General features: G+C 45.4%; 2 protein-coding genes, 1 long non-coding RNA gene and 1 other non-coding gene across 10 annotated transcripts; 2 read left to right on the top strand and 2 right to left on the bottom strand.

Annotated features, from left to right (window-relative positions):
- Window positions 1-7,001: 7,001 nt before the first annotated feature.
- Window positions 7,002-16,677, bottom strand: LOC106740032 (uncharacterized). The gene is made up of 4 exons (XR_001373434.3): window positions 16,563-16,677; window positions 14,700-15,032; window positions 12,453-12,549; window positions 7,002-11,835 (listed from the first exon to the last, which is right to left on the bottom strand). It is a non-coding gene; the product is annotated as an uncharacterized LOC106740032 (transcript).
- A 1,852-nt stretch (window positions 16,678-18,529) lies between these two features.
- On the top strand, window positions 18,530-19,214 carry LOC132249806 (uncharacterized). The gene is made up of 2 exons (XR_009461305.1): window positions 18,530-18,612; window positions 18,961-19,214. It is a non-coding gene; the product is annotated as an uncharacterized LOC132249806 (long non-coding RNA).
- A 12,184-nt stretch (window positions 19,215-31,398) lies between these two features.
- Window positions 31,399-51,826, bottom strand: HSPA14 (heat shock protein family A (Hsp70) member 14). 4 transcript variants are annotated; one of them, XM_006263585.3, is made up of 14 exons: window positions 51,724-51,826; window positions 51,446-51,526; window positions 51,273-51,355; window positions 48,849-48,897; window positions 46,770-46,863; window positions 46,583-46,673; window positions 43,219-43,323; window positions 41,868-42,029; window positions 40,497-40,652; window positions 39,091-39,193; window positions 37,184-37,399; window positions 36,339-36,512; window positions 34,223-34,293; window positions 31,399-32,120 (listed from the first exon to the last, which is right to left on the bottom strand). In XM_006263585.3, the coding sequence occupies exons 1-14, from the start codon at window positions 51,778-51,780 to the stop codon at window positions 32,042-32,044; spliced, it is 1,521 nt and encodes a 506-aa protein (XP_006263647.1). In that variant the 5' UTR covers window positions 51,781-51,826; the 3' UTR covers window positions 31,399-32,041. The 4 variants fall into 4 exon arrangements, with proteins under 4 accessions (XP_006263647.1, XP_019343085.1, XP_059581784.1 ...); XM_019487540.2 differs by having other exon boundaries at window positions 51,691-51,795; XM_059725801.1 differs by lacking the exons at window positions 51,446-51,526; window positions 51,724-51,826 and adding an exon at window positions 49,319-49,560 and having other exon boundaries at window positions 51,273-51,357.
- Window positions 51,827-51,967: 141 nt separating this feature from the next.
- On the top strand, window positions 51,968-74,344 carry CDNF (cerebral dopamine neurotrophic factor). 4 transcript variants are annotated; one of them, XM_019487543.2, is made up of 5 exons: window positions 51,997-52,074; window positions 52,892-52,978; window positions 65,621-65,748; window positions 69,230-69,371; window positions 71,908-74,344. In XM_019487543.2, exons 2-5 carry the CDS (start codon window positions 52,960-52,962, stop codon window positions 72,084-72,086), a joined length of 468 nt encoding a protein of 155 aa, XP_019343088.1. In that variant the 5' UTR covers window positions 51,997-52,074; window positions 52,892-52,959; the 3' UTR covers window positions 72,087-74,344. The 4 variants fall into 4 exon arrangements, with proteins under 4 accessions (XP_059581786.1, XP_019343088.1, XP_019343086.1 ...); XM_059725803.1 differs by lacking the exon at window positions 52,892-52,978 and having other exon boundaries at window positions 51,968-52,074; XM_019487541.2 differs by lacking the exons at window positions 51,997-52,074; window positions 52,892-52,978 and adding an exon at window positions 52,081-52,185.
- Window positions 74,345-121,896: the final 47,552 nt, after the last annotated feature.

Below are 121,896 nucleotides of genomic sequence, written 5' to 3'. Positions count from 1 at the left end.
TAGATCTACAGTTAGCTGAAATGCCCGGAGGAGTGAAACTCCTAGACTTCCCTTCTCATTTCCCTCATGAGCACAGCACTCTACTTTTCTTTGCAATCTGTCAATTTGCAAGGGAACATCCTGCCAGACAGGAGCTTCCTGAATTTCTCCCCCATATCTGCTGAGCTGAAAATGTTTAGTGATGGGTCTCCCTCCAGACATCCACCGGGGACTTAAAATATTTACCGATGATCTAGTATGCACTAGCAATTGGGCTATCATCCGTGGGTTCCCCACTGTAGTCCTCACAGTGGGTCTTCCCATACATCACCCTGAAGTCTTGTGACTAGCTGGGGAGGCCCGAGGAGAGCCGGGCACCCTTTTTGACCAGCAGACTCTCTCGGGAGCCTCCACTCAGGAGAGCAGGCAGGGGTCTGGCGTTGACAGGGAGTGGGCGTGGGGGATGCACTCCATACTGGGGCAGTGGGCCGACGGGGTGCTCCCTGCATTAACTCTGCTCTCCACATGGCCTGAGACAAAGCATTAATCAGGACACTAATGGGATGCCGATCATATTTTCCCATATCCTCCCCTAAATTCACCAGCTCCTTCCAAATCATTTTCCTAAGGGTCTCCTTGGGCTGTTGTTGCCCAGGGTTGTGAGGCAAAGGGAGATTAGAATTGGGAGGGCGACTGGCAGAGTGAGGACCATTATTCACAAAGGTGATAGCCTGCACAAGCTCTGATATAATTTTTTTGCCTGCTTGTTTTTTTAAAACACCAGTCTCTCGCAGCAAATCTCCTGCCTGTTTGATTTTTGCCACTAGTTCATTCTAGTGTTGTGTTTTAAAATGAAACCCCCATGGTCATTTTTGTCTGAGAATTTAACCTTGCATAGGTGCTCTGTACCAATTCAGGTCCCTGATAATGGGAAGTGATAATCCCATTCTCTTCTGTCTGGGGTAATGAATCAGAGAGAGCTGCCAGCATTTTCTTTCTGATTAGGTAAACTTCTGGGGCTTCTTCTGGCTTCTGCTCTTCTATTATATACAGTTTCTTAAGGGAAGAAGCAGGCAGTAATATTTTTAAGAGCACTAATCATCCATTCCCAGGGTCCAGCGGCAGACCGCTCCCAAGAACCTTGCACACGTCCAGAGTATCTGCATCACAAAGAGAGATCAGCTCCTAAACTACGCGTTTAACTTCCCTTGTGGAAACAGGGGCAACCTTATGCAAGTGGGGCCAACCGGGTTGAATGAGATTTGGGGACAGCATCAGGGGGTATCTCTATTTTCCTAGGGGATTCAAAGGCACAATCCTCTCTCAACCTTACAGCTGCTGCCACCCCCTTATGGGCACTAAGTTGGGCATGCAATTTACTGATCTCTGCCTCACACTAATGATGGCTTGCTGCTGTCTTGGCTGCCTTGTTTCCATCTGCCAAGAAACAAGTTGCTGCTCTGGCTTCTTCTAACAACACTTTTGTGTGTGTTCATTCTTCCCTATACTGCTCTGCAGTCCAGCTTGCCTTGTCTCTCCCACCTGTATATCTCTAAGTAAAGTCACTAATTTAAGTTTTTCTGCTATAAAAATCACACCTTTTCATTTCACATTCTTTCAAATGCTGTTGTAACTGCTCTTTCTCACGCTCCAGTTCCTGCTTCCTCTTTAACATACCCATCATTTCCAAACATGCATAAAACAATGCCTAGGCAGCAGCTACATCTTTTGCACTACCACTTGGCTCAAAACTTAAACATGCCTCAGTCAGGGGATTTTCCCCCTTGAAGCATCCTTTTTCAGAGGCATTTCCCCTTCTTCATTACTCATCTCTCTAACCTGCAGGGTTTCTCCTGCCTTAGATGAGCAGCTAAAGGGGTTTTGCAGACATTTCCATTTCCCTTATCATACTAATGATCACTATCAAAAGCCTTTTTTACCCAGTCACTCAGATCTCACACTGACAGAGTATTACTTTAAAACCTTAGTTCTAAAGCACAACTCTTAACTCTTTATAGCATGGTCCTAAAGTTATTCCAGCACAGTTCTTAACTTAAAAGTTACAGGAGGTTACCAAATATTCTATGAGAGAGGGACCTTGCTGAAGGATCTTGGTCTGATGAGAAAGAGGAAAAAGGAAAAGAAAAAGGAAGAAAGAGAAAGCTCTCTGGTCTGTGCCTCAGTTTCCCACTCTGCAGCAACTACTCAACAATTACCACATGATTAGGGTCATGTGCTGCCAGCCTTCTCCACCAATTTGTTATCAGATTTGCCCATCACTTCGGGGTATGCTCATTTATTAGGGATACGTTTCTAGGGTCTTTGAAGTAATCTATCAATGCGTTACTTATGTTTCTATATGGAGCTGTGTCTCTTCCTTCTGCAAGTCCTCATCCCCGATGAAGCTATCTTGCAGGACTCAGTTTCAGCGGGGTTGGGTTCCTCCAGCCATCAAAACAGTCACACACACACACACACACACACACACGCAGATTAACATGACATACCTGACCCAGGTGGGTTGATCAGCATGTAAAGGCTGACACCCTTATATGCCAGGAATCAATTCATTAAAGTAACAATAAACTTCAGTCAGACACAAGCACACAGGTGAACAGAATACCTCTGAATCCAGCTGGGTGTCCAGCTGACACTCTCACGGGCCAGCGTTCAGTTCATTAGGGCACGTCTGAGCCAAACTGAGTCAACCAGCCTATACAAGCCGATCCCTTTATTTGTCTCAAACTCAGCACATCCCAAACTTTTGCCCTAACTGTCCTAGTAGTGGTAGCCTCTTGATGAGTGGACCACACAGTATTTCTGGGCTTCAGAGGGATCTTTGGCTTAGGTAAAAGAAGCGTTGCTGCAGAGCAAGTGGGGAGGGGAAGTAGAGAACGAAAAATACACCCAGTTACCACCAGTTTGACTATAAAAGTTATTTATTGCTAAGTATGTGAAATTTATAATGGTACTAGTAGTAATAGCCATGTAAGGGAAAACAAATAAAAACAATTACAATATTACCTGGTTTAATTGAGTATCTGGGGAAACGTAGCTGAAACTTAACTAATACAATTTAGGTTCACAAAGCTATGCCTAGAGAGAAAAAGGAAAAGAGAGAGAGAAAGGGAGAAAGACAGAGAGCTAGAGCTGGGATCTCCCCGTTCAAGGCACTCGGGTGATTTGTTGACAAGCAAAGTTCTCAGCACGATCCTTGAAGGGAGACGATCGGTTTCTCCCGGCTTCTTGAGAACAACAGCGGATGGTGTCCGAAAGATTTCTCTCTCTTGAAGCACACTGTTTGCTGCTTTACAGCTTTCTTACGCCCTTAGTCTAGCCTCTTCAAAGCATTCTTTTAACTGTGTAAATCAAAAGGGTCCTGAGTCATAATTGACAGGGAAAATCCTGTTATATAAACAGTTTCAATTTAAATGAATTATCTTTCTCTGTGCCAAGGGGTTATCTGGTTTGGAACATCTCAAGAAACTGATTAACAACCAGGAAAAACTTCAAGTTTTAAGGAGTAACCAGACCCCTAGGAGCCAGCTTGAAATTATTCTGAATATAGAAGATATACTGGAAGGGATACCACATTGTTTTTTCTCAGATGGACTAGTTGTGCTTGCACCGTGAAGTCAGCATCAGTGTTTTGCATTTTACCTGATGTGAATAAGCCTCAGCTTAGCATGACTTTCAGATCTTATTGTAGTCTTTTAACATACTTAAGAGGATTACTTAGAGGGTTCATAAACGTTGTGGGAAGGACTTCCACCAGTCATCCCGGGAAAAGTATGACAGCATTTGTGGTCAGGGCTCCAATGGGCTGGACATTGTGATGAACCCTTAACCATTGCTCAAATGTCACCCATACCCACTCTGACTTGGTCTTCTGCCTTAGCATTTCCTAAACTGGCAACTGAGTTTTAGTCAATCAAGTTTAAATAGGCCTCCCATACTGGGACTGGGGGAATGTACGGCCTGAGATGCCTATTAAACTTTCCTTCTGCTTAGTTCTGGGTAGATGAGGTGGGTATGTGTGGGGGGCGGGAGGGGGGGGGGGGGCGCGGGGAATAGAAAAAGTCTTTTGTAAGTCCAGGAAGCTGGGTGCCAGGGCTCCCTCAGGAACACAGAGCTGACAGGTATCAAGTAGCTTTAAAAAGGAAAATTGCAATAATGTTGCAGGAAGTGTGGTAGGTACCTGTGACGTTGGAGAGCCTCACGTCCAGTATTGCCCTCTGTTAGGGCCCCTCCCCTCGTCCCGCCTGCCACGACTTTGATGTTATGGGTGATTCGAAGGAGGGCTTCAGTGGAGCTCTTTTACCAGAGGTGTTCCCCGACGCGGGTGTACTCACGGTTGAGGCTTCCGTTGTTCCACGGGGCTCCGCCATCCCTACACCCCGTCCACTCGCCAACCGGTCACTTCCTGGTGGGATGGTGGCCTGCTGTTCTCTTCAGGCTTACTTGCTGGGACGTGTCCTCCAACCGTAGGGACCTAGGGCTAACGGTCGCCTTCAGCCAGCCTGCCTTCAAATCCTGCTGGCTCGTCCGCTAGCTCAGGTCGTCTCCCTTTTCCTCCCCTGGGTTTAGAAATAATATTTCTCCAGGATGGGGAGACTTCCCGGATCAATGCCCTGGCCCCGGCAATCCCTAGGGACCACTCCTTCTGCCCCTGCCGGGGGGTTTGGTTTTAGCTTCAGCTGCTGGGCTGATGCAGAGCTGCCTGATCGAGGCTCTTGCTCAGGGGAAGCCGCAGCACCACCGAGGTGCTGCACGTCTTCTCTCTCCTTCCCTGGCTTCCCCCTCCCACGGGGTTTGCTGGGGCTTTTAAACCTTCCTGCGGTGGCCGCTGCAGTCGCTGCAATTGGCTTAGCTGTTCCCCTTACCAGGAACAGCTGTTTAAACAGCCGGCGTAATGCCAGCTCACGTGGCTGTAATGGTGGCTGCGGCTGCTGCTGCTGCTGCAGTCCCAGCTCTGATGCTGCCGTCCCTCCTGGGGGTAAGTAACGTGGCCCGGGGTTTTGTCTAGGGGCTGTCGCTGCCTCCCACTCCTTCCTGCCCTTCGCCTGTGCCCATGATGGCAGCACGCTGCCGTCACAGTACCACATCCTGCCAGGGCTGTGTCTGTTCCAGGTGTCAGGGCTTTAGCTGATTCTGTTTTTGGAGGGTTCTTCTCTTCAGCCTCCTCCTCATGGCTCAGCACCTTAGCACTGGGACCAACTTTTATTATAGAGAATTTGTGTTCTCCCCTCAAATCACCTTTGTAATGCACCATGCTCCCTTATTTCTGCAGCCCCTCAGGCCTTGCTGCCCCCTGCTCCATTGTCAGGGTTAGTCTGTTGCCTGCGACAGAATCTGGGTTGTACATAATGGAAAAGCTAAACCTCAGACTTTGTCTCTGCTGCCGATTCTGTGTGGGCATCTCTACACAATAGCAGGAAGCTTGTTAGGTAAAAGATGAGAGGTAGGTGCATATCTACCCAGGTAAAATATGCCCAGCTCATCCTGCCCCACACTACAGAGGAAGGCAAAAACAAAGACTTAAAACAATGATCCTTGCATATCTGCATATCTGCCCTGAGGGAAGTGCTGTCCTGCCCCAAATAGTGATTGGTTTGAGCCTGTACATGTGGGTGAAACCACATGCCAGATGTGTGGAAGGTTTCTCAGCACTACTAGGAGCTGCAGCAGAGCTCTGCTCATGTTCCAGAGAAATACTCTAACTTTTGCAGATCTTCTGGTTTTATATAATACAAATGTTATAGCAATGACTTTATAAACATCCTACATATACAATACTATAACATTTGGTTTAGACACTGCATTACCAACACTATAACATTTGCTTTATAAACATATTTTATGTATTAGAAATACTTTTGTATATTATGTTGTACTAAATCTAATATATGTATTTGATTAAATAAATGTATTCAATCTGATATGTATTATTATATCAAATATACATTTAAAACTATTAAAATTTATCTATTAGAAAGGGGGAGAAACATTTTTATGTATTACAAATAGAGCAGTGCTTTATAAGCATTTATTATCCATTTATAGATGTTATGTTTAACAAACCATATTTCCTTGATGCAAAGATGAGATTTTTTCCCCCATTTAATACAGGAGGATAAAACCTCCTAGCCTTACAATCCGGCAGCAGGTGGCAGAGCAAGCAGCTGCCACCAGAGTGAAGACTGATGGGGCAGGCAAGACTGCCCACTCCCTGTCTGATGGTTGGTGTAATCCCCTCTGCTGCTGCCCAGCTGGGCTATGGGAGAGCTCACTACACCTCTGCAGTTATTGCAAGACCCTCTTCAGTCCAGGCTTTGCTCTCACATCCCAGCTGTGGCGCCTGCCATGGCTTGGTGCCACGTGCTTCTGGTTACCCAGTGGTCAGGGCACTGGGAGACAGCTTTGCTCTGTGGGATGTGGTCCAACCCCTGGCTTTCCTCTGGACCCACCCAGTGTGAGCTGGGCTTCTCCAGGGTGGCAGATGCCCTGTACATTTATGGACATGTAAGAAAAGTACTTAAAACTACATGTCTGTAAAGTCAGTAAATGTCATTTTAAGCACAAGGTAGGAAATACTGCTCCCCCCAGCCTTTCCTTACTCCTACTTGCAGGCTCTCAGCCAGGCTTCCTCCAGCCCCTGGCCTTTCTCCAAGACTGTCCCAGGCAGGTTCCTCCCAGCTCTGGTCCTTACCCCCAGGCATACTCTGTCTTTTGCCCCGGTGTCCCTGGGCTGTTCAGATCCAGCCTGCTCCCTGGGAGCTTCTCTCTTTTTCACTGCTACATCTGCTCAGCCTCTCCCTGCTGCCTCCCTCTTACATCTCTGCCAGTGCAGGGCCTCCCCGCTCCCGCTGTCACTGGCCCACTCCAGGGCGCTGGGTGTGGGGCTGGGATGCTGCTGCGCACAGGAGGAAATCAGTGGTGCACAAGTAACCAAGTAGACACTATTAAGATTCCTCCTTGTCGGTCCACATTAGAGAAAACACACACTGTCAGATACCCCACCATAAAGGAAATATACTTTATTAGGAAATATAAAGAAATCTAGAAATCTGAACAGGAAAAGATTGGCACAAGGATACAATGCAGCGTTCCCCAACAACTTCCTTCCTCCATTTTTCTTGCTGAGCTCACAGCACAGTGCTGACATGTCTGTGTGGAACCAAGCCTGCTTCCCAAGGCCAGACTGATGTAGGGAAGACTCAGTGGGACTGTTCAAGTATTTTATTGGCCCTGGGACCCTCCAAGCCTAGTCCCCCAGTGGTTTTTGGAAGGTGTCCGTTAGACATGAGGTAGCTCTGAGATGAAACAATCCCTGAGATAAAGCCTGCTGGTCTGCCCGAGCTGCTCTGGGCACTGGCAGTGCCTGCAGGTCTGGAACTCGGATCTATGAACAAGTGCCACACAGCCAGAGCTGTTACACACCTCTCCCTCATACTTGTACAAACAGGTTCTCTGTGCATGGGGTAAGCACATGAAGTGCCTCCCATCTCCGTCACCTAACCTGAACCACAGCCGCACTTTGTGAAATGGGGAAGGGGCTGCAGCAGTCAGAGGGCAGCTGTGAAACCCCTTGGCCAGACAGGAGCTTGCAGCCATGAAAATGGCCCTCTCCCCTAGGTCTGAAAACCTTGAAAGTCAAACTGTGAAGGTCAGTCCTGGGGCTGCCAACTGCACAGCACCAACACCTGCCTGTGCTTTAAGGCACCCCGCAGCCCTGAGCCTAGTGCTTTAATTAGGAGCATGCTGCCCCATGGGGTAAGAGCCTGCACAGGGCCAGTGACCACAGAGCAGCTGGCACCCAAGAAGCCCACCCCCCTCTCACATCCCTCCTCATAGCCCCTCACCCTGACAATGGAGGAAGACCACAGGGATGAGGAAACATGGGCTTGAGTCATCCCCCTCACATTAGATCCTATGGCCTGATGTAGAGGTAGGGCTGGATATGGGCCATGTCTCCAGCATGAGTCTCTTCTACTGTCCAATGAAAAAGCTCCACCTGCAGCCTTCCCCCGCCTGCTCCAGATCTCTCTTGTGGTTCTGGCATGGCTGTTACCACTGCAATACCTAAGCTCCTGTGTGAGTGCTTCAACCGATGCCCTCAAGACAGCCAGAGCCTGGTCAGCAAAGCCAGAAGCATTTGGAAATCATTAAACTAAGCCTGCTGGGGGACGGGGGGACTACCACCACTGCTGGCCCGCTGAGCAATCCTTGCAAAGCCAGCAGGTTAAGGCACTTAAGGGAGCCCACCCCTGCCCCAGCCCTGGTAAAATCTGTGCGCAAGGAAGGAGCCCCCCAGGGGACTCTTGCCTGCCTGTACACAAATGCCAGGAGCTTGGGGAATAAGCAGGAGGAACTCATCCTCCTGCTCAACGCAAATAATTATGATGTCATAGGGATAATGGAGACCTGGTGAGACTCCACCCATGACTAGACCACGGGTATAGATGGCTATACCCTGTACAGGAGGGATCGTGTAGATAAGAGGGGCGGGGGTGTAGCTCTCTATGTTAAGGAAAGCTACACGTCCCTGCAAGCCAATACTGTCGACCAGGGTGGACAGCTGGAGACCCTCTGCGTTAAAATCTATGGGGAACACGGCACAGGGGACATGATGGTGGGAGTCTATTACAGACCTCCCACCCGAAGTCCTGAGCTTGACCAGGAGTTTGCCCGGGAACTGGCTGAGGTCGCATGTTCCAGGACCACGGTTGTCATGGGTGACTTCAATTACCCAGACATCTCGTGGGAGGATCGCTCAGCAAAATCCGAGCGGTCGCAAAGCTTCCTCTCGTGCGTGGATGACCTCTACCTGACTCAAGAAGTCTATGGGCCAACGAGAGGCAAAGCGCTACTTGACCTGGTCCTGGCTACTGGGGATGACCTAGTTGGCGACCTAGTGATCGCTGGGAAGCTGGGTGACAGCGACCACAAGCTGATCACCTTCATCATCCGCCGAAAAGCTGGCAAGTCAGTCAGCAACACGGAAGTCCTTGATTCCAGGAAAGCCGACTTTGACAAGCTCAGGAGGCTTGACAGTGAGGCCCTAAGGGACCATGACCCCAGGGAGAGGGGAGTCCAGGAAGAGTGGTTGCTCCTCAAGGGAGCGATCCTTGATGCACAAGCTAATTCTATTTCATCTCGGATTAAAGGCAGCAAGAGGGCACAGCAGCCCCCCTGGCTCTCCAGGGACCTAGCAGACCTCCTGAGGCTAAAAAGAAAGGCCTACAAAGGATGGAGGATGGGAGTCACCTCCAAGGAGGATTATTCTGCACTGGTCCGGTCCTGAAGGGAGAATACCAGGAAAGCCAAGGCTGCAACTGAACTCCAAATAGCTTCGAGCTACAAGGACAATAAAAAGTCCTTTTTCAGATATGTGGGGAGCCAGAGGAAAAGCAGGGGCAACATTGGACCCCTGCTGAACCAGATGGGGCAACTGACAACTGACGCCCAGGAAAAAGCCAACCTACTAAATGGGTGCTTTGAGTCGGTCTTTCATCAGTCCCATGGGATGCCCATGCCCGCTACGGGACAGGGAGGTCCGGGTGAGGGAGATCCCCTGCCCTCCATTGATGCTGACTTCATGAAGGAACATCTTGAGAAGCTAGATACCTTCAAGTCAGCCGGCCCTGACAATCTTCACCCCAGGGTACTCAAGGAGCTGGCGAGCATCATAGCCCAGCCTCTAGCACGGATCTTTGAAAACTCCTGGTGCTCTGGTGTAGTGCCCGAAGACTGGAAGAAGGCCAATGTGGTGCCTATCTTCAAGAAAGGGAGGAAAGTGGATCCGGCTAACTATAGGCCCATCAGCCTGACTTCTATCCCAGGGAAGATCTTAGAAAAGTTTATTAAAGAGGCCATCCTTAATGGACTGGCCGACGCCAACATCTTAAGGGATAGCCAGCATGGGTTTGGTCAAGCAAGACCTATCCGCGACAATCTCATTTCCTTCTACGACCAGGTGACCTATCACCTGGACAAGGGAGAAGAGATTGATGTCATATATCTTGACTTCAAAAAAGCCTTCAATCTGGTATCCCATGATCACCTCTTGGTGAAACTGGCCAATGGTCGCCTTGGGTCCACCACGATCCACTGGCTGGAAAATTGGCTCCGTGGTTGGACCCAGAGGGTAGTAATTGATGGAAGTCACTCATCGTGGTGTTCTGTGACCAGTGGGGTCCCCCAAGGCTCTGTCCTTGGACCCATACTGTTCAACATCTTCATTAGTGATGTGGACTCTGGAGTCAGAAGCGGACTGGCCAAGTTCGCTGATGACACCAAACTTCGGGGCAAAGCATCCACACCAGAAGACAGGCGGATGATCCAGGCTGACCTGGACAGGCTCAGCAAGTGGGCGGATGAGAATCTGATGGTGTTCAATGCCGATAAATGCAAGGTTCTCCACCTTGGGAAGAAAAACCTGCAGCATCCTTATAGGCTCAGCAGTGCTACGCTGGCTAGCACTACAGAAGAAAGAGATTTGGGGGTCATCATTGACCACAAGATGAACATGAGCCTGCAATGCGATGCTACAGCTAGTAAAGTGACCAAAACGCTGGCTTGCATCCATAGATGCTTCTCAAGCAAATCCCAGGACGTCATTCTCCCCTTGAACTCGGCCTTGGTGAGGCCAGAGCTGGAGTACTGCGTCCAGTTTTGGGCTCCACAATTCAAAAAGGATGTGGAGGCTTGAGAGAGTCCAGAGAAGAGCCACGCGCATGATCAGAGGTCAGGGAAGCAAACCCTACGATGACAGGCTGAGAGCCATGGGGCTCTTTAGCCTGGAAAAGCGCAGGCTTAGGGGTGATCTGATAGCCACCTATAAGATTATCGGGGTGACCACCAGTATCTGGGGAAACGTTTGTTCACCACAGCACCCCAAGTGATGACGACTAGGTCGAACGGTCATAAACTACTACAAGATCGTTTCAGGCTGGACATAAGGAAGAATTTCTTTACTGTCCGAGCCCAAAGGTCTGGAACAGCCTGCCACTGGAGGTGGTTCAAGCGCCTACATTGAACACCTTCAAGAGCAAACTGGATGCTTATCTTGCTGGGATCCTATGACCCCAGCCGACTTCCTACTCTTTGGGCAGGGGGCTGGACTCAATGATCTTCCGAGGTCCCTTCCAGCCCTAATGTCTGTGAAATCTATGAAAGTGTTATCTATTTTATAGCTAAATAGGTGTGATCAATTTAAATACTCAATTGATAAGTTAGAGTGCATATAATTTTCTTTAAAATCCAATTGCATTTAAATATATTAATATCTATCTATTCTCTTTACAAAACAAGCCTGATATACATATATCTATATCTATAGATAGATATATAGATATCTATCTATCTATCTATGCAATATCTAAAATGTAGATATACCTATTCTACTATATAAATAAAAACAAATCTAATATAGATCCATAAGGGCTGAAAGGAACTTTGAGAGCACTAAGATCTCAACAAGATTCTTAATTTGAACTTATACACACATGTGTTCTAATGTAGTAATTGGGATATATATTTATCTTTATACATAGACTTTTTATAAGATGAATATATATGCCAATTCTTAAATTTGAACACACACACATATACACATATATACACACATACATATATATACACATATTCACATACATACACGCTCAAATTGTGAAATCGTAAGAGGGATTCCTGCAGCAGCTCCTCTAAGCAAACATTGCATCATTCAAGCATTAATCCAGGGCAGTCACAGCAACTGGTAGATCATGTGCAGTGAAGATTCATTAGAAGCTGAAACCGTAGGTACTTTGGGTTTCTCAGTGCTCAGGGCTCCTCGACTCAGTGTTTGCATCTGGGCTGAAAACAAGCAGAGCTGCATTACTGGAGGTGAGAGGCTGCCAGACCAGCCAGCCTGTATTTCCCCCCCTGACCCACAACCAAGGAGTTGTGGTCACAGCTCCCAGGGGCTTTACTCCTGCCATTGGGCCTGGCCACATTAAAGGACTAGTGCCCATTACCCCAGAGTCATCACTCGGAGCCAGCAACCCATTCAGCCAGGTCTCGCACTGGGGGGAACTTTGGCAACACTACACAGTGGTTCACAATGACCACCAGCCTCCCATTGTGGCTCCTCTACTTTCTCTTGTCCACCTGCAGTTGCTCAGAGAAGGGGAGCCTCATCTATAACTGTAGCATGCACAAAAGGGTGGAAAACTGAGGTGGGGGGTGGGGATAGAAAGACCAGGAAGTCTCTATTGCTCATGTACTCCCCTGAAATTTTCCCTAGAAGAGGGTTTTGGGAGGAGTCAGTGCACTGAACCAGGGCACCAATTGACTTCTGATAATGAGACACCCATGCCCTGCCTGAGAGTGCCACCTCAGTTAATCACATGCCAGGCAGGCATGAGCAAATGCTTCCAGATGCGGGAGCTGGCGGAGCCTAATGGGCATTGCTTGTGTCCCACTCAACTCACCTATGCAGGGAGACTCATTACATGTACCACAGCAGCAGCAGCAGGATGGCAGGGAGACAGTGCACAGCTCCCAGCGGTGTGACAGCAAGCCCGTTCCCTGCGAAACAGCAAGCCAGGTGAAGAGAGACAGCCTCTCCTCTGTCTCCCTCACCGAAGCAGGAGCAGCTCCAGCACCACCTCCAGCTTATTAGTTTCTGCATAGACTGTGGCACATTCACTTATACAAAACTCAAAAAGGCTGGAACAGAGGTGGGCTGGAGAGAAAACGCCATAGAAGATGTTGAACCCCCAGCACTGGGGCCTGTCATGGGAGGGGGTCAGGTGCGAGGACGCATTCAGGGGGAGGTTCCTCTTAAGCCCAGAAGTGGATCCATCTCAGACACTCCAGCCTCTTCCACTGGCCCAGCCGCATGCCCGGGACCCAGGGCACTTTTGTGGCTGGTCGAGGCATTTCCAGATCTCCCCAGTTCAAGCCTGCTCTCAGACACCCCCAGCCGGCACCTAATGGCTGCATGGGATTCCAGTGGGGACAGAAGTATTCTGGTGTTTCCTTCCACAGGGGCTATTTCATCTGTTCTGGGGAAACTGATGAGCCCATTTCAAAGGCCTCAGTTTTGTTGTGGGGAAAATGCAGGTGGCTTCACCTCTGAGCCTGCTCAAGGTCACCCAGAAGGGAAGTTACAGAGCTAGGAACTAAAGCCAGGTCCTGAGCCTGCATCTGGCGCTCCTGCCAACAGCCAACGTGGCACATGGGAAATACTGTGCTGTTACCAAAGAACCCCAAGTGCGTGAGCTGGGTGCTCTAGTTGGCTTTGTGGTGGAGAAGGTGACCTGTACCTGTGGGCAATGGGTGAGGTATTAAAGGGAGGCAGAGCAGGGTGGCCTTGTGACAGAGAAGTAAATGGGGAGTGGAGAGCTGCCATAGGCTAGAGGAGGCTCCAAAAAAGGGTCCTTGACCCCTTTGTTAGCACATTAGGGTTACAGAGCACATCCCCACATGCAGGGCGTACATTTGTTGTGGCACAAATGGCAGCACACCTCTGCACGTGTGTTTTGGAGTGCGCCAAGTTTTCCTGGGTGGGAAGAAGATGGGGTCAGCACCTGTGCTGGCCCAAGCAGAATTACCTGGAGTCCTGGGGGCCTGCCAGGGCAGCAGTGGCACTGATCTGGCCGCAGGGAGCTTAGCCAGCAGCCAGCACATGGCTCTGGGCAGCCAGGCTCCATTTTTGGTGGTGCACGCTGCTGCCACATGTCCTGTGCTGCTTTTTTGCAGTGTTTTTTTTGCCACTGAGATCTCCCAGAGTAAAATGTTGGTACTGCACTGCAGATTAGCAGTGTGGCGAATAGCTGCACATGTACTGAGGTACTGCAAACAGCACTTGTGCATTCATCTCAACATGCCCACAAACTCCAGCAACCAGATTGCATGCTGCACCCAAAGCACAGGGTGGGAATTAGAGGGACATGCCAGGGAGGTATTGTAGTGCCTACAGTTTGGGAGGGCTGCTGTCTCCCTCTAGGAATGGCTCCAGGTCTTCACCCTACCCCCAGACTTCCTGCCCCAGGAGGCCTCCTGGGAACACGAGGACATGGTCAGAGTGTGCTTGGCTCTGCTCTTCTTGCCCAAGGGGAAAAAAAAACAACCCAGGGGGTGAGGAGGGAGTGCTGCTGTAGGGAAGAGAAGGTCACCAGGCAGGCCTCAAACACCTGGGAACACATAGACCCAAATGTAGCCAGGCCAACACACCACCCTACTGAATGGCTCATTGTGTTGGGCCAAGGGGTCTTTAAGCACCACCTTTCCTCCATCCCTGCACCCAACAGATTGATATAACCAATGAGGAGCAGAAGGGGCTGCCTTTTCATGACCCCACAGGAGGCCAAGCTGCCCGCTTCAGAAAGAACTAGTGACCAGGAGTGGAAGAAAGCCCTAGCTGAAGAAGGTGTCTCCCCAAAAGCAGCTCAGGGAACTGCAGAGAGGCCCCTGCAGGAGTCTCTGCTGCAGCCTTTTGGGGGTGCAGGTGAGAAAGCACAGCTCAGCTCTCAGGCCCCACCGGTATGTGTCCAAAGAGGAACAGCACAATGCCTGCAGAGTTCTGCTTCATGTGGAGACCGAGGCGAGGAGCAGAAAAGTCTGGGATGCAGTTTGCCTGCTGCTTCTCCGCACAGAGAAGTCCCAAGGCCAAGGGTTGCTGCATTCTGTACCCTAATGACAGCATGGATTAGAGGGGAGAATGACTCTCCTACCTGTCACCTGGAGGAACATTGTGTGAACAGTGAGCTGGGTGTTGGCCCAGAGAACAGCATTGCATGAGTAATTCCCGGTGTCAGCTAGGTTGACTCTCTGCAGTAGGAGGGAGGCGTTGCCCTTTGAAAATTCATTTGGGAAGAGCTGGGTCCTGCCCCTAAACCTCTTGTCCTGATGCTCTAGCTGCCTGCTGCCATGGTAGAAGCTGCACACGATGGTGTCAGGACGCTCCCAGTTGATAGTGACATCCGAAAGATTGAAGCCGCCTTGGTGTTGTACACTGCAGGGCAGGAGCACATCTCTGCCAGCATCTGCCGGGATCACGGTGGATCCTGGAGGAGAGAAAGTCACCACTGTCATTTTAACCTGGGTTTGCTTCTCCTAATGCACCACCTTTTCCTCTAACATATAAAGGACTGTGACTGATCAAGATCTTACCGTGGATTCACTTCGGGAGGAACACTGACAATTGTCTTTTGGTAAACAGCTGGACAGAGTGACACTCCAGTGGGTTTTGGTCAGATATGTTTATGTTTCATTTGCTTTGAAGCATCTGGTCCTAACTGCACCGGTGATTTAATAGTCTGTCCTCTGCTTGAAAAAGGGGCAGGGTCAAAACTTACTTTGGTCTTCACATGCCTCTGTCCCATGCTGAGATTACTGTAAAGTCAGGAAGTTTAGAAAGCCTTCTGCCCATGCTGTGCACTCACCTACACTTTGGATGTTATCAGTGTCACAATTTTCCCTAGACCAGGGGTTTCTCCTGTTTCAGGGATCCCCAAGTCAGCTACAAACTAGGGGCATGGAACAGGTACCTAACAGTTCTAGGGAAAATGCTGCCATAGCCAAGATGGCAACCCCAGGTTAAACACACTGCTAAGTATGACTGCAAGCTGCTCAGTAAAAACTGTCCTGCCCACCTGTGCTTCTAGGACATGGTTGTGGGGTTGGACCAGGAAAGCTTCCCAACCAGATCCAACTGTGAAACTCTGCGCAGTTAATTGAAAACAGGATGTCAGACACAAATACTTGTACCACTGTGTCACTTAAAATCTTACTACCACGCTACTGCTGTGATCTTTACTCTGAGAAAGTTAAGGTAAAACAGTGATCAAATAGCCACGGCCAAATGATTCCTTTGCATAAATAAACACTGCCAGCTTTTGTGCCACCTCTCAAGCAGGTGAGAAAGCCTTTTGTGAGAGGCAAGGATACTTAAGGGGATCTCTCTTACTCTCTCCCAACTATGCAATTGGTCAGATTTGACAAGCTTTGTAATGCAAGACATGAAAAGGACCGTCTTGCATTTGAAAGCTCATCTAGGTCTTTCCCAACTCTGCCGTTGGTCCAATAGGAGACATTACCCTGAGAAATTCTTGCCTCTTGCATAATTCCTGGAACATCTTGGCTACGGTCTCCTTAACACTACCTAACCCCCCAGCAAGTCAAGTCTCAGATGTCTCAAGTGATGTTAAAATTCTACAAAGGATATCAAGGGTATCGTTCTCCATTATATGCATAGCTTTTAGCATCATTGGTTTTACGCAGCTATTGTACTGTGTTAAAAACAGGCTTGTCTCGGTCACTTGTGTGTCTCAGAGCATTGCAGAGATGCGGTGTCAAGGCATACCAAGCCAGCCGTTTTCAAATTAGGGAACTGATAAATTCAGAAAAGCGATGGAGGGTGCCTCGAGTCTGAAGAGGTAGAGAAGCACTGGCAGGGAGACTGGGGGAAGCAGGGGTTTTTGCCCCCCTTTAATTTTCTGTGAGGATTCTAAGAAGAAGCCTTTGCTTATAGACCAACACAGCTACACTCTGCTTTGGACTTGAGCTTTGCAAGAAAGAGGAATAACTCTACTCACCCCTCAGGACAGGGAGGCAGGAAATGACAGTCACAGCCAGCACAGCTCTCACGATCATTTTCACTTTGGGGTCACTTTCGTTCAAATCAATGACTTCACGTCCAACCTACCAGATCCAACCTGTTAGAGAAGGAAAAGCTCTGTGAGTGCCACAAAGCCCGTCACTCACAGGGCCGAGGTTTTGTCCCGGTGCTCAGACCTTCATCTGAGCAGGCAGGAAGCGCCAGTTCCAATAGCACCACACAGTCCCAGTCGGGAGGTGCTGGCGCTCTGCAACCCAGCCATGACAACTTCTGCCCTGAAAACCGGCTGTGCTCAGGTACGTGACAAGGAGGAGGGAGCACAACCACCACAGTGCTGAACCAGGGCTTGTTGCACCAATGCCTTTGGCTGGGAGCAGCAGCACGAAGTAGGGGTCGTCTGTGCGAGGGCCCTCGGCTTGGGCGCTGCAGGAGTTGTTGTGGGTAGAGCCTCTCTGGCAAGGTTGCTAACTCAAGAAGTTGGTTTTTTTTAATGACAATCTGTGTATTTGCCCCAGACAGGGTGCTTTTTGCGGGGCCTCTGCACTGCAGCCAGGCAAGTAGGCCAGCAATGCTCAATCCCTAAAAGTGGGACAGAGGGAGCCTGCCCCTTGGTCGCAGGGCTGCTCTTCAGGAGCTCTTGTAGCACCCGGCCCTAAACTGGCCTCAGGCTGTGTGTAGCACTCATCTGTGCAACTTCCCAGATGCCTGTTCCTGTATTCCTGCCCATGCACCCAGTCCCTGAGCTTCGAAACCCAGTTTGATCTCAGCTCCTCTCCTCGCATCCATTTCTGGTCACCCTGTGAACCCTGGTCTGACCTCAGCCTGTTCCCCGACCTCTGCTCCTGGTAATCCCTCTGGCTTGGCACACGAGCCCGCTTTGACCTTGGCTTGCCCTCCTGACTACACCCTGGCTCTAACCACTAGACCTAATGCCTCTGTGGACCCCGACACATTTTTACTGGTATTTATTTATTTATTTTCATTAAAAAGTCTTGGGTTGGCAGCACAGTGTGACTGTAGCAATGATTTCATACCCTGTGGCTTCTGGCTCTAGGGGTCCCCTACTTACCTGCTCACCCCAAAACCCTCAACTGCATCTCACACCATGATGCTCCCACCCTGTCAGCCCATCCTCCAGCCTGCCCCATTCCCTGGGGCATTACAGGCATGTGAGTACGTGTGCCCCGACCTGTGCTGTCTGCGCTCTGACAGCCGAGCACAGTTCAATCTTGACCAATAGCCTGGGCCAGGAGCGCTCAGCCTACAGCCCCTGGAGCCATAGGTGCATAGGTTGACTCATGGGTGACTGGTGCTTCCCAGATTGCCAACTGGGTGGGGGGGAGGAGGGGAAGGGGTCCTCCAGCAGCCAATGGAAGTGCACTTACGCCAGCACTTCTGGTTTCGTGGCTGGCACTTCCAGGGGGTGCACGGCTGATCTCACAGGGTGCACGTGTACCTACACCCCCCCACTACATGTCACCAGTGGGTGGATTAATATATCAGCCAGTGGGGCCTGGGTCCAGGGGCCCGTGGGTGCCTGCCCCCCCTTGCCATGCCTGGATTTCCTTGGAAAGGGCAAGTTTCCTCTTGCAGCAGTCCACCCTGCAAGGGATCCTGCCTGGGCACGGCCAGGCATCGCTCTGCAAGCAAGTGTCGTGGCGGGCCGGGGGCAGACTGAAGCCCCGAGGGCGAAGGAGGGAGCGAGATGGAGCAGGTCCCAACCCCGCGAGCACCGCCCTGTGCCCTGCTCCCCGCTGCCTCTTGGCGGAGCCTTGGGGTTGGAAGAGGCCCGTCCCCGGAGGCGGGGGAAGGAAAGTCCTGCAGACACAGGTGTGGCACGGAGCCAGGAGCAGAAAGCCCTCGTCCCGCAGCGCCCGGAGGGGGACCCGCTGCACTGCACTGCCCCGCCCCGGCTCCCCCCCCTTTCCCTTTCCGGCCCCAGCCCTGCACTCACCAGCCACCGCCGCGCAATGCCGGTATAAGCGCCCGGCGCCGCCTCTTATAGCTCCGACCGGCACCGCCCGGAGGTAGGCGGGCGCTGCCCGCTGGTTGGCGGGGCGGGGCGGGGCGGGGCGGACACCCCCGGCTTTCCTCAAGCGGACTTTTTGCACTTCGGCGCCTGGGTCCTGCGCCGAGCACCGGGCCCGGCTCCCACGCGGCTCCTCCGGTGCCGGTGGCGGTGGCGCGGTCCGTAGCGCCCCCGCCCCTGGGAGCGAGCGCAGGCTGCAGCAGGGGAGGCCCGTGGCTGTGAGCAACCGCGGGAAGGTGCAGAAGGAAGGTGGTGTTTAAAGACTCCTTGGATTTGGTTGTTTTGTTGTTTGGGAAATCTCTCTCTATACAAGCAGTTCTTGACTTACAACCTTTCGCACTTACAGCGTTTCTGAACTGACACCCTGTTTCAACTGTATGACCTCAGTTTCGACCTACAACGCTTGCTCCGATGCGACACCACGCCAGCGAACAAGTTCTCCGTGTCACCCATCCCATAGATTTCATAATTAGGGCCGGAAGGGACCTCGGAAGATCTCCCTGGAGAACATCTGTCCAAACTTCCTCCGACACTTTCTTTAAGAAAGCAGACGGGACTCCAGAAAAAAACCTGCAGCCGAGACTCCTGAGAAGACTCCAGCCAAGAGCCCTTCAAAAAGTCCAGCAAAGTCACCTCAAAAAAGTCCTTCCAAATCAATATGATTGCTATTTACAATATAAATACATTCATGTAGCTATATCACTCATCTATAATTGATCGAGTACAAAATTCTGGGGTATTTTTGGTGAAAATAGGGTATTTATTGGGCCCTGCTTCTGGAACCAATCCCTCATTATTAACATTGTTTCTTATGAGAGAATCGGGTCTGAGTTACATTTCAATTTAAGACCCAATTGTGTTGTAAGTTGGAGGACTGCCTGTATCTCTATATATAGCTATGTATCTCCACCTCCAACATTGCCAAGTGACCCCTGTGGTTCATTTGGCAGCTCAAAGCACGCTAAAAGCCCATTGCAGTTCTCACCGCACTCCCGTGCACCCATCCCTATACCCGTGCCCCAACTGCGCTCCTCAGAGGGCCTCATCCTGAAAAAGTCTATGCCAGACCCCTCTCCATGAGGTCTGCCAGTTCTTTCCCATCGTCCTCTTCTGTCTTCCTGTAACACCAGTCCATTTCACTCGGTCCCATTTTAATATAGTCTTCGACTGTCTGTTTGTGAGCAGGTTCCTGGTTTTCCACAGTGCAGACCTGAAGCAGGAGATGAAATGGTCGAAGCGCGCTGTCGGGGCCTCTTGCTGTCTGGGAGTGCTTGCAACCTTTGTCACCCAGATAAAGGCATTATACACCAGCGTGAGCAGCAACGTCCTGGTGAATGGGTCCCTGATAGCCCCAATTGCAGTCGAGTCGGGCATCAGGCAGGGCTGCCTGCTCTTCCCAATCCTGTTTATTTGTGTAATGGAACCATTAGCACAACGACTGGGACAGGACCCCTGGGTTAGGGGAGTGGAAATCCCTGGGAGGAATGAGGAGGAGGCCAAAGTCCTCACATATATGCCTGACCTGAACATCATATGCAGGGATGAAGGGTCAGTGGAAAGACCACTACAATACACCCAGGTATACAGACAGAGCAGCAGCAGGGGCCATGCTCAACATGAACAAAAGCACCTGCCTAGTACTGGGTAAGCTTGAGGACCCGTCGCCCCTGGGGATTTCCAGCTTTGTTAAGTATTTCGCAGGGCAGTTGCTGTGACAGTGGCATGTGCGCACAATGACTAATGGGAGCCCGTGTTTCAAGATCCCTTTGCCCAACGCATTGGGCCATTAAATAGGGTGCAGTGCAGCCTGGCTGCATTTGGGCTCCTGTGTTCCCAGATGTCTGAGGCCTGCCTGGCGACCTTCTCTTCCCTACAGCAGCCCCCCAGGCAAGAAGAGCAGAGCCCAGCTCGCTCTGGTCAGGCCCTCATGAGTCTGGGGGTAGGGTGATGACCTGGAGCCATTCCTAGAGGGAAATGGCAGCAGTCCTAAACTGCAACCACTCTGCAATGCCTCCCTGGCAGGCTCCTCCATTCCCCACCCTGTGCTTTGGGTGCAAGGAGCAGGCTGGTTGCTGGAGTCTGTGGGTGTGTCCAGATGAGTGGGTATGTTCAGTTTGTGGCATAGAGAGTACAAATGTTTTGCCCTTTATTAAAGAATGGGTGATCCCCTGCTCTTCCTGCCCACATGAGCATGGGAGAGAGGGGGGAGGTTTTGTTTCTCATTTTTGGATTCCAGGTGTCCAGGTGACACAGGAGTCCAAGAGCCCCAGATGGCAGGAAGCTATCCAGAAACTGCTAAGAAAGGCATGAGTGTTGGAGGAGCAGCCAGAGGTGGAGCGGACAGAGCAAAGAGGAAGGGGTTCCCTGTGGATTTCAAGGTGACCAGAGGGTAACACCAGCAGCTTTTTGTTCTCCAAACACTGGCTGCATGGGGCAGCCCTGTGGTTGGGGGCAGATGACATTAGAGCTACTGGGGTCACAATCTTGCTGCATCCCATGCAGCAAATAGTTGCAGGCAGGCTGCTGCAAGCCACCATGCAAGCAAACGGAACAATTTCTGAGGTGCTGTACATGTACGCACCAGCCAAAGCAAAGACAGGGTCCTAGAAAACATGCCTCTAACAATGCTGGCCGGTAATCATCACAGATGACTTCAGCTGTGTCATCAGTGAGGCAAACAGAGTCAGTAGCACCCAGTGGGTAGGCATAGACAGCTCCTCCAGGCTACTGAAACAGCTGATCGAGGACCACAGCCTAGTAGACACTGGGAAAGGAGACCAAGACCCCAGAGGGAACTTCATCCGAGTGGACCCAGCAGGGGGAACCAAGGTGCAGATAGACTTTGTCCTCATCCCCAAGGGGTGGAAGGCCACTCCATGCCTGTCTGTTTCTTGGACTGCTGCCTCCTCACTATCCAGGCAGAAATGGAAGGACAGCTGGAAAGGGGCAGAGGGGTGTGTTAGCTAAACGCCAGTCTGTTGGAAGATGAAAAGACCCAGGGCATTTTCAGAGAGCACTATGCAGGCTGGAGGACCCTCGAGGTCCTGTACCCAAATCAGTCAGAGTGGTGGGCCAACGTCAGAGACAGGACCAAGGACTTCTTCCAGCAGGCTGGCAAGCAGTGAGCTTTATTCCACAAAAGGCAGCATGAGTGCCTGACCCGTTAAGTTACAGAACCTGCACAGGCAGGCGGCAGCACGCTGGGATGCAAGGGAGGACATGCGGGAGGTAAAGACCCAGATTGGTGTCTGGCATCGGGAAGAGGCCAGGAAAAAGATCTTTTAGGCTAGGGCACCCTGGGACATTCTCCAGCTGGAACGGGACAGAAGACAAAAGCGAGCGGTGCTGAACCTGGACTTGGAAAAAGCCTATGACAGTGTCACACCGGTTTCTCTTTGAGACACTGAAGTGAATGGGTGTCCCTCCGACCTTCACCGGCTGGATAAGGATGCTGTACATGGATGTTAGCAGTGAGATGCTGGTCAATGGGCTCTTGAGCATGTGGATCACAATAGTTGGGGGTCTGCCAGGGCTGCCCGCTCTCCCCAATCCTTTTCATCTGTGTCATAGATTCATAGATGTTAGGGTCGGAAGGGACCTCAATAGATCATTGAGTCTGACCCCCTGCATAGGCAGGAAAGTGCTGGGTTTAGATGACCCCAGCTAGATGCCTATCTAACCTCCTCTTGAAGACCCCCAGGGTAGGGGAGAGCACCACCTCCCTTGGGAGCCCATTCCAGACCTTGGCCACTCGAACTGTGAAGAAGTTCTTCCTAATGTCCAGTCTAAATCTGCTCTCTGCTAGCTTATGGCCATTATTTCTTGTAATGCCCAGGGGCGCCTTGGTCAATAAAGCCTCACCAATTCCCTTCTGTGCCCCCGTGATGAACTTATGGGCAGCCACAAGGTCGCCTCTCAACCTTCTCTTGTGGAGGCTGAAAAGGTCCAGGTGCCCTAGTCTCTCCTCGTACGGCTTGGCCTGCAAGCCCTTAACCATACGAGTGGCCCTTCTCTGGACCCTCTCCAGGTTATCCACATCCCTCTTGAAGTGCAGCGCCCAAAACTGCATGCAGTACTCCAACTGCAGTCTGACCAGCGCCCGATAGAGGGGAAGTATCACCTCTTTGGATCTATTCGTCATGCATCTGCTGATGCACGATAAAGTGGCATTAGCTTTTCTGATGGCTTCGTCACACTGCCGACTCATGTTCATCTTGGAGTCCACTAGGACTCCAAGATCCCTTTCCACTTCCGTGCCACCCAGCAGGTCATTCCCTAGGCTGTAGGTGTGCTGGACATTTTTCCTCCCTAGGTGCAGCACTTTGCATTTCTCCTTGTTGAATTGCATTCTGTTGTTTTCTGCCCATTTGTCCAACCTGTCCAGGTCTGCTTGTAGCTGTTCCCTGCCCTCTGGTGTGTCCACTTCTCCCCATAGCTTTGTGTCATCCGCAAACTTGGACAGAGTACACTTCACTCCCTCATCCAAGTTGCTGATGAAGACATTGAAGAGTATCGGTCCTAGGACTGAGCCCTGCGGGACACCACCGTCCACACCCTTCCAGGTCAAAACCGACCTGTCCACCATGACTCTCTGGGTGCGACCCTCTAGCCAATTTGCCACCCACCAGACTGTGTAGTCATCCAAGTCACAGCCTCTTAACTTGTTCACCAGTATGGGGTGGGATACCGTATCCAAGGCCTTCCTGAAGTCTAAGTATACAATGTCAACCCCTACTCCTGTGTCCAGGCGTTTCGTAACCTGGTCATAAAAAGAGACTAGATTGGTCAGGCACGATCTGCCTGCTACGAACCCATGCTGGTTTCCCCTCAGCATAATTTTTCCTGCCGGACTCTCGCAAATGTGAGCCTTGATAATTTTTTCAAAGACTTTGCCAAGGATGGAGGTAAGACTGACTGGCCTATAGTTGCCCGGGTCCTCCTTCCTCCTCTTCTTGAAAATGGGGACCACGTTGGCCCTTTTCCAGTCCTCCGGGACCTGGCCCGTGCGCCACAAGCATTCGAATATTCCCCCTGTGGCTGTGCAATGACGTCGGCCAGTGCCTTCAGCACCCTCGGATGGAGCTCATCTGGGCCTGCCGACTTAAAGGCATCCAGTTCTTCCAAGTGACTCTGCACCACCTCAGGATCTACGCATGTAAGTCTGGCGCCTTGCTGCTGCCTCTCTACAACCCCAGTGAGAGACTTGTCGTGCCCCTCGCTTAGGAACACTGAGGCAAAGAACTCATTGAGGAGTTCAGCCTTGTCCCCCCTGTCTGTCACCAATTGCTTCTGCCCATTTAGCAGGGGTCCTATTCCTCCCTGGGCCTTCCTTTTACTCCCTATATATCTAAAAAACAATTTTTTGTTATCCTTAACTTGGGATGCCATCCTCAGCTCCATGGTAGCTTTGGCCCGTCTAACTGCCTCCCTACAAGCGCAAGCAGAGGAGGTATACTCCTCTTTGGTAATCTCTCCCCTTTTCCACTTTTTATATGCTTCCCTTTTAGCCCGCAGGCTGCCCTGGATTTCTCTGGTCAGCCAAGGAAGCCTTCTGGCCCCTTTCCCTCTTTTTCCTCACATCGGGATCGTCTCCCTCTGTGCCCGAAGGATCATTTCCTTAAGGCACAGCCACCCTTCCTGGGCTCCCATCTCTTCCAAACTCCTACTCTGCAGTGCGTCCTTGACTAATCGCCTGAGTTCATTGAAATCAGCTTTCCTAAAGTCTAGCACTTTCACCCTACTAGTTACCTTACCCCCTCGACGTCTTATGAAGAATTCTATTGAAGGGGAAAAACAAAATGGTTCCAGTCTGTCATTTTGTTTGTGAGCGAGCCATGTAGCCAGGTCATGACCTTGCTGTTACAGACTGGTTTAAACTTTTTTTTTTCTCTAGTAACAAGTTGAAGACATGTGCAGACTTGTCTGTGCCGTGGATAATGTTGATTGGTTTATACTGTTGCTATGCTTATGTCACATTTTCTATATTACCACCTCATAGACTGCTCTGGATTTCTCACTTCCCTTTTAGCCTGTAGGCTGCTCTGGATTTCTCATTAAACCCCTGGCCAGCGCATCAGACAGGACCCTGGGCTGTGCGGAGTCCAGATCCCCGGAGGGAGCAAGGAAGAGACCAAGGTCCTGGCCTACACGGATGACCCGAACATCCTGTGGCAGAATAAGTGTGCTGTAGAGAGAGCCCTGTGGCACACACAGGTCTACGAGGGGGCAGCAGGGGCCAAGCTCATTGTGAGCAAAAGCACCTGCCTGGCTGTGGATGAGCTTGGGGACCTGAAGTCCCTGGGGGTCCCTGCTGAGACAACCAGTCAGAGTGTGAATAAAGTGTGAACAGTCAGACAGACTAAGGCTTTTATATATATAGAATATATAGGGGAGCAGAAGCTTTCATGAACCCACATTCATTTCAGCATCTGATGAATTGAACTTGGGTTCACAAAAGCTTGTGTTACATTATACATATACATATGCAATCTAAATTATTTATTCTATAAAGGTGCATATCTACTCAGGTAAAATATGCCCAGGGCATCTTTGGAAGGGGACCCTGCCCCACACACTACAGATGAAGGCAAACATAAAGACTTAAAACAACGATCCTTGCAAATCTGCCCTGGGGGAAGTGTTGTCCTGCCCCAAAGAGTGATTGGTTTGAGCCTGAGCATGTGGGTGAAACCCATCAGCCAGATGTGTGGAGGGTTTCTCAGCACTCCCAGGAGCTGTGGCACAGCTTTGCTGACCGCTCACGTTCTAGGGAAACTGGGGATCTCTCATACTCCAGGAAAATATTCTTTCATTGTCTATCCTTCCTGGCCCTTCCTGGCGACCAGCAGAGACCTTGAAGCATGGAATGGATGGATTGACGAAATGCAGTTCATAGAAATACTATAACTTTAACTTTTTGTAAACATATAACATCTATAAATACCACACTATAAAGCAGGAGCAAGACTAAATAGGATGATAGAAATATTGTAACTTTTCAGGTTTTATATAATACAAATGTTATAGCAATGACTACATATATATTCTACATATTCAATACTATAACATTTGCTTTAGACGTTGCATTAGCGATGCTATAACATTTGCTTTATATACAAATTTTATATATTAGAAATACTTTTATATGGTGTGTTGTACTAAATCTATGTATTTGATTAAATGCATTTATTACAGCTAATATAGATTATTTCATCTAATATGCATTAAAACTATTAAAGTTTATCTGTGAGACATGGGGTTGCAGTAGATCATGGGGTGCCCTTTAGTTCCAAAAAGTGATTTTCACCTTTTTAGGGTGAAAGAGATCGCTGCCTCAGGCCTACTTGTAGGCTGGCCTTCGTCCAGCCCCTGGCCTTTCTCCAGGACTCTCCCAGGCAAGTTCCTCCCAGCTCTAGTCCCCCTCCCAGGTCTACGCAGTCTTCTGCCCTTGTCTCTCTGGGCCATCCAGGTCCAGCCCCCTCCCCTGGGCGCTTCTTTCCCTTTCACTGTTGGGTCCCCTTTTACATCCCTGCCAGTGCAGGGCCTCCCCGCTCTGGCTGTTGCTGGTCCACTCCAGGGTGGGGGGGAGCTGGGATGCTGCTGCTCACAGGAGGAAACCCAGTGGCTGTGCAAGTAACCAAGTAGACGCCATGAAGTCTTGTCTGTAAGTCTTCCCCCTTGTCTGTAAAGTCAGTAAATGTCATTTTTAAGTCCAGGGTGGGCAATACTGCTCCCCCCAGCCTTTCCCACCCCAGGTTTTCAACCTTTTGTGGGTGCTACAATTATAGATGAGGCTCCCCTGTGCCTGTTTCCTCATCCCTGGGGTCTTCCTCCATTGTCAGAGTGAGAGACTGAGTACATGGCAGGGATGTGAGAGGGGGGTGGGCTTTTGGGTGCCAGCTGCTCTGTGATCACTGCCCCTGTGCAGGCTCTTACCCCACAGGGCAGTGTGCATGCTCCTAATTAAAGAACTAGGCTCAGGGCTGGGGGGGAAGGATACAAAACTATGCACTTACCTGAGCTTGAAGCACATACAGGTGTTGCTGCTGATGCATTTGCAGCCTTAGAACTGAACTTCCCAGTTTGAATTCCAAGGTTTGCAGAGCCTGTCTGAAATAAGAGTGGAGAGGGCCAGTTTCACAGCTGCAAGCTGTTGTCAGGCCAAGGGATCTCACAGCTGCCCCTTCCCTGTTTCAGTGTGGCTCTGGTTCAGGTTAGGTGATGGGGCTGGGAGATGGGAGGTACTTCATGTGCTTACCCCATGCACAGAGAACCTGTTTGTACAAGTATGAGGGAGAGGTGTGTAACAGCTCTGGCTGTGTGGCACTTGTTCGTAGATCTGAGTTCCAGACCTGCAGGCACTGCCAGTGCCCAGAGCAGCTCAATGGCTCACTCGGGCAGACCAGCAGGTTTCCTCTCTGGGATTGTTTCATCTCAGTGCTACTTCATGTCTAACAGATGCCTTCCAAGAACCACCGGGGGATTAGGCTTGGAGGGTCCCAGGGCCGATCAGGTCACAAAATCATTGGATGCAGGTGTCGCGGTGGATGTAGTCTTTCTGGACTTCAGCAAGGCCTTTGACTCTGTCGACCACCCCATTCTCATCAAAAAACTAGGTGACTGTGGCATTGATTCCTACACAGTCAGATGGTTTGCAAATTGGCTGAAGGGTCGTATTCAGAGGGTAGTGGTGGATGGGTCTTTTTCGACCTGGAGGGATGTGGGCAGTGGGGTCCCCTAGTACTCAGTCCTTGGCCCCGCACTGTTCAATTTCTTTATTAGTGGCTTGGACGACGGGGTCAAAAGCACCGTTTAAATTTGCTGATGATACCAAGATTTGGGGTGAGGTGAGCATGCTAGTAGGGAAGGACAGATTACAGCAGGACTTGGACAGGTTACAGGGGCGGGCTAACGAAAATAGGATAGATTTCAATACTGACAAGTGCAGGGTGCTGTACTTGGGCAGTGGGAACCAGCAGCACACTTATAAGCTGGGAAACTCCTCTCTCAAGAGCACGGTGGCAGAAAGAGATCTTGGAGTCATTATTGACTTCAAGATGAACATGGGCCGACAACGCGAGGTCACAGTCAGTAGGGCTAACTGTACCTGGTCATGCATCCATAGATGAATCTCACGCAGGGCCAAGGAGGTGATCCTCCCCCTCTACGCAACACTGGCCAGGCTGCAGCTGGAGTACTGTGTCCAGTTCTGGGCGCCGCACTTCAGGAGGGATGTGGACAGCATTGAGAGGGTCCAGAGGAGGGTCACTCGCATGATCCGGAGACAGCAGGGCAGGCCGTACGAAGAGAGGCTACGGGACCTGAACCTGTTCAGCCTTCACAAGAGAAGGCTGAGGGGGGACCTGGTGGTCGTCTATAAACTTACTAGGGGGGACCAACAGGATTTGGGCGAGACCTTGTTCCCCCAGCACCCCCCACCCCGGTAACAAGGAATAATGGTCATAAGTTGTTGGAGAGTAGGTTTAGACTAGACATCAGAAGACACTGCTTCACAGTTAGGGCAGCCAGGATCTGGAACCAACTTCCAAGGGAAGTGGTGATGGCTCCTACCCTGGGGGTCTTTCAGAGGAGGCTTGACAATTACCTGGCTGGGGTCATTTGAGCCTGGTTTTCTCTCCTGCCCAGGGCAGGGGGTTGCACTTGAAGATCTACAAGGTCCCTTCTGACACTACTTCTATGAATCTATGAATAAAATACTTGAATCATCTCACTGTGTCTCCCCTAGCCTCAACCCTACACCAGTCTGGCCTTGGGAAACAGGCTTAGTCTCACACAGACTTGTCAACACTGTGCTGTGACCCAGCAAGAAAAATAGAGGGAGGGAGTTGTTGGGGAACACTGCATTGTATCCTTGTGCCAATCTTTTCCTGTTCAGATTTCTAGCATTTATATTTACTAATAAAGTATATTTCCTTTATGGTGGGGTGTCTGACAGTGTGTGTTTTCTCTAATGTGGACCGACAAGGAGGAAACTTAAAAGTGTCTACTTGGTTACTTGTGCACCACTGATTTCCTCCTGTGCACAGCAGCATCCCAGCCCCGCACCCAGTGTCCTGGAGTGGACCAGTGACAGCCGGAGCGGGGAGGTCCTGCACTAGCAGGGATGTAAGAGGGAGGCAGCAGGGAGGGGGTCCAGAGGATGCAGCAGTGAAAAGGAGAGAAGTTCCCAGGGAGCAGGCTGGATCTGAACAGCCCAGGTACACAGGCAGAAGACAGAGTATGCCTGGGGCAAGGACCAGAGCTGGGAGGAAGCCACTTGGGACAGTGGGCCTGGAGAAAGGCCAGAGGCTGGAGGAAATCTAGCTGGACACCTTTAAGTAAGCTTAAGGAAAGGCTGAGGGGAGCAGTATTGCCCACCCTGGGCTTAAAAATTACATTTACTGACTTTACAGACAAGGGGAGAGACTTACAGACAAGACTTAATAGTGTCTATTTGGTTACTTGCACAGCCATGGGTTTCCTCCTGTGAGCAGCAGCATCCCAGCTCCCCGCCACCCTGGAGTGGACCAGCAACAGCCAGAGCAGGGAGGCCCTGCACTGGCAGGGATGTAAGAGGGGATCCAACAGTGAAAGGGAACGAAGCTCCCAGGGGAGGGGGCTGGACCTGGATGGCCCAGAGAGACAAGGACAGAAGACTGATTAGACCTGGGGGAAGAACCTGTCTGGACAGTGAGCCTGGAGGAAGGCCAGGGGCTGGGGGAAGCCCAGCTGAAAGGCTACAGGTAAGCCTAAGGAAAGGCCAGGGTGGAGCAGGGTTGCTGGGAGGGCAGCTGGTTTGGAAGCCCCCTGTAATTTTGATGCAGACATGGAACCACTTTTACTAACTTTCAAGGCAAATGTTTTTAATTACTTTTTACAACTTCTTCTTAACCTATCATCCATAAATGTATGCAGGGTTGGCAACCCTAGAGGAGCCCAGCTCAGACTAGTGGGCCCAGGGGAAGGCCAGGGGCTGTACCTCACCCCACCAAGGAAGGCTGTCTCCCAGGACCCCCACCACTAAGGAACTAGCAGGCTGTGGCAGGAGACATAGCTGGGATGTGGGAGTAAGGCCTTGACTGAGGGGGCCCTCCTAGAGCTGTGCTTCAACTGGAGGTAGAGATGGAGCAAGCTCCATCAGAGTCCTGCTGCAGTGGAGGGGGATGATACCAGCCACCAGCGGCAGGGAGCAGTCTTGCCTGCACCAGCTCTCTGCTGGTGGCAGCTGCTGCTGCTCCTGTAGCAGCTTGGGCTTGGGGTGCTGGGCCTCCCAGGGCAAAGACTTCTTGGGCAGGAAGGCTAGAAGAAGCCCCTTTCTGCTCACTCCCTCACCCCCTTCCCCATCCACTACTTTGCATGGGGCTGGGCCTGCCAGGCTCCCCGGTGGCTGCTGTGGCAAAGACTCTTAGAGAAGTACTATTCTCCCCCCACCACACTGGCGCCCAGGGGCTGCTGCCCCTCTCACTATCTCTAGTTATTCTGACTCAAGAGGGCACTGGTCTGTTTAGCAAGCAGAGCGAGTAGGAAGTTTGCTAGGGAGTTTGCCTGGAGACTCTCTCCCCCGGTCTGTCACTGCAGGCTTGGTGAGAGGAGGCAGGTTAGCAGCACAAAGGAAACCTTCCAGGACCAAAGAGCAGAAAACAGGCCAGCTTATGGGGGAGTGTGCTAAGGAAGGTCTGTTTGGAGAGAGGGGCAGGAAGATGTAGGTGGTGGATTTAGGAGACCCAAAGAAATGGCTGGAGGATGTTGCAACGCCAGAGCCACTGTCACTGCCAGCTCTTCCTCTGCTTGCACCTGTGACATGCCTCTCTAGGCAGGACTGCTCGCAGTTGAGGCTTCCTCTCAGGTCCTGGTTTGGTGCTGCAGGGACCGCAGCTTGCATTTTCCTTCCAGTGACAGGCAGCAAGGCAGGGTGCCTGCAAAGTGGTGGCAGAGTGGTGCCTCCTGGCGGTGTCCCTCCAGAAGCAGGTAAGAGAGTTACGGGAAAAGGCGGTGAAGCTCTGAAGTCCTCATGGCTTTGTCAGTCTGATACTAGAGAAAGCCTCTAGGACTGTAGTGGAAGGACTGACAGAGGTAGCACTGGAGAAGGAAGAGGACAGAGACACACAGGGAGGTGGAAGCTGGAAGCTTGTGACCTCTGGCAGCAAGTGGAAGTCTTCACCTCCACCTGCAGCAGTTGGTGGGGCTCCATATCTGTTCTCCAGGCCAGCACAGGAGAAGGAGCACATTCTCTCAATGGACAAGGTGAGGCCAGGTCTCCCTAAGGTTTGGAGGATTGAGACCATTGCTGCCAATAGTTGGTGGTGGCTGGCGACTCCATTCTGCAGTGGACAGAGGCCAGCCTGACCTGTTGTCAGGGGCCTGCTGCTTGCCTGGAGCCTGGATCTGAGATGTCAAAGAAAAATTATTGAGACTCATCCAGTTTGCTGACTACTACCCTGTGTACCTGTGCTAGCCTAAGCAGAATTACCTGGAGTCCTGGGGGCTTGCCAGGGCAGCAGTGGCACTGATTTGGCCACAGGGAGCTTGGCCAGCAGCCAGCACGTGACTCTGGGCAGCCAGGCTCCGTTTCTGGTGGTGCATGCTGCTGCCATGTATGCTGTGCTGCTTTTTTGCAGTGGTTTTTTTTGGATGCTGGGGTTTTTTTTGTTTTTTGAAACTGTGGCTGCTCTGCAATGGCTCCCTGGCAGGTTTCTCCATTCCCCACCCTGTGCTTTGGCTGCACACACACACACACACACACACACACACACACACACAAATTTTTTATTAAAAAAAGTGTATATATGAAAAAGAAAACATAGTTTATTACCATTACTTAAGTAAAGCAGCACACAAGTGCTTAACAGACATGTTTCACATAATAACCCAAATGTGTTTGATCTACATCAGAACCCCAATTCCAACAGGTAGCCATTTTAAGACTAATGCTCCATACAGTTCGATATACATTGTAAATACCCACCCCAGCAGAGAATTGGTTTGTTTTTGGTTGTTTAAAAGCTACCAGCGTTGACTACAGCTCCAAACAGATGTAACATTTTTTTAAATTAGACACACAGGCGACTAGAACCCTTAACAGGTCACTTGACTTGAGGGGGATTCTTTCTGTATTTTGGGTCCTACTGGGTAATAAACCTTATTACTGAATAAATTTAATGGTTTGCTCTCTGGGATTTCTCCATCCCTTTTTTGAGCATTCAATCAGTAACTATTTGACTCTCCATTGTCTGAAGAGTTAGGGTAACCTTCTATACAATATTTTTATTTAGAAAATAGATTTGGTGGTAAAAAGTTTTACTGCAATTTATTCCAGCCTGACAGCTCATTAAAAAGAATCTTTAAAATAAAGACAGTTTTGGGGAGGGAGGGGAAAATGACAAACCAGCCAAAACCAGACAAGACAAAGAAACTCCTTTTAAATAGGACTAGGATGCCACTTCAACAGTGATGACTTCACACTTTCCTGTGTCTTGATCTGTGCATGTAATGTGCAAGGACCCATCCCTAAGGAGAAGAAAAATACACTGAAAAGAATCTTTAAAAAAAAAAGTGACTTATGTGAAAGTTTTACTAATAAAAACAGAATTAAAAGACACTTCTGTAAAGGAAGAGGGGATGCTTAAATATCGATGAAAAATTGCTTTAAATCAATAAAAGTTAAATTCGCTCTTGCAAATTTTCCTGTCTTTGCCCATGAATATTTATTTGTCACCTGTAGATATGGTAATATAGTCTGGAATACAGTTCAAAATAAAACATAGTAGAAGTCTGAGCTATCAACATTTTTAATTCTTTTGATTTTTGCCTAAGTGTTTAGTTTAGAGTTTTTAAAAATGGAGATTTTGGGTGAAGTCACCAAAGATATATATTTTAAAACTCTAATCAGTTTGTAAGAAAGGTGTACAGTTTTAAAGAGACCACTACCTCCTCCTGTATTAAAGGAATGCAAAGATACTGCTCTTTTAGAACAGGGGAGATTAATAAATCTAACCTCCAATCTATAAAATATTTGCACTAAGTTGACAATGATTCCTTAAATTCAGAAAGTCTTATCCTCCAAAAGGATTATACAAGAGACAGTATCTTCTTTGATGATTCTTTAAGTAAAATAGCCATTTTAAAAAGAGGAACAACTTTTGTATAGAAACCAGTTGCAAAATATTCCAGCTACTTCTGTTTCTACTTCTCTTAAAACCCTGACAACTAAAAAAGGAGGCAAAAAATAAAGATCCTCTAAGCATTTCCCATAGAAGTCTGAAGCAATATTATCATAAAAAGATTAATGAAAAGATTAATGCACACATGAAAACTTAATTTACAAACACGTGATCCTACCAACATTATCCCATAAAAGTTGTTGAGTCAGCCTTATTATAAAAGGTGTCAGCCACCAATGGTTGAGTAGTCAGCCTCTGAATAAAGTTATGGCTAGAAAAAGGGTCTCTCTGAAATAAGCTACTAGTACTCTCAGTTCATCTCATCTTCTCCAAGAAAACACCAGCAGTAGTAAGATAGCTGAGAATTAAGAAACTATAAAACATCCAGATGCAACAACCCTTCCAGTCTAGCACTGCTGCTGACAGGTGACAAATTTCATCATTATAAGATAGAAGCCTTCAAAAGCACTGCCGAGACATAATATTTAATCATATCTTTTGTTAACAGCTAAACTAAACTAAAGTACTCCAACACTAGACTGTTCACTGCACTGTAACTCCTAAGGAAGAGGCATAAAGGTTGCTTTAGTAACATTCAGTAGGATTTAGTCTGAATTCAAGATCTTTAATATTTGTTAATCTGTGCATCTTAAACCTGCTGGTCAAGTAGTCTTGAATGGGTTTTTTAGTATCTGGGTTAACGACTTTTTATAGTTTCACAGATTCACCATACTTAAATTCCTTTAGCTGTCAAGAGCTATAACAGAGGATACTTTAGAACAGGACTTTTGCTGATTACTTAGAGCAGAGATGTTTATCATTGCCCTGGAATGACTCTCATAAGGTGTAATCTGTTGAAAGCTCTTCACAGAGATAGAGCGATAGGACGGGAGCAAGAGCGAGAGGGCAGGAGCGAGAGGGATAGGGCGAAAGCGATAGGACGGAGCGAGAGGGATAGGGCGAGAGCGATAGGACGGAGCGAGAGGGATGGATCACAAATGGAACATGATCAAGGAGTGAACAATGGCTTTTAAAAAACTGCTTTTCTTTCTTTTTCAAATAAAATATTCATAAACTGTGATTCTTTAATTGCTGCATCCCACTGGCAAGCAAAAGATAAGATCTCTCTGTAAGTGAAATTAAGACCCATATTTCTGACTTGGCATTAAAAACATAATTATTTGACTCTGACTTGCAACTTCTCTAGCCAGAATTTTACTAGTATTTGTGAAAAAGGAACTTGACATTCAGGGAAAAACCCCTCCCCCTGCAAGTCCCAGAAAGTCATCACCATTGTAAGGCAACGCTTTCAATAATGAAACAATGCTACTTCTATTACAGAAAGTTATATACATCCATTTTCAGTGACTTTTCACAAGAAGAGAGAGATGCATCTCAAGTGTAACTAGTCAAAGACAGCAAATTAAAAGAGATAAATATTTTGGGTACCTTTTCATAGTAAGAACAGTCAATATGTCATGCAGCCCATCCTCCTTTTTATCTAAATCCTGAAGCACGATCTGTTTAGAAAGAAGCATAAATTGAAACAATCAAAACAACATATCTGCACTCATGCGGACACGGCCAATGTTTGCTTCCCTGGAGACAAGAAGCAGTGGCACACCTTGTGCTGCTGCTCCTTGTCCCCGGGGAATGCCCATGCCATGCGCCCTCTGGTGTGCTGTAGGTTACTCTGAGTGGGGGAGAGGAAACTGGGGCCAGCAACTGTGCTGGCCCCAGCAGCCCTACCTGGGGTCCTGGAGACCTCAGGGAGCTGCAGCATGGCACTCCTGCAGCTGGGAGCCTGGCTGGCAGCTGGAGCATATCTCCAGTGGCAGGCCAGGCTCTGGTTTTGGGCAATGCGCACTGCCACATGTGCCACCCCTCTTTAAGGCACAGGTGTTTTTGCCCCCGGGATCTCAATCCTCCTCCCCCCCTGCACTGCAAGGTAGTAGCGCATGGAATGCCCGAGTGTGCAGTGTGGTGGTGGCCCAGATGGGTCTGTGGTGCCACATACCATACATCTGCGCTCATCGGGCTGTGGCCATTATGTGCACACAAAACAGAATGAGCATTAGAGTTCTAGAAGTCTGCACTGAAGTTCTCCGTTCTTAACTGCGTCTTTGCTTATTTTGCTGCTCGTTACAAAAGGCTGAAATTCTGCCAGGTCACCCCTCCAATAGTAATCCCTGGGCACGTCTACACATGCAATTAAGGTGCAGCAGTAAACTTGGTGTGATAAACACTGGAGTTTATTGCTCCCGGATGTGCTGTTTAAACATGCACCCAGGACCGCAGCACACCGAGTTGGGTTGGAGCAGCCTCCACTGGCCGGGGGTACCAGGGGTCGGCCTGCCAGCCCAGGGATGCCTGGACCTGGCTCAACGTGCTGTGGAGGGTCTGGCTGGGGCATGAGGATGCTTCAGTGTGGGGCTAGCTGTGTGGCTGTGAAGTAAAAAAGACAGTGCAGCTGGATGGTATTTCTATTTACTGTGGCCTAATAGGGCCACACATGTAAACACTGAGACATTTACTGCAGAGCGAATTAGGCAGCTTCACAGTAAAATGTTTTGTCTAAATACGCCCACTGATTTTCAGGATTTCAGTCTTCTTCCCATAGGAATACCATTTTGCAAAAATAATCTGGAAGTTGTAGATACAGCAGGTAAATTGAATGGTCCTCTTTTCAGAACTTGTTATTGGTAATTTAAATATATGGAGGGCTGTAAAACAGGTTGATAATGCAAGTCCATCTATCCTGTAAGTGAACAGAACACCTACAACTGCTGCCACTAACCTCACTGGGAGCTGAACATGTTTATTTCCTTGGGACCAAGCTCTCTTTCCATGCCTAGCTTGTTGCAACCCTTTATCTCTTGCTAAAAGGGAATGGAAACTTCAGACGACAAACTATCAGTAGTGTGCAGAAGTTCCTTTGGAAGGAGCTATTTTTTGGGGGTGGCACATTTTCCATCACGGAGCAATTCTCCATGTGGTTGCATAAGATCTGGTCATACCTCCCTCTGAAGCACATCCATGTTGTTCATAGAAGGTTGCCTTCCATCTCCTCCTTAACCAGTGACTATCAAATAGACTTTATGGACCGAGTACCATGTATATTACAGTGGTTTGTCATATTAAGATCCTATCTAGACTACATGGACTTTAACAAGGCACTGTGGCATTCTGTACACTACTGGCATCAATACTCCTACCTGAAGTTCTCACTTCTAATGCACTAAATTGCCAGCCTAGACAGGACTGTTTCCAGTCCAGCTACATGAATAAATTTACAATAATTTGGGGATTCATACATATATACAAAATAAAATCTGGGGATTCAAGGTGAGAAGGGTGCTAGCTGAAAGGTTTATTCCATTTTTACGATTCTTCTTCTTCAAACTTTAGTGATATGTTTATGGGAAGGTATTCAGAGGCAATTTTCAGAGATTTCTGTAGAACCTAATATAATGCACAAAACAATAAAAGGTATTCTGTCCATTTACTGAATTTCCAAATAGTTCACATCTAGAATTTGAAATGAACTCACTGTACATGCTCTCACCTGTGCAAATTTGTCCTCCTCTTTTGCAAGGCATTTCCCTATAGACTCGTACAGTTCGAGGCATACAGAGGAATTGCTTCCTGGGGCTTGTAGTGTGTGCTGCCTTCGTGCTGGCAATGGGGTCCCCGATGGAAACAGTACTGTGAATGTGTCAGACCCCGACTCATCTACTCCCTAAGAAAGAAAGAGTAAGTGTGCGCGCCAATCACTGCACTTTAGGAAAGAGATTCAGTTTCAAAGATTATAGTTTATACTGACCCATGTTAGTCTGAAATTCAAAGGAAGGCAGGGCAGGGTGGAACTTCAGAGACCAATTCATTTGGAGAGGTGCAAGTAGGAAAAAGCTGACTTAGTCAGCCATCGCTTACAAAAGGCTGATGCATCTCTGAGTTACTTCTCAAGGTGCCATTTTGCCCTATCTGCTCAAATTGGGCTGTCACTTTTTTTTTTTTTTAATTAAAAAAAGGACAGTATTTATATAGTAGCTCTCTAAGAAAGAAAAATAAATTAAAAAAAAAATCAAGAAGAAATTTAGCTAAACTGTAATATTTGCTGTCACTGCAATATCTACAGCATTGCATTTGAAGTATAGGATATACTGCAAGTACAAAAAACCAGTCTAGCTACTGTACTGTAGTCAGTGGCCTTGGAAGCTGGTCCTGAAGACAATGGAAGTGATTCCATTGTTTTTAAAGACAGGCTACAGATAATGTCCTAAGTTCAATGACATCACAACCTGCTAGCAAATCAGCTAGCGTTGAAGAACACTACTCACATCAATAAATTGGCCCCAAGAGATACTTTATTACTACTGGAGCTGAAAGTCAAATAATTTTTAGTCTTACCTTCACAAGAATATCTTTGGCAGAACATTCCATAGACAGTGCTTCATCCTCTAACAAGAGGTTCTCTCTCCCTAACAGGATTCCCGCTTCTATGGCTGCTCCGATGGGAATGACCTCATCTGGAGGAATCGAATTCAGCAATTCCACAGTTGGGAAAAGGTCTTTAATCAGGTGTTGGAGCTTTGGGATTCGAGCAGACCCACCACACAGAACTACCTAGAAAAGATTAGTTCTTAATTCACTTCTTATAGTTCTACAAAAGTGTTGGACAGAGAATTACACTGATATTTAACAACATAGGATCATGACAATGCTAACAGTAATTACTAAGTGTGCAAAAACATTATTTTTGCCTGGCTTCTCAAATGTTACTATTTGACTGAGAAGGAGAAAAGAAAACAGCTGGCAAGCATGAAGTCCTTTCTCAAGGAACAATCTTATCTGCTCAAGAAACCTCAGAAAATACACAAACACACCGCTTACATACGCAGTAGTCAGATTAACCCAACTTCAAAATGAATGCAATTCATAAGTAGCCATTTCCATTAACACAGAGATCAGGAGTTCCGGTGCAAAGCACACACAGTATATTTAATATTATCTAGCCATTCTTCTTACATGTCAAATTTAACTTCTAAGTTTACAATTCAAATTTTTGCGTTATGGTTTCCTGATTTCTCACAATTTCTTTTTATTCCAGATTTTTTTTTTTTTAAATGAAGGACTCATGATTGCACTCATCCTGGCTCTACTGTAGCTTAGTTTAAACTGAGTGCATCACAGAATCTCTTGATGTGCAAGTTGCCTACACGTCCTCTTCAGGATCAACCCTCACTGCACTGAGAATTTCTGCTGGTTGTCAGTGCAAGCCTTGGTTTCAAATGTCTCTTTGCTCTCTTAATATAAGCAACTACACAGAGATCATGTATAATACTGACTATGGATTCTAAAATAGCATCAAGTCATTATCAGTACTGGATAAGTGTCTGACTCATTAGCTTACAGTATTCTGCAGCATTGCTATAACAGCTTGGATCATGCAGGTAAAAGGACAGTTTGATTATGGATTCTGGCAAATGTGATAAAATGTGACTGCTTATTTTTAAGTTCAAATTACAGAAATCATTAATACATGACACTTTACTCACCACTCCACAGCTTTCAAGCACTTTACTTAAAATTCTGGTAATTTTGTATTTAAAGTAACTTATAACTGTTTAACAAGGGAGGTGAGGCAGAAATGACTTGCTCAAATCCAAGAAAGGCCTTAACTTGGAAACCCCAAGCCAGAGCCCACTCCAATGCCTGAAGACAGTGGGAATATGTCACTAGCCTCAGCAAAAGTTAGAACAAGCCCAGGTTTCTGAGTATTTTGAGGTACAGTGTTAATTTTTTTTAAGGAAATCACTAGCTATAAGTTAATTTCATTGCAAGGTAGGTTCAAAATCAAAATCTATGAAAATATTTTAATAAGAGATAGTATGCCTAGACTAGGATCTAGACTTAATTTTAACGCCAAAAAAATTGAGTTTGATCTCCTTGAATAGATCACTTCATTGTTCCTGAAATGCTATATAAAAGCACAAGCAAGCTTCAGATAAACTTAAGACTCCAGACGTCTGCTTTTAAATCTAAAAAAATGTTGCTCAGGAGATTAATTTTTCCTTGATGTGAACACAACATTCTTTGACACCAATGGAGTTAGAAATGTACAGAGGAGATTAAGCCTACATCATTTATAAAAACAGTGTGTAGTAACCAGAAAGTGCTTAAGATATTTCCAGCTCAAGTAATTAACAGCAGATGGGAGCTGCTTGGCAAAGTCTTTGTGAATACATTCTTCAGGCACTCTTACAACAAAGTTATAGGGCATCTATGAAGAAAAAAAAATAAAAATCAAATGTTACCTTATTAATGTCATCTGCAGTTAACCGAACTTGTTGCAGAAGTTTTTTAATGGCTTCTATGCATTTATTAAAAAGCGGAGAACAAATAAGTTCAAACCTGGCCCTGTTAGAAAAGAAATGAAGTGAACAAATTTACCTTTTGTCCTTCAAAAGATTGAGTGGTCAAAATAAAAAAGTCTAATCTACAGAATGGCCACTATCAATGCCTGGGGAAACTAGGAGTCCCAATACCCTGGCAGACAGAAAATATTTATTTTTCTGAAAATTACTTGGTGCTCATACTTAGTCTTGACGGCTTACATAAAAAGAACCATTTTCCACGTACAAGACATGGCAACAAATTAATAGGCAAGACGCATCTTACGTCAAAAGGTGTAACATCAGTATCTAATTTTAGTTTTAACCTGGAGCCTCTTGCAAAGACTAAAATGAATTTGTTCATCTCTGTGGGCGAGTGTTGATTAGAGAATTCAGGGTCCTTAACCAGCCTCTTACTTTATGCTCAGGAGCAAACAAGATTGTGAAGCTAAAACCAGTAGGCAAAACCACCCAATCCAATCTGAATGGGAAGATTGGCCCAATAAATGCAAAGGAAATTTCTGAAGAAAGTTCTAGTTCACATCAATAGATCACAGACGTCCAAAGTGAATCGACTGTAAGCCATGCTGTGGTGTATTCCCTAGTGTGCAGGCAGCTAACACAGTTTTGCTTTGGCATGAAGGAACAGCAGCAGGCTGAACCATGGAAGCAAATGCTGAGAACCTCCTCTCCTTTATTTTCACTAGAGCTACTGATAATCTAGGGTAGAGTCCAGAAAGGTGGCCAGATTAGTAGAAAAGGAAAGGCTCTGGGAAGCAGCAGAGAAGCGAAGAGATCACCTTCATCCCAGACCATACAATTGGGGAGTGAAGAAATGGAAGACTTCTACCCCACTTCACAGCTAGAAAGGAGGGAACTTCAAGGATTTACCCAACTCCCATGACATAGGAGCAAGTGAAAGACTGAACAGGGTTAAAAGATAACACCTAATAGGAATTTTAGAACTTGCTCTACAGCAGCGAGAGCTGGTGAGATCCCCTCGATTCCACAGACAGCATCCCCATACCTTTTGTATTTCTTTTAATTTCACTTCTCTCTCTGGCAAAGTGCTACAATACTGTGCCAGTGCCTACTTGACTCATTGATAGCAATCCTACTGAAGACAATGGAACCACTTGCATTGCTAGAACTGCTGAATGTTGTTGCAGGGATGTAGATTTTAATCGTAATACACTGTGTCCCCCTGAAATTATGTCTCTCTCCAAACTGTCAAGTGAAAAGCTACCCTAAAAATAAAGGAAGATTCTAACATACAAAAACCCAAGCAAATAAACAAACAGAAACAATTCCTAAAGAAGTAGCCGTACCTGGACACATTACAATCAAAATCCAAACCATCATACAGCGAGTCTACAAAACAGTTTGCACTTCCCAGAGTTGACAATGAGTGCTTTGCAATATCAGCACTGTTCATTAACTTCATCATGGCTCTTGGATTTTCTCTGATGTCATGTTTGTAACCCCTGTATCAAAAATAAGATTCTTCATTTAGAATGACTGGGAAAGTCTACTCAATATTATTGCTTTCTGAAAATCAGAACTGAACAGTTGGTCTCCCTGGTCTGCAATAAAGGTATTTTAGATGGCATGCAATACAATAGGGTATTATTCAAAATTTACAAATTAGAAGTCCGCTTCAAATTCAAATAAAAAAAGGACAAAAAGTTAATCTATTATTTGAATGGTGCTCAGCCTTTGCTGGTCAATGGGTAAGCATACTGAGCAAATTCCTATACTGTTTTATGTCAAGGGGTAGTTAATTTTTTTTTTTTTTGAACTTCAGTTTAGACTATTCTTAACTATTGCTTAGTAAAGGTTTCTGCTCTTCCCCAAGAAAACTGGACATCTTACACGTTTGTTACTTTTCAGGTGTCAAAGAATGATCAGTAAGAATGAGCAGAATTATACATTATCAGTATAATCCCATGCTCCCTTCCCTTTTTGTTTTGTGCAGTGTGCTCATCAAAAAGCAAACAAATCACTTTCACAGGATTATATTCTCTAAGAAGTATGCTAACAGAAAAGAAAATGGGAGGAGAAAAGGCAGGGGGGGAAAGACTGTTACATTATATTTGCTTGCTCCATTTAAACTGCACAAAACAAGGGTGAGCAAAATCTAGCCCACCATCTGCTGGTCTAGAAGAGACCTCTGGCAGCAGGATGAGAGTTGGCAGTGTTAACTGCTGTGGCTTCAGAAGTCAGAGCAATCCATGTTGCTACTGCTTCGCCACTGCCAAACATTCAGCCTGCAGATCAATGCCCGTGCACTACGTCCTCTGGTCTACATGCCTGAATGAGTTAAGCACCACTGGTGCAACACACCAAGGATTGATAAAGCCTATTTTAATGTCACTGATTATTTTATTATTGAGTCTTAAATCAATAAACCAGTTGAGCTGTACTGGACTGGTCTTTCAAACTTCAGTTCAACTCAAAATGACTAACACTCAAAACCCAAGATCTGTAGGCTTGTGACCACTGTTCTTAGGTTTAACTAAGAGCGCATTCCAATCGTGTTTACCTTGCAGGACCTGGCAGAATAAGTTGGCTGGTTTCAGACCATAAAGCAAATAATCCAGTCTGTAAAGTAAAGTAAAAGAAAAAACCCCAAACTGTTCCAGTTCCAACAGCAATAGAAACTTACATGTATCTGTACCTGCAGAGTATCCAGCACTTACCTCTGAAATTCAGATGCTAGATGTTGGGCTAAAGCTTCTGTGAAACATACACCTCCTATACTATCATCTGTGTTTGTGGCAAGAACACGATATATTCCACTATTCACTTCTATGACCGTGATAGAAAGTGATGTTCCTCCAAGCTTGTAAACCAACACATTACTGCCATGCAAAAGAAATTTTAAGCCAGATAATTAAGCTGAACATGTACATTACTTAATACTTTCTTTACAATTATACTTAGAAACATAAAAGTAGGTTCTGACAGCACATTTAAGAGCAGCTGCCTGCTGTTGTCAAGCCAAGTACATTCTATGTTTAACTAATGCTATAATTAAGGTTACAGGCCTCAACCAGACAGCCAAGAGAGACACCTTGCTGCCTCATGGGCAGCCTTTACTATTTGTAAAGCTCTGCACAGTACTTGGGGTGCAGACAGAAGCGCAGCTCTCAGCTGTAACTCAGAACGCTTTGCAAAAAAATTGTTCTGAGTTACAACATTACCCTGGACCAAATAAATTCACTGCTGGTCCCAGGGGAGGGGGAATCTAGCTGTGGGCTGGGAGCCTGCAGCCAGGTTCCCACAGGAACAACCAGTGCTTGCTGTTTTCAGAATGGGAGCTGGGGGGAGGGGGGGGGGGGGAGGGAATGCACGCACGCACGGGAAGAGTGGTGGTGGAGCAGAGGAAGCTTGTTCCTGGTTCTCCCCAGTTGGTGCTGAAGGGTGGGGTGAAAACCCCGCAGACTGAACTCACTGCTCCCTTTCGCTCCCCGCATCCCATTCTGAAAACAGTGACAGGCTGGGAGCTCTGCAAACACAAGTTACAAAAAAAGATTCTACATTTTGAAACATCTTTATTCGGTACCTCATGCATTGAGGGGCCAGATTTTCACCTTATCAGCCATTTTTTAATCTGTCTGCAGCCATGGACTTGTGTTTGGCCACAGCTATAAAACGGCTTTGTGGCCAGATCAGGCAAAAATTGTCACTTCTGTCTGCACCCTTGAATGTTTAGGTAACATAAGGCTTTACACACCTGTTGAGACTTAGATGCAGCTTAGATCAGTACTGCTCTATGTCTGGCAAGTCAAGGCTACAGTAGAGCCCAACTCAGACTGTTTTGTCTTATCTCCTTATTCAGTGTAGCATGGATAGCAAAAATATTTTGAGACTACAAATTTTTAGTTTCCAGTGGTGTGCAACTTGCAAATTGTGCTCCACTGGGTTTTCCTTATTATTTGTCACAACAAATGTTATAATTATGCATCGCTATTACTTAAATCAAAGCTACAGAATACTTAGCGGCAATGCATTAAAAAGAGGTAACTAGTTACAGAATTAGGTTTTTACCTTTTCCCAGTGGGTGAATCTTGTCCAATTCCATAAGCCAGGAGAGCTGCAGATGGTTCATGAATTAATCTCAAAACATTAAAGCCAGCTGCCCCAGCTGCTTCCCTGTGGTAAGGGACATCAAAGTTGGTTAAAGGTTTGCGTTTAATTTTACTTGGTATCCTATGTAGCACCAAGGAAGCCCCACTAGCATGTAGTACCAACTCAAACATCATGTTTAAGACAGCTGCCCAAAAATGATTTATCCTAATTAAGGAACACAGCAATTTGTACCACACAGATTTTTCAACTAGGTCCTCTGACTCAGTTGCACATATTGTTGGCTACATTCACATAAGCAGGGGCATGTGTTTGCAGCAGCATGCATAGTAGTGGCACAAATTTGTGCCGCTACTTTGTGCTGTGATGCACACTCCTACTTGTGTGCTTTGCAGCAGGACACATTGTCCCACGTGCTGCAGTGGAGAATGGCTGGGGCACAGGGTACCTCAGTGCAGGGCTAGCCAATAGGCAGCCCCCACACTGAGGCACCCCGTGCTCCAGCCCGCCAGGGAGCAACACAGAGATGGGACAGCAAGCAGCCCAGGACTGCCAGTTCCCCTGACCCTGCACACTAGAGACCCTGCACTGAGGCAGCCTGCGCCCCAGCCAGCTGCTGCCCAGAAGGCTAGGGCGTAGCGTGCCTTGAGATGGGGGAGCAAGCAGCCCGTACTTTAAAGAAGCCTTACCGAGAGTGCAGGAATAAACATCCCTATGTAGAAAGACTAGCAAGTATGGCAGAAGACCAGTTTGGCTTAGCAGGGAACTCTTCAGTAAGCTAAATCACAGAAAGGAAGCTTTTAAGAAGTGGAAACTTAGAGAAACAACTAGGGAGGAGCATAGGAATATTGCTGGGACATACAGGGATGAAGTCAGGAAGGCCAGAAAGGGATGTGAAGGGGAGCAAGAAGTGTTTCTACAAGTCAGTCAGGAACAAGAGGAAGACCAGGGAAAGTGTGGGTCCCTTACTGAATCGGGGAGGCAACCTCGTGACAGAGGATGCAGAAAAGGCTCAAATGCTCAGTGCCTTTTTCACCTCAGTCTTCACACGTAAGGTCAGCTCCTAGACTACTGTACCTGGCAGCACAGTTTGGGGAGGAGGGGAGCAGCCAACAACAGAGAAAGAACAGGTTAGGGACTATGTAGAAAAGCTGGACATATACAAGTCTATAGGGCCACATGGGATGCACCTGAGGATTCTGAGGAAGTTGGCTGATGTCTGCAGAGCCACTGGCCATCATCTTTGAAAACTCATTATGATCAGGACAGGTCCCGGATGATTGGAAAAAAGGTCAAATGTAATGCCCATATTTAAGAAAGGGAGAAAGGAGGATCCAAGAAACTACAGACTAGTCAGACTCACCTCAGTCCCTGGAAAAGTCATGGAGCAGATCCTCAAGGAACCCATGTCTAAGCACTTGGAGAAGAAAGTGATTAGGAACAGTCAGCATGGATTCACCAAGGGCAACGCATGCCTGACCAACCGGATTGCCGTCTATGATGAGGTGCCTGGCTCTGGGGATGCAAGGAGACCAGTGGATGTGGTATACCTTGATTTTAGCAAGGCTTTTGATATTGTCTCCCACAGCATTCTTGCAGGCAAGCTAAGAAAGCATGGGCTGGATGAATGGAGTGTAAGGTGGACAGAAAATACTGTCTGGATCATCGGGCTCAGAGGATAGTAATCAATAGCTCAATACCTAGTTGGCAGTAGGTATCAAGGGGAGTGCCCAAGGGTTTGGTTCTGGGGCTGGTTTTGGCCAATGCCTTCATCAATAACCTGAAAGATGGCATAGAGTGCACCCTCAGCAAAGTTTGTAGATGACCAAAAGTGGGGGTGGGGGGTAGTAGACAGGCTAGGGGGTAGAACTAGGATTCAGTGTGACCTAGACAAATTGGAGGACTGGACCATGAGAAACCTCGTGAGGCTCAAGGACAAGAGCCAAGTCCTGCACTTAGGATGGAACAATCCCATGCACCAGTACAGGCTGGGGGTTGACTAGAGGGGAAGCAGCTCTGCAGAAGAGGACATGGGGGTTACAGTGGACAATAAGCTGAATGAGCCAACAAGTGTGTCCTTGTTGCCAAGAAGGCTAACAGTATACTGGGCTGCACTGGTAGAAGTGTTGCAAGCAGGTCAAGGTAAGTGATTATTCTCCTCTATTCACCACTGGTGAGATCCCATCCGGAGTACTATGTTCTGTTTTGGGCCCCCCCCACTACAGAAAGGATGTGGAAAATTGGAGAGAGTCCAGCAGAGGATGGAGCTGGATTGTTCTCAGTGGTGGCAAATGAATGACAGAACAAGGAGCAACAAGTTGCGGCAAGGTAAGTTTAAGTTAGATATTAGAAAGAACTCTCTCACTAGGAGGGTTGTAAAACACTGCAGCAGGTTACCCAGAGAGGCTATGGACTCTCCATCCTTGGAGGTTTTTAAGACCTAGCTAAGACAGAGCTTTGCCTGTAATGATCTAGTTGGGGATGGTCCTGCTTTGAGTAGGGGGTTGGACTAAGTGACCTCCTGAGGTCCCTTCCAATCCTAGTTTTCTATAATTCTAACATGCAGTGCTTTAAACCCAATGCTTCTGCCTAAATGGACAAGCTCCCAGGTACCGTCCAGTCAGTATGCCTGAAACCAAATCTAGGAGGACTGGTCTCCAGTAATACAAGACTGAAAGAGTTTGATCTTCAAATCCATGACTTGATTTTTGGTTTTTTTTAAAAAGTTCACCTCTACAGGTGCCTATACATGTGCTTGGCGGTTAAGGCAGCATTTTAATTAGAGTGGTTCCAGAGAGCCACTCCAATCAAAATTTTACTGTATCATGTGCATTAAGCCCCCCGTGTACAGCACTGGGACACAAACTACAGCTCATTCAATGAGCTTTTAAGTGCTGCAGCAGCAATTTTTAACCCACAAGTGAGGTTGCAGCGATGTTCAAGTGTTCTAATTAGAATGCGGAGCAGACTTGATTAAATCGAGTATGCGCCACATTCTCATTCTAATTAGAACACATCAGAGCATGTGTATAGGCACCCTAAGAGAGTGCAGCTAGTACAAATTGGGATGGCGAGCTTTGATACAGTAGGAACAAACCAAGACCACGTAGTTTCAAAAAGAAAGGCCAGAAGATGGTAAAACTTGTAACTTCTTGTCCGTACTGAAATCAGTGATGTGCCTCCCATTCACTTAGCCAGAGATGGATTCCTAACAATCCTATTTAAGTTGGTGGAAAATTTCCCTGCTCTGTTTCAGTCAAGATAGGATACCGTTCTTGGTTATCATCACAATTTAAAACCCAAACCAGAACCTTTTTCCTCTTACCCAAGAGCATTTTTCTGGTTCTCTCCAAAGTCAAATGGTACAGTGATCACAACATCATTGACATCCGAACCCAAAGCAGACTGAGCAGTTTCTGTCCATAAGAACAAACAAAAAACATTGATTAAGAAGATACCTTGGTAATATTAAACCCATAACAATTTTAAAGAAAGTGTTACCCACTACATACCTTTCATTTTACTGAAAATTAGTTTTGCAACTTCTTCAGGGCTAACAAGTTTGTTATCCATTTCATACTGGAGTTTTCCATTCTTCTCAGTCACCTAAAATAAAAATCAACACAAGTATGTGACATGTCACTCATGGTGTTTATAATGAAGGAAAATTGACATTTAAAAGTCTAATTCAGTTTCTATTCCCAGAACAGAATAATTTTTCATGGTAGTCTTCATCTTGAATAATACAAATGCTCAAAAACTAAAACTTTTTCTTGACCATTGGGTTTATCAGCAGTGTTGTTTTGTGTTACTTATGCTTGCATCAAGTAGCCCATAGCATACAATACGCAAAAAAGAGCCTGAAATCCATAGCAATATGAATTTCACTTTCTGGCAATACTGAGGGTCTCCCAGCCTGACTTGTTCCACGAGCTGACAGCCAACAGCTGCTGGCCTCCATTGGACCAGATAAATGAGGTCATAAGGGCTAGATAAGTTAAGGACTGCCCAGGAGGAAGGGGCAGCAGCCATGAGGAAAACTCATTCAGACAGAGACAGAGACAGGAGCTGGACCATCTGAAACCTTGCTCTGTCTCAAGACTCATGATCAAGGAACTGCCTGCCTCCAGAGGGAATCTCTACCTGCCTCTGGATGATATTTGTGAATAAGCTACCTGAGATCCAACTAGATATATAGCTTGCAGTAACTCAGATGCATGATCAAAGGCTACCCAGCCATGCCAGTTTGCTCTATGGGATTTCGCTGATGCTACTCAACTCTGTACCCTTTTCCAACCCTACTCCTTGTAACCAATAAAGTTCTCCTTTATACCTAGTGTGGGAAATTTACTGGGAGTAGGTCTAGATTATGCCCTGGGGTCCCCTTGGTTCAGCTGACTAAGAGAGACCACTACTTGTGCTTCTGACTGAGGGAAGCACCCCAAATTCTTGAAATGAGTCAAATACCCTTGAGGGCTACTAGGCCTGTGTTTCCCAGGGGGTGCAGAGCCAGAATCAAGCCCGTCCCTGGGTGGTGACAGCTCTACCCCCAGGCTAGTGGGTGTGCTCCAGGAAGGGGGTCGGTCAGACGTGAAGCACCCCCAGGGGAGGCACTCAAGAGCCTAGAAGGTGGTTGGGCACAGTGAAGTGGGTGGCTCAATACAGGAGCACCCCCACTGGCACGCCACAAGAGGTAGTTAAGCTGTGTTAGTATAAAGTTAGTACGGCACTAAATAGACACAGAGAAACTGGTACATAGTTTGGAGGAACTTGCTTTGAATTATTTTATCTGAAGAAGTAAAAGAGAAGAGCCCCTAGAGACATTCTGGGTGCAACAAACTTTTCCAAAGAGATGTTCAAAGCATATTAGGTATAAACCACCTCTTTTGAATGGTTTAAACACTGCACACGTACACACACTTCAGCAGTACATGGAGAACCCCGTCCCCCCGTGCCAAAAAAAAAAAAAAAAAAAAATCTTATAACAAGAGAAGCCCATACCAGACAGGGTCCCACAGTGTTAGTCTGTTTTAAGTAGGGATCTACCTAAATCACGCTGGAAGTGCACTGCGCAGCAACTCCTTTAAATTTTCCTCTTTTCACCACACTGCTTCCTTCCCCCCACCACATTGCTGACTGGCTGAAGGACCCTGGTGGCCCTGTACCACTTACTCTTGATGGGCTGCAAAGCAAAACTGCAGTTTTAAATATGTCACAGTTTTTGCCTCCCAGCAAAAGAGCAGCAAGTGGTAGGGCCACTGGGGCCCCTCAGCCATTCAGCAGCAGGAGACAAGCCACAGGAAATTTAAAACTGTGGTTTTTGCCTCCTGGCCGATCAGGAGCAAGTAGCAGGGCTGCCAGGGTCCCTTGGCCAATCTGCAATGGGGAGGGTGGAGCACGGGGCCAAAAAGAGGAGGATTAGAAGGAGCCACTGTACAGTGCACTTCTGGCATGACTTAGGTAGATCCATAGTCATAAGAAACTGATCATTAAAATCACAATGCAATGAAGCATGAAAGACACTGAAAAGAACTCTGTAAGGAAAAAAAAAAAAAAAGAGGAGGGACAGGGGGGAAATGGATCATACTCACTGAGCATTTGCTTTCTGTAATGTATTTTTCAGCTTGGGGGTCACCAGAGCTGTGAAGGCAAATAAAAGTTAGCAAAAAAAGTGACCACATAGTTAACATTATGTACATTCCTAATCTTGTTAATAAGCATTTACAGTTTCAGACCATGTGGTCTACAAAGAACACTGACTACTTTACTGTATGTCAGTCAAATACCGTTGCCGTGACTAATCAGTGCACCGTAAGACAGTCGTTCTGTCCCTTACACCTTAAGGGAAGTTATTATTTCCTCTAGTCAGCATTGGTGAAGCCACATCTGGAGTAATGTGTCCAGTTTTGGGCCTCCCACTACAGAAAGGATGTGGACAAATCAGAGAGTCCAGTGGAGGGTGACAAAATGGTGAGGGGACTAGGGGACATGACTTCTGAGGAAAGACTGAGGGAACTGGGCTTATAGAGACAGAAGGGATTTAATAGCAGCCTTCAACTACCTGAAGAGGGGTTTAAAAACAGGATGGAGCTGAGATGAACTGTTTTCAGTGGTGAGAGATGACAAAACAAGAAGCAATGGGCTCAAGTTGCAGCAAAGGAAATTTAGGTAGACTTTAAGATGACTTCTCTCAGTAGAAGGGTGGTGAAGCACTGGAACAGGTTACCCAGAGACGTGGTGGAAGCTCCATCCTTGGGGGATTTTAAGACCTGGCTAGACCAAGCTTTGGCTGGGATGGTCCTGCTTTGAATTAGAATCATAGAAAGTTAGGGTTGGAAAGGACCTTAGGAAGTCATCTAACTCAAAATGACAGGGACAAGTCTTTAAAAACTTTTTTGAACAAGCACATTGTGGGGGAAAAAAAAAAAAAGCAAAAAAACACACCCACACTTGTTTTACCCAAAGTTATCTTTATGACTAAAAAAAGTCATGATTAGTAGTTTCCCCCCATACATCCTAAGTGACCTTTTTACTTTGGTGTCATATCACATTCATTATAGTTGTATCCACTGCAACAATAAAACAGAAATGGTATCTTAAGAAAGGGAAGGAAGCTCAAAATTTTAACTGATAGAATTGTTGCACCCAAAAGATGAGACAGAGAGAGAGAAAACAATTATTACCAAAATTAAACTGGTTAAAAAAGAAGTGTTAATGTTCCGCAAGTTGCCTAAAAGTTTGTCATAACCTCTCTGATGAAAAAGAATTGTTGTTACAAGGATTTACACCATCAACTTTTAACATCAGCTTGCTCATTTGAAATGACAAACACAAGAACACTATTCACGTTGCAATTTCTCTTTTGCCATTTTATTTTTTACCACTGTAATTTATTTAAATTTCAAGGTAATTAATGCTCTATCAGCAAGTGTACTGCAACACAATTTAGCCTTGATGAGTTTTTTTTAAATGTAAAATAAAGGGGTATGCTAATGAGACAACCGTGGAGAAATACAGCAAAACCACTAATATTCAGTACATGTTACAAGATACAAAAATTACAACTCTGTTGAAACAAACAACACAAATTTGCACACTATCTGGTTCCCTACTTATTCAGTTTTTTACTCCACAATTTATTACAGAAAAGGAACATGACTGCCGGCCATGATTTTGGAAGTTATGGAACCCTTTAGGTAACCATCCAATTTTGATTTTTCTTCTACAGCTAAAACCTAAACACCATTAGCAGATCAGCTGTAGCTTTAAGACATGTATCAACACACTTTGTATAAAAGCTGCCATTCCCATTCCTTTGGCATAATACACACTGTATATATCAGAGGTGTCAAACTCATCCAGCACCTGAGGCTGGATGAATGGCATGAGGCTGAACCCCTCACCTTCTCCTTCCCCCAGCATATGCGATTCAGCAGCTGTTCCAATCAGCCTGGGAACCTGCACAGTGCAGATCCTGGAGCCAGTGGATGGGCACAGTGTGCAGTGCAGTCTTGCTGGAGCAGCAGCAATGCTACATGCGGTAACCGCCCTAGCTGGACTACATCCCACATAGCGCTTGCCCTGGCTGCTCCAGGATGACTTACACACAGTAGCTGTTCTAGTCAGTCCAGAACTGAAGTCGCATGTATTGCGTGTGGCACAGGTCCCAGACTAGCTGGAGCATGCAACATGTGCTCCAGAGCAAGTGCTGCGTGGGGCACAGTCCAGCCACTACCTGCAGCTCTGTTTCTGTCCTGGTCGGACTGCCCTGCACGGAGCGCCCGCTCCGGCCACTCTGGGACCCGCGACACGCACAGCACGAGCCTGGAGCGGTGGCCAGATGCAGTCTGCCGGAGGAGGGCCATGGACAGCCCCGTGCGAAGGGTGCACACCACGACCCACGTGGGTCTGATCAGCACCGGGTGGCGGGACTCCTCAGCCTTTATGTTCAACACCCCTGCTGCATACACTCCCCCAGCCAACCAGGTTACTTCCTGTCGTGCCCGTTCCCTTACCTTCGCCCCAGGATCTGTTTGACTTTCACCACCGTATTGGAGATATTCCTTACTCTGCTTTGCTTGGCTGCCAAACCCACCACCTGAAAAGAGAAGAGAACGGGTAACGGCACGACGGCACGGACGCCGACCGCCCCCCTCCTCCGGCAAGCGACCCCGGCAAGAACGCGTACCTCTTCGCTTTCCGAGTAAGCGACGACGGCAGGGGTGACTCGGTCGCCGGCGTCGTTGGCCACCACGTCGGCGCGGCCGTCCTAGGACAGAAAGAGCAGCTGAGGGGAAGTCAGGGGAAAACCCTCCCTGGGTGGCTGCTAGGAGACCTGGGCTGGGCCCAGCAGCAGCACCGCCCCCTCCAGGCAGCGGGGTCCCGTCAGGACAACCACGACTAGGAGGGGGCCCAGCCAGGACACCCACGCACCAGGGGCAATGCAGGCCCCAGGCCGCCCCCCACCTTATAGACGGCGGCGCAGGCGCAGGTGCAGCCCAGGTGCACCCCGATGGCCGCCATGATCCCGCCAGGCGCGCACGCACCCGCCCCAGCATGCACCGCGCGCAGCCAATCAAAGCTCAACTCCCCTTCAACCAAACCTTGGGAAGCGCCGCACTTCTCCCCTCCTCCCAGCTCCCTTCCGGGTGCGGCCCACCAATGGGAAGCCCGCGCGGCGGCACGTGACGCCGCGCCGTTGCGAGGCGGGGCTTGCCGCCGAGGCCATGCCGCCGCCGCCGCCGCTAGCCGTGGCGCTGGCGCTGGCGCTGTGCGCGCTGGGCCGCGCGGGGGACGCGGGCGAGGCGCCGTGCCCAGGTGAGGGCGCGCGTGTGCGCATGCGCCCGCGTGTAGAGCGCGACGGCTCGCACGCACCGTGGGCGCCCCCTTGCACGTGTGTCCGCGCTGCCTTGATTGCGCGATTTGCCGGTGAGCGGCGCTATCGCTGTCCTGCGTGCGTGGCTGTGCTTTTATTTGGCAGCCGGGTTTCTTTTGGAGGGAAAAGAGCGCATTGTATGTGAGAAAATACAGCTCTGCCAAGCCCCGTCGTGTCGTCTTGTCCGCTGGTGGGAAGTGCCGCGTTTACTCGAATATAACACTAGGCCCCCCATCGTCATGGGGGGGCACCCTTCATCGGGGCAGGGGGGCTGCACTTGATCTTCAAGGGCCCTTCCAGCCCTAACGTCTGTGAAATCCTAGATTCGGGTACGCAGGCGGGGGGAGGGAGGCAGCTGCTGTGGTGCTGACTGGCGCTGAGCAGCTGTCGGGGAAATGTCCGCGGCCAGGCTGATCCGCAGCTCCAGCAGTGCTGCATGGCCTAGCCAGGGCTGAGCCTGCGTGTGCTGTGCCCCGGGAGGGACAAGTTTAAGACAGCCGTCCAATTGTATACCTGGAACATTATAACAAACGTATACATTTTCCATCTATAGAATCTAATTGTAGGGGGGTTGTCTTAAATTCAGGGTTGTCTTAGATTCGAGTAAATACGGCCGATGACATGGAAGCATCGGGTCCCTTGTAGGAGTCTCTAATCAGATTCACGTTGCTCTCTCGTAGACTGTGCCGTCTCCGCTTCATTCGTGCATGTTGTAAAAGGCTGCGTAAAGGAATGTGACAAATGTTATTTATGTTGCAGTAACACCCCAAATGCGCTAGCAAACGTACAAGACGGCGTGGCTTCTGCTAAGAATTCGCAGTGTAGAAATGAAGCGATCGCTGAAGGGTAAGGGAGGAGGATGAAGCATAAAACAAAAGTTCTGTTCTTGTCCTGCCCTCACCAAATGCCTCTTAACCCCTCCTGCGTTTGTTGGTTAATATTTTGCAGGAAGAGTCTTTTGCAGGAAGAGCCTTTCAAGGGTATGAGGGGGTGAAGTGGGCACGGTGGGGATCAAGAGTTGTGTCATATACAAACGGTTGTAAGCATTGGTACTGGGTAGCAAAGAGGGACACTACTTGAGGGGTCAGTGTTTCTCAGCTGGGTGCTGCACCCTCCTGGGGTGTCATGAGGCTGTTTCAGAGATACTCCAGCAGCCAGGTGGAACTGGCCCATGCACTGCAGTGCGTGGTCAGATAAACCCGAAGTAGGCAGCAGTGCCCATTCTTGCTGCAGCCGTTCTTGATCAGAGCTCCTCCTGCCTCCCCCTGCCCCCCCGTGCTCCTCCCAGAGGCATGTAGAACAGTTCTGTATCAGTGAGGAGCATGCAGGGAATTGAGTGGGTGCCGCTGCCTGCTTTAGACTTCTCTGGCTGTGCACTGAGGTTTATAGATTCATAGACATTAAGGTCGGAAGGGACCTCAGCAGATCATCCAGTCTTACCCCCTGCCCTGGGCAGGAAAGTGTGCTGGGGTCAGATGACCCTAGCCAGGTGCTTGTCCAGTCTCATCTTAAAGACCCCCAAGGTAGGGGAGAGCACCACCTCCCTTGGAAACCCATTCAAGATTCTGGCAACACTAACCGTAAAGAAGTTCTTCCTGGTGTCTAATGTAAATCTGCTCTCTGTCGGTTGTGGCCATTATTTCTAGTTATTCCAAGGGGTGCCCTGGTAATCAGAGCAGCTCTTGTTCCTTGCTGCCCCCCACCTCCTTGATGAATTTGTAGATGGCCCCAAGATCACCTCTCAGCCTTCTCTTGCGGAGGCTGAAGAGATTCAGGTCCCTCAATCTCTCCTCATAGGGCCTTACCTGCAGGCCCGTAACCATACGCATGGCCCTCCTTTGGACCCTCTCAAGGTTATCCACATCCCTCTTGAAGTGCAGCGCCCAAAACTGGACACAGTACTCTAGCTGCGGCCTCACCAGTGCCGCATAGAGGGGAAGTATCACCTCCTTGGACCTGTTTGTGATGCACCTGCTAATGCATGATAAAGTACAGTTGACTTTACTGATCATCAGATTGAAGACTTACGTTCATCTTGGAGTCGACTGACTCTGAGATCCCTTTCTGCTACAGTGCGGCTGAGAGGGTCATCCTGCAGCCTGTAAATTTGCTGGTGATTCCTTCTCCCTAGGTGCAGCACTTTGCGTTTGTCCTTATTGAATTGCATCCTGTTTTGCTCTGCCCACTTCTCCAACCTGTCCAGATCCTTCTGGATTTGTTCCCTGCCCACTAGTGTGTTTACTTTACCCCATAATTTGGTATGATCCGCAAATTTGGACAGAGTGTTCTCCGTGCCCTCATCCAAGTTACTGATGAAGACATTGAACAGCACTGATCCAAGGACCAAATCTTGGACAACTCCACTGCCCACATCTTTCCAGATCGGTGCCAGCCCATCCACTACCACTCTCTGGGTATGTCCCATTAGCCAATTTGCCACCCACCTGACCGTGTAATCATCTGCGTCACAGCTGCTTAGTTTATTTATGAGAACAGGATGAGATACCATATTGAAGGCTTTCTTAAAATCCAGGTAGATGACCTCTACCTCTTCCCCTGTATCTAAGCATTTTGTGACCTGGTCATAAAAATAAACAAGGTTAGTCAGGCAGGATCTCCCTGCTGTGAACCTTGTGCTGATTGCCCTTCAGCGTTATTTTTCCTGCTGGACTCCCACAAATGTGATCCTTAATAATTTTTTCAAAGGTTTTGCTGAGGGTAGAGGCGAAGCTAACTGGCCTATAGTTACCAGGATCCTCCTTCCTCCCCTTCTTGAAAATAGGGACCACATTGGCCCTTTTACAGTCCTCTGGGACATGACCTGAGCACCATGAGTGCTCGAATAATCTTACCAGTGGATCTGCTATGACACTGTCCAATTCCTTCAGCACCCTTGGATGAAGATCATCTGGGCCTGCTGACTTAAACACATCCAGCCCCTCCAAGTGTCCCTTCACTAAATCAGCACTAACAGTTGGTGGGCCGATTTCCCTCTTGTGCTTCTCTATAATCCAGTTGGGAGATTTGTCTTGATCCATGTTCAGGAATATGGAAGCAAAAAACTTATTGAGAGCTCAGCTTTGCCCCTCCTATCTGTCATCAGTTGCCCTAGTCTGCCCTCACTGTGTGGGGCAGTTTCACCTGGCTGTGGCACACCGCTCTAGTTAAGAACCGCTGAAGTAAGTGGAGGTTTAAGTACAACAGTGGTTCTCAACCATGGGTGCTTCCAAATCTAAAACCAAAAAGTTTTGGAGGGGTGAGCTGAATCTAGAAGGGCTGAGAACCACTGTCTTACATCATTGGTCATCACTGTAAAAGTAAAATCATCTGCCCTGTTAAACCAAACTCCTTATAGTGACAGCAATGCTTTGACCTGTATGACGCTGTAGGAAAATAGGGTCTAGAGCGGAGCTGTCCAGCAGGCGACCCAGGGGCTGCAGGTGGTTGGGGCTCCGTGGCTCCTGCCCAGCCACTCTCCCCCCATTGTTTCAGATGCAACAGCAGTTGAAGTCTCTGCACTTACTCTTCCTCTGGCTTCTGCTGCTGCCTTGGGGCAGGTACTGCATTGTGGGTTGCTGAGGGTCAGGCCCAGGCCACATGGACACATAGTGCAGTGGAGATGGCATGGGGGAGCATCCACATGGTGTGTGCCCCAAGGGCTCATAGTCCCTGCTGGTGGAGCCTGCACAGCGTGCAGCCCCACTGGCATGGTCTGTAGAGTGTGTGGCCCCTAGCCACTTAGAAGTTTTCAGCCTGGATCTGGATGAAATGACTTTGAGGTGGATTCATGGAAAATCATGGTCAAAGAGTAATCCTTAATGATTCGGTGGCAAATTGGAAGAGGGTATTGACTGAGTTTCCCTGGGAGACAGTCCGTCTTGGAACCAGTGCTCTTTAATATCCTCACTGTAATGGCTTAGAGGATGGAGTTGGGTGTATACATAATACATTTGTAGATGACACCAAGTTGAGTGGGAGCAGATACAGATTTTTGGAGGACAGATATAGGATGCAAATAACTTTGCTAAAATGTAAAAGAGATCTGAAATAAGCTGGTTAAAATTCAATAAAAAGAGCACAAGGTACTTTGGAAAGAGAGAATCTAGGAAGGAACAATCTAATTACTAGATATAAAATGGGGAAACTGCTGTTTAGCTTGCAGAAAGGATCCGGGGATTATAGTGGATCCCAAACTGAATATGAGTCAACAATATGCTGCCATTAAAAAAACAAAACAAAACTTGATAATATACTGAGATGTATTAAGAGAATTATTATGCACAAGCTATGGGAGATGATTTACTATATTTCATAGATTCATAGATGCTAGGGTCAGAAGGGACCTCAACAGATCATGGAGTCCGACCCCCTGCCCTGGGCAGGAAAGAGCGCTGGGGTCAGATGACTCCAGCCAGATGCCTATCCAGCCTTCTCTTAAAGACCCCCACGGTAGACACTTGGAAGCCCATTCCAAATTTTAGCCACCCTTACCATGAAGAAGTTTTTCCTGATATATAGACTAAATCTGCTCTTTGTCAGGTTGTGACCATTGTTCCTTGTTACCCCAAGAGGCGTCCTGGTGAACAGAGCATCTCCGATCCCTTGCTGCGCCCCCACTAATGAATTTGTAGATCACCACAAGATCACCTCTCAGCCTTCTCTTGCAGAGGCTGAAGAGGTCCAGGTCCCTCAGTCTCTCCTCATAGGGCTTGTCCTGTATGACCCTAACCATACGAGCGGCCCTTCTCTGGACCCTCTCGAGTCTATCAACATCCTTCTTGAAGTACGGCACCCAAAACTGGACGCAGTACTCCAACTGCTGATGTATGATAAAGTGCGGTTAGCTTTGCTGATGATTTCATCACACTGACGACGCGTGTTCATCTTGGAGTCCACTATAACTCCGAGATCCCTTTCCACTTCTGTGCTGCTGAGAGGGTCACTTCCCAGCCAGTAGATGTCCTGGAAATTTTTATGCCCTAGGTGCCGCACTCTGTATTTGTCCTTGTTGTAGTGCATCCTATTGTATACTGCCCACTTTTCTAACCTTTCCAGGTCTGCCTGCTGTGCGGGCCGGGAGCAGTCCGAGGCCCTCGAGGATGCGCGGCGGGCTGTGGCCAGCAGCCCTGGCACGCGGGTCGGGGAATGCGGACTAGAATTAGGCACAGACGCATAGCGGCTGATTAAAGATTATTTTACTTACACCGTAGATGGTCGCGGTGCAGGCAGGAAAACTTGCTTGAGTTGCAGTTACAGATAGGAAAGAAGAGTGGACAAGAGTTCTAATCTCACGAACTCTAGCCCAATCCGGCTGAAGGCTCTAAAACCGCGAGCCCGTCGTGTCAACCGAAGAAAACAACTCGGAGAAGAGCTCTGGATACACTCACACGAAGTTTGCTAGGCTCCGTGGAACTTGCGCGCAGGGAAGGGGTTCGTTGAGGGATCGTTCGGCGACGGGGAGAGGCCAGAGGTTGTTCAGACCCCTATAGCCTTCTTAAGGTACGCGCTGGGTCCGATAGGCTCCGCAGCGCTTAGAGTTCTTCACAAGACGTGAAGTCCTTCTCCTCCACTAGATGGTTATGGAGTCCTCCAACTTGGGCGGAAACCGCTCAAGCCTCTTATACGGCTAGCAAGCCAATCGCTAGCTGCCACGTGGGAATAATTTAGAACTGGCCAATAGTGGGACACAAATTTGCATGCGGGTGGCGGGAACTCCTTTGCACTGGGGTTTTCTCTTTGCAACTGAGAAATGCACCTTGCAAAGAAAGCTCCTTGTGGCGGGAAATAATTTAGCAGTGCCAAAGCTCACACACACAAAATCACACCCTTGGGTTGTGACACCTGCAATTGTTCCCTACTCTCCAGAGTGTGCACTTCACCCCACCATACTATCTTCTGCAAACTTGGACAGAGTATACTTCACAACCACATCCAAGTCACTGATGAAGGTATTGAATAATACAGGTCCATGGACTGAACCCTGCAGGACCCCACTACCCACATCCAGGTCAATACTGACCCACCTACTACCACTCTCTGGGTGTGACTGCTAAGCCAATTTGCCACCCACCGGACTGTGTAAACATCTATGTCACAGCCTTTTAATTTATTTATGAGAATGGGATGAGATACCGTATCGAAGGCCTTGCTAAAGTCCAAGAAAACGACATCCACCTCTACTCCTGCACCTAAGCATTTTGTGACCCTGTCATTAAATGAAACCAGATTAGTCAGGCATGATCTACCTGCTACAAATCCATGCTGGTTTCCCTGCTGCATTATTTTTCCTGCTAGACTCCCACAAATATGATCCTTTATAATCTTTTCAAAGACCTTTCCAAGGATGGAGTTGAGAGTGACTGGCCTATAATTACTCAGATCCTCCTTCCTCCCCTTCTTGAAAATAGGGACCACATTGGCCTTTTTCCATTCCTCTGGGACCTGACCCAAGCGCCACGAGCTCTCAAACAGCCGTGCCAGTGGTTCTGCTATGACACTAGCCAATTCCTTCAGTACCCTTGGATGCAGCTCATCATTTAGTTTTGTGTGGGGGACTGTGTCCAATTTTGGGCACCATGCGTCAAGAAAGATGTAGGAAAGGCAAAATAATGCAGGAGAGAGGAACAAACATGATTTAGAGGTCTTCATATGAAGAATAGTTGGAAGCAGTAGGATTATTTAGGTTGGAAAGGAGAGGATGGATGGGGAATTTGGCATTCAAAAAGCTGTTTTATAGAGAGTAGGATGATCAATTGTTCTTTGTGTCCGGAGGGAACAGGACAAAAAGTAATGGGTTGAAATTGCAACGGGAGATCTAGGTTAAGTATTAGGAAGAGTTTTGTAACCATGTGGGTGGCTAAGCATTGGACCATATTTCATAACCTCTAGGTAATCTCTGTCACTGGAAGATTTTTAAGTGCAGACAAACATTTGTCTGGGGTATTTAGACAAGGATTATCCTGCCTTGAGCAGGGAGTTGGACTATATAGTCTCTTGGGATCCCATCCAGCCCTATTTTTCTATGATCCTACATTTCCTTTCCTCCCTGCAATTTATGGAACAACTAAGGCTTATACTTGCTACAGGCGTACAATAAAACGTGATAATAAAATTCCCTCTCCTACCATCTATATGACGTTGTGAATTCTCTTTAAAAGTTATTATCTTCTGTTGTTTTGTGTGTGTGTTTGGCATAGATGACTTAATCAGTACACAGTGGCTGAATACCGACAGGTCGTCTTCAAAAGATTTCTTTTCTATCGGCTTTCCTCTGTGAGGAGGAAGAAATGACAAGCCAGTTATGTCAAGCAACAGAAAACAAATGACATTCCCTCAGGGGACTTTTTGTGTGAGAGAGGAAGAGAGAGAGACAAAAACATTTTTGGATATGCTTGATTTAAAAGGACCTTAACTCAAAATGTTTGGCTCTTAGATTTTGTTTAAAAATTCAAACTGTAAACTGAATAAATATGTTCTTATGGCAATCTGAAACACTTTAAAAAGAAAACATACTTTCATTTAGATTTAGGCAGTCTCCTGCAAAACTGCGAATGTACACTGCAACAGCACCGTGCTAGTGCTTGAGAACTAGGGATTGAGGCCCCAGTCTTAAAAATTACTCTCATGCAACATGCCAGGTTTGCAAGGTTGTGCAAAAGCCCAAGAGTCCTCCCAAACAAAATTTTCCGTATCGAGGTCATACATATTACTGGGCCAGTGTCACAGCAACATAACACTGGAGTTTCCCAACCAGAAAGTGAAGCTGACCAATCTGTTTTTGCTATCCAACTGATTAAAAGGCTACCCGTTACCTATATACTCTAAAACAAATGACATTTTAAGTCTGCCACCTGTGATTGCATCAGTGGAAGGGTAAGCCTTTTTTGCAACTCCTTCCAGAACAACAAATCCCAAAGGAAATAGAGATTAAATGAGAGAGGCAAAGACCGGGAATATATAAATGTTTTTGTTATGCCAACAGCGTTGCTTGCCATTTGTTGCATGGATAAAATGTAAATGTTTGCATCAAATAAGTCACTGAACAAATCGAGCCTAGTTTTGATTTTGTGCAATTCTAACCACGCACGACCAGTGTTTGAAGTGAAAGCTTGGTGTCTCATTGATACTGCATGATTACCAAAATGTTCCTTCTTGTAGTCATAAAGGACAAACCTCCAGATCCAATCCTTTCTAACCTGCTTTCTGATTGGGGTGACTTTAACCATGTACATTTTGAGTCCTTTTTTGGGATTGTTGAAAGCTGTGGCTGGGGTGGAGGCTTTCAGGAGGACCCCTACATAACACAAGGAAGTTTGAAGATTTCAGGTGCCAACAAACTCATATCTGTGTGTTTCCGTTGGCTTGCTGCAGCCTGTGTTCAGAAAGGTAAGAGAAGGATTGACCAAACTCCTCAAACCTGAGCCGGAGCCGAGATGCTTTCATAATAAGTTGTACTTCGAAAATTCCCTCTGCCAAGGACTTGATACGATGTTCAGATCTGTGACATAAGAAAGCACATCTGATTATCAACCCCGAGGTATCTGCTACCAAATACTGGGGCAACAGAGATGGGAAAAGAAAGAAGATGGGTTCTACAGTGACAAAATTAAAAATGTGTTTTTTGGGGGGAGGGTTTTTTCTTAAGAGATTATGTGCACTGGTGCTTTTTAAGGTGGTGTCATATTGTAAGAGCCACAATAGCTTTGGTGGCATCTACACAAAGCTACCTGTTGACTGATGCTCAAGGAGTAGGCCTTGAATACAGGTAGGACACAGACAGCTGCAGAAACAGCTGTCTGCAACTCCAGCCATCCAATGTAACAAGCGCAGCATCGCCATAATAACTGTCCATCTAGGATACCAATATGGCTCTCGTTTGCATGCTATCTGAATGCATTACAATAACTTAATCTTGCAACCCCACTCTGAGGCAATAAATAGCTATAGTCTCATTTTACAGATGGAGGACCAAGGTACAGAGAAATTGTTTTAAAAGCAAGGTCACATGAATTTTGTGGCAATGTCTGGAATGAGACCAGGTCTTAGGCTGTAGCATTTTAGCCACTGGAATATCTTCTCTCAAAAATGGGGCTTCTGAACTCTGAGCAAGATGAAAGGGATAGAGAAGTCCAACTAGATCACAGCAATATGAGCTTTATGGTCACTAAAATGAAGGTTGTGTAAGTTTTATGACTGAAAATAATTCCTTTAAAATAGGTCCAACTGTTGGCTTATTTGCATCTCTTGGGTTACAGAGGAAAAGGAATAGAAGGATAGGTGGTCTGTGACCAAGGGGACTTGTAGGGGATAAAAACATTGTTTACAGGGTGAAAGGAAAAGAAGAGGAGGGGACGGGGTGGGGAGGGAGTGAAGAGATCTGAAGAAATGCTGAGGAGGTAGGGAGAGGAAGAAAGAGCAGAAATAGATAATACAGGAGCCCTCAAGGCTTCCCAAAATTGCAAGCCAATTCCACCACTTAGGAAGAAGTCACCACAACCCAGTGCAATGAGCAAGAAGCCTAGCATATGAAATGGCACACACAATTACATGTTAAATAGTTCTCCTGGCAGCATCACCTAGCAAATGCTGTGATTTGAAATTCTTGCCATTGCCACACAAAGCTGTACTGTGACCCTGGCTCGTTTGCTGAGCAGTTAATAGAGCACTGGTCAAACTGGAATATGCTGCCATTCTACTGGCAAATTTGTATTGGTGAAAATGGCATAGCTAGTGGAGGGGCAGTCCTGGACACATTAGCCGCCTCCAGACAAGCAAGCACGTGCCTGTTGCAGCATCTCAAAGCAGTTTGAAATGTGGCAGGTGGCACGCTAGGAGCGAAGAGATGTTTCCAGTGTGGACTCTTTAAGTGCCGTGAAGCAACTGGAGGCTGGGTCCTCCAAAGGGATGCTCTAGCACCTGGCCTAAGCGTTTCTATGCTTGCTGCATGCCCCTGCTGCTCCAGCATGCTGCCATGCCGGAGCAAATAGAAGTGGGGCAAGGCTGGCAGCAGCAGTCCGGACCCAGGCTCTGCCCCTGGTAAGTAGGGACTTGGGGATGGGGGGAGCTGTGGGTGTGTTGCGCACATTTACATGTTGCCCTATGGTGATGTCACTGAGCCGTGCTTTAGTACGTCCAAAAGGAAGTACTAAACCAGTAACCGCCCATACTCTGCTGTCTGCCCGGCACACATTTATTTTTAGCAGTTACTTCACTGTAGCATCGCGCTCTAATGGGGGAGTGCACCACTACGGTGAAGTATCTGCTGGTCGCATGCAGACACCCGTGGATTGTCGTCGTGGTGTATCACTCCGGTGACATAGCATCATGTGTAGATGCGCCCATTGAGGCAGATGGAGTTGGTACCAGATGCAGCAAAAAATTTTTTTAAATAAGAAAAATGGAAAATACACCCAGCCTGCAAGAATAGTGTTTGACGAATATTGAAGCCTTAAACTCAGGCTTCTTTGGGAGGGTGGTGGGGGGAGCACTGACTAGCACTCAGGGGATCTGAGCTCCATTCCTTTCTCGGCTACAGCCTTCCTTCTGACTTTAGGAGAGTCACTGTGGCTTCATATTCCCCACTGGAAAATGGAGCTAGTAGGACTTCCCTATGTGTTGTGAGTCTGCATCGTGGGGAAGTTCAGCTGCAATAATGAGGGAGCCATGTGCGTAATTTGACAGATACATTCAAATCTCTATAGAGAGATCCCATGGTAGGTGGAGGTAGAAATTTAGCAAGAACTTCTACAGAAACTGGCCAGTGCTAACCTGTGCAGCCATCAGCACTAGTCTTCAGTATAAGCACAATTCCCAGAGCGTGACTTGCAATGGCTAGATCTGCAGAGAGAAAACCTGAGCAATCGTGTTCCCTTCCCAGAAGCATGAGGGAACTAATACCACCAATCCTCTCCTCTGGCATCTTGGGGCTCCAGAAATTCAAAGGCCAGACCAACTGGGTAGATAAGCTATTAGCAAAAAGGGAGCTGTGCCTTCCTACAAATCCAAGTTCTTTGCGCACTAAACACTCACAGTCAGGCCGAGATGCTAAGACTCGCATGTGGATGCTCCTTGGTGTTGCCCATAATGGACTGGTTGGGACCTGTAGCAAAATCATGATGCTAAAAGGAAAAAGCGTAAACCCATGACAGAGTTTTTGATGGGAAACCAGAGAATATGTTTGCACTGCTTGGCACACTGCTCATTTTAGCCATATGCCCTAGAATCTCCCTGGGGATTAAAACATCCGTTTTAATTAATCTGTGCATGTCCTGACTAATTCTAGAAAATTAAGATTGAAGGAAGCTCTAAATGGCAGATGCATTAGCCTGTGTTCCTATTGAATGCTAAAGGGCAGGATGAATAAATGCACTTACTACCTCTAGGGGTATAGGTATATTCCTCAGCCTGACAAAGGCTATTTATATTTGAAAGCTTGCTAAGAAGAATGTTTCCAACAATTTGAGTTGGTCTAATAAAAGATATCAGATTTACCCGAAGAGCCTTGTCTGCCTTACTACCTCTGGGAAAACTCGCTGCTGTAGGAACTGGTGCTGAGGAACCAGCAGGTGGCACTTTCCCCTCGAAGTTTGCACAGAACCAGTTCTCCAGGATGGTACTTTACTGATGCTGCACTAATATGTGGCACCTTCCAAGATGTAAAACCTTGGTCACCGTTGCTTGTGATCATTAAAGATCTCCCGAGATGTTTCTGTAAAAATAGGTATCTCAGCTTCTCTCCCTGGGCTACATCTCACAGTGGGCAATTGCATTTTATTGACAGCCCTATTCTGTATGCAGGTTTGCTGACCCAGAGCAGCGCCTCTTCTGCTGTAAGTCTATAGTGTGGGTGTATCAGTTAAACTGGTGCTGTGTGTCATCCCAGAGATGGCTGCCTTTTATTGGAGGGTGAAGAGATACAATTCCCAAAGCATTTGGGATCCTTTCGGCATGTAACCACGTGTCACCATGAAAGATAGCAGGTAAAATAAATATACCTATTACGCAGCACTTACTAGAACTAGATCGTGATGCGCTTAAAGGAGGTAAGTGTCATCATAATTTCATAACTGAGGCAGGGAGAGGTGAAGTGACCGAGTATGAAACTTATTTTGTAGGAAAGGAAAGGCCCTGTAGTGAATCAGTTGCATTAAACACTTTTGACTTGTTAATGACCTGAATGAGATTTATTATCGGTAGAGCTCTAGGGATGCTGGATTTCAAATCTTGCCCAGGAGCAATTTTGAAAAATATATCAATTTAATGTTTGCAGGGCAATTCTCCGGAAAGGATTTTTTTTTCCATTCCTGTAGGTGGCATAAATGTAGCATACAACTGCTGAGCAGTTTTGCATTGAAATTTGAGGCCTTTCGAGAAGCTGCATTCTTGGTGACACAGCTTATGAATCAGAGGGGAGGTTTTTTTAATGGTTTCTACAGACACACCTAAATAAGCTCATTTGCCATTTTCCAGCAGCTGAGTTGTTGGTGTTTTTTTTTTTCTTTTTTGTCGAAGGAGCATCAAGGAACACCTCCCTTAGTCTGAGTAACCAAGTGGAAAAAATCGGATTGTCTGACAACATGGGACAATCAAAAAACCCAGCTTCCAAAAAATATAGAGTTACTGTCTGCTACACAACTGCTGTCCTTTCTACAATTCATACCAGGGGAACTGAACTGACCAGTGACTCCAGCTGACGCAGTTTGCTTGCAAACAGGACTGCACTGAAGAAAATGGCTCTGTCCCCATTTACTTTGCCACATTTCTCCTCCGGTTCTGCGCAGCTGACACAGTGCTGATTGGTCTGTGCAGGTCAGAATAAGTTATATCAGCATTGTGTTGGCTAAGCTGAGATCAGGGTTTATGCCCAGTGGTTAGGAAGCTGACTTGTGATTTGGGATTTCACTTCCCTGTGTTGCTGGAGGCTTCCTACGTGACCTTGTGTATGCCATTCAGTCTCCCTCTACCTCAGTTTCTCGTCTGTAAAATTATGAGAATAGGGTGTTTTAATAATAACTGCATTGATAAAAACTCTTATATTCTATTTATGGAACTTATAGAACACGGCTTCTCACTAACTTGACAGCCATGTCCAGTTGCATGCCACCTAAATTGATTTTTTTAAATGGGAATTAAACACCGTTAATTTTCCTAGTTATAACGAGACTTGAGATTAGCTTTATTGAACCAAGATCAAAGTGCTGACATATTCTGCTCTGCTGTTATAATAAAAGAATTAATGGGATCTATCAAGAGGTGACAAACTAAATTCCACTTCTACACACAAAAGCTGCTGCTATCATTCCTGGATCCTATAAATGAAAATGAAATATATTTTAAATGCCTCAAGTTTTGTTCTTATTTTAAAATCAGTCCTCTCTTGATTTTTTTAAGTGTTAATGAGTCCTTGTCCTTAGCCAACTTGTTAAAATTCCTTTTGCAGCTTTACCAGATCTCATTATTTGACCTGTAGATTTTATTTTCTTGTTACAGTGTGTAAAGAATTCTTGGACAAATTTTACAACTCTTTAAAAGAAAAGCATTCTGACTTCACTGTGGCTGCCATAGAGGAGGCTTTGCTCAGCAGCTGCAAGACTGCAAAAGGAAAAGAACAGCGCCTGGTATCATTCTTGTTTTCATATATTGCTTTAGTTTCATGCCCCCACTATGACAAAATACTGTTTAGAAGGTGCTTGGACAAAAAAAGATCTCTTCTCTTGCACTGCCTAATTCTCAGGCACTAATTTAGATCTAACTACATCAATGAGAGTATTAAAGCAAAGGTCAAAGGTCTGCCTGGGTTTAATGAACCCTGGTTAAGATACACCAGTTTCTGTAGCCAGTAGCACACAAGGGAGTGATGTGTCTGGCACCATATCAAGGCATCTCTGTTGTTGCCAGACCAAATAACCAGGTACCCATTTGCAGTTGGGTCTACTGGGGGCAGACTTTGACACAAATCTGGACCAGAGTTCAAAATTATTGCTGAAACCCTGGTGGTGAGGCACCTTAACTGCCTTGCCACAAAACATGCTCAGTGGCATACGTGAAAATGAGTCTGGGAAATCCTAGATTGATTTCCAGTGGGTAAGGGTCTGCATCCCAAAGGAACTGATCCAACACCCACTGAAATCAGTAGGAGTCTTTCCATTGACCCCAGTGGGCCCTGGATGAAATCCTACATTAATTAGGCATTAATTAGCACATTAGGCATTAATGTGTTTGCTGCTTTTTGACTGTTTTGACATTCCTGGGCATTGTACACCATAGCTGTTCAAAAGGGTTGTTCATGCAGTTTTAAGAATAGGTTTGACAAGTACTTGTATCGGAAAGTACATCAGGATGATCCTGTCTTGAGCAGAGGGTTGGACTCAAATGCCTCCTGAGGTCTTTTGTGGCCCTGTTTTTCTATGATCCTATGTCCAAGTAATCAAAGACTGAATAGGTGTGGGTCAAACTATACCTTCATCTCTTTGTACTGCTTCACCTCTTCATATCAAAGCAGGTAGGACTGTGTGAAGCAGGCTGCCAATGGCACCTGTGCTTTATCTGTTCTGTCAGCAAACAGATGACTTGTTTCCTGGGTTTGGGAAAAGCACTGATTGCCAGCTCCCAGGAGGTGAAGCAGGTCAGGTCCCCTACATTTTTCAATCTTGTGTTCAGTGCATTTTTGTAAATGGATGTGGGGCATGGCCACAAGGAGACCAAAGACTGCCCTCCTTTTTGAAAGGCAGGACCTGCGGGCTGCAGGACAGACCATGTCTGCTGAAGTGCACAGTAGATCTGATGTGTAGTAAGGTATGATGTTAAGTCTAAGCTCTCCATGATGTAGTACCAAAGTGAACAGCTTAAAAAGATGGGTTCTGAGAGTTTACCGTCTAAGACGAGGGGCAGGTGGAAACAGAAAGGTGGAGTGGAGAGTCCTAGGAAATAATGAGAGAGTCTTGATCAGTGTGGTTATTAGTGAGCCCAGCATTTTCTCTTCCTAAACATGGTCATGTTAAATATTTCCTTATTCTCCTTGTATTTAACATGAAAAGGGGTGGCAAAATTTGGCCCTTAACTTACTAATTCACATAGAAAAAGGTGCAAGGAACAATCTGACATGCACCATTAATAGGGCCATGATGTGCCACGAGTGTGTAACTGGCAGTTCGTTATGATGTATTAACTTACTAGGTTAATGTTAACCTGGTACTGTATACTAGGACTGTGCAAAGCTTCAGATCACGATTCAGATTTGGAGATGATTCGGATGATTCAGAGGCCAAATCTACGAATCTGAATCAAATCATTGGAAGCTTTAGGTTTTCTGAATTGATTCGGAGCTTCCAAATAGATTTGGAAAAGATTTGGCAATTCAGCCATAGGGTATATTGGGGAATCGATGAAATATCTAACTTCGTTGTCTGTAGGCTGATTCAGATGAAACTTGCACAGGTGGTAGCCTCTGCTGAGAGCATGATGTGTGCTGAGTTTCAAGGTGACAGGCACAGGGGTTTCTGAGAAACTGCACCTCAAAATCCTGAAAGCAAAACTCATGTCACGTGTGTGTTAAGTCACAGGGGAGTGAAAACTGCAGGAATGGTAGTTCTTACAGAGACCACAAAGCCTGCCAACTTTCAAGGAGATAGGTGCAGGGGTTTGGGGGAAACTGTACCTCAAGCTGCGGATAAGCAAAACTCATGACATGGGTGACAGTGTCTGTGTTAAGGCCCAGCAGGGTGAAAGCTGCAGGGATGGTAGCCCCTGCTGCGGCCACGAAGCCTGCCAGCTGTCAAGGAGATCGGTGCAGGGGGAGTCTGGGGCCCTGCACCTCTAGCTGCTGACAGGCAAAACTCGGGTCATGGGTGCTTGTGCAACTGCGTCTGTCTTGGGGCACTGGTGGGGGGGGCAGGAACTACTGCAGGCCTAGCTGCTAAACTACTGCATTACCAATCAATCATGATTCATTCAGGGACCAGCTCAGTACACACTAGCTAGCTACTAGATAACGAGTTAACGAGCAAGGATCAACACCTACAAAACCACAAACTAAGGAGAGGAAAGAATCAATACAGAGCTGGGAACTGCTTCTGGCCCAAGACAGAGACAGTCAGTTGCACAAGCACCCATATCACGAGTTTTGCCCATCAGCAGCTAGAGATGCAGGGCCCCAGAGCCCCTACACCTATCTCCTTGACAGCTGGCAGGCTTTGTGACCTCAACAGGGGCTAGCACGCCTGCAGTTTTCACCCTGTTGTGCCTTAACACACATGGTGTCACCCATGTCACGAGTTTTACTTGTCCACAGCTTGAGGTGCAGTTCCCCCCAAACCACTACACTTATCTCCTTGAAACGTGGCAGGCTTTGTGGCCTCAGCAGGGGCTACCACCTCTGCGGTTTTCACCCCTCTGTGCCTTAACACACACAGTGTCACCTATGTTATGAGTTTTGCTTTCAGGACTTTGAGGTGCAGTTTCCCAGAAACCCCTGCACCTATCACCTTGAAACTTGTCGCATCATGCTCTCAGCATCCCTGTACGTTTCATCCAAATCAGCCAAAAGACAACAAAATTATAGATATTTCATTGATTCCCCATATACTCTATGGCCGAATCTCCAAATTGGCTCCGAATCTTCCAAAGCGATTCAGCCAAATCGAATCAGAAAAATGATTCAGATCTCCGAATCAAATCTCTGGCATCCGAATTGGCTGAATCTGAATTGAATAGTTCCCTATTCATACAGGCCTACTGTATACAGTATTTCTTGGTTCCTTTAATAATGGTATATTTTTAAAGTAGAAATAATCCCATTCAATGCGGCCATTCAGCTAAAAGGTAGGAGCTGCTGTTTGCTTATTAAAGGCTTCCAAATTACCTTATGGGCAAGGTGTATCTGATTGAAATTCACTTCCTGTTTTGCCAGAGGTGCCTTATTTGCATTATTCCAAATTTTACTGAGCTTAAATGAAGCCTCCATTTAACAGTCATAAGAGGAGGGTCCTGCTCTCAGTATCCCTGAGTTTTACTGAAAGTGTTGAAAATACAAGCACCCTTTAACACTCTCCACTGTTCCTGTTTTTCTTCAGTGCTGACTGTGTGTCCTGCTTGTTTCAGTGCTATTACATTGGAGCAATAAGTGATGCACCCACCAAGATCATCAGTGAGGTCAGCCGCCCAATGAGTGCCCATGTGCCTGTGCCCAAGATCTGTGATAAGCTGAAGAAGATAGATATTCAGATCTGTGAACTCAAATATGGTAAGGCCTCCTTACCTATGTGCGCTCATGAATTCTCATTGGGTCCTGCTCAGAACAATAGTCATTCCAAAATGTGATGTAGAAAGGAAAATAAATAGCCTTGTCCTTTTGTCTTTGTTCCACTTCTATGCATACTAGGCCAGAAATCTCTCTCCAGTGAGTTTCTGGCTTATTTTTTAATCTCAGAATTATCAAGAGTATCATGTCTTTTCTTCATTAATTATGTTGGAGAACTCAAAGGTCCTCTTTGGGAGCCATGGATGGGCACTTTCCTGGCTCTTAAGTAAATGGGGAATTGTGTTGAATCCTTTAGAGAGAGGGGTTTTTTTTGCACATCTTCTCCTTAATTTGGTCTCCTTTATATCATTGATATTTAAAAAACGCTCATCTTCTATAGTGGACACAGATGACTTTACAGTGTCAAATGTTTATGTGACTTTGTAATGTTAAAACAAGCAATAAAACCCCTGTAAATTTATATATTAAAAAAGAATCCTCCCAGGCCTTTCTGCACCATAAAGAAGTTAAATTTGGGGACAGTACCTTTGGTCTTTTCATTTGCTAGTCACCCTCAATTTGCGATACGGCCATATCTTAAATGTCATCTCTCTCTCAACCCTAAACTCTGTGGTACTTTAACATCTCTAAGCAGAAGCAAAGGCCTTCTGTTGTCCAGTTGAGCTGAATTGCTCACATGACATTGTATTTGCAAGCAGTTTTGGTGCAGGCATGAAAACAAGCTAGCCACAACTGCAGTGCACTCATCCACCCTGGGGGTCAAAAGCTTAAGAAGCGAGTTGTGCTGAAGCCACTATCATGAGGACCCAGCCTACCCACACAAACCATTTAAAGAAAAGTCCCTACTGGTTGCCTACCCACAGAGAGAGGGTGAGGAGTGACCAATTAAATTGCTAACCAGTGACAATGAACCTTCCTCCGATCTGAATCTGTCTGATTCAGTCAGTAATTGCCACTCTGCCTTTGGGACTCTAAATATTTAATGGTGTCAAGAGCTATCCTGGCCCAGCAACTGCATCACCAGTGTGTTGCTACAGCTAATCACAGGTCTTAGGACATGATCCAAAGCTCACTGAAATCTTTGTGAACCTCCGTGAACCTTTTCAGGGCCTTAATTGGGCTTATCTTACTCCAGTGAGGGCCAAACTCTTTCCTTACATGCATTAATTTCAGCAGAAGCTGACCCATCACTGCCAAAAGCCAGTTGATTACAAAAATGCAAAGGATTTACGTTTTGAAAATAAATTCTAAATTATTGTCCATTATTGGTTTATTTACAGGGTTTTTTATCTATAAAAGGGGTTCCTCTTCCTTCTCAGAAGCCTATAAACCACTCATAAGAGGTCTCTACCACACAAACATAAAATGCTGAGTAACACTGTATATCATTTGCCAAACCTGCTTTCAATGATCCATCAAATTTGTCAGCATCTATCAGCCATTGTAGATGATGCAAAGGAAAGTAAGGAAAATCCATAATGCATCTGGTCCATACTGCCAGTATAATAAGGGTTCTTCCTTCCTCACCCCAACAGCATTTACTCAAATCATGAGATTTGTTTTCCACCTGTTTTGACCTGATTCTGCAAAATGCTGAGTGCTGCTTATCAGGTGCTGAGCGCTAACATTTCTTGTTGGCATCAAATTGCTGAGGGCACTCAAGTGTCTAGAAGGATCAAGTGATGAATATGCTTTTTTTAGTCATAAAGTTATCCAGCTTCATTTTGAATACTGACAAAAATGTTGTCTTTTTAAAAGAAAGCCAGGAGTTACATCAGTGTGCATAGCAGAGATCCTTTTACTGAGGCTAGGTATGCATATCCAGGAAATAAAGCACCAGAATCCTGTGACTTCTGTGTCTAATCATTTGAGTCTCTGAAACAGGGAGATCTGTTTCATGTCACAAGCAGTGAGACTCCAGAGCCATTCACTCACCCCTCCTCCAGGCCTTGATGCTTTAAGGAAATAGGTGTTTGAGAAAACAGCTGACAAGCTGGGGGATGGAGGCCAGTTGGTAATCAGTGAGCCCCTTCTGCTCAGGGTAAAATCCAGCTGTGCGCTGACTCCAAGAAGCGAGAGAGGAGGCTCTGTGGAGTACGAATCTGGCTAGCGCATGTCTGGTAACAACTACACAGACCTGCAAAGGAAGGTGGAGCCCCCTAATTGGGGAGTGGATGAGGGCTTGAAGAGGGAATGGAGTTTACTATATTCAGACTCAATAGACTGAACTCCAGTATTGCTTCAGTGCACTTTGGGTTACAAGTTATTTTGGAAGAATCAAGGAGGTCCTGAATCTTACATGCATGACTGTTGTGCTTGTACAGTCATGCTGTGTCACAGAGGGACATGCAGCCTGCCAGGCCCTCCCTCAGCTGTCACCTGCATGCCAGGAGATCCCTTTGTAGCCTTTGTATTAACTGGATTATTTTTTCTCTGCTTTGGCAGCACAGAGGAGTTGAGGACCATGTGCAACTTGATGTGCCCTCTGAACTATATCTTGCATTCTTTTCTTTGGCAGAAAGGAAACTGGACCTGACATCAGTGGATCTCTCCAAAATGCGAGTGGCAGAGCTTCGGAAGATCCTGGATAGCTGGGGAGAAGTGTGCAAAGCCTGCATAGAGAAAACTGAGTTTGTGAACCTGATTAAGGAGCTAGCCCCGAAATATGCACCTCCAAACTCCCGAGCAGACCTTTAGCTTGCACTCGTTCCAAACAAGCACTGGCTAGAGTATGTCAAAGAATGATTGAGTGACACTGCAGTAGCTGGGCTAAATTAATTTAGTTGTTTGGCAATTGCTCACAAGGGGCAAGAATTTCCACATTATTATTGCTAATAATTGCTTTTACAGCACCGTAGTGCTGGTGCTTACAAACACAATGAGACAAGGTTGCTGCAGTAAGGAACTATGATTAATATGATTAGTATGATTAGTAGTAGTAGTATTTCTTATTGTAATGAGAAGCCTCAGTCCCATATACGTATATAATAAAAAGCTGGTTCCTTCCCCAGGGATGCATTTTTAGTCTGGAGAAGAGAAGACTGAAGGAGGATTTAATAGCAGCCTTCAACTACCTGAAGGACGGTTACTAAGAGGATGGAGCTGGACTGTTCTCAGTGGTGGCAGACGACAGAACAAGGAGCAACAGTCTCAAGTTGCAGCAAGGGAAGTTTAGGTTAGATATTAGGAAAAACTTTCTCACTAGGCTGGTGATAAAGCACTGGAACAGGTTACCCAGAGAGGTGGTGGAATCTCCATCCTTGGAGGTTTTTAAGACCCGGCTAGAAACAGCCTTGGATAGGATGATTTAGTTGGGGGTGGTTCTGCTTTGAGCAGTGGGTTGGACTAGACCACCTGAGGTCTCTTTCAACCCTAATTTTCTATGATTCTATGTTCAAAGTAGAGGATGAGAGACAATAAGTAGTAGCATAGCTGAGAGGTCGTGACCAGAGCAGCAGCCCCAGGTGCCACTTTGTGGGAGGGAAGGGGGCACAGAAATAGCTGCTACTGCAGCGGATGGCTGGCCATGCTACTGCCACCAGCAGGAGAGCACGGCAGCTAATGCTGTCCAGTGAATAGCTGCCATCAAGGGCATGAAGCTGTCCTGTTACTACAAGTGAAAACAGCAAAAAAATCTAAAAACTCAATTTTATTCTTACTGAAGTCAAGGGCAAAGTCACAAAGAGCAGGGAACAGGAAGAGGAGTTCCCTCCACCCTCTGTATTAATTATTTTTCAGGGACCTAATCAGATTGGAAAAGGATCCTACATAGGCACATACATCCACTTAAACCCCTAATAGATTAAATGGGATCCAGCCCTAAGTATCTAGCCCCTTTTCTGATTTTTCTTATGCAAGTAAGGGATTCATGCGAAAGCCAGGAATAGAATCCACATCTCCCAGGTCTCAGCCCAGTCACTTAGGCCTGTTCTAAACACAACATTACACTGTTTAACGAAAAGTGGTTTTAAAATCAGACCTTAATCTAAGCTTGTGCAGTGCTGCAAATAGACACTTTTAGAGCTTGAAACTATGTTGTTTAAAAATATCTAGTTAGCAAAAATCACTAATACTGTTAATCCTGTTTTCCACAAATTAAGCTTTACTGGTATGAGAACCTTTAGCTGGACTAACTGCGGCCATGTTAGGTGGTTGCATTGATTCACGCTGCAAAAATCAATTCACAAATGGTGTGGAGATCAGAGCTTCTATTGATCTATTCAAATCAATAATCAGAGCTATTAAGCTTGCCTTAGATTGACATCGCTTGTAATATATGGGCACAAATTGCATCAACATAAGTTTAAGATAATATAAGAGTTTCCACACAGATATTTGCACTAGTTGCATTTAATTCGTGGCAACCCCTTAACCACAAAGCCATCCTCTCCTTGCAGACTTTGCCTCCTTTGTTACTGACATTTTAATTTCTTCAGGGAATGGGGTGGGGAACTCTACAAATAGCCTTATTTACTGGCCATAGTCTGCACGGACTGAGGATTGTGTAGAAAAACACGACGTGTGATTAAAAATCATTCGAATGCATATATGCAAAGGGCAGAATTAAGGTGCAATCTTGACCTTGCAACCGTAATCTTTTAAATAATGTAATGTAGCTTGTAAGGAACACACACACACACGCACATAGATGGGGAAGTTGTATTTGATTTAGCACAGCTTCTGTCAATGGGCAGATACTTTACTTGTCTTGAGAACCTGGTTTGTGCTAAAGTACGGCTTGTATGATTTCCCTTGGGGGATTGTTCTGTAGTCCAATAGATTTGAACTGTTAGGAAGTATTGCTTGACATCTCGCCTATGTTTTCCTTTGCTTATTGTCTTCTATTTTCAACTGGTGCTGGGTTGTCTTCCCAATAGTTTGGCACAAGTGCTCTGTCTAGTGCATTTTAGCAATTGGCCTAAATAAACACTTGTCTCCTCTTGGTTCCTACTAAATACATCTATTTATGATAAAAAATATGTCTAGATGGCCAGGGACCCGTACATACCTTTTGTTGTTCTGTTAAGCTAGGTTTTTCCTAAGGATGTCAGTGGAATCTGAGCCCTTAATTCTCTGGTTTGAAAATTTCTCAATTTTTTCATCATTTTACATTTTTGTAAAATGCAAATTTTGTCTGCTTCTAATTTCTTGAAATGAGGGATTTATATAAGTAAGGATGGCAGGCCAAATGATTACAAGATAGCATCACTAAAACAAGAAATCATGGCCATGCTAGTTTGATGGCATTTCTTTACATGTATTCACATAACCCCCAGTCCAGGATACCACTTAGCTTGTGTTTAACTTTAATCAAAGGAAAAGTCCTTCTGTTGCCAATGGTACTATTAACAGGCTGAAGGTGCAGTATGTCTTCATTGTGTTTTATGGATTGATGTCTGGTCTAAATTTAAGTTGGTCGTTTCCTTATTGCACAAGATTCGGAAAAAAGCTATTACGTATACTAAAAGGAATGTTTTTTTCCCCCCTTGGCTAACTCCCCACATACACACACAATGTTCATTTGCCACAATAAAAAAAATCATTGGGGGCAGTTACAAAGAAAAAAAGGAGATAAACTCTGTTCACAAAGATGGTAGTGGTACCCTTCTGTTTCCCAGTAGCTCAGTGGTTAGAGCTTTCTCACAGGGAATGAGGCCCATGTTCAGTACCTTGGGATCCACTGTGCCTTCAGTCTGAGATAGGCTGAACCTCCATCTCCCGGGAGAATGCCCTAACCACCAGACTGTGAGCTGCTCCTGGTGTAGCCCTCCCTGTTGGGGCTGCTCATTTAGCTAAAATACCATGTTTTCTTGCATACAACACACACCGGCCCCTCAAAAATCAGCCCCTCAAAATTCAGGTGCATGTATTAAATGGGGAAGCTGATTTCTCTGCCTGGGATAGAAGTTTTGATTCTGGCACCAATATTCAGCTGCTGTAATGTTACTATTCAGGTATCTTAGGGAGTTGGTTGACTTACTGGCTCATTATTCTTCACTCCAGAGGTATAAATGATGGTCTCTCCTTCTTAATGGTCTTACCATTCCAAGCTTTTAGGTCAATTTTTCTGTCTCCTAGTTGCTCCTGGTCTCTTTCCTCTTCTTTTACAACCTTGAAATGAATGTGATGAAAAAAGCTGACGACTTAACGAAAGCTTATACTATACATCTATGATTTAGCTAGGCTATAAGATGCAAATCTACCCTGCCCTTTACCTACATGCAGCCATATTTATTACTGTGTGCATGTTCAGATTCCATTCAAGGGCACTTGGTTTGCTCAGCCACTAATTTATTTTTTTTATGAAATCTCCGTGGAACCAGTTGGGCAAACATGGACTCGTTCTCAGGTGAAATCAGTGGAGCTATGCCAATTTGTACCACCTCAGGCTCTGGCACATTGATTGCACAATGTTTATAATTGAAATGCTATGTGGATGGGCCCTGACATCTCAGACATACTTAAGCAATAGTTTTTGAATCAGGGAAGCAGCAAACATTATCTTTTGACAACATATGTGAATAGCAAAATGTTATGTATACCAACTGGGGCTTCCACATCAATTAACCGACACAGAGCTGCCATGGATTGCAGTAGTTTGGAACTGTGAGACTATGAGAGACAGCATTTGCTGGTGCCAATTAAACTCAGCCACCCAAAAAGCTATTTTCCACAAGCTGTTGAAGCTGCCACTTCATATACACTGGTAAAAAAAAGGGGGGGGGAAGGGGGTTCTCTATCTCCCAGGAATACATGACAGGAAGAGAAAGCCCTCTGTCCATGTGCAATAACAGTGGTGGTGAAGAAGGGCATGGTAAAACGCTAGTTACTATTGTTGGCTATGGAGCTGCAGAGGAGGATTCAGTGTAGAGGATGTACACTTGGACCAGGTTTCTGTACTGAGCTACTGAATTGGGCTATCGCCGTTTGGTGAAGGAGAGGCTGGTTCTAGTGGAGGCTGCTCGGTATGGGGATCTGCATAGCTGAGCCAATTGCATCGCCGAAGTTGGGCTTCGGTTACCATTGCAAGAGTTCAGGTTTGCTTCAGAAATGACACTTTCCCTTTGTACCTTCCCTTGAAGAATGGCAAAAAGCATTGCCAATTCCTGCGAGTTCACAGTGCCCGTCTGTGGGAGTAGGTCTCATGAGAAAAATCCAAGGTCCTGCCCCTTTCTCATCGTGTATGGACTTCGACCACTTTTCACTAAGAGCGCTAACCTGCAGACGCTAGCTGATGCTAATGAGTTTAATAGGATCCCGGTTTTACAGCAAGCCAGGAGGCTGCCCATGCAGGATTTCATTAAGACTGTCTGCAGCTCTAGACAGCCACCCCTTCAGTCACAATGGGCTCCCTCCTGCTAGTCTCTTTTCAGGTGACAGATTGGTTGTGGCAGTCCCCTCTTCTGTGGACAGGGGTAGCTTTCTGCAGCCTGGACTCCTCAGAGAATGGAGTCGCAACTGCTAGGGCACTGAGCTTTAACTTAGCATCTTTGGGACTATGCTTTTTTATCTACCTGGCGATTCAGGAATATATACTGCATTGTTGGTTACCCTTGGGTTATGTGTACAAGCTTTTCTTTGCAACCATGAGAGCTAGAAAGGTAATTTTTTTAACATTTGAATCAGATTCTAATGTTATCGCTTGCTTCTGGAAACAGAGGTCTCATTCACATACCTATGCTTTACTCCAGTGCTGAATGAACTCAGTACTCTTCGGTCCATGCGTCATGGGTCATGCCCCATTTGGGGGCAAGCTCTTCCTCAGGACTCCCCAAGAAGAAGCCATATTCAGCCTCCCTCTTTTGACACACCCCTGAAGCCAGCCCTGGGGTGGCTTCACAAGGGGCAGGCCCCTGGCTTTGAGACTCTGGTTCTTCTCTGTCCCTGGCTTCCCTGGCGATCCATAGTGCCCCTGACTCAGAAAGCTCCTTATTTTCCATCAGCTTCCTGGAAGGGAGGTGTTTTCATCTTCAAGGGGGGGCGGTGGTCAGGATGCAGATGTCCCAAACAGCACAGCAAATTGCTCAGCTCCGAACCGTTTTTCCTGTACCACTGCAGTTCCCTCTGTCTTCCCTGGGACTCCTTTCTCTCTCTCTGCCCTCCGTGGCTCTGTCTTTCCTAGAGCTACCCTTTCTCCCCTCAGTGCACATAAAGCCTCACTCTTTCTTCTCAGGCACCCCTGCACCGAAGCAGTTACAAAAGTACAGTATTCAACGCAAGGAGTAACAGTCACCCAGTAAAACAACCTCATGGGGAACTAACCAGGGAGCAATCCCTGGGCCTTGCTGCCAGGCCCAGACTGCCATCTTTCCTTGGGGTGAAAAGGGCATATAGGTGTCCTGTTTATGAAACTACAGCCAGTCCTCGGACTTACGACACAATCGGTTCCTGAAAATCGCGCCTTAAGTTGAAACGTTGTAACTCAGAACTGATTTTTCCATAGGAAACAATGTTATAAATGGGGGATTTGTTCCTGAACCAAGGCCTGATACCCTATTTTCACCAAAAATAACCCAGAATTTTGTACTCAATCAATTATAGATGAGTAATATAGCTACATTAATGTATTTATATTGTCAATAGCAATCATTGATTTGGAAGGACTTCTTTGAGGTGACTTTGCTGGACTTTTTGAAGGGCTGTTGGTTGGACTTTTTGAAGGGCTCTTGGCTGGAGTCTTAGGAGTCTCGGCTGCAGGTTTTCCTGGAGTCTCATCTGCTTTCTTAAAGAAAGTGTCCGAGGAAGTTTGGACAGATGTTTTCCAGGGAGATGGGTGACACAGCAAACTTGTTTGCTGGCATGGCATCACATCGGGTCAAGCGTTGTAAAGTCAAAACTGATGTCAGAAAGTTGAAACAAGGTGTCAGTTTATAAACGTTGTGAGTGTGAAATGTTGTAACTCAAAACGCTGTAAGTTGAGGACTACCTGTATTTGCAGAACGTATGTATATCAAAGCTTGCTCACACTATGCCCCGCAAAGTGTTCGCTGCAAGACTTGAAGGCCCGAACTCAGCCACCTAGACTTTTTTGTCACACCAGGGTTTGTGTATCACAAGACAGCACTCCTAGGAAACTCCCTCACCTTCACAAGATGTTTTTCTGGGCCAAGATTTTCAAAGCTCCTATATTCACAGTTAATGCATTTGAACAAATGCCCTGATTTTCAAAGCTATCCAGGTTGTAGTCATATTGGTTTAGAGGAAAAGGCAATCAGGACTCATAGTAGAGATATCTTTTATAAGACCAACAAGATTTTTGCAAAAAAATTTCTCCTGATAGATTTTCAAAAGTGCTCAATACCTAACAGCTGCCATTGACTTCATCCAGGGAGGCAAACAATTGCTTTTGGAGATGTCATAAAATACTCATCATCTTAATCACCAGTGCTTTGGTTTAGAGTGACCTGATTAAATTGCATTTCTTGTGAAGTTTAAGGGGCGGGGAGTGGGAGGAATGGCCTTTTAAAATCATTTAATAGAAATCAGGACAGTCTGTGGGATGACACAGCTGTTAGATACATTTTGGGCATTGACACAGAAATTCCCGGCTGTGATCAGGCAGCCAGCTGCAGCCAGCAAAACCCACAAGGGGAAACTTCCTAAGTGAAAGCCTGCACCTGCAAGCTGTGTATATACTTGTTGTTTGGGTTGTTTTGAGAAGGGAAGGAAGTCTCCATAATAGAAGTCAGTCAAAAGAGAGTGAAACCTAAAATGTGGAAGTTGTTCAGAGGCTGATTTGGAAACTTGAAAGGATTCAAGGTCTCTTGCTAATGAGTATCTCTGTTCAGGAAAATTTCAGAAGCTAGTAGTCATCCTAATATTCACAACCTGATGCTAATGTCAGTCATCCTGCAGAAATCAGTCACAGGTGCTTCCCTTCTGCTAAGTGTCTCTGGGGTTACAAAAAGATGACGCATGTGTCCCAGGAGGAACCATTTTCTCCTGGAACAAAGAGATCATTCAGATGTCTATGTCTGTTGTCCCGAGACAAACCCTGAAAAGATTCACAGGATAAGAGCTAATAGTTTGTCCTAGGAAAGTGCATCTGAACAGTTGTCCTGGGATTGCATCATTGGATCAATGGCAGAAAAGCAGCAGTGCATTCAGCCGCTTGCTAATTCCGGATTGGAAGGGCAATGCGTGTACACACCAATCCTGTGACTTTTCTGTTCTGCAACAAACACGGGCACAGCTGATCCCAGGACAAATGCAACATCTGTTCCAAGCCTGTGCGTGTCACCTCTGGGAATTAAACCAGGAAAACAATGCATCTAGAAACATACCCATCCATTACCTTAGAAGCAGTAGTGGACTGGAGCTTCTTTACCTGGTCCGGCATCTGTTGAGGAACAAAGATGCATGTGGCAAGCGTGTTACATACACAGATTTCAGCCTACAAACTCAACTGTATTAAGTATTCATTCAGTCATGCTGAATAGCACCTCGCTCTGTTAGTAGACCTATTGATTTATAATCCAGCCATCAGTATTCAGAGTTTGCTCTTGCAACTGCGGGATCAGTCACCACTACATGATTGTTTCTGTTGCCTGATTGGATGGTTATAAACTACTTTATTTCTATCTGCAATGAATTTTGGTTAATCACAAATTGGATTTTGCTTCTTGATTAAGCCTATAATTTAGTCACAGCCACAACCATCAATATTCACAAACATTGAGCAAGAAAATCTGCAGAAAGCAAGCAGAAGTGAGATATGGACATAGCTGAAATGAAATGGAAAACACCAAAATGCTCACAAAAAACTTCTTGCCACTCTCCATGCAGTCATGATCATTAAAAATGTGGCCTTTATTTACAGCCAGTTAAAATATATCATCAAAAAACTCTTTAGGGATAAAAAGATGCCTTTCTGATCAAAATAAATGTTTTTATCAAATTATATGTTTTTGCTTTGGCGAATTCTTTTTGGTTTTAATGAGAAACTTCAGAATCCTCTCTCTTTCTTACTATTCCTGCTTTTTCCAACAGAAACTATAAAGTAGATTAAAGTAATTTTCCCCATCAAAATAAAAGTTAAAAACTCATGAACTATATAGAGTATATATATACATATTGCAATGTTTTATTCAGGTGTGGATTCAGAGGAGGTGCAGTAGCCCTCTTTCGGACTATACTGTTCTGTGGGTGCAGGGGCTGGGTTCAGCTGGGACAGCAGCAGCAGTGATGGGTGGGGGGGTCTCCCCTCCCTGGACTTGCTCCTGGGGGGACCGGGCATGGTGGGGGGACTCAAGTACACACCCATTGCCACTGTCACTGTCCCAGCTGAATCCAGCTTCAACACAGCCTGGCTGGATGGGCAGCGGTGGCTCTGAAGTGTCCCCTGCCACCAAGACAGCAGAGAAAGCAGTAGCAGTGAGAAGGGGAGGGGAGGGAATGTGCTTCGGAAAGGAGGTGGGAGTCTCACACGTGTTTGGGGGATTTAAAATTCTCTGGAGACTTATGCAGCATCATCTGCCTGGACCGGTGGGGTGGAGGGAAGGGAAAAGGAGGCTAGGAGAGGGGTGCGGCCACCCCTGCAGTACAGGTTGCTGCTCCCACACCACCCTTTGCCAAATCCTGGATCTGCCCCTTATATCATCTCAAGATTAAAGGGGAACAAAACAGAAATATGGTTTTCTTTATCACATTGGAAGCAACTGAGTGAGTTTTTACAGATGGCAGCATGCAGGAGGTCAGACTGCTTCATTAGCTTGCTTCCTTCAGGCCTTACAGATCCTTTTGTTAGCTAGTTAAAGATAACTGGTAGGCTAGTCATTAAGTAAAGCAGAATCAATGAAATAGAGCTGGTTCACTTTGGCAAATATTTGCCCTAGCCTAAGGATCATCATCCAGCAGCAATTGTCCCTGGTAAGGAAATGGGGCTATGATGGCAGCTTGGAGTTAATAGCTGTGATGGCATTTGTGGTTGGTGGGGAAGCACATTCTAAAGTTAAGATCGGGCACTATGACAAAGACTTGCTAAATTGGAGGTGATCCCGAAAGAGAGGCAGGGCGCTGCTGGGAATTTTAAAGCTGAGATGTCTCAGAAAGAAAGAGGGGAGCCTCCTGCCAAAAGGAATTGCAAGGAGATGGGTTTGGGCAAGTGGAGCAGAAAGCGAGAAAGAGACAGCCCTGAAAAGCAAAATCAGAGACAAGTACTGTCACCACAATGCCTTCCATGCTACCTTCCATGATACCTTCCTGCAATGGTTGGTGAGGCATCAGCAGCCACTTACTTGCATCACTGTTTGGTTTACACTGTATTGTTTGTGTCTGAGTCAGGCTGCAAGTCTCTTAGGACAGGGACTGTGATTTTTTTTTTATGATGGCTCAGTACTATGCACCCTCCTTTCTCTCAGAAAAGATTAAAGGATTATATAACATTTGGGCTCAGGAGGAGACTACAAGTCTGGGTTGTTTCTATTTGATTACATTTGCATGGTAGAAAGTGCGGGGAAGATGGGACTGATGACAGGGACAGGAATATGGGATTCAGCTGCGGAGTGCAGGGTCCATTCCAACTGCAGAAGGCCACAACAGATTTCCTCACTTCATGCTCCTAATTAGCCATCTGTGATATGCAACTAGAAGAGTGGTTTGACTCACTGCAGAGCAATAGAGGGGGAGACCAGAGCATGGCATCTCCTGGTGCAGTGAGATCAACCTTGCTGCTTCCATGGAAGTAGGCTCTCTTGGTTGTTGCCGAATGTCAACACAGATATAGAATAAATAAGGGGAGGATGGCACATGCCTGCAGAAATCAGGTGTGTGAACTCCAAAGAAACCAGAGCTGCTTGAATATTGCCAGATGGGAGCTTGGTCCTCAGCAAATACATTGCAGACAAGGACATGGCTTCAGGCAATCTGCTATATTTTGATGCCAGCCAATTGGATTGGCACTGTTTCTGCTTGCATGTGAAGGGGATGTCAGCCTGGAGCCAGCCTGCCTCACAGTGAAGTTGCCATTCTCTGTTATTACAAATAACAGTGTCCTGCTCCAAGACCTATTGAAATTAGTGGTAAGAACCCCATTGACTTCACTTACCAACTGGATCAGGCCCGATGTTTGTGAGCAGAAGTGCATCAGCTGCTTATCATATCTCTAGGATGACCGGTCCCTTCTCTGAAGAACTTAAAGACCAAGTAATCCCCTTTCCTCTTTAAACAGCATTTGAGGAAATTTCTAAACCTAGTCACATAATTGGTCTCATGTTGAGGTTTTGTGGAAAAAAAGTGGAAGACAAAGGGTCACAAGGTATTGTATATCTTTTCCTTTTTTGTTTGCTCATTTTGGGGATTTTACAGATTTTAAAGAGTTTAACAGCCTTTAGTTTTTCATCTTAAATCTATAAAAAAAAAATCTGTTGTTGTTGTAGTTGTTTTGGACATAGAATTATGGGGTTGGAAAGGTCATCTAGTCCAGCTGTCTGCACAGAAGCAGGATGCACTGTCCCTAAACCAGGAGTGCATAACTCAGACTCCACTGGGGGGCACTTACAAGTTACATGTTGCAGTGGAGAGCTGTGAAGGTGCAGGTGCAGTCTTACTGAGTTACTACAGGCTGATTCACTGAGCTAACAGGCACTGAAGGCACAGACAGAAGAACAACTTCCCGTTGTAACTCATCCAATGCACCAAATGCCCTGATGAAAGATATGTAGGAGAGACCAGACAACAACTGCGCACCAGAACGAACGCACACCGGAAATCTAACAAAGACAGAAATACCCAATTACCGGTGGGGGCACATTTCTCACAGGAGGGCCACTCTCTCTCCAATCTCTCAGTCCTGATCCTCAAGGGAAACTTACACAACACTTCCCAGAGACGAGCCTATGAGCTCCATTTCACTAGCAACCTGGATACTAGAGATCATGGACTAAACATAGATATTAGATTTTTGATACATTATAATCGGCCTGGCAACTGACTCCCCAGCCCAGCCCAGGCGCTGGCTTCTTTACTTTTCATTCCATCCAGGAAGAGCACACACCAACTGCAGAAACTTCCTTAGCCTGACGAAGGGTTTTTGAACCCGAAAGCTTGCTTAATAACTATTCTCCAACCATTTGGGTTGGTCTAATAAAAGATATCAAATTCACCCAAGGAACCTTGTCTGCCATTGTAACTCATAGCACTTCACAGGAAGCGCCATGAGTTATAACAATCCCCCAGACCCAACAGACATTTGCTGTTGGGTCCCAGGGGTTGGGAGATGGAGCTGCTGTGGCCTGCAGCCACTCTTCCCTAACAACAACCCTCTCTCCTCTCAGCTCTGGCACTGTTTTCAGAATAGGAGGGGGGAAAGGGAGTGGAGTGAGCTCATTGTGGGAGTTACCCAGCTGGTGCTGGAGGCTTAGGTGGGTGGATTGAAGCCCCCCTATCTTGGGTGGCTCCAATTCACCCACCCCACCCTCTAGTGCTGGTTGAAAAACCTCCAGACAAATCCCTCTGCTCCCTCTTCCACACTTCCCATTCTGAAGACAGCACCAGGAGCAGGGCTAAGCTGCATCAGCTTGGGCCTGCTCCCAGCATATGCAGACACAAGTTACTGAAGGTGCACTGTTTTGGAGCATCTTTATATGAACCCTCATGCTATGAGGGTTCAGATTTTCATGGGATAGGGCCCTTTTAAAATGCTTTGCATCCACGTGCTTGTATTTGGTCACATCTGTAGAGTGCTTTTAGGGGCCAGATTGGGTGATAATTGTCACTTCTATCTGCACCTTGATATTATCCAGGTGGTCCCTAGACAGCCTGTAGACCATATATTATGTCCCCCAGTTCTACATTATCCAAAGTGGATGCCTGTGCAAGGAATTATATGACTCCCCAAGGCAGCTTGTTCAGTCGTCCAACTGTTCTGACAGTTAACAATTTTCCCTTGAGATTTAATCTAAATCTGCTCTGCTTTAGTTTAAACCGTATGCCCTGTCTTGTGTGGCAATAGAGAGCAGTTGTTCTTCCTCTTGTTTATAGCAGCCTTTCACATATTTGAAAACTGCTATCACGGCCCTCGTTAATTTCTTTTTCCTCCAAACTAAACGTACCTAATTCTCTCACGGTTTTCTCAAGTGGGTTGCATTACAACCCTTTTATCGCTTGCTCACTCGTGGATTCTCTCCAGTTTCTCTACATCCTTCTTAAAATGTGGAGTTCAGAACTGCACACAAGATTAGATGAAAGGACCGGACTAGACTAGACTAGATGTAAGGAAAAATTCCTTACAACTCAAGTGTCCAGGGTCTGGAATAGACTCCCCCCAAAGGTGGTACAACCACCTACTCTGGATATCTTCGAAAAATGTCTGAACACTCACCTTGCTGGGGTGAGGCCTAACCAGCACCAATTAGAGCATTAGACCTTGCTGTTTTATTCCCCCTACTGCTAAGCCATCTGGGTTTGTCTCACAATTCTCAACAAAAAGTCCCTAAATATTTTGGTTTTACAGGCAGTCATCATCTTATCATCCAGGGAAAGCACCAGAATTTATTGTAGGTAGGCTGATATGAGCGATCATAATACATGCTTAAGAGTACTAGAAGGAGCTTAAGGAAGGATGTGTTAGAGTAACGTTGTAGCCATAATGGTGTAGGAATTATACAAGAATCCAGGATTTCTTCGGGTGATATTTTTTTTGAGCCAACTGCTTGGTTGGGAGACAGAAAAGATTTTGAATACAAAGCATATCTTGCATTTGAAATCCTGTCTAACTCTATCTCAGCTATGCAGCTGGTCTAGTAAAAGATATCACATAAAGAAATCCTTTTCCTTTTTCATAATGAAAGAGTCAGGGAAGAATGAAGGAAAAAGAGGCAGAAAGCTGTTACATTTTGTGATATGTATTTAATAGTCATTTATTCCTTCAGACTGCTTCCTATGTATAATCAAAAGAACAGCGGGTTGCTGTAGGAATTCTCCTGGGTTAACTGGTGCTGGGGAAGCCTCAGTCTAGAAACATAGTTTGCCATCTGAAAGCAAAAAATCAGTGGTGAGAACCGAGAAAATGTTATGGACAGAGCTCATGATAATCTTTGCGAGGTAATGAAGGAGGCGCTCTGCTAAAAACTACAGTGGACAAACTTCAGTCAGGATCCTTCTAAATAGTTAAATGCGGCTCAAAAGCATTACCAACTCCAGCAACTGTATTGTGAATCAAACAAAATTTGGTATTTCCCTACAAGTTCCAGGTCCCAAAATCACTTGTTTAGAATGAGAAGCTTCTGGCCCTTTTGCAGAGAAAGTGCAAAAAGAAAACAGCTTAAAAACAGAAAGCCAGGAAAAAGAAGCCACACGAACTGCGTGATAGCCCAGGGTGGGTAATTCTGCCCTCGCTAAAACCATAGGAGCTACACAGAAACACACAAGCAAAATTCAAATTGTAGTTTCATCCCTATGAAATCTGCTTGTTTACTAATTTCCCTCAAACTTTTGGAAAATGTGGACAATTGAATGTAGAAGCTGTGACATGATTATGTATACAAACATACACACATCAGTATATCTATATAGCATCCTACTTTCCCTTGGTGGCCTAACCATTATGCAAGACCACCTATGCCCTTTACAGCACGGTGCTCAACCTTTTTCTTCCTGAGGCCCCCTCTAGCATGCTATAAAAACTCCATGGCCCACCTGTGCCACAACAGCTGCCCAGCTCCCCAGCCCTGCCACGTGGTCCTGGGGCCCCCCTCACCTGAGCGGCAGCAGCGTGGAGCCTCACCTGCCCACCTGCTGTGCCACCTGCAAGATGGAGGCTGTGGGGCTAGGCGGGGTGGGGCAGGCCCACCCCATGACCCCCCCTTTCTTGGGACTCACATCAGCCCCAAGGGGCCAAGGCAGCTTCTCCCCATGCTGGGCTAGGCTGGGCAGACCCCACAAAGCCTTCTCATGACCTCCCAGGGGGCTGCATACTACCCGGTTGAGAACTGATGCCTTACAGGAAGATATGTCCTACTTACATATACAGACACTGAACAATAACGGGCAGTTGTCATATGAATTTGAGTAGCAGGACAAGAAATCATCCCATTAAGAAAATGAGACTCCATTCTTCTCTATCATTAACTTTACTATGTTGGCTTCGACTTCATTGTTACAAGCTGCATGCAAAAAGTTTCACACCCAAGAAATTAGCACATCACAGAACTACAGAAAACGGTATCTGTCTGTACAGTATTTCAACAAAAAGTTGTAGGGAACAATAGGTTAGAGTTTTCATTGAGAAACAAATACATTCTTGTATTTAAAATCATGGGCTTTCTAACAGACAAACACATAAAGCTTTAGTAATGCTACAATGTGCCATATAATACTAAGCAAGAATAGCAGGAAGAGTTTTCTACCTTTTAATATTGACTGTGGTCATAGAAAGGAGGGAGACAGAAAGTTGGGAGAAAGCACAGCGGGACAGAAGACCAGAACCAAAATGCACTTCTTTCTTTCTTTCCCTCCTTGGAGGAGTATCTACCATTCATGTTGTGGGCACTGTCTAGATGACAGAATGGGGCCAGGCTTTATGGATCTGGGAATGGCTTTGGTGAACTAACCCAAAACGAGTTCTCAAATACTGTCCTGCAGACAGACACCCCTCTTGTAAGCTGATGCAGAGGTCGGACTGAATCAGTCATCGGTTTTTTCCCCATCTCCACCCAGAATTTAGGTCTCAAAAATATGGAATCAAAACACTTCTATATAACAAATGTGTTGGTAGATTTTTGATGGTTCAAGCAGTTCTTTATTTATTGCCCTTCTGTTTCTAAGTGCTCTGCAAGGATTAAAAAAGCTGCCGCAGGAGTGCTATGGGCCCAACATTTTTTAAGAACTCTGTTTCTAAAGAAGCATGCATTTTTTTTATGGGCTGAATTTTTCTTTAGTAAAAACTCCCATTGCTTTCAGCATCATTTCATTCTATCCAAAGGGAATTTCTTTTCATTGATATATGTATTGCAAATCCCCCATGAGTCAGCCCAACAATAACATGCCAGTGCACATCAAGGAGAGTACTCACTGGTGCAGCAGGAGACAGGATCTACTGACTGAGTACTAATTCCAGTTCTGCTGATGTGTTACATCTCCTTGGGCAAATGGCTCTAAGCCAGGCCCTGCACTAAACCGTTGCAGATCCATTGAAGTTTCCCCATTTGAGGCACTGGTTTTAACATGGAGCTTGATCAGTTTATGAAAGGAATTATATTACATGACTACAAGTCACTACACTTACTAGCACCGCAACCAAAAGAGACCTGGGGGTCTTGATAGACCATAGAATGAACATGAGCCAGCAATGTGATGCCACAGCTGGCAAATCAAGCAAAACATTAGCATGCATCTACCGATGCATCTCAGACAAGACTAAGGATGTCATCCTCCCGCTTTACTCAGCCTTGGTGAGGCTGCAGCTGGAGTACTGCATCCAGTTCTGGGCACGCACTTCAGGAAGGATGTGGAGAGGCTTGAGAGAGTCCAAAGGAGGGCTACGTGTATGGTTAGAGATATGGAGAGTAGGCCATACGATGAGGCTGAGAAAATTGGGTCTATTCAGCCTGGAGAAGAGAAGACTCGGAGGCGACTTGGGGCAGCCTATAAGTATATAAGGCACCCACATCAGGGACTGGGAGAACATCTGTTCACCAGGTCTCTCCAGGGGAAGACTTGACTATCGGTCATAAATTGCTAGAAGACTGCTTTAGATTAAACGTAAGGAAAAACTTCTTTACAACTCAAGTGTTCAGCGTCTGGAATAGACTTCCCCAAAAGGTGGTACAACCGCCTACTCTGGATATCTTCAAAAACTATCTGAATGCCCACCTTGCTGGGGTCATCTGACCTCAGCAGTCTTTCCTGCCCAAGTGCAGAGGGGCAGGACCTAATGATCTAGAGAGGTCCCTTCCAGCCCCTAACATCTATGAATCTATGACTTGAACACTGCCTTACAGTCCCATGTTCCTAACTCAATAGAATGACACTATTTGATGCCATCTGAGAATCTCACCTTTTGCCTTCCCCTGGTACAGACTGTTTCCTTTGCAGGAAGCATAAATGACTGGGGACTGACTGGAGTCTTTTCACTCTGGCATGGAAACCCTATCAGGCATAGAGCAGGTAGCAGGAGGTAGAAGGGAAAGAGGGGAAAGCCAGGGAGCAAGGGCCTGTCGTGATTCCCAGCTGACAAACAGCTTCTTGTAGAGTATTTGGAGTAGTGAGTATCATTAGAAATGTACAGCAGAGCAAAAGAATCAGCAGTGTGTTAACATATACTCATGATGATGCATTTCAAACGGGTTATTCTGAGATTAGCAGAAGAATAAATACCAACGTTCAGCCTTTGTGTAAGGGAGAAGCTGGGTTGAATTGGCTTAATAGCTCCTGTTCAGCTTTAGGACAGTGTAGGAAAAATCATGTCAAGAAAAATCTAATCTTGAAATAATGATACAGCAGACAGGTCATCCTGGTGGCTTGGCTGAAATTCGCCTTCTCCATTTACTCTAAATGTCCAGCCTACTGAGGCGTTTAGCCAGTACATTTTAGCTCATAATTAATTTATGATCAAATTCACAGAACAATGGGCCAGTCTTGTCACTTGTCCTGATACCACCTTGTCTTAAACAGAAATGTGGCTAACGTGCTCCATTGGATTGTGTGAGGAGATCTGCTCTAACGAAATAAACTCTGGACGCTTCTACACGAGATACTACTGCACAGTTGTTACTGCGCATTTATTGCAAATAATAAATGTGCAGTAACCAGAGTTACTACTCAGTAGCACCGGCAAGCATCTTCTAGGTGACGCTACTGTGCAGTAGCCTAATAATACTGTGTAATAGTGTATTAGCACTGTTTATGCTGTGACGCACTACTGCGCAATATTTTTCGGCTCCCGCACAGTCAGTAGCTCATGTAGATGTGCCCACTGAGTCATGTCTTTATAGTGAGCGGTGGAGCCTCCCTTCCAGCCTGAGCCTCAGGCACCTGAGAAAGTTCAGCCCCAGACCTGAACGCCAGTACTCAGAACCGGTCTGTGTTAGACCTGTCAGCTGCTACTTGTTTTGAACTTTTAACTCGCCAAAATGTTTATATTTTTACAATCAGGATCAGATTGTTAACTAGTGTAAATCGTCATAATGCTACTGACTTTAATGCTTCTACCCTGCCTTGCACCAACTACAGATTTGACCCTGGATGGTGACTGGAAGGGTATTCACCAGCTCTAGATGCACATTTGTATTTGAGAGGGAACAGGCAACTAAGGCGTTTCCTACTCTGAGATAATGCAGGCCTATGTATAATGTTAGCAGATGTGCTATGTCAAAGGAAAACACAGACATAGGAAACCATCTGAAAGTATATGGTCACTGCACTGCCTGACTTGTGGCTTGCTTTGCAGAGCCTGTTAAATACCCAGGCTTTCCTAGAGGCTTTTACCGAAGTTTCCTAGAGAAGACTAAGGATAGGATTAGCTGGGAAAGCTGGGAGGAGGCTTTCTGCTGATGGCTGGCTGGCTGAAATAATTGTTTTAATTCTCCTGGGATTGTACAGTATAGATAATGATGTGTGAGAACACCTGGAGCCTTGGTTAGGCTTTTAAAAAAAAAATTATTTAAATCTACTTAACTACTGCTCCTACTTAAAAAATATGCATTTCTTTTAGCTTATCAGGCAAAGCTCTTCGCTTTTGATGCTGCAGGCTGTGATCGAGAACCATGAAGCTTATATGCCTGTGACCAATGTTTGTCACATGTCCCAGTCTCCATCTATAGTCTCACTTGCTAAAGAAAAAGCAGCCTGTACTGTACAGTACCACATTTAGCTCCTGTGCACCATCGTATAAAATATGTAGACCAGATACACAGACAAAGGGAAGGGTGGCATGGAAAACTTCAAAGGGAGTGAAAAAAAAATTACTTTCCTAGCCTCAAGTTATGTACTGGGCAGAAAAATTAACAGGGAAATATTTTGAGGCGTGGGTACACTGGTTTGTGAAAACGGAGGATCCCTCCAAATGTTTGCCCATGTTTAGACTCAAACCAAAAGGGAAAATTAAGGGTGTGGAATGGTTAGCCAGTTCTTTCAAGCCATTTTCCCCAGGCCCGTTTGTCCTCCTGAGGCTCAGGCTGGAAGGGAGGCACCATAAATCCCACAAAAAAGATTTCTTGTTTTGACATTCCCAGCCTGGTCCACGTACCCGACACATCTGCACAACTCAAACAAATAACCATGCTTCTGGGTACATGCTTAAATACTGAACTTTTGGAGTTCACTGGTATGAGAGGGCTCTCTTGACTACAGTGTTGAACAACTCACAATATTTAATGCATTTATTCTTACAGTACCATTCTGAAGAAGAGCTCTTATTCCCATTTTATGTTTGGGGGGCTGATCATAAGCTAGATCTAGGCACTTAAATGTCTTGAAAAAGACCTTTCCATTTTTAGAGATATGAAGTAACTGGTGGCACAAATGGATAAGTGTAATTAAGTCTGGTTAGCCTGCTGGCCTTAGATAGTCCTATTGCTAAGCACTAGCAGGGACCACTCAATCATCTCATCTGACATCACAGCCCATGACATTTTACCTATAACCTTTACCTACTGAGAAGAATAACTTGTGCTCAATGAAAAATATCTTCCTGAAAGGCATCCGTTTTGGATTTGAAACTACGGGGAGATGGAGAATCCATGACTTCCTTTGATTATTTGTTTTGGTGGTTAATTAGGCACCTTCACTCTCACAAACCTGTGCTTAATTTCTAAATTGAATTCTTCAGATTCAGTCTTTTAGTTTTTTTTCATTCCTTTCTCGGCTAGATTAAAGAAGACTTTGTTTCTGAGGATTTCTCCCTAGGAGGGCAGTTGGACTCTGTAATCAAGGCACATTGCAGTCTTCCTTCTGATAAGCAAAACAGATTGAACTCCACAGGTATTTTATCCATCCCTCACATAATTGTTGTGGCTCTTTCCTGCACCTTCTCCAATTCTTGAAAGACCTTTTTTCAAATGGACTACAGAACTGGCTGCAGTATGCTGGTTTGGTCTCATCACAGCCATGTAAAGGAATGCTTCTCCCCTCTCCACTTCTACTTGCAGTTTCCCTTGTTACACATCCAAGAATCATGTTAGCTGTTTTGTCACGCCATTACACTGGGAGTTTTTGTGTTGCTTGACAACTGGGATGTCTAAATGCTTTTCGGAGAAGCTGTTTTCCAGGATACTTTTCTCTAGTTTGTAGGAATGACCTGCAATTTTTGATCCCTGATACATGACAGAGTCATAGAATAGCTGGGGTGGAAGAGACCCCAGAAAATCATCCAGTCCAGCTTGCTGCTCAAGGCAAGAATCATCTTTGATTAAAACACCTGAGTCACAACTTCTCTGGGTAATCTATAGAAATCTGTGATTCAGTGTATGATGTGTATTCTGATGCATGCACATATTTCAATGCGTGTATCCATTAAAGTAATGAGAATTTTAAGTTGGATACCTTTATTGGTATTGCCAAATATAGGAAATGATACCCTATGAAAATCTTGAAACAAGTCCTCCTCTCTTTTTGTTCATGTTTGTTTAAGTTAAGGTACTCGGTGCTGCCTGGTTCCAGCGTTGTTCTTTGCTGTCAAGCAGACACTAGCTACCTGCCAGGGTCAAATGGTAGCAGCTCCAGAGCAGGTTCCTTACAGCTGGTGCAGACATCGCATTATCCCACTTCATAAAGCTCATATCTAAGGCGATTGCCTGTGTGCCTTGACGCTGCCTAGCACTGGTAGTTCAGACAGGTGTAATGGCTGCAGGTCTTTACTGCAGAAAATGCAGGCAGTGCAGAGGCACAGGGGTAGAGGGTTGGAAGGCTGCATGTACACTACGCTATTGGGAGCAATCCCACTTTCGCTTGCAAGGCCAGATCTATGCCTCCTTCGAGCTACCAGCATGGTGAAAAATTGGCTGCTCACTGGTACCAGTGAGCAGCAATGGCTGATTCAAACCTCCAAATGTTTGTCTAACCAGACCTTAAAGACTTCTAAGGATGGCAATGGATTATACAACCTCTCTGGGTATCCTGTTTCAGTGTTTACCAATGAGAAAGTTCTTCCTAACTTCCATCTGAAATTTCCCTTACTTGAATCTGAGCCCCTTGTTCTTTACCCTGTACCCAAAGACAATAGTCCATCCCCATCCTTTTTATACCACTCTTCAGATATTTGAAGACTGTTATCACGTACGTCCCTCAGTCATCTCTTCTCCAGACTATATCATCCCAGTTCTTCCAGCCTTTCCTCATTTTTTCAGCCTTTCCTGACTTAACATTTGGCTGTCTCAAAGCACAATTTATCAAGCAGTCCAGAAAGATATATATGAATTCTCCATCCTCAATGCAGTTGACTACTCCATTAATTTTTTGTCATCAGTGGATTTATTTTTGCTTCCAGGCATGCATGGAAGCTGGCCATGCCCAACATTGTAGAGTGCTGGGCATAGTTAGATACATAGGAATACAAATAATCCCAATTTAATAATGATTCTCCATCATCTCTTTTTTGAAATGTCTTAGTTTTTTATCAGTTCAGGGTTTCTTTTATTGTTGTATAGTGATATTTTTAAAATCAGAATATTGATGAATAATAAACCAAATACCTTAAAAAGTTTGTGTCTATTTAAGTCTTTTTTCCTAATTAAATAACTAGACCTCTGATCCCATCAAATAATGAAATCAAGTTTGTTTGACAGGGCTTATTTGCTATAAAACTATGTTGATTGGTTTACATTATTGTCCTAGCATTTAATCCAGTGATTCTCAACCATTGTTAGGTGTGCAAACCGCTACACATGAGTCACATGATAAACCCAGAGATATCAAAGAGAAATCCATAGCATGAAAAATATTCTGACCTGTTGTAGGACTTTCTGAGTTCTTTGCAACAGAAGACTTGCTCTATTATTTTTTTCCATAGTCAGAAAACAAGTGAGAACAACTTGTTTTCTGATTATAGAAAAAAATAATAGTGCAAGTCTATTATTATAAGAACTGGCATTTTCTAAATTGTCTTCTGAGTCTAATAATCCCCTGGTATTTCAAAACTTATTAAAAATGAACATCGGTGGACTAAAAATGTTATGTGCCAACTCTTTTAGGGCTCTTGCAGTCTACCTGCATAAAAATCTTTATCCTTAATAAATCTTGTTTAATAGATGCTTATTTGCTAATGGATTGGATGGACTTCACCTTCCTTATGTAATACAAGGAATATCATCCAACTTTTTTCCCAACGCTAAACACAATAATTATTGAATATTTTTTCTACTTTGCTGCAGGATTAACAGTTTTGCCATGTCTATCTAATAATAGCCCTATACCATTGTTAAGATGTTATTGTTTTTAATATACGTACTATCAGTACTACCAGGCAGAGATTTCTCCCTAATATATTTGGCTTCCCTTATCACAGTCATAGGGTGTGTCTATGGTGCCGTGCTTTAGCACTTCCTTTTGGAAGTGCTAAAGCACAGCACAGTATGGGTGGTTACTGTGTTGTGCGTGCATCGCACGCTTAGATTTCATCACTACATTGTCATTGTGGTGCACTATACCAGGATAACAAGCTGCTATGGCAACTTAGCTGGCAATCACGTGTAGACCCATGTGATTGCTACATCACTGTAGGGCAACATGTAGATGTTCCCATACAGTCATAGAGAATTAGGGCTGGAAGGGACCTCCAGAGGTCATCTGGTCCAAACCCCTGCCTGAAGCAGAATCATCTCTATCCAAGCCATCCCCTATAAACCAAAATCTAAACACTACATAAGACTACCACCAGATGTTAGCAATGTTATTAGCCATGTTCTATATTTTCTAGCTTTTAATTCAGATTGCTTATTTTCTATTTTTTCTTTTTTTTGTCATATATTTATTTTCTATTTTCTATTTTTCTACTGAATCAGGACAAGCTTCTAGCCAAAATTGTTTTCCTTCATTGTAGAGTTGTGACTTTTGGCCACGTAACACATTCTTCTTTAAGAACTTCAAAAAATGATCAATATTTTTCCTTTACACGTTTCTTCCCAACCATCTCACTCATAATTTTCCTCATGTTGGGGAAATCAGCCCTTATAAGCACCAGCCATCTATATCTCTTTGCTTGGTGCATTCTGCTTATTCCTGAAAATCAGGGAGTTAGAGGTGTAGCCACAAAACTGTGTTATTCTGGGTGGAGAGAGGTAGTTAGCCATGTTAATCTGCCTTCTGCCCATGCCAAGTTTAAGTCTATTCCAAAATCAAGCCCCAAATAATTATAGAAGCTGATAAACTATATAAAAGAAAAACTTTCCTTAACTCTACAACAAACCCAGAAGTCACTTACTACATAATATTTTTAAAAAGGAAGTGAAGGGTCCTGTATTCAATTGAGACTGCAGTGGGATTTTGATAGACCATATAATTAGCCAAATGGGAGTGTGAGCAGAATACCAGGGTATGCATCCATCTTTTCTCTTATAAAATGTGCAGGGATGGCTCTCTCAGTGCTTGCTTTCTCCTGGGGGTGCACATTTGGTTTCCAGGTGCTTCATTAGCATCTCAGGGCTTTGTCACAGGTTCCCTGTATAATGCCAGAATACTGTGTTGTGATGTCATAAAGTGAGGGCGGTTTTAGAGCAGTCACAGGTGAACGCTTCCTGTCATTTCACACCTGCACAGCTGCGACCTGCAGCCTGGAGAGCAGAGGCGTGGAGACACTAGCCAGGTGGGAGGATGGGAGAGAGGCTTATACCTGGTTTTAAGAGAACCTGTGTCAAAGTCCCGAGACTTGGTTTTTTTGCATCAACAACAGGGATTTTGATTTTAAATCTCACTCAAAAGACAGCGGCTAAGTGCAATTCTTAGTATGAAAAGGAGTCAAGAATGTGCTTCAAGCTAGTAATGGAGACACCCTCCGTTTCGCTGGGTGCCCTGCTGGTTCCCACCTGGACAAAAAGTCTCCAAGGCTGTAATGAGATGAGATGTTTGACATCATATCCCTGTGTGGAGAGCAAAAGTAATTCAAAACCCACCCGCTTGCGTGCCAGTTGCTGTAAGTTGACTCACTGATGGAGAGTGAATATCTGAGCTTCTCTTTCAGGTCTGTTATTGTTTTATCTTTTTGCTTGGTGTTAAACATCGCACCAAGGCAGAGACACAGGACATCCAGTGAACACAACACCTGGCAAGCCATGGCTCTGCCCTGTAGGAGAGGGGAAGATCCTGGAATTTTTCAAGCGAAGTATTCTTGTCTATGTTATTATATCAAAGTATTATTTAGATTGAGGGGCTCCATTTCAGATTTGGGCTCTTAAAAATGAATAGTAAAAGAGAGTTTCTGGTGTCAAGAGCTTACAGTCTGTTGTCAGTAGACAAGACAGTAGATGGACAGGTAAAAAGATTAATTATTATCTCCATTTTATAGGTAGGAACTGTGTTACAGGCCGATTAAGGGACTTGCCCAAGACCACACAGGAAATTGTGGCAGAACAGGGGTACTCAGCTTTCTTGAGTCCTAGGCAGGTGCCGAAGGCCTTTTTCCTTCCTTCCTTCCTCATCAAAAACATATCTGCTTCAGTGGGTAGTATCAAATACCTTGAGAAAGAAAACAGCTTCCCTTACACAAAGTTTTGAGAGCACTGGGTTCCCAGCCTGATATACTTCCCCTTTATACATTTCCCCAGGGAGATGAAAGTCAGAGAGAACGGCAGGTGTTTTCTGAGAGGACTTAGAAGTTGTAGATAAATTCGTAAAAAAGAAATGAGCGGCTCATTATTCATGGCTTCCATGACACGCAGGAGGAGAGTTTGTAAGCATGGGGCCCCGACGTGTGCAGGCAGTGATGCGTCGGGAGACACGCGGGGTATAATTGACCATGCGAGGCCAATATTGGACTTAATCATTCCCCCCCCCCGACAAAAGCTCCCATCCAGCCTCCTTTGTTAATAATGAATGATCCTGGCAGAGCCTGAAAGTACATTTTTCATCTGCATTCAGGACAGAAAAAGTTTTCAATTTTTGCTTTGTTAGTAAATATTTGAGCTGTGTAACTGGAGCTGGTTATGCTATTGTAATGATGACACTGATACACATGTTGATGTTATTATAGCTGGGGAGATCATGCTACATTATCTTTTTTCTTCTATAGCCAGGTAACTTGAGGCTGCCACGGAGCTGACTTAGCTCTGTCTAATGCTGAAGCATCTTCCCTGTAACCATAATCTGGCATGGATATGGTGGGGGGGTTTTTCATTTGTTTGAGAGAGAGCTTTGTTTAACTGCTGACAGGTCTGGGAGAAAGCACAGGATGGTCACAAACATTTTTATTGTGCCTAAACCTCTCCCAGCCAAAGGCCATTGCAGGAGGTGGAGACGAGGAGATTACCAGGCTGACTTCAGGAGAGGATTTAGGGGATGTCTATGCAGACTCCAGCTTCTCGGGGCTTATTAGAGAAGCCACTGGGATATTCTGGTCCTCAGAGAAGGGGATACACTCTCTAGGAGGACAAGAGTGATACTATGTTACCTGCATTTATTTTTGGTTCTCTTTAGGGCACGAATGCTGGCTGCTAACTATGCTGGTGTGGAAAGCAGGTTAAGTGGAAAGAATATCCTGTTATCCAAGATGCATCCATTCCCGTGTTCGGCTCTGCTTACCTGTTTCGGAAGCACAGGAGAAAACACTCCATTTGACCAACCTGACACAAACCCCTTAGCAGCAGAGGTGCAAAAGGCTGAGCCCAATTCAACAATTTGCCTGCAGCCATCTGCAAAAATAGGCAATAGCATGAGTCACAAAAGAGAGAAGGCCACAGAGGAGATGTTTAAAGCCAGCAACTACTCGGAGAAACACAGTGGCATAAACAGCAATTCAAGTAATCATCTGGTTGCTCGGTCGGCACGTCTTACAGCACATTCAGCTATGTTTCTTGCACAAGAGCTGAACCATGAAGCCATTGTGATCCACACTCACATCCCCAGACCATCCATCATCGGAGTGCCAAAGGTAAGTGCTGTAGATGATGTTATGTAAAGACATAAAAGAAGTGGCTTTCTTTAATAAACTAAAGAATAAGGAGCAAAAAAAAAGTAAATCCATATGACCATTTATCTTGTATTGATTGGAGCACCATTGAGACAAGGCTAATGGCTGCTCTTACTTAAGTGATCCAGCATGACAGCTCTTGTTTTTCTGAGCTATTATGGGAAGTCTTTGGGGGATGTTTGCAGCAAGACAAACAGTGCTTTTATCGTGCTTTTCATTCGTAGATTCCTCCACATCCTTTGTGACCATCTCTTCATCTGGACATGCTCCAAAGCCCATTGAAGCCGATAAGAGGCTTTTCCATTGACTGCAGTGGGCTCCGGATCGATCCGTTTGTCATGCCTAATTTTTAGATTGTATCTGTTTTGAGGAAATGTCAGGGTCTTTCCAGGGCTTCTGCGATGCAGATCTGATCTCTCTTCGCTTTAATGAAAAGAACAGAACAATGCTGATCACATTTTTTTTGGCCCTCTAAACGAACACACAGTAATAGGCAAGCATGATAATTTCTGTTTTTTTCCAGATTAGTTAATTTTATGGCTTTCCCCGAAGTCAGATGCTGAGCAAGTGGCAAAGTTAGAAAGAGAACCCAGATGTCCTAGTCAACTTTTTTATAACATGCACCATATTTTCACTGACTATTAACATTTTGCCGTCCCTCATTCATGATTGTACAGACTGCCTCCTTTCCCATTAGCTAATTCTAAGTAATTGGCTTATGTAGTATTAGGAAAGGATTTATTATAATTGAACAGCTGGAATTAATGAGGAATCCCAAAACTATATGACTAGCTAGTCCACAGACCATCAGAGAGCATGCCATAGGCCAACATTTCTGTCATTGTATCACTGATCTCAATGGCCACTGTAAAGCTTATGGCCAAAAGAGGAACAGTTAGAGCCGCCTAAACACAGCACTGATTGCCTCACAGTACAAGAGGGTTATTTACAGTCATAGAAACATAGGGATAGAAGGGGCCTGAGAGACCATCCAGTCCAGCACTGAAGTAGGAACAAGCATACCTAGACTAAAGACACCCTTATAAGCCCACAGCAGCAATGCTGAATACGTAACATGCTGCGAGTAATTTAATACTTGGCTCCACCATAACCTCCCTGGGGAATCCATGGAAGTCTGTGATCCTGTGTATGACGTGTGTATTCTGGTGTATGCACATATTTCAATGTATGTATCTGTTAAAGTAGTTAAACAGTTTAGGCCGGATACCCTTACTGGGTATCACCATATGGCTATGGGAAATATCACTGTTGCTTTTGAAGTTCTCGTAACAATTCCTCTCTTTTTTTAGTTCGCGGCTGTTTAGCTTCAGGTCCTCAGTGCTGCCTCAGCACTGTTCTTTCCTGTCAAGTGGACATTTGCTGCTTGCAAGGGTTATAGAGCAGGTTCCTTGTATCTGGTGCAGATATCTTCTTATCCTGCCTCATGAAGCTTGTATATAATGTGCCTATGTGCCTTGCCACTGGCTACTGCTGGTAGTTCAGACAGGTAACAGCTGCACGTCTTTACTGCAGAAAATGCAGGCAGCACTGAGGTACAGGGATAGGGGATTGGAAGGCTGTGTGTACACTACCCTATTGGGAGCGATTCCCTTTTAGCTTGCAAGGCCAGATCTATGCCTTCTTTGAGCCACCAGTGAGGTGAAAAAATGGTGCCAGTGTGCAGTCAGCGGCTGATTCAAACCTCCGAGGTTTCATAGCAGATTCTGCTCTCTTTCTCTCCAAGCCTTCTGAGCTTAGGCGCCCAAATGGCCTAGCTTAGTTAAGGCAGGCCAACATCTGTCACCAGTGGCCTAAAAAGTCTCCAGTCCCAGTAAGATGCTTGCATGGGTCTGCTATAGCACTCTTCTCCCTACTCCCCTTTACTCCACTTCCCCTGAAGTAGGCACTACAGAATTCCCTGTGCATGGGGTTGCCAACTCTGACTGAAGCTATTCTGGGAGATTTTCTTCCTGAACGTAAATGATGTGATGTAAATGACGTGACGTAAGTGTCATTAAATGGACTGTTCAATCCATTCACAATATCTATCTCCTGGATTGCTTTCAGTAGTCACCGGGAGATCGATGCCAATTCTGGTAGACTCCTGGCCAGTCCGGGAGGGTTGGCACCCCTACCTACACAGCTTCCCTTCCTTCCCAGCCGTGCAAGTTCTGGCTCTCGGTACCGAGTGTGTTGTCGTTTCGTGTTTGAGACTTCTTCTGCAGAAACAAGCATAGTGCCACAGATGAGGGGTGTCTGACCCTGTCATCTCACAGCCCCTACACTGAGCTAAGCATATGAGGCCTTGTTTAAACTCCGTGGCATTTGGTTCATCAGTAAGTAACATTATAACTTTTCAGTTGCATCTGATCAATTCCAAAATTTGTGAGACTGTTCTAGGCATCCATGGACAGAGTTCATTTGCTTTTGGTGATAATTGGCAAACCAGAAAAGGAAAATGGGGTGATACATGAAGACTCTTGCATCTGGTTATCTGAGTCAGCAGCTTAAGCAGCTCCGTGAATACCTACAGATCAAAGAACCAGGTGATGGCAGCTATTAGTGCCTCCTGGCCCAACTCTGTTTCAACTCAGTCCAACAAACCTATCGTGCTTAAAATATTGATGCCTTGAATTACTTATATCCCAAGCAGAAAAAAGAAGTTGGTGGAAGGGAAAAGGGGGCACATGGAAGACCTTGGGTAAAGCAGGAAAATGGGGGATATAGGTTAAGTGAAGGACAAAATAGAGGATAAATACACACCCTGGCCCGGGTGGAATGGGGGGCAATGCACAGCCTCTAGGGTGGGGGGATGAGACATAATGACATGAAGCATCTGTGCCTGAAGGGTGTGCACGCAGCCCCTGCAAGAGTGGGCACAGAAGAGGCTGGCATGGGAATATGGAGGAATGCAAGTGCCCTGTTGCGTGTGGTGATCTCAGCTGACAGAAGGAACAAAATTCGCTGCCATCCAATGTACCAGTCACCGAAGGAAAGAAGGGATCTCCCAGAGGGAAGTAGCAAGCCTCTGACTTCCTACCCCAGGGCAATAATGTGAAAGGTTAGGAGTTACAGAGAGGCCAGATGGTGTGTTTTAGACTTTCCATGTGCAAATCTATGCCTGCAGTTGCCTGAGTGTCAGAAACTATTTCGCCTACATTGTGGGTGTAGGAATGATTATTTAACTTTATTCATTTATTCATCTTTCTATTTCTTAAAAGTCCCCAGAGTTTGCTTCTGGCCAGTGTTCGGTAGTGTCTGACAGATCCACAGTGGTCAGTTCCTAGCCAGTTTGCCCACAAAAATGTCCCCTTGACTTTATTAGGTAGGTGAGTAAGATCAGCTGGCTTTGACCTCTAAGTGTGTTTACAGTAAGTAGTTTCCATCTGTTCCAAAATACCTTCATTTGTGTCACCTGCTGGGGGAAAAAAAAGAAAAAAAATCTCTTAGGAACATAGCAACCACTGATTTATGCTGGTGATTGGAATGAACAGGCTTGGGAAGGTCCTGCTGGGGTAAGTAACATTTTTACAGCTTTGAATTTTGCTGCACAAGACAAATATTAATAGACCAAAAAGTCTCTGAATTAGCTCCATAACTGGAAGTGGAAAAGCTGCATTAGTGTAGCACTCTGCCAGGACTAATAAACCCCACTGAGTAGCAGGGTATATTACCCCAGCTGGAACCCTATGCTAATACAACTATGCTGCTTCCAGAATCCTTGGTTGCCTGGGTATCATTGTATTGTACAGACATACCCAGGGAGCCTGGAGACCACGTTTCCCTGCCTTTGTGTGCAATCTTGACCAAGTCCCTTAGCCATCTATAAAATGGAGCTGATGTTTATCTCTGTTCCATTACAATGTACTTTGAAAGCAATAGCTTAAAAACCTAGCACTGAAAGGCCAACCTGTTGTAGTAAAACAAGAATGCCGTTCCATAATGTGATAAAAATAAATAATCAATATACACTAAGTGATTTCAAATTCATGAATAATCAATATACAGCTAAGTGACTTTAAACGCTTCATTCTTATGATACATTCACAATAAGGTATCATCAGAAGAATTTAGGGAATACCAGAAGCAATGTATAGACTTATTTCCTCCTTTGTAGTCACAGTCTCATCAGCAAATACGGCATCTTCCAAAAACAAAAGGCTCCCTGTCTCTGTCAAGATATAATCCATTTCAAACAGAGGCTCAATCCATTTGTAACTACTACTGGAATAAAGTCCTAATTTGAACAGATAATGAACTGATTAGCTGTCTGTTCCAGCAGCCCCTCTCCACTGGGACATGTACTCCAAGATTTTGGAGAATGGCGGAGGTGCAAGAACGTAACTGAAGCTGGAATTTGATCAGTTTTGCCTTCTCTAAACCAACAGAACTTCCCATTTTTCCCCATATGGAGACAACTTCACTTTGATACAAATACAATCCTAGTAAAAAACCAGAACAGAATGCAATTCCAAAAGAGATTGACTTGGATTGCTTTAGCTGTAAATTCCTTCTTGGGCAACAATTTGCTCTTAAATAATTGACCAGTATTCTAACATTTAAAGCTTGCCTGGCTAATAAAATGTGATAAAATGACAACATGATTCTTTGCATCCAGCTTCTCCTTTTGTTCCAGCTTTGGCACATGATGAATTAATTCTTTTGTGTTTTGTATATAGCCTTAAGGGTTTTATCAGACTTTATCACACTATAAATCACAACTGTCAGAGCCGCACATCTGCACATGCTTGCTAAGGCCTCAAAATGCCAGAAACAGCATCTAAGAATTTCCCATCTTTTATGTCCAAGTCTCATTTTATACATTCACTATTTTGCTTTAATAGGATTTCAGGAGAAACCCTTTCTGTCCTGAGCCAGTAACAATGGCACAATTACATTAAATGTGCTATGTTAATAAGGGGACATTGGAGAGTCTTTCCAACTGGAGAGATGTCACTCACCTAATGTGAATCCTGTGTAAACTGTCAGTTCAGGTTTGGGTTCTTTTTAACCAAATAAACTAAAACAGGCAACATCAGTCATCCTCTTTCAATGCACTGATGAATATTTTCTCTACAAACCTCATAGTAAGGAGCCATTCACACTGTTTGTGATTCAGAGCAGTCAAGAGAAGAAATCTTGTATGAAGAGATCTTATGAATGATACATCTGATACTTGTCATTTCACCTGTGTTAATCTCTGAAATCAAGCATTCTTCTGTCTCTGTCGCCAGTGCTTAGCCAGAAAGGCTATTAGGTGAGAAGGGTCATCTTCTACCACCTTCACGCCTATGCTGGGACACTGAGTAAATGATTTCTTTTCCATTCCAGCATCTTCTCAATATCCAGCCATGCTGTGTGGCCACCAGGGACTGAGAAAATGCATTTGGCCTAGCAGGCCATCCTTTTCAAAGGCAAGGATTCACAGGCCTTTGAAGTCAGTTGAAAAGCTAGTTGACTTTATTGTATCAACACCCTTGACTTCCTTGGGCTTTGGGGTCTGGTTGATTTGAATGGCAAAACAAAGGTGAAGGCCTCAGCCCAAATTTATGTTGCTATTTTAGCTGATCTGAAAAATTGACAAGAAATGTCATGAATATTTCTCCCTAAAATGCATCTTTATTTTTTCTTTTGGTTCAAATTTTGTTTCTATGGACGTGTTTCTGACCATCTCTCATTATTATGAATGTTTTGTAAATTCAGGATATGATGCAAGGGCCAGATTCACCACTGCCTACAATGTTGCAGTAACTGTGCAATTTGTCATCTGCACAAAGTTAGCACAGGTCACTACCCCTCTCCTTCACATCAGTGGCAAATGCATTTTCTACAAAAAGAAAGGATTGCCAAAGGGTGCAGGCCAGTCTAGAAAAATCTGACTTGGAGTGTCTTGTCTTCAAGAGTTTTATATCCAAAGACCCAGTTCTACAGAGACATAGGAACCTACTTAAGTTTAAGCATGCAATGAATCCACTGAAATCAATGGGACTCATTATGCTTAGTATTAAACTTGTCTGTGTCATAGGACCAGAGCCAAAAGGTACAATCCTGCTGAAATTATGAGCCACATCAGTGGATGAGTGTCAGAGCTCCCTGGATGCTGAAATGGCCCCTGAAGGTGAAGCGGTTTTCATCCTGCTAGTCCCTAGATCAAATCATGAAGTTTCCTCCAAGGTATTTTGTACTGTGTCTGGCTGCCAAACTCACATCCAAACTACACTGAGCCCTGACAGGTTGGTTCCTAGCATCTGGTGCTGCATGACTGAACTTTACTCCTTCTGGTAGTCCTGCTGAAGCCAGCGCATTTGTCCTTGTGTCTACTTTTTGGGATAAAATTCTCCCCTGTGGAAAGCCTATATACCACTTAAGTCCCACTTACCCTTATTCCTGGAAAAGAGCTCTCAGGATGTGTCTGATAGTTCCCCATGTGTGAAGAACACCCCCGCCTCCAACCCTTACATAAGTAGTCAGCTCTGTAGTTGCAGGAAAACATTTAGGGGAGACTAGATTTCAATTTTTCAATACAGAGCAACGGTCAAATTCCATTCTTAGTTAAACCCAACGCAACTTGGGTTGTTTTAGGCAGTTTGAAATCAGGACTTGGGTTCAGGCTCATCTTTATATAACAGATGCCTGTGCTATCCTAACAACAGAATAGTATTCATTGAATATAAGCAGGAAATGCTCAATTATGTGAGCATATCACATAAGTGCTTAATTATGCGAGCCTATCAATGGAAACATACATTGCTATCAATGGGGCTTTGCCTATGCAAGGGCTGAAGAACTGAGTGATTATGGTAATTTATTGCATAGAAATTTTTAACAATCAGCTGAGCTTTCAGAAAGGAAAAACTAACAGCTGATAATTGGTTAGTTAAATCCTACTTTTTAATGTGCCTTGGAATTTAAGAAAAGCTGATTTAACAAGAAACAATAAATAACAAGATGTTTGTTTTCAGCTTGCATGACCTAGATATTACCAGGCTAAATTTCTGAGCATACAAACTCTTTTTTTCCTCAATGAAAAAAGAGAATCATTGGCAAGTAGTGTTAAGGGAAAAGGTTTTCCAAAGGGAGGAAATATAATTGCATGCAAGGAGGCAAAATCAACCTGAGAAGTACATTAATTATGCCTAGTATACTTTTTCATGTATCCAGCTCCTTCCATCTGAGGATTTGATCAGTTCTGACAAATATTCAGATTTTTCTCCCGATTCACAAATCCTCTGAGAATCTTTCCTGATGTCTATGAATGTACTGAGTACCTGCAGGCAAGTTTCTTTGGGTAGATGTGAAGATATTACAGTACATCTACCCAAAGAACTTTTCCTGCCTATGTCCTTAGACCAACACAGCTACAACCAAAAACTAAGTATTTGCAGGCATTTGCCAGATATTTGGAAGCACCATTTTCAGCCCCTGATTTTCTTCAAGAATGTCTCAGTACAGCTATTCAATATGTGGAATTCATGAGGCGTGATTGGTCACAGACTACTGCTTTTGCTCCCTGATTGGATAACCAATATTTTTGCAGTGGACAAGAATGAATGATGACTGTTGAAGATCGCCCTGTGGGTTTGTGTTCACAAATCGTTTCTGGTATAAATATTTTGATGAATGGTTGGCAATCATCTGTGTATTAGCAAATAATGAATAGCATGACCTTATCAACTGCAACTAGGGTGGCCATCGTAGAGGACATTTTCTGTTACTCTGTCCCCTATTGATATGAAACCCAATGCCTTTATGTCCTCTGTTTTTCTCTTCAAGAAAAAACGGATACCTTTATGTCCTCTATTTTTCTCTTCTCATTGGGTTTCATATCAATAGAGGACAGAGGACAACCGTACTATCCTCTACGGTGACCACCCTAACTGCAACCGAATTGCATTAAAGCTGTTTTCTCTGAATACACCCATGAATCAGTCTCTTCAGTTAACTTTATTATAACACCTTAATAAAAACAAGTATTGCATCCTTTCATAATGGAGAACACCGAGACACCAAGGGCCCAAATTCTGCTCTCCATTACACACACCATTATCCCATTACACTGGGGTAAACCCATTTCAAAGGAGTTACCCTGGACTGATGGTGGCACAACTAAGAGCAACATTTGGCCCAGAGGTTAAGACAAACACGTTCAAATCATCTCCCTCAGAGGGATTGTAGACATCCAGCACCTCAGGAAAATGAGGTCATTTACTAAGGTGTCTAAACATGGAGACTTTGGCAAGCAAGCTGGAAAATGTTGGCCTAAATGACATGCACAAAATCACACAGGAAGCCTGTGAGAGTCTAGGAATGGAGCTCGCTGTTCTTGGGGCTTTAGCCATGAGACTAGCCTTCCTCCCATATAAGCTATAGAAATGTTTCCCCCTTCCACCTCTCCTGCTTACTCTTTATTCCTTGGCCAGCAACTGCCTGGGAAGATTGTGTGGGCTGGAAGTTCCTGACTGAATATAAACAGCACCTAAATGAAAACAGATTTTCTCATTGCTGCTTCATCTTTCCTCTTCACTCCTATATGTATTTGAAGGCATCTGCATAGACATAGGCAACTTCACAATGTAGGTAGGCTCTTTCACCCATGCCAACCCTTCAGCTCTGCTGACTTGTTCTTGTGATCCCCACGTGCATGATATAAAATGCATTAATCCAAAACAGTAGCAAAAAACCTTGGGAGCAGACCCTCTGCTGGTGTATGTGAACATTGCTTTACTGAAATAAGTGGAAACACACCTGATGAACTGAGGTTTAAAAATCGTTAGGTGTCTGGCAGGTCTTGCATGTAGTAGTGAGTAGAGAGCCTTTCCAGTACAGCCTAAGAGCTGTCTTCTTTCCCTCCTTCCCCCTTACAATACTAATGTGATATGGTGGAAATGGAATGATTGTGTGCCAAGATTACTAAAAGGGGTTATTGGAAATCAGAAAACTCCCCTTTAAGACATATTTTAAAAATAATTTTATGACAGGTGTTTTTGAAAGCCATGCACTATAGTGAGAGTACTATGAAACCTTCTTTAAGAAACTGGAGACCAAAGGAAACTTGCCTAGTATTGGGTTTCATCACTAACACAATGCTCAGTACTGGTATGTTCCTATGTTATTGAATGCTGGCATCCTATTAACACTTAATCTAAGCCATGCAGCCTCCACAGAGCTATCACTTGTTCAGCCTTTCTCAAATACCCACGCCATGACCAATGCAACTGTCCTACTTGAGTATGTTGCATATCCTCACTTTGACTACAGTACAGGTTTCATGTTAGTGTTGCAGATTCCTGCTCCTCTGTACATTAAAGGTTATTAGCTGCTCTCAGGGGAAGATGGGACAAAGTTTGAGTCAAGGGGGTAATTACAGAAGAAAATGATCCTAGTGGGGCTGATTTAAATGCATACCCGAGGATGAATGCTATGGCTCCCTGCCCAGAAGGTGCACACACACCTCATGCTGAGTTATTTATGACTTGAGAGAGGTAGTTAGCTGTGTTAGTCTCAAGTCAGGCAGAAGGTAGGGTAGAGGTGTACCTTATAAACTAACTAAATTGAACCAACTACAAACTATAAACTAAATAACTATAAACTTTAAACTATAACTAAACAGACAGCATCTGATGAAGTGAGCTTGGGCTCACAAAAGCTTATGCTATACATTGCTGATTTAGTTAATCTATAAGGTGCAAAACTATGCTGCCTTGACATATTATGGAAATTCCCTGTTCTGTGCTCTGAGACTTTGTCAGCAATGAAACATATTTTCAATATTCCACAGTTTTGCTGGTAGCAGTCTACTTCCTGAGCAGCCCATCTATCTGCTACAATTCCCTCATTGCTGTAGCTCCAGGGTGAATCACAAGCTTCAACATACTTATTCTCCAAGCAGTCAGATGAGAAGGAAAGGGAACTGAACATAGGTTTTCTGACTCTTGGGCTGCTGCTCTAACCACTCGACAACACGTTCCTTTTCTTGTATTCAAGCCCTACCTATATTTACCTCTGTCAGACTGATTAAGAAAAATAACATTATCAAAATCCCTGTATGGCTTTTCTTACTACTGGCAACAAGGGCTTTCAATGATGTTCCTCTGTTCATTGTTGATTTAGTCTTGGAGCTCGAGCTAGTTCCTTGGGGAGATGAGAGGCCAATGTCTCTGGGGGCTTGGGGAACCCACCTGTAAAATTCCTGGAAAGTAGGAGCAGACATTGTACGTAAGTTGGTGACTTGCTTTATTTCAGTACTTGTCCCGGGGACATAGAGGTCCTGAGTCAGAATCCTTTTGTGTTGCTATCTTCAAACCAAAAAGTGAGTGTTCCCTGAGAGAGAATTTTTAAAGAGTATTCTCTGGTGGTGTGTGGCAGGAAAGAGGAATAAGGCCACTGCACTACTCCCATAGGCTTCAATTAACTGAGCTGGGAAAGGGAAGGGAGGAAGAGTGGTGGTTGGAAGGAAGTCAAGTCATCTGAGCAGCTGTATGGCTTCATAGTTAGAACTGGTCAGGTATGTCACCCAATACTATTAAAAACAGGGTGGATCTTCATCAGTGTTCTTTAAATCAAGACTGGATGTTTGTCTTCAAGATATGCTATAACTCAAAGAGAAGTTATAAGGCTTCATGAAGATACTGGGCGAGAGTCTGATGGGATTTATCATATCTATCCCTCCTCACCTTAAAATCAGTTAATACATTCCACAGCTGAAGTCTTGTCTGGGTAAATGCTGCAGGAGTTGGCTTCAGCTTTAAAGGGTAACACTTGTAGAGCATAACTTCTGTCTCCACAAAGAGCACCAGCATGCACATGCCAGCTGTCCTACTTCTTTGTGTCTAAACAGCTGTTGTCTGGTGGCACAGACCTGAGACTGGGAATAGGATGCCTACAGAGACAGAGGCCTCTGACTCTACTACTAATTTGACCAAGGGCAAAGCATTTTACATGCCACTTCCAAGAGTTCAAAAGGCATGAGTCAGATCCTTCTGAAAAATAATGAAATCGGTTCAGAATCACCAGATATTTTGGAGAAGATAAGTTGGTTTTCAGTCTGCCATTTGATTTCAAAGTGATTTCAGCTAACACCCATTGGAGGTTTTCAAGGAGATGCTGGATAGGTAACTGCCTGGGATTGTTTGGGAATGGTGCATTCTGCTTCTGTGCAGGGGTTGGACTAGATGATCCTTGAGGTCCTTCCCAACATTATGGTTCTGTAAAACGCATTCACAAACTCCACTATCCAGAGCACAAGGGTGAGTAATAACAACTCTTCCAACTCCACAAAGAGGCCATGCTAATCACAGCTTATGGCCTTGTGTAGTGTGGAAGGTGCTTTGCTCACACATTGCATCTGCTCTACACAACATTTGCTGTGTACCCACAGAACCCACCCATTTCCCCCTCTGGTTTGGGTCATGTTGACTAAGGAGGGGTTGTGTGAATCAACAGGGAGTTTTTATATGTTTGTCCTTGAGGCTACCTGTTTTCTTGAAAAATAATTATTGCTAGGAACAGCTGGGGATAAAAACAGAAGGCAAGCAGTGGCAAACTGTGTATGAAAGTGAAGTCTCCCTAGCTGTCTGTAGAGATCAGTTAACACTTCCGAGCACCTAATGATCTAATTGGCTCCACCTGAGGTTAAGCTGGCTCTCTGCAAACCAGCCAGCCTGACTGGATGTGGCTTCACATTTCTGGGCAGCCCTCAAAGCTGACCTTGGTTACACAATATTCTTTGCAGGGAAAGATCCTTTAAGGTTGACATTGCTTGTTTTCCAGATCTTTATATTGTGTTCCTGCTGCTAGCTCTTGCCTGGTATTCTGTTCTGGGTTCCTGAACAATTTACTGTCCCGACTTTTGACTGATTTTAGAGCCTAGGTTAGTACCACAGTTCCTCCCTCTTGGTGGTACTCTGTTTTGGACCATCTGTACTTTGGTCTTAATTTATCTGCTGCTGACTCCCAGCCTGAAATAATGATCTGGCTAACCTATAGCTTACTCCCTAGCAGTGGGAGGAGTAATGCTGCTTCTTGCTCAGGTGGATCTCTCTGCCTTCCAGAAGTTCTCCCTCTGTTTGGGTCCTACAGGCTCTGACCTTGTATTTTGGCTTAACTTTGGCTGATTGTGCTTCACTTCTGTGCATAAAGCAGTTCACTACAATCAAATTGCTACTCCTTGACAAATCCTGGTTTGAAAGCATAAAGTTTCCATTGGAATTAATTTGCATTAATCTGTTCTCGTTGATGTGCAAAGCGTAATCTGAATGAAACTTCCCTTCCCCCCCCCACCATGTCAGACCCCGAGCTACAGTAATATTAGAGGCAAGGAACATGAACTGTCATTTCTTGGTTCATTATTAACAAAATAATATAAATACCAGTCATCAACGCACACATGTTAAAATTTACCTACAAATTGTTTTCTTTGCTTGGATGCTCTGTTGAAATTTTAAAGGCATTTAATAATAGCAATATAAATCAGTTTCCTGTTGGCTATGTGTATGTGTGTGGTCAGACTCCAAGTTTTTGTTCCAGTAGATAATCCTTTTCCATGACTAATACAAACACAGACAACTACACTAAATCATCATCAGCATGACCTTATGTTTTGTAACAAAGGTGATCTCAACACTGTTTACAGTATATACCTTTGCTTTCCTTCCAAACAACCAAATCTGTGTTATCTCACTGCTAGGAGATAACCATGCAGTAATATCCTAGCACTGAACTTACAAAGGTTTGGGTGTCTCCCCCTCTCCTCCCTCCCCAATTCTGCCACTTTACACAGCCTGAGCAATGCACTTTAATAGGGCTACTCAGTGAGTAAGATGCTACTCACAGTAGGAGTGGAGGAATCTCACCCTTGCAAAGCTTTTGGAACGCTATAAATATTTTAATGAACAGGAACTTGTGCTGTACTACTAAAAGCACTGGCTGGTGCTATGTGGCACTTTTTCCCCCCTTTATGCTGTTCTGGGATTTCTGAGTTCTGTTCCCAGTGAGAACGTGTGCCGTGTTCCTGAAAGGCAATGGATTGTTGACCCTGGATAAGCAAATCCCCATCCCCAGGGCTGCTGCAACTGCAGACATTTAACAGCCATACACAAATGTTCACCCATTAGGTCTAAACAGTGAACTTCTAGAAAGACTGTATCTTAAGTCAGAAGGATAAGAGGGAAGTCCTTGTTTCCTGTTAATTTTGAACTGAAGGGCTGTGCTGAGGCTGCACGCAAGGGTGCCATAGCAGGGAAGGTTTTGCCATGTGGATGCTTGTCCAGGGCCAGCTGAAATTCCATTACTAAATCATTCTGAAAATTGATCCTCAACAGCAATTGGCACTACCCGCCTGTGCTCCACTGGATGTGCCCATCTATGTGAAAGGATCCATGGATCTGATCCTACATGATTAGAGTCAGTAGGTGCTTTGCCATTGACTGCAGTTGCATATCATTAAGCATTTGGATTTAATGCCCCTAAAGGCTCTATGCTATGCACATAGTATTTTACCTTGAATAAACACAGGGACTATAGGTTTCCCAGCAGGTGCCTTTAACTTGGGTCCATTGATTGGAAAAGCAGCCCTACAGGGTCACACACTTTTCACTAAAGGTAGATTCTGCTTAAATCAGTCTTTATTCTTACACTATGAGTGTAATGTGAAGACAAAAGCAGGACAGCTCACTTACTTCCTGTGCTGAAATAAACAACGCTGATAGTCTGAAACTAATAAGATTGTGGGCAGGCATCACAGGAAGAAGATCTCTGCACCTGAACAATGTGTTTCCACAGCTGTCTATTGTTCTGCATTTATGCTATCACCCCCCCACCTCTCCCCCAAACAAAATATAGGACTAACACAAAACTGTTTTGTCAGTAAGCTACTGAACACCATTATTCAGATCCGTGTGACCTAACGTGCACATTTCCTGCTCACATTTTTAAGTTGTAATATAAACAATCGCCTGAACCAGTCCCTACAGCCTCTAACTGATGTCCCAAAATTCATGTGTACCTACAGAGAGGCACTTTAACCCATAGATAGGCACCTGCCTAAAATTTGCTGAGCATTCACAGAACTTTACTACAGTGGTGGGTCCTCAGCATGTTGGGAGAAAAAAGGGCCCAGGTACCTGAAGGGAGGCAACTGGAAATAGAAAAATAGAGGCTGTTTTTGATAATGTGGACCTAAGCCTTGTTCCAAAGTCAGAGCCTTTAAGAAACAAAAAGTAGAATAAGTCTTTCCAAGTGCTTTATGTTAAAAGCCAGATTGATTTTTTTTCCCCATCATTTTTGGAAACAAAAAGCAAAATGCAGGGGGACGCCATGTGCCAGATTTCAGTTGTATGCAATTCCAAATGGCTACGATTCCTGCAAATTGGTGTCTATAATGGAAAGAGTGAGTGCTCTAAATGAATTGGAGAATAACAGATGCATAAATGCTGAGCTGGAAATGGCCTATCCAGCCCATCTCTGAGGCAGGGCAAAACCTATCCTTTCAGTTCATTTCCTAATACTCTCTCTATGGCTAGTTTCAAGTACAAAACCGTAATAATTGTAGGGATTTTTTTTCTGAATGCATAATGTTGGTTGGTTTGTTCCATTCTGATAAGTACAGGGGTTGAATTTACTCATCCTCTGCAAACTGCACAGTAGTACTGTGGACAGGTATTCATATATTTCATAGATTCATAGATGTTAGGGTTGGAAGGGACCTCAATAGATCATCGAGTCCCACCCCCTGCATACGCAGGAAAGAGTGCTGGGACTAGATGACCCCAACCAGATGCATATCCAACCTCCTCTTGAAGACCCCCAGGGTAGGGGAGAGCACCACTTCCCTTGGGAGCCCGTTCCAGACCTTGGCCACTCTAACTGTGAAGAAGTTCTTCCTAATGTCCAGTCTAAATCTGCTCTCTGCTAGCTTGTGGCCATTATTTCTTGTAACCCCCGGGGGCGCCTTGGTGAATAAAACCTCACCAATTCCCTTCTGCGCCCCTGTGATGAACTTATAGGCAGCCACAAGGTCGCCTCTCAACCTTCTCTTGCGGAGGCTGAGAAGGTCCAGGTTCTCTAGTCTCTCCTCGTAGGGCTTGGCCTGCAAGCCCTTAACCATACGAGTGGCCCTTCTCTGGACCCTCTCCAGGTTATCTGCATCCCTCTTGAAGTGCAGCGCCCAAAATTGCATGCAGTACTCCAACTGCGGTCTGACCAGCGCCCGATAGAGGGGAAGTATCACCTCCTTGGATCTATTCATCATGTATCTGTTGATGCATGATAAAGTGCCATTGGCTTTTCTGATGGCTTCGTCACACTGATGACTCATGTTCATCTCCGAATCCACTAGGACTCCAAGATCCCTTTCCACTTCCGTGCCACCCAGCAGGTCATTCCCTAGGCTGTAGGTGTGCTGGACATTTTTCCTCCCTAGGTGCAGCACTTTGCATTTCTCCTTGTTGAACTGCATCCTGTTGTTTTCTACCCACTTGTCCAACCTATCCAGGCCTGCCTGCAGCTGTTCCCTGCCCTCCGGCGTGTCCACTTCTCCCCATAGCTTTGTGTCATCTGCAAACTTGGACAGAGTACACTTCACTCCCTCGTCCAAGTCGCTGATGAAGACATTAAAGAGTATCGGTCCAAGGACCGAGCCCTGCGAGACCCCACTGCCCACACCTGGTCGAAACCGACCCATCCACCATGATGTATGTTTGTCCACCTATCCTAGCATCTGACCCCAACCACTCCAGCCTCCTTAGGCACCCTCACCTTTACCCAATACCCATTCCTGCTGAATCTTCTCAGTACCCTTCTTTTAACTGCTTAATTTTTTGAATTCCACCCCCAAATCATGAGTCTTTCCTTTATTCTAACTCTCCCACTCTTAATAACCACCTCCAAATAACCCCTCCTCCTCACTGCTGCCAGCCTTTTCATGTGCCAACCCAGGTGTTCCCAAACTTGTTTCACAGATTGCTGGTGGGGTCATGGTAAGTGGTCTGTTGATTATACTGGGCCCAGTATAGTTTTAGAGAGTTTTCTATTAAAAGTTTCATGACAAGGGTGCCTGTTGGTCTGTGTAAAACTTTGAAGTTTGACGGTAGTCTATTGAGAACTATTTTGTGAAGTTAGAGAGGATCCAGAGGCAGATGATCTAGGGGTTGGAAAGCAGGTTATGTGAGGAGAGGCTGAAGGGGTTAGGCATGTTCAGCTTGCAGAAAAGGTGCTTAAGAAGGGACTTGATAGCATTCTTCAAATACTTGAACAGCTGCTATAAAGAAGAGGGAAACACCTTTTATCTCTTGCTTTAGATAGAAGGATGTATATCAATGGCTTGAAGTTGCAGCAAAATAAGTTTAGCTTAGATATCTGGCAAAACTTCTTCACTGTTAGAATAGTGAGGCCGTAGAGTAGAATAGACTGCATAGGGAAGTTGTGGACTCCATCAAAGAAGGTGTTCAAGAAAAGGTTGGAGAGCTGCCCATTGAGGATGTAACTATACCTAATCTAGGCACAACTATACCTATTTTCTACCATGGGTATTTCCTATGCTTCTGGGCTTTGCTTGTTCTCCCTCCCACTCCCTTTTTCTGCTATATGTCAGGGTGTTTCTAAGCCTTCCCAGAAGTATTGGGTGTTGGCTAAAGCTGGGGCTGGGGACTTCAGCTAGGGTGTGCCACATCTCCTGCTAGGAGCAAAGCCGGAGGCTCCTGGCCAGAGGGCCTTGCCCCTCTGCTCAGGGTCAGACCAATCACCATATTTGGGGTCAAGGAGGAATTTTACTCCATGGTCACGTTGGTATGGACTGTGTGGGGTTTTGCCTTCCTCTGTAGTGGAGCACCTGGCCTTCTACCTTGGGATCTTTTGAGCATGTATTGACAACATGTTATAGAAGCAGGACAATGGCTGCTGTGCTTCCCCTGCTTTACCTGTGACGGGTTAGGGTGTTAGGTCTGTCTTGTGTCGGGGTTGAGGATAGTCTTATGTAGAGTTTAGATTATGGTTGTATGGGATGGTTTGGATAGGGATGATCCTGCCTTAGCCAGAGCGTTGGACTAGATGACCTCTGAGGCCCTTCTTGCCATACTTCACTATGACTCTGTTTATGATATTTACCCTGTAAAATGTTTCAGTTCTACTTCCCTTTGCTGAGCTTTCTAAACAGATGTGAACTTTATTCCTTCATGTTACATTTTTCACATCTCTGAAGTTTTCACAGAAGATTTGTTCTTGCAGTTCTACTTTTTCTTCAGCCAGATTTGAGCCATGTACATCTATGTCTTTGGCAGCACCAATCTTCATTCTTCTTTTGCCTCAGACTTCACATTACACACAACCTTCACTCTTTGTAGCCATTTTTAATGGTAATATTTCAAAATGAATAATTAAAAAGAAAAGCAAGAAGCCTTTCTTGTGCCAATAAAAGATAATGATCTGCATGAGCTCAAAATGTTCTACTTTCATTGCTTATATTCAAATTGGATTTTGTTTCACTACATAAAAAGTACTGTAATGCAGTGTGTGGTGTTATACTTTTATAGGAAGCTGTATAGGGTCAGGTCCTAAAGCTTGAAGGCTTTGCTTAGTTTTAGGTAGGAATTTACTTGGATAAGAAGTAAATAAAGACTGAATGAGGAATTTAAGTTTTAGGGTCTGGTTCTGCATTCGTGGAAATCAATGGTGAAGTTCCATTTATGGCGGGATATAAATCTAAATTAGAAAAAAATGACTATTTCAGTAGTGTGTGGTCAGGATTATTGAATCAACTGGCAATACATGCTTTAAATCAACATTACAATGGGACAAGAATTACTGAGCAAGTTGCAATGCAGTCGGATGGACTGGGATGAAATTAAGAAAAGCAAATTGTAGGGCAAACTACCAGGAAACATTTCCTATCTGGGAATTCTCCCAGACTATGGAATAATCTCAGAGGGGAAGGAGCAGTTCCCTACAACTCGAGATATGTAAAACAAATAAAACAAACACTGCAGAGACCAGACAAAATTCTTAGACTGAACAATCCTACATTGGCATAAGATTAATGGGAGTCTTGCCTGGATCATTTTGTGTCTAATTTGGACCAGTGAATGACACAGAAGTGTTTAGGATGAAAAATATAAGTTGAATGACCATGCCAGATTTGTGCCAGAGTTGGAGAGGTGAAGGAACAGAAGGTGTCCTTATGTACTTCCATTGCTGGAACACTAGTGTATTCATATCATGCTCTTGGTGATCATATGCTGGTATTTTCGCGGATATTTTTGCAGCTTTAAAACGGGGGTCATGATGTTCCCAGGAGTAGCTTCTTCAAAGTTCTTTCTTTTCCTCCAGTTTCCATGCTTCTCACCTTGCCAAGCGTCAACCCATCCTGGATCCTTTTGCAAAATGTCATCTGCTGTGCTGCCACTCGGGCCATGTTCAGTTTCTCTTCAGATGTTACTGGGCCGCCTCCTTGTCTTGCAGATCAAATTCAAGCTGCTTATCTTCAGAGATTCCTCAGCCACATGAGATCTTTTAATCACTGAGTCTGACCTCCTGGATAATGCAGCCCAATGAATTAAGTCTTCTTCTTTAAGACCCCGCACATCTTAACCCCTCCCTACCTCTCCTCATTGCGTTATGGTCCCAGCTGCCTGCTACTCATCCCGAGCAGCACAGCAAATTGTTTTCTCAGGTTCTTTTCTTGTTTTCATCTCTGGGCTATTTATCCATGTATTTGCTCTGCATATCTCACTATAATACGAGAGCCCAATGGAAATAACCATAGGTAGGTTCTGCGTTTCAGGCACCATCTTTTGTTTCTCCCCCTCCTTTCCCTAGACTTAGTTTTCTGGTTTGTGGTCTTTATTTGATGGGCTGAAATCAGTGTGAAGATGACTCTTCTCCTTGATCTTTAGCGTCTGGGATATACCTATGTACAGTGCGGGGTTTGGGGGTTTGCCGTGTATCACATGCAGTTATGTCCATGACTAGGCTGTACCACTGTTATGTTTGGTGTCTGTGTAGCGCTACGCTAATGTGAAGCTACATGCGGTTTTATCATTTGTATGTTTGTAGGAGCCACAGGATGGTGCAAATGTATTTTTGTAAGATGACTTAAGTGAAAAATAGGCAGTGAGTCTATTTGCTTGGTGAGGTGTTAAAAAACACCCTGCTTCGGACAGTGACAGCATATAGTGCAGAGGCAGCAGCCAGAGGTTTGCTGCTGTGCGATAGAGGTGTCATCTGTTTTCTGGCTCTGGTGTGTGTCAGTAGGCCACTTAAGCACTGATTTTCAGCAGCAAAAAAAGGAGGTGCCATGTTCCCTGTGACAGCAAACCTCCATCCACTGCTCCTGCACTGTGCATCACTGCTGCTCTGCCCTTCCTACTGCCGGAACGGGCACCAGAGACGAAGCTGGAGCCACTGCAGGGAAGGTGCAGGGTGTGGGGGCAGGAGGGGGGTGAGGCACCCCCTAACTCCATTCTGACACCCCCTTAGGCAGCACTAGGGGCTTGTGCTCCATATTCACCCATCCTTATGCTACCAATGAGCACCAGGCCAGAAGAGTATGTATATCGATGAGTTGGCAGTGGGAAATGTTGCCTTAACACAGTAGTAAGTACAGTCCAAGGGAAGGGCCATTAATCAGGGGAAATTTAGGATTAAATTGTTGAGGATTGAATACAAAAATAAAGATTGGCAGGGTCTGAATCCAGAGCTGGTCTCTGGAAACAGTGACAAGACTCTGTGAAGGACTGTGATAGTCAGAAAACAGGGTGAGACTATTCTATTTTATTTCTGTTTCTTCTCGCCAAATTCTATGGTTTGCATTTTCTGCTTGTGCAATGTGCCATGCATCATGGTGTATGAGTCGAAATTTGAAGCCCAAAAATTGACCCTTAAATTTCTACCTCGACTTGCAAGCAGCGCTGCCTGGGCCACGCCAGCCAAGCACCGAGTCTAGCCCTGGCCCTAGCCCCTCTGAGTGGTGCGATAGAGGCGGGCCAAGCAGGCTGTGCTCCTTGGCACCACATGCAGGGAGGGGATGTGGAAAGCAGCCGGCTCCAGCACCAGCTCGTAGGGGATGGGGTTCAGCTAGGCACTTGGCTGGTACGGCCCAGGTAGCACTGGTTGTAGGGGATGGGGCTGCACCAGCCAAGCATAGAGCCCAGCCCTAATTTATACGCTGGCCCTATCCTAATCCTAACTTTTTGCAAGAGAAAACTGGGGTTGACCGATACACCGTGTCAATCTACAGACCCTGAAATGCGGTATCTTTCTTGTCTGTTGCCTTTTTTTTTTTCCTTGCACATTCCCTGGGTTGAAAGTGATTTTCAGAGCAACTGAAAACTTCAGGTTTAACTCTTTGGTAGAAAACAGGACCTTTTATGCAAACCAGGGTGTGATCCCTGGAGCTGGCCGTTTCCCCTGTCGTTGTGTGTGGCAAGCTCTGGTCTGAGAGCTCATGGAGCTAAGTCTGTTCCTTGAAGGCTCGCACCAGAACAGCGGGGAGAAACGTGGGGTTTGGAGGGCACCCAACAATAGTTTGGCACACTTGGTTGGTTATATCACTGCTTATTTGTACCTCCTCTGAGAGAGTCTGCATCTGCCGACTCCGCTCTGAAGAAGGTCTCACAGTCCCCAAGGCCCCACTTACTCATCTTTTTCTCAGTGAACAGTTTTCCCAACCTGTCTCTTCTCCGTCCTCCTAATCTAAGATCATTTACAGGCTGTCAGTCAAGCATTGCTATTGGCATAAGAAGTCCTAAGGGAACTGAAGGGGAGAGGAAAAGCAGTGGAGCAGCAACCCTTCTACACAGATGGCCTGACATCTCTGGGATTTCCCCGAGGATCTTGTGGCAGCTGTGAAGTCTGAGGGACGGGGACACACACCACTCACACTGTGTCTTCTCCAAATCCCTCTCTCTGCTACCTGCAGCATAGCTAATGCTTGTGATACTTATCAGAAGTGACTCAATATTTGGTGCTTTTGTTAAAGTCCCAGCTCCTGTGTATGAATCTCTGCAGGGAGTCATGGGAAACCCTAAAGGCTCAGACCCCCCCCGCCCCCACCCCCTAAATTATTTGTTTAAGAAACGTTCATGATTTCAAGCAAGTCTCCTCACTTGGAGTAGGCTTAGCTTCCCATGTATGGTCGGCAATGATACAATTGCACAATACTGTGCTTTGTGGTCTTATAGTCCTTGTAGCCATGCTGTTTTCTGAATCATTTGTGCGTTCAAGCAGATTTTTCCACATGCAGGAGTAATGGTTGCCTTTGCATACTAATTAACTGGGGGAGTAAGAAGGCTGATGCCAAATATTTAATTAAAATCTTTCTTTTAGTTACATGGGTGGAAATTTGTCTGACTCCTCTGAGATTTCTCATACTGACACTTATGTCATTTGTTATCATGATTTGTTTGGCCAAAGCAGACCGGTGTCCTCTCTGGTATCCTCTGGCTATCTGCACTCGTGGTTATTGGCAGAGGTGGCTCAGATGAACTGGAGTAGGAGCTGTTTGAAATCAGTGGAATGAACTGTGTGAGATGGGAGTAAGGTAAAGGTCCATCAGACTTGGTAATATGGAAGGGAGTCCTCATCTGTAATGCAGTCAGCTGCTCCAAGTCTCATCTCACCCACTTGTCAGTTCATTAGCAAGTCCTCATTACCGTCTGAGGCAGACAAACAAGGACCATCACAAGTGGGTTATGCTAGGATTAGCTGTTCAATGATCTCAGGATATGAGCTCATTTGTTAGTCAGCTGAAGAGAAAAAGTCAGATGAACTGCAGCAGAGCCTGGATTTGTTTTGTTTGTGCGACAGCCCCAGCTTGCACACGTTTCAGTGTATCACCTCGCAGGCTCATCCTTAGGGCAGGACAGAAAGAATGGGTCAACTTTCCTGAAGTTAATTGCAAATCTAGTCAGCTACTAAAAATGGAATGACATCAGATCGAAATCAGCAGCAGCAGCAGCCCGGCTGTCCTTATTGCTGTTTTCGGGAGCGTGGCTGCGCGCTAGACGAAGCACTAACCGTATTGGAAACTGACACTGACATTTACAAACGTTTTCTTCCTGTCGGGCCATATGTGCATTTAGCTGTAGAAACTGCCGTCTTTCTGCGTTTTTGGAGGTAGAGGAACTAATGTCTGTGGCCCCTGGGGTCACTTTGAGTAGTTATCAACGGATCATTTGAAAGGTTTTTGCTATACCACTAGAGTGAAATAAATACATACTTGGTGTGGCAGCTTTCCCTAGTGCTCAGAGATCAGCCGTCGGGATTCTTGGGGTCTATTTGTTTTGTTACTGAGTTTTTGTAACGGTGGGCATGCCGCTTAACTTTAGTGCCTCAGTTTCCCCCTTTGTCAAATGAAGGGATTTTATCAATCGCACAGGCGTATTGTAAATTCAGTCCTGAGATACAAAAATATTACTCTGAACTTCATTGCCTTTATTAAGTTTTTCTTGGAAACGAACTGCACATATTCTTTCACTAATATGAAAGTAGGTTTCAGACTATAGATCAGAGGAGATATATATATTTTACTGAGTGTTTCTCTGGCAAGTATTTTCTATTGAGTAACATAGTAAGCACTACTTATTAAAGTGTGCAGTTTAGTGAAGATCAAATGTGCTAATACTTAACACCCCAGGGAATTAAATGCAGATTATCAATGCCATTAAATACACTGGTAAAAATATGAGGAGTAAGAGAAGTTTTTTGCATTTTATGCTTTATAGCTGGATTAAAAAGGAACCAATTGGGCAGCATGCCTGCTTAAATATATGTGAGCATATATAGAAATCTAATTTATCCCATTGGTTCATATGCAAAAGGTCCAGTAAGCCCAGTTTTGTGCAAGTGCATTTATGGAGAGAGCAGACTCCTTTCATGACAAACGGGTTTGGGTTCAATTTGTAATTTCAGTCCTAGGCCAGCGTCTGGTCAGGGTCAGGGCTAGTCCATACCTGAACCACTTCGTAAGTATTAATATACTATCCAGTCTTCTAGTATAAACTCAGGTTATGCTGGTAAAAGCCCATTTTTCTTGCAATTCTACTGGTTATTATTGCTTCTACTGGTTTGGCAAGTGTATGGCAATATACCAGCAAAAGTACTTCTATGCCAGTCCAGCTATGTCCTTATCAGAGCTGTTGTCAGTAATAGAAATGCTGCAAAACTTTCACTCCCTAATAATAATTGCTATGTTGGAAAATGTTTATAGTGTGGACTTGGCCTCAGAAATGGGACAGATAGCCAAATGCCCAGACTTCTCCAAAAATGGTCTATGGGGGATTGACTATCTTTCCTGTCCGCTCAGCCAGCAGGACTGGGTTAAGGTTAAACAGGCTATGAGTCGAGTGGTGTGGATGTAATCTATTTTTGGCTGTGCCTGATGTCAGTCTGTTTTCCAGCAGCTATCCTCCGTAACCTCCATGACCTGTGAGTTCCTAACAGCTGTGGCTGTAGTGTATGAACTCTCTTCACAGAGTACTTTGCACTTGCACTTCCTGTGGCATGCACAACAGGCTGGAGGGAAAGTCTATCAAATTACAGCTAGGTTTGCTGTTACAGAGCAACAAGTCCTCCACAAACTGTTCCAGTTTATTATTCTGCGTTGATCAAAAACATGGGTACAAAAAAGCCAACGCATCAGTGGGTTGGAGTGGGTGGTGGAAGTCAAAAGTAGTGCTGAATTCAGTAATTCATAAACTAGGTGTTTGTGTGGAGGAGAGTGAGAGGAATGGAGAGGAAGTGTACAAACGTAGCTGAGCACACCTCTCAAGTACCTTAGCCAGCATTTGCAAAATGGAGGACGTCAAATCCATATTTACGTTTCTAGATATAAATAGACCGAGTTTTACGGTGCTGAGCATTCAGGGTTTTCATTGCTGAGCATCTCTGGTAATTGGGCCACTTCTGTCAAATGCCATCTACGTATGGATCTAGGAGTCTAACTTGGCTGAACCACACTGGAAAATGTTGGCTTTTGCTTTCTGTTTTCTCCGATTCTCTCTGATTGCTCCAAGCCCTGCTAAGGCAAACCACCAAGTGATGTGATCCTGTGGAAAAAAGGAAAAAAACAGTGGTTAATGTAAAACCTGTAGAACCACAGCCCTATGTTCCACATGTGTGTAACACAAATATGTTCAGCTACCGCCAAGGATCAGTAACATAAAAGCTATGGGAGTGGACACACAGGATGAATCAGCGGTGACCAAAATCTGCCGGAAAAGAAATCATTAAACTCTGTGTATTGTTCAATGCAGCTAACCAACATGGAGAGAGGGTGAAGTAGTAAAAGCCCTACTTTACCCACTGCCACTTCTTACGGTGACTTTTGCTTTTCTGCCTGCCAATTTTGACGTTCTGTAGATGTGGTTAGATTGACAGACAATAAAACTCCTCTAACAAAAATGGACACCATTAGTAACTATTGTAACCCAGCTGGGAGGGTAGCTTTAGCTGTTTAGCATTGCC

This window comes from Alligator mississippiensis, chromosome 4 (assembly GCF_030867095.1).
Source record: "Alligator mississippiensis isolate rAllMis1 chromosome 4, rAllMis1, whole genome shotgun sequence".
NCBI lineage: Eukaryota > Metazoa > Chordata > Crocodylia > Alligatoridae > Alligator > Alligator mississippiensis.
The sequence above is the reverse complement of the archived record's forward strand: the minus strand, read 5'-3'. Positions and strand labels throughout refer to the sequence as shown.

Excerpts from the sequence above, each read along its gene's own strand:
- HSPA14 (XM_019487540.2), bottom strand. The coding sequence starts at position 51,780 with ATGGCGGCCATCGGGGTGCACCTGGGCTGCACCTGCGCCTGCGCCGCC. Across the intron at positions 46,864-48,848 it reads TTACAGAAAGCAAATGCTCA|GTGACTGAGAAGAATGGAAA; the intron begins GTGAGTATGATC and ends TTTTTATTTTAG. Across the intron at positions 36,513-37,183 it reads CCAAAGATATTCTTGTGAAG|GGAGTAGATGAGTCGGGGTC; the intron begins GTAAGACTAAAA and ends TTTCTTTCTTAG.
- CDNF (XM_059725803.1), top strand. The coding sequence starts at position 51,984 with ATGCCGCCGCCGCCGCCGCTAGCCGTGGCGCTGGCGCTGGCGCTGTGC. Across the intron at positions 65,749-69,229 it reads AAGGAAAAGAACAGCGCCTG|TGCTATTACATTGGAGCAAT; the intron begins GTATCATTCTTG and ends TGCTTGTTTCAG. Across the intron at positions 69,372-71,907 it reads GATCTGTGAACTCAAATATG|AAAGGAAACTGGACCTGACA; the intron begins GTAAGGCCTCCT and ends TTTCTTTGGCAG.